At 41.0% G+C, this 134313-nt stretch overlaps 1 protein-coding gene across 2 annotated transcripts; it reads left to right on the top strand.

The window, feature by feature from the left end:
- Window positions 1–24618: 24618 nt before the first annotated feature.
- On the top strand, window positions 24619–100140 carry LOC131227544 (uncharacterized). 2 transcript variants are annotated; one of them, XM_058223344.1, is made up of 7 exons: window positions 24620–25242; window positions 61437–61706; window positions 86483–86999; window positions 88472–88671; window positions 89875–89987; window positions 98992–99132; window positions 99600–100140. In XM_058223344.1, the coding sequence occupies exons 1-7, from the start codon at window positions 24709–24711 to the stop codon at window positions 99679–99681; spliced, it is 1857 nt and encodes a 618-aa protein (XP_058079327.1). In that variant the 5' UTR covers window positions 24620–24708; the 3' UTR covers window positions 99682–100140. The 2 variants fall into 2 exon arrangements, with proteins under 2 accessions (XP_058079328.1, XP_058079327.1); XM_058223345.1 differs by lacking the exon at window positions 61437–61706 and having other exon boundaries at window positions 24619–25242.
- Window positions 100141–134313: the final 34173 nt, after the last annotated feature.

The following is a 134313-nucleotide window of genomic DNA, read 5'->3' as shown; positions in this document are numbered from 1 at the left end:
ATCAAGTCCAGCTGAGGATACATTTGGCTGCAACCGAATTTCTCTAAAATATATCTTAAGTCTTCGTTTCCCTGAGGTCGCACTGAACTTCCCTTCGGTGGCACTGAACATGGCTTCGATCGGACCTAAGTGTCGAGCCAAATTAACTCTAAAAATCACTTTTTATTGTTGGACTACTCTGTGCACATTTGGTCGGATCGAACCAACCTTAGGTGGGACCAAACAATTTGTTATTTTTGTTGATGTACTTTGTGATTTTTACAGCCTTTTCTCTCTCTCTCTCTCTCTCTCTCTCTCTCTCTCTCTCTTTTGCACTTAGTTTTCTAAGATCTTTGACACTTGAAATCTTTATTAGTCACCTCTAAATCTCCAAACCTTTACCTGATCATTCTTTAAATATTAAATATTCTCTTTAATCATTCTTTTCATCTTAGCTCTCCAAATCACATCGCATGACAAAGCATACATAGTTATATCAATTAAACATATCTACGCTTATAAAACTAATCTGCAATAAGGAGAAAATATACAATATTTCATACTCAACACACTCCCAACCAACATTTTGCTAGTCCCAAGTAAAACATGTGATAAACTAATCTTCAAAACCCAAATTTCTAACACCTTTCTGAAAAATAACATTCTATTGCAATCTCATGCATATATATGTAGAATTCCAAGATACAATGATGAAATATTGTCATTTTAGAGCCTAATATGACTAGCAAACCATTAAACTAGGTTCCCCTTCATCAATCAATTAATAGAATGCATTTAAACATCAAGTTCCTAGTGTGCTTAGTAAATTCTAACTTATAATCTATAAAAGTTAGCCTTCTCTCTACAATGTTAATTATGATAATTACCTTAAAGTGGTAAGATCAACATAAGATACTGATTACAAACTCATCTTCTTTTTCACTTCTTTTTCCATCTTTTAATTTTGTTTTCATCAATGATTTTTACACTATCGTCTCCTTTTTTTTTCTTTATTATTTTTTCATTTAGGTACATGCAATAGATAGTCATTTTCAATTATAATTGGTTTTTCGCCGGTCTTTTTTCTGCTTTTCATACCAAGGTAGTTAAGGATCTCCAGGCTTGGTCCCAACATTCTTGAGTAATCATCACACTAAACACTAGGAGTTTAAGTTAACTTTAAAGAATATGAGTTAATTGTTAATTGTGAACTATACTCAATTGATGTTTAAATCTTCCTATCAATTAATTTATTAAAAAAGAACTTGTTAAAAAATTTACTAATCAACTAGACTCTAGACTTTAAAAAATTACTTTATATCTCATCATCATATACTCAAATATATTCAAATACACAAAATGTTAATATTCAAAAATAGTTTTGAAATCTAATTTTTAAAAATAAAAAATTTTATTCAAAAACTAAGAAAATACTGATTAATTCCATCTAATCTCACCCCGACCTAAAATCTACATTGTCCTTAATGTAACAAGATATGCAATACATTATAACATGAGACAACGAAAATAAAAGAAGAATGAGTGAGAGAGAGTATCTAAATAAGATCAACGTGATGACATTAAGTCTCCATCATCTAAAGAGGTTTCCACTAGACAAAAACAAACTAAAACAAGCCTAAGCTATCATAACCTAATTCTAAGAAAGTATTAAATGGATAAAAATACCTCCATCCAACTAGAAGGTTATTCCTAATAGAAATGATCTTTCAGAGGGGTAGACATATCCTAAGAATCGAATTTTTCAGCAAATGGTTTAAGTCGATGATCATTTACTTAGAAAATGTTACCATTTGCCTAGTTTTCTATCTCGACAGCCCCATGAGGATAAACTATTTTAATTTTAAAGGGGCTGGTCTATCGAGATCTTATTTTACCAAGAAAAAGATGAATTTTCAAGTTATAAAAAAAGATTTTTTGATTTGGTTTGAAGTTTCTCCAAAGAATATTCTTGTTGTGGATCACCTTCATCATGTCCTTCTATATCCGAGAGTTCTTGTATGCCTCATTTTGAATTTCTTCAAGTTCATTAAGTTGTAACTTGCGCAATAAGCCAGCTTTTTCGAGATTGAAGTTGAATTTTTTTGTAAAAGATACCTCGTTTCAACACTGAGGTCTTAGTATCAATCCCTAGTTGGGGGGGGGGGGGGGGGGCGCTAATGGTGAAGTGTGAACTGACAGTAGGGTGTAAAAACGAGCTAACAAAAATAAAGTTAAAATTTTTTATAGCTCAATACACCTTATGTTCCCACATGCAAGTGGTAAGCCTTCCCATAGGCAAGTCTATAGGGTGATATACCAATAGGAGATTTGTACGTTGTATAGTAAAGCCATAGCGAATTAGTTAGTTGAAGTGACTAATCCTTGCGATCTAGGTTAACTATTTTCTCAAGAATATGTTTAATCTCCCTATTTGATATTTCAACTTTACTGCTCGTTTGAGGATGATAAGAGGTGCTCACTTTGTGCGAAATATTGTATTTCTTCATTAATATTTCAAATGGTCTATTGGAAAAATGAGATCCTTCATCACTTATGATAGCTCGAGCTGTTCTGAACCTGGTTAAAATATTTTCTTACAAGAACTTAATAATCGTGTGATAGTCATTATTCTGGCACGGAATTGCCTCTACCCACTTTGAGACATAATCTATGGTAAGAAGAATATAGAGATTTCTGAAAGATGATGGGAATGGTCCCATGAAATCGATGCCTCAACAATTGAATGCTTCAATGATTAGAATGGGGTTTAACGACATCATATTTCGACGGGATAATCCACTCAATTTCTAACATCTCTCATACGCTTTATAGAGTTTGCTTGTATTTTTTAATAAAGTGAGCCAATAAATGCCAAACTGTAGAATTTTTGTTGTGGTCTTCTTAGTCGAAAAGTGGCCATCACACGCATATGAATGACAAAAGGAGATGATATTATTTTGTTTGTGATCAGGCACACATCTCCTTATGATTTAATTTGGGGAATATTTGAAAAGATAAGGATCATCCCAAAAGATTTTACGTACCTCGGCAAAGAAAATTTTCTTATCTTACTCATTCTAATGTGTTATGGGTAAAATTGGACTGACTAAGCAACAAGAATCGGATAGGAGACACAAGGCAAGTAGCTCGGAAACAAAGGTTGGGTAAAGAGCTCGATCTAGATAGCTTAGCATGACCTCCACGATCAGTTCGAGCACTAACCACAAGCAGTGACCTCAGCTCTGGCTTACATCTCATTATCAAGACCAACGAACGACTATGAGTACCAACTCAGCCTCGAGGATAGGCCCCGACCATAACTAATAGTTCGGCCCGGTTTGTAGGACTTCAGCCAAACCAACTTAGAGGTCGGCATTGACAGTCGACCATGCCATCGTTGGAAGCCGACCACTAGGAGATCCACTTTCTACACAAGGAAGGTTAACTCCCTGAGATCTTCGCTGAGAATCATGCCTAGGATAATGCCTTGGATCGCGAGGATAATTTCGTGTATGATACACGACTGTATAGCAGATTCATTACCACATACGTAACTAGAAACAAAGGATTATAAATACAAACCCTACACATAGTAGAAGGTATGCAGAAAAACCCTAGTTCTATTAGACTCAAAGTGCTTGTTTTAATTTTGGCATCGGAGGGTCCTCTATAGTAGCTAGGGTCCTCGTTGTGGTTTGACTTTGTAGGTACATGACAGTCTAAAGGGATGACCAGAAAATTACATTAATTATTTGCACCATTTGTGGGAACAACATTAAAGCCATTTTCAACTCACCAATCATCTCTAAAGTCACTTTACAATGGCGAAAGGAAGAAAGAGGGCTTTAGCTACTATCGCTGCAACTGCTCCCGCACCAGCCCAGCTTGAACAGTTTGCAGACCCTCAAAATCCACCCTCACCACACCAAGTTGGTTCTGCCCCTATGGCACCTGTGTTGAGATCCCGCCTCCTAAGGAGGCCAGCTTATTTCCTTAGAGAACTAGGTTAAAGCCTTACCCGACAACATGAACCGTATAATGTAAATACTGGAAAGGCGGATTTCACCTCTTGGCCAGGGAGGGGAAGCATTTGCGACAACCAAACTCTCTCGACCTCCTTAAGCAACTATTGACTTGCACGGAGCCAATCAATAGCCTGAGCAACATAGCCACGCACCCACCCACACTGTAGGAACTACCATGCTAGCCGAGTTTGACTTACACCACATGTTAGAGAAGAGAAGGCATAGGAAGGCTTACAAGGTAATGGTAGAGAATGAGGTACCCTAGGAGGCCGAGCTCAGGGAGATACGAGGGAAGATCGGAGACATCTGACAAGCATAGCGCACTCGGGTCCCGACCTCAGTTGAGGCCATATTGGAAGAATTAGAGCCACCTTTTACCGACGACATCATGGGATCTCCACTTCCGCCTTTATTCTGAATGTCGAGCATTTTGAATCTTATAAAGCATGGATGGAATTACATGGTGCGACTAGTGCGGTGATATACTGAGCATTCTCCCCAACCTTATCAAGGGCAGCATGAAAGTGGTACAAGCAGGTGAAGCCGAGGTCCATCGGCTCCTTCATGCAGCTCAGCAAGACCTTTATCATGCAGTTTATCGGAGGAAATGACAGAAGGAAGCCAACGACCCATCTCCTCACTATTACTCAGAGGGAGGATGGGCTACTGAAAGACTACATCATTCGCTTCAACGAAGAAGCGGTGCAGGTAAAGGGTTATTCAGACCATATGACCTTAGCCGCCATGATATTTAGTCTTAGGTAGCGAAATTCTTCTTCTCAGTTGGAAAGAACACTCTGATCATGTTGGCTGATCTCCTTAACCGAGCACAAAAGGACTCCAATGTGGAGGAGCTCTTCATCTCACAAAAAGCTACTCGAAGTGCCAGGAGCTAGGCTAAGGACAGGAAGCGTAAGGAGGAGCAGCCACCAACTGTCAGCAGCAAGAAGAGAAGAGACAATGACTTGAGAAAAAGTCAACGTCCGAACCGATGACTGGAGAGCAGATTTCACTCATACACTTCGTAAACGAGACTCCCGAGCAAGTCCTTATGGAAGTTCGTGACAAAAGGATCCTGAAATGGCCTAGCAGGATGAAAACGCAGACAAAAGGGATAAAAGGAAGTATTATCACGTCCACCGTGACCATGACCACACTATAGCCGACTGTTTCGATCTCAAGGAAGAGATCATGTCCCTCATTCATGGCGGACATCCATGGGAGTTTGTCCATAGGAGGAGAGATGAGCGACCAGACAAGAGGAACGAGCCACAAAGCGACAAGAACAACAATGAAGCAACATGTGAAATTCGTACAATATTTGAAGGCCCCACAAGGGATGGGGATTCGAACAGAGCTCACAGGGCTCATGCTTAAAGCATCAGTGTCAACAACACCGAGTACCACATCAACCTCACAAGTAAGACTGTGAAGGAGAAAAAGTTGATTCCCGAGAACTTGACTTTTACTAAGAAGGATGCCTAAGGAATCCACCAACCTCACGACGATGCCCTAGTGGTGACCATGATAGTAGTCAACCATAAGGTACACCACATATTGGTAGATACGGGCAGCTCGACTGACATCCTCTTCGCCGCTACTTTTGACAAGATGGGATCGTCGAACTACTGAAGTGACATGCCGACACCTTTGCATGGTCCCACCAGGACATGCCCAACATCAAACTCGAGGTAATGGTTCACAGGTTGAACGTCAACCCCGACCACCAACCAGTGAGGTAGAAGCAATGGGCATTCAAGTCAAAGCGATACGCCATCATCGGAGAAGAGATCGACAAGCACCTAGAGGCTAGATTCATTGAAGAAATCTACTACCCCGACTGGATAACAAATGTTGTGTTGTGTTGTGCTAGTGAAGAAGTTAAATGGGAAATTGTGCGTATGTGTCGACTACACAAATCTGAATAAGGCGTGCCTTAAAGATAGTTTACCTCTACCAAGCATCGACCAACTGGTCGACAATAGCGAAGGACAAAATGAAAAGGATGAGCTCTCAGTCCTAGGGAGGGGAGGGGGGGGGGGGTGGTGTGAATAGGACTATGCCAAATAAAAATTAAAAGCGGAATATAAATGTAGATAAAAGAAATAAACAGTAACCTCAAATGCACTAGTCTTGAGAGGTTGATATAAACTTTGTTCAAAGGACAACCTTTCATCAAAAACCAAGGTTTATGGAGGACAACCTGATGTCTTGAACTTAGTAAGGATAAAAAACTCAAACTAATACCAAAGGTAAATAAAATAAATTAAGCTATTACAACATTCACCACATGTACATGAAAATAAATTACAACATTCACCACATCACATACATCACCATCACCACCATCATCATCATCTAAACTCCGAGAATTATAGGGTTCGGTGTATACACTAACTGTTCTCAAACAACCACACCTACTCCACTCCTAATATCCACACCCACGGGATATTGGCTTTCACTATGAAAGAATGTTTTCTAAGGTTCACTTAAAACCTTTACAATTGTGTTTTCAATAGGCTACAACAATTAAAAACCCCATACATTGAGATTTTCTGGCTATCTCAGTCAAAACCAAAAAGAAAGATTTTCTGGCAATCTTGCAAACCACAATATATATAAACGAAATATAATTATCTGAAGATTCTTCTTCTTCATTGTAGCCTGGTAGAACCACTTCTTTGTAGACATAGATGTTCAATGTTTAATGTTCAATGTTCAATCTTACAAATGAAAGGGTTCTAGGTCTAAATGAATTTTAATTTAAAATCAACCTTAGGCTAGCTTAATTCAATTTCTTGGATCTCAAAAGGGTAAAACAAAATTCCCTTTCTAATAAGTAGAATTGAATAACAAGAGATCAAAAAATTCAAAATCGAAAAGCTATAAAAGAATCTTAAATTACTGGGCAATAGCTTCACAATAGCGGGGACTTAATTCTTAGAGAGGAGGCTTGATTTAGCTTGAAATTGATATCAAATGCTGAGAAAAGTCCTCTATTTATAGGGTGAAATTCGTTTCCCTCGACTGGTCTAAGGTCTGCCTCGACTGGTCCTGGCAGTAACCAATTTTTAAAATTTTTGATGCGATTAGATAAACTCATCACTCGACTGGTCGAGCATAGCACTCGACTGGTTGAGTGGGTAAAAATCACCTTGCTGGAGTTCGAGTCAAGCCCTACTCAACTGGTCGAGCCAGTCTCCATGACCGGTCGAGTAGGGTGCTTGACTGGTTGAAGAACCACCAGAGTTATCCAAAAATTCGAGTTAATTTCTGGATAGGTTGAGAAAAACCCTGTACTGGTCGAGCCAGTGCCTAGACTAGTCGAACCATGATTAGGACTAGTAGAAGAAAGGTCCAAATAGAGTACCATGACCCAAATTCTATATGTAATATGCATGACCTATCCCTAAGGTCTTTCTATGGTCATGTATACCTTAAATGTGAGCATTAAGCTTGTCAATATGGTCACTTCGGTAGATAGTATATTTGAGGTACTTTAAAGATTTATCTTGTACACTTTGAAGCTTGAAACTTGTTTACTTGATCTTGAGCTTGTAAACTTGAACTTGAGCTTGTGTACTTGATCATATAATGCACTTGGACTTGAACTAGTATTTGAAGTCGCACTTGCACTTGGTCTTATGTATGAACTTGATTTGTATTTGCAATTGAACATGCACTTTGATTTGAAGTAGTAGTAGCACTTTGATGTTGATGTAGATGACTTGAAACTCATCTTCGAATGAAGTTGAACTTTTCATCTATTGAACTTGAAGGTGAACTTTTCATCTATTAAACAAGTCAATCACTCTCAAGTGGTTTATCACTACAAAATTTGACAACATAGGGTGCTAGATCTAAAACATAACACTTACACACAAGCTTCTTAGTTTCATGGACACCTATTCAGGTTATAATTAGATCACCATGTACACACATAACAAGTAAAAGATGACCTTCGTCACGGACAAGGGGCTCTATTGCTATAAGGTCATGCCTTTTGGTTTGAAGAATGCCAGAGAGATATACCAATGACTCATCAATAAGAAGTTTGCGAAGTAGATCGAACACTCTATAAAGGTTTATGTCAATGACATGCTAGTCAAGAGCATCAAGGCGGTGGACCATGTGGCTAACCTTGAAGAGATGCTCACCATCCTGAGGAAGTATCAAATGAAGTTGAACTCGAGCAAATGTGCCTTCAGGGTAAGCTCGAGGAAGTTCCTTGGTTTCTTAGTCAAGTAAAGGGGGATTGAAGCAAATCCCAACAAGATCCAGGCATTGCTGAACATAAGCTAGCCCAAAACTACAAAGGAGATTCAATGTCTTACAGGCAGAGTCGTGGCCTTTAATAGGTTCATCTTTAAAGCTACCGACAAGTGTCTCCTGTTCTTTTAATAGTTGAAGGGCAAGGAAAAGCCGACATGGACCGACGACTGTGAGTAAGCTTTTCAGCAACTCAAGCAGTATCTGGGGTCGCCCCCATTACTTTCCATGCCCGAGCAGGGAGAGCCGTTACTGTTCTACTTAGCAGTCTCAGTTGTAACGATTAGCTCGACCTTGATACGAGAGGTCGAGGCAAGCAACTACCTGTCTACTATGTCAACAAGGCACTAGTCCAAGCTGAGACCAAATGCCCTGATATCGAGAAGCTAGAGCCAACCTTAATCGTGTCATCGTGATGCCTCCACCCTTACTTCTAGGCTCAGACCATTGTGGTCCCGACCAATCAACCACTCCGTTAAGTGCTCCAAAAACCTGAAGTATTAGGGAGGCTGACAAAGTGGGTGATTGAGTTCGGTGAATTTGACATTAAGTACCGACCCCAAATTGCTATCAAGGGCTAGGCAGTGGCCAACTTCATTGCTGAGTTCACTAACATCGAGCTCCTTAATGAAGCCAAAATTGAAGAGGAAACAGACCTACAAGAGTGGACCCTTCACGTTGATGGGTTTTCCAATTAAAAAGGCAGTAGAGTAGGGATAATTCTTGTCACACCAGACTAGACCTATATATAGTATGCCTTAAGGTTTGGGTTCCCGACTTCTAACAATGAGGCAGAGTATGAAGCACTCCTCACCGGGCTCAGGTTGGCGAAGACTATGGGAGCCCAAGCCCTGAAGATCCACAGGGACTCTTAGCTTATTATCAATTAGGTCGCTGAAGAATACCAAGTGAATGGAGAAAAAATGATCGCCTATCTCCAAAAAACGAAAGAGCTCATTGACAAATCCAGTAAGTGCGAGGTCACCTTAGTCCATTGAGCATAAAATTCCTGAGCAAATGCTCTAGCAAAAATAATTGTAGCAGCCGACGATGACATCGTAAAATCAAATCCAATTGAGTTCTTACTCGAGCTCGGCATCCGTTGATTCGAACTGGAGGGAGTACTCCTTGTCATCTTGACGCGCGAGCTGGATGGACCTGATCATAGGCTACCTCTAGTAGAACATGCTATCCGATGATAAGCTTGAGGCATGGAGAATTTGCAACAGAGTAGTTCAGTAAACCATGATAAGAGATGTCCTCTATAAAAGAGAATTCTCCACGCCATACTTGAGGTGCCTCCAACCCGATGAAACCGAGTACGTTTTGAGGGAGATCTATGAAGGGGTCTGCGGCAATCACTTAGGCGGGAGAGCACTTGCCCACAAGGTGATCCGACAAAGGTACTGCTGGTCGACCATCCATAAGGATGCTATGAAGTACGCGAGGAAATGTGGAAAATGCCAACGATTCACCGCGATACCCCGACAGCCATTCGAGCAGCTGACCCCCATGATCGCCCTTGGCCATTCTCTAGTGGGGAATTGATATCATTGGACCCCTACTAATGGGCAAAGGTCAAACCAAGTTCCCTGTCGTAGCTGTCGATTACTTCACCAAGTGGGCCGAGGTAGAACTGCTAGCCAAAATCACTGAATAAAAGATTACCGACTTTGTCTATAAGAACATTATCTGCAAATATGGGATCCCACACACTATTGTCTCAGATAACGACAAACAGTTCAACAACGCACGAGTCTGAGGTCTATGTGAGAGACTTGGCATTTGCAATGCCTACTCATCACCTCTGTCACGCCTCAAACCCGGAAATCGGGCTCATAAAATTTTTAAATGCCGAATCTAGTGCCGATAGCCTCCGTAATACCCTATTCTCGGCTCTCAGCGCTCATATGCTAGATTTTTTATCCTGGGATCCTACAAGGAGGATTTTTCAACGTACATTTGTCTCATAAGAAGCATAACCACAAGTATACCCAAATCACAAAGGCAACATCATCATCACATATCCACTAATATAAATATTTGAATACAATGCCGAAAGGAAAATACATATGTCAAAACCAAAGCTCAAGAAGTCCGTTGCGTGCTCCAAGCTCCACGCTACTGCAACCTAATGCCACATGCATGCATCTATCATGCATAAGCTTATAAAAAGCTTAGAGGGTGGTGTAAGTGTGTGAGTAAGGTAGGTGCCAAGTATACAATACAAGTCCATAAATCATACGATGTTGGAAATACTAGCACGATCATGAATCATATGATAACAAAGTAAGCAGAAATGCTAGCAATCTATAAATCCATGAATGCTATTATCCGTACCAAGGCTATGCGATGCAAAAACGTAATAAGCCAAAATCCTATACTGAAAATGCAAAGCAAAATGCAACTCCTACTAAGTTCGTCTAGGCCATATAAGTACTGAAACATAACAACCCAAAATGCCATATGCCGCAGATGTAATGCAATATGTGATGCGAATGAAATGACCAAGCTGGAGTGTGAAGTCGGGATGATAGTACGTAGTATCGCAGGCTATGGGGTCCATCACAAGGGAATTCTATCTAAACCAGTCCCATACCTAAATTTGGATAGTTAGACACAATGTGGTAAACTCGTGATCTCAGGTTAGTCACGCGCCTAACCGAAATCCTTGCCGTTGCGAAGGTACACATATCAAATTAGTTGCGCATCACCAGCTTGAGTGGATAATGAATGAATGAATGAGTATGCAACTCCTGCTTAATAAGTCTACATATCAGTACGGTTCCTCTCTAAAAAATCACCAAGGTCGATTACACTCCAAACTAAATTGCCGCCTCATCGCGCGCAATAAGGTGAGTGGAAGAGACCTCACTATTCACCTGTCAATATTGGGCCCTGCTCATCGATAACGGACCTATTCCTTGAGCTGGTCGAACTCAGCCTAACTTTGTCCACTCCTCTCGGGTAGGTAAGACCGCACCCCCTTCTAACTGACCAGGATGCAGTGGGAGACACGGCCTAACGGTATATGACCCTCATGCGCTCATGCATTCAATCGGTTTAGACATTGGAACAACCTCTGGAACCAAGAGGGTTTAGAAAATTTCACCCAGGCATATCTATAGCACCCCATATAGAATAAATTTTCAGTGTCTCATCTGGCCATCTACGACATGCCTGTGGAGGCTACGGCCCTGATGTCATTAGGGAGTATGGTGGTCATGTCATACAAATGTGAAATGCATGAGTCACACAGTCCAATCATGCATCAATCCTGCGCATACCATGCGCTCATGTGGGGCAACTCCGCCTATTAGGGAGCCCCTTGAACAACCTACCCTATGACATTTGTAATGCTTAACCACATCTCATAACAAACATACAGATGATGCATATGGGCATGTATCATGATGCTATGCTGTCACATACTCATAATTCATACCGATAACCGGCGCCGATAATTGGCATCGATAATCGGCCTATACAATCAGCCTCTATAATCAGAATCGACCTCGATAATCTAAATCGGCCTCGACAATAGGAATTGGCCTAACAAAGGTGCCTAAGGGAAGGTCACAATGTGGACATTCAGCCATCATTGCTCATCAATGTAGACATTTAACCAACATTGCTCTCAAGGAGTGGCCCACATAGAGCTAAACGTATCATGGGCCCATAGCCTCACAACCCATGGGGTTAATACACATCATAATGGGCTTCATTAATTGGGCTACAGAAACATCACAATGGGCCACACCATATGGGTCGGGAATACATCTCATTGGGCCTTACCAAATGGGCCGGGGATACATATAACGCCCTGAAAATCTGGGGTCGAGCAGGAGCCCAACTCCCGAGTTCCAACGCATCACTTATGCAACATGGAAGGGAATGATTTAATGTTGTCCATGTTAGTGCATTAGACATGAGTGAGATTATACCAAAATACCACATTATACTCCAGAGACACTTAAATTTCGCAAGCGGAAGATTGCGATAGATATATATATGAAGCATATAAGTGGTAGTGCATCTCTGGAGTATAATCATGTTCTAGGTTAAACAATTACATGTATCATTTCAAATTATAAAATATTAAAAGGTGTAGGTCCGTCTACATCATGAAATCCCTTTAGCCCCGACGATCAGAATGCAGCCTACATGAACCCACCTGAATATTGCATGTAGGAGAACTCCTCATCAACATCAAAATCAGACTCCACCTTATAAGCCGCGCCGTCATCTGCAACTAAGATAGAGTCTGGTTGGTATTTTAAAACACCGTTCCAGAACGTGGGAGTGAGTGATCAACTTAGTGGAACTATAAGGCAAAAGTTAACATGTTATCGATTTAGTTAAGCAGTAATGATAACGCAGTACAGCAATCATGTCCTATATTACTCTTGTTAATGCAAGTATGGTATATGATAATGATGCATGCCCTCGCCTACACTCCCTCAGCGACTTCATCTCATGTTCGCACATGGCATCCTCCCGAAATGTGCGCTTTCTCACCAAAGCACATGTAATGCGGTGCATGATCGTGTTAGCTAATACTTAATTAAACATATTCATACAGCAGGATTGAAAAGCTAAGGCACCTCCCTTTATATCATTTACCTAAATAATGATCCATCTAGGGTCGTCAATTCTAGTTAAATCACATACGACAGCAGTTCTAGATCGCTACGGAGAGGCTCGTCACCATCAGCGCAGGCCTAGTTTATACTCAAGGTTACTACGGAAAGGCTCGTCGACTTAACGTAGTCCTAGTGTATACTCGAGGTCACTACGGGCTCGTCACTTGATTGTAGACCGACAGCTCAAATACAGTGTCCCATACCACCGTATTCAGCTCACGAGTTTAGGTTGCTCACTGGTCACTATGGGGAGGCTCATCGCCTCAGCGTAGGCCGACAGCTCGACCACAGTATCCCATACCACCATGCCCGGTTCATGAGTCTTAGCGGATCGAGGTACCAAGGTTAAATGGGCTTTTCCACTGGTAAGTTGGTACCTCAGATTCAAGCAGTAGCATCCATACATAGTAAACATACATTGGACAAATTGGGTTACTTGACAAGCTCGACTAGTACGAGCGTACGTTGAATTAGTTGACATATAGCGCATACGCACCCCTCGTGGCCTAATCACTGTTGGTAATCACCGTACGACTTGGATTCATCGGACGTATCCGTCGTGGCTAAAACAACTTGGCCACCGACAGTGAACCATTACCAATTGCCAGGACTACATCGTAGCCCCAATCACACTTCAAACAATGGCATTCACATGTGATCGTCAAAGACAGCGCGTGACAACCAATTCAGATATAAATCTCATATAAGCATTTTAACTAATATATAAAGTACATGCTATCATACCTAGGCATTCCATACATAAATCGCGTAATAGCAAGATAGATTACATAAAGGAAACTGTAACTATAAATGAGGGAGTTGAGAATCCTATCTCCACACTCTCATTAAATACATCACATAAAGCATTTTCTTATTCAGGCATTTTATCAAACACTTAGACTACACATATTACATACATGTAATAAGTTAGTTAAAACACATATTATAACAAATCCTTCCACATAGGAGTTGCCACACGTACAACCATCATGTGTTCCCAAACATCCATCACAACAAGCACAAATCATAATTCTATATCCATTCAGACATTTCACCAAACACATAGAATGCATTTAAAATAAACATAGTTTACATATATGTGAAATATACGGAAAACATTGTATCTAGGCATATGTGATAACAATCAAGTCAGACATAAATCATTATTGACATTGAAAGCCTTCAAAACCATAACCTAAACATTTATAGTCTACACCTTACGTCGGTAGACCCGTAACGAACTCAGTTCGAACACTAACTCGTCGTCTACAGCACAACGACAACCTATAATATGAGATAGGTTAGCTGTTTCACCTTTTTCTCTACTTAAATCCCTAAAATAGATTAGGGTTAGGATTTTTTACCTAAGAATGGAATCAGAATCGCCAGAATAGTGATACAGTAATGGTGGTTAAGCATGTGGAGTGGCAGGGAAGAATCCCAGGAACGATCTCCCACTTTCTCACACACTTTCTCTCTCTTTCCTTCTCTCTTTGCTCCTTCTCTCTCCTAAGGTTTACAAATTCGTTTGGAGTGAGAGAGGGGTGGGTTTAGGTGCTTATATAGGCCCAGAACTGATGAGATTGGCCCCATGGCCATGGTATACTTAGGTTATAGCCAAAAGTCGATTATTTCGGTCCAACGGAGCACATTTGGAGGCCCCTTTTCTGCGTACGGTCTGGGAAATGTTCCCTGACGATGGATCTATGACAGGTTAAGTTTTTGGTCCGATCGGATTTATAGATCGACCGCGGAGGATCAGTTTCAATTCAACGGTCATCGACACTTGATAAGGGCCAAAAGTACATTGACCTGTGTTGAAAATTTTTTCTGATCCAAGGGTATAGTTGGGTCAGAATCTGACGATTTGAAACCTTAGATTTGGCCTACAAGCAATGACTCAATTAACTTAAGTTTCAGTTCGCTTTCTAAAGGTATTCGTGTTTCTCACACACTTCGCTCCGGGCTTAAGTTGTGCATTTTGGGATACTATTAAGATTTAATTTTCGAGATGGTCATCAAGCCCAATAAGGTGGTCATAACCATATATTTTTACGGTAATCGAACTTTTGACGCGTGGTCCAGGTCCGATATGGAGTTTCAAGATGCTCCCTAGAGCAACTGGGTTTTGAGGTTGCTCCTAGGTTTTTAATTAATATTGGGTTAGCGATTGTAATAGTTTTAGATCTTCTAGTTTGTATACAAGGTGGTTCAAGCCAAATCCATCGAGCATTTAGTTTAGTACTTAACCAAATTCTGCCATAATTACGACAGAATAAAGTCTCAGGGCAGTTCTATACCCCTTTTTGGCACTTTTAGTTAGTATATTATTTTAATTATTTTTTAATAGTTTTTCATCAAGTTCACTTTGTCTCCACCAAATTTCATTAGCTTTCGTCTTGTAGAAAAATTCTAAAAATTCTAGAAGCAGCAGTTGTCCAAACTAATGATTTTCAGATAGTTGTCACAATGACCTATATTTAACTATATTAAAATTTTTATTATATTTTTACTTATTTTTATATAAAACTAGACTTATTAAGCTTCAATCTGACTTTTGAATCACCTAAATCGAAATTATAACGAGAGAGATATGATTTTTCGAAGTTGGACGAAAAATTTATAGAAAATGGGGCAGAAAACGGGCCGCCCGGCTCGTTGGACGGCGAGGCCTCGCCGTTTCAGCGATGCTATCACCGACCGCTGGACATTGGGGCGATGGCTCGCCCCAGGGGTGATGCTATCCCCCCCAGGGTGCCGGATATGCACGGGACCCACCTCGAGTCCCCCCGTTTGTGTTGTTTGGGCCCCCCGAGTCCATTTGATGTGGTTTCGCCACCCGATATTTGAAACAAGTGTATTTTGCAAACTGGAATGAGTTATGTGACGTGCAATATATGATTTTAGGTAGTAGAAGCTGCTTTATCTAAATAACCTATTTATTTCATAATATTCCAAAAGGTTAATGGTCAAAAATCTATTTTATTTATTTATTTACTATTTATAGTAAATTTTAGTTTAAGTATTGTTCTTCATCACCTAAACTTTAGGATTTGTGTCTAATATGAAAGTACTTAGAAAAATTTGAAGAATAAAGTGGTGAAAGGTGAGATTTTGAAGGAAATGAGTTAAAAGGCGATTTTAGACTTTAGGATTAAGTTCTGAGAAGTTAATAAGGTGTTATGATCGACCCATTGCATAAGGAAGCCTAATTCCAAGTTGGCAAGAATCCGGGTGTTACAATACATAACAATGGGCCTTACCCATGGGCCTCGAATACATCACAATGGGCCTTGCCCATGGGCCTCAGATTTAAGCTGGTGGGCCCAATCACATGGGCCTCAAATACAAGGCAGGTGGACCATATAACATGGGCCTCAAATACAAGGCAAATGGGCCCTATCACATGGGCCTCAAATATACATCATGATGGGCCTCATGGATGGACCACACCAATGTGCCTCAAGTGCGCTTGGATTACACCAAAAATGATTTCAATTGTTGTAGGTGTATCATGTGTATCACTGTACACTATCATTCCATGGGGTACATAGCCCACTAATGATGATCTGCACTGTCCAAACATTGTCCAGGTAAATCAGCACCATCCAAACATTTCCAATGTAAATCAGCACCATCCAAACATTATCCAAGTAAATCAGCACCATCCAAACATTGTCCAGCACTGTTCAACACTATCTGGATGGTGTGAATGAAATAAATACATCATGGTGATGTCCCACCATCCCACGTCCAGATGGACGGTAAGGGATCAAAACATACATCATAGTGGGCCTTTCAATAAATGGACAACATGGATTACAAAAAATATATCACGGTGGGGTCCTCATAGAAGAGTGGATGGTGTGGATTTAAATCCATACGTAGTGGGTCCCACGGGACTTAGGACGTCAAGACAGCAGCTATGTAGGTGGGTCCCACGTGAGAGTGGCTCACCCAAATACTCTTAATATAATATAATATATTATATAATATTATATATATAACCAATGTAATATATATATATATATATATATAATATTATATATATATAGGGAAAAGGTATTATGCGCTCGACCTCACGAGTCCGTCCCATGAGGTCGAGCTGTGTGGACCCCACCATGATGTGTTTCGAACATCTACCCCCATCAGTCAGATGCACCATTCCATCATGGGCCTAGGTCTTAAAAATCAAGTCAATCCGTGACTTGTGTGGGCCACACCACATACAAAAGTGGGGAGGGGCCGTGCACCATTAAAACATTCATAATCATTTTTTGGGCCCACCGAGATGTGGTTTGCAAATCCAGCCCATCCATTATGTGTGTCCCACTTGGATGAGGGTTCAGACCAAGTTTCAGCAGCATTCAAAACTCAGGTGGGCCCCACCAAGTGCTTTTATATGTTTTAATGGTGTCTTCACATGATTTTAGATGGTATGGCCCACCTGAGTTCCGTATACGGCCAATTTTTAGGATATCCCATAATTTAGAGGAGACCCATCAAATGCACGGTGTTGATGGTCGACACGCATCACTGTGGGACCCACATAGCTCGACCTCATGGGAGCTTATCGTGAGGTCGAGCGCATAGTACCTTTTCCCATATATATATAATATACATTATATATATAAAAAAGCTGGCTGATCAGATCCACCGTCTAGGCCCTAGACGTCTGGACGGTGTGGATTCCAACCATCCATCGTGGTAGGCCCCACACCCCACACGTGCAAGCATGTAGGGTGGGTCCCACCGAGTGGACGGATCATGTACATCAAGGTGGTCTCCCACATGTTGGGCTACAACACGTCAGCAAGAGGGTCCCATCGTCCTAGCCTACTGGACAGTGGGGATAAAACCCATATACATTTAGGGTAGGTCCCACCGTCCTCGCCTCTAGACGGTGGAGACAACACTTGCATCAGGAGGGGCTCTACACAAATGGACGGTGTGCATGCTACACATCAATACAAGGTGGGCCCCACATGCTGCCATGGTGGGGTCCACATCCAACGGATGGATAGTACGATGAAACACAGATCACAGTGGACCACACATGCACGATGTGGATCCAAAACATACATCACGTTGGGTACCACAGCAGCATCGTCCAAATGACGGTGTGGATACAAATCATATAGCGAGGTGGGACCCGCTCGTCTAGAACGGACGGACAGCTGGAATAGAAAACATATATCAAGGTGGGTCCTATCCCACACGTACAACATGTGTGGGGTGGGCCCATCATGAGCTAGAATAGGATGGACGGTGGAATACAAAGCATACATTACAGTGTGGTCCACGAAACTTGTTGACGTTATCAGCAGTTGATGTAGCTAGGGCCCACCATCCCTTTAGACGGTCTGGATATAACATTACCTCATGGTGGGCCCCACAGAGCTTACTAACGTCACAGTAGTGGGACCCACAGAGCTTGGTGGCGTCAATTACACTAGCTATATAACTGGTGTGAGGTACCTAGCCAATCCGTTCAGCCAGGTGGGTCCCACATGGGGCTGGATGGCATGGATTTCTCACATACACAAAGGTGGGCTCCACCATGATGGATGGCATGGATACACCACATGCATCAGGTGGGCCACACGACATCAAGAGAAAGAGGGAAAGAGAGAGAGGGAAAGAGAGAGAGAGAGAGAGAGAGAGAGAGAGAGAGAGAGAGAGAGAGAGATCGGAGAAACGGAGGGACCCCACCACTATGGGCCCCTCTTAGATTACAACACATACATTAAGATGGGTCCCACCATATGTGGGCCCTCAAATCATAAAATAAAATCACCCACCTCAGGATCTCTTCTTCATTCCTCCACCAACGGGTTCTAGAGCTCCAAGGAAACAAGATTCAACGATTGAGATTGATTTTAGAGGGTGGGATTGGATAGTAGGGAGTGGGTCATAACAAGCTTCTCTCCCATGGATGTCCACCTCTCTCCTGGTTGCTTGGGAGATGGAGTTTGAAATGAGAGAGAGATGAGAGAGAGAGGTGATGTAAGAGGGTGATGGGTGAAAAGGTGAGTGATGGGTGTGTCCTTGACAAGTAAGGGATGTGTAAGAGAGAGAGTTGACTTTGGGGTTGCTTGGGGATAGGGTATGAGGTGATGTGTACTTGACATGAGATGTGATTGATGGGATTGATTTGAAAGCTCTCTCTTGGGTATTGCAACTATGCGGCATTTTTCTCGAACTGAAATTGGGCCCACATCTCCTGGCCTGGGTATCGCCTCAGTGCGCGAGAGGGGGCATCGGAACCGCGGCGATGCCGCGGTCGCTAGGGTACAAGTCTCGGGTCGAGCCGACTCTGGAATGTGGGATACGACTCAGGATCGCGTGCAAACACCAGTTACAGATCGTGGGTCGTCGAAATTCGACCGGGAGGACCGCGGAAGCCTAAGAAACGGTACGGTCTAGGATACGGGTCTTACAACCTCCACATCCCCAAGCCAATGGATAGGAAGAAGTAGTCAACAAGATCATAAAAAATACCTCCAGGCTAAGCTTGAGAAGTTCAAAGGGGCTTGGGCCAAGGAACTACCACTTGTCCTCTGGGCATATCGAACGACTACTAGGACATCAACTAGGAAAACTCCTTTCTCCTTAGCCTTTGGTGTAGAAGCCATGGTACTAGTCACCACAGGACTCCTAACTATGCATATCAAATCATTTGACGAAACTCAAAATGCGGAGCAGATGGCCCTTAGTCTAGACCTACTCGAGGAAGAAAGGGGACAAATGCAGTTGAAGATCGCTGCCTACTAATAGCAGGTCACCCAATATTACAATTCTCGAGTCAAGGTGTGATGATTTTGAGTAGGAGACATGTTCCTTCGCGAAACCTTCCAAAACTCCTAGGATCCCGCTTGGGGACATTGGGGTTGAGTTGGGAAGGACCCTACAAGATCACAGGCACGACGTGACCGGGTGCATATCAACTCGAGGACATGAACTATCAGGCCCTGCCTCATCCATGGAACACCAAGTACTTGAAGATCTACAATTCCTGAAGACTCAAGGAGTCCTCCGACTAATAGCATGTCAACTGACTGATCTACTTGACAAGAGTTGAACTAACCAAGAGCGACCTCCCTTCTTAAAGGAAAAAAAAGGTGCTCAGGGATATTACTACTGTTCTGTCTATTTTTTTTTTTTTTTTTGTGAATTCTACAATAAAAGAACTTCTCTAGGTTAAGGGAAAGTTTTTTTTTTATTTTTTATGTTATTCTCGACCATACAAATTACGTGATCAACTATGGGGACTTCCCTTAGTTTAAGGGAAGAAAGTCCTACCAACTGCTCCATCCACTGTTAAGTGGTCAGCATATTAATTCTACCATGCATGACTTACCACTATACAAAATCGACTTATTGATTCGACACTGCTCGATACCCGCTCTACTTCTTCTAACTTACTAAAACTACTTAAGAACATCATGCATAACAATCATGGTAAAAAGTTGTCTTTTCATTGATAAAAGAGAGTCATTACAGCAAGAAACCAAAAATATTTCTACAAGCGTGATAGGGGGTGGCGAGGTGTAGTCCACTCGGGAGGGTGGCTGCTTGGCTTCTGCTTCAGCGGGGGCCAGGTCTTTAGGAGATTCATTGCCCAAGCCACCCAGGTCAAGCTCCGGATACCTTTGCATGACGTCCTTCAGGCAACACTCATAGCCAAAGCTGAAGTACACCTCTTCCTCTTTGACCCACTTTGGCCTTGACCTCTACCAACTTGGTCACGACCTCTGCTAACCTGGCCGTCACTTAGGCCAGCTCGACCTCCAACCTCGTGGCCTTGGCCTGCTCCTCCTCAGAGGTTGAGAGGCGCGCCTTCAGTCCCACCGACTCAGCCCACAATACAACTTCATTCCACTGGGCTTCGTCAATCTAGGTCCCCAAAGCCTCTACCTTGGCCACAACTGTATCTTGAGTAGCTGCAACGACTTTAGCCTGAAGGTCCGCCTCCATCTTCACGAAGCCTTCCCCCACTTGTCGGTATGATTAACGGGGAGCTAGAAGAGCGGGAACGACTTGAAAGAAGAAACAAAAAGAAAGGATAATCAGTAAAAACACCGAAGAAAGAGAATGACATGGAAAAGACAAAAAAGAGGGGGAGATCTACCTTGTAAAAGGTGGCCACTAGGTCACCCAGAAGATTCTTGGGATGGACATCCAGTAGGGTGGTAATGTCCTCCTCTAGTGCATGCTGGCTTGCCCATTGGGAGAGGAGACCCATATGGTAGCCCGATGGTAAGGGGGCTAACCTGCCAACCTCTGAAGCTTGATGTCCCGAGGCACCACCCTCGTCGATCTGCTGGACTTAGGCAGTGGAGGGCCCTTTGATGGGATGAGCCTCCTCCCGAGCCGGGGATGGCTCTAGATCTACAACCTCCCAAGCCACTGGCCGAGGAGGGATCTCGCATGGGTTAGCCTCCCGAGCAACCCCACTTACTGTGGCTAGAGTCGACTGCTCAGCGATTGGCCCTTCGACGATGGGCTCTGACCTACCTTCTATTGTCTCCTCGACGCATTCCAGGAGGGACAATGACCCTCTTGACCATCCTCTTTAGTTGGCCTAGGTTGGTCCGAGAAGGAAGCTTGATCCTCTTCGAAGGACGAGGAAGATCAACCATATCTGCACAACAACATATCTAGGTTAGACATGAAGCGATAAGGTCCGAGTATAGAAGCTTAAAAGAAATTTTTTTTCGACTACTACTTACCTCGCACCTCAATTAAAGTCAAGTCAGACTGATAGAGAGATTGAGGAGTGATAAGCTTCCTCCAAGTTCTCTCAGCAGCGTCCTTCAACTTCAAGTGATTAACTTGGCGAAGTTGTAAGCCGGAGAGTTGAGGATGTCTCCGAGGAAGAGCTGCAAGGAATACAACTGTGGTCAGCAAGCAAAGCAACAAGATAAAAAAATAGAATAATATATTACAAGTCTACAACTCGGCTACTTCTCTGACTTGGGTTAGTAAATTTGGAGGGGAGTCGAGAACGCAGCCTAGCCACCTTAGCCACCAGGGCTTCCCATTCTCCTGGCACAAAGAACCATTTGTCCTTTCATCCTTTGTTGAAGGACGAGTTGTTAGTGATGAAGGCCTAACCCTTGTTCGCCCATGCGGAAAAATAATACCAACCCTGATGGCTAGGGCTGGCCTTCGCTCTATAAATACAAAAACTCTTTCTCAAACAGCTCGGTATGTCCAAACTAATGCCATAAAATATAGGTCCTGAGCAAGGGCCTCCAAGCATTTGGGATGATCTGGCTTGGAGCCAACCTCAGGCAGTAAGTAATCTCTTGCACAAATGGAGTGAACGGGAAGCTAGATACCGCACTGAAGGGCGACTAGATATATAGCCACCTCAGTCGCGCGAGGGTGGCCTAGGACTTCACCGAGTTCGGGAGCTCGAAGCACCACAGACTCTGGAATCTGGTACTCCACCTTGATTCGAACCAGGTCGGCATCTTACAGTCTCGACCCAAAGGGGCAGATATCTAGAGGCCACTCTGCTGTAGGTTGAACTTCTTGCCTCATCGGAGTGCACACAGCTTCCTCCTTATGGCCACTTATCACCAGGAACGGAGGATCGGAGGGGGCGCTCAACTGGGAGTCCAAGCTCTCTGGGATAGACTCCCCGTGGAATGCCCCGGACACCGACACTCTGTCAGAAATATCTGACATCTCGACCAGAAAAAGAAAGGCAGAAGGGAAAAGTGAATAGCAGGGAAGGCCAGAGAAGAGAAGAAGAGGTCGGAGTAGCAGGAATTCTACTTATCGGATATCGCATGCTCCGGTAGGTAAAGAGAGCAATGAAATGAAGAAGAACAAATGAAATGGGTTAGGTCACCCATCCTCTATTTATAAACTCCTCGACTGAGACATTAAATGCCCACATTTAATGCCGCAATCCGAGGAGGCATTATAACTTACGCCTCCCTCCACGTGGCTATTACCGGTTTGCTGATCGGCCTAACTACCGAGGAAGGACCACGTGTTCTCGACTTATATGCCGAAAGATGAAGAGGCGCCGCTTCAGTGCACATCTCCTTGTATGACTTGTCACGATCATTAATGGATCCGCTTCGATTCCTGCACTTGTCGCCTTTCCTTCTGCCACCATAATGACAAGCGCTCATGGCCTACCAACCTCTCATGCGTGAGTCCTTGTCCTCGCACTCAGGTATTTGTCCAAATCCATTTACTTCCCGAGCTTTTGAAAAGTGCTCGGAAATAGGGGACTACTATTATGGGTAAAATTAGACTGATCAGGCAACAAGAATGGGATAGGAGACACAAGGCAAGTAGCTCGAAAATAGAGGTCAGGTAAAGAGCTCGGTCTAGAGTGCTGAGCACAACTTACACGATCACTTCGAGCACCAATCACAAGTAGTGACCTCGGCTCTAGCTTACATCTCATGATCACGACCAACGAACGACTATGAGTACCGACTCGGCCTCGAGGATAAACCCCAACTATAACCAACAGTTCGTCTCGGTCTGTAGGACCTCGACCAAACCAACTTAGAAGGTCGGTGCTGACAATCGACCATGCAGTCCTCACAAACCGACCACCAAGAGATCCATTTTCTACACAAGGAAGGTTAACTCCTTGAGATCTTCATCGAGAATCATGTCGAGGATAATGCCTTGAATCCTGAGGACAATTCCATATATGATACGTGACTGTATAGCAGATTCATTGCCATATACATAACTAGCAACAAAGGACTATAAATATGAATCCTACAGACAATAAAAGGTATGCATAAAAATCCTAGTTTTACTAGACCTAGAGTATCTGTTCTAACTTTAGCATCGGAGGGTCCTGTAACAACCATGGTCTTCGTTGTGGTTTGGTTTTGCAGGTACACAACAGTCAAGAAGGGACGACCAGAAAACTGTATCAACACAATGCATATGAATTATACATATGCCAAGATAATCGACAATATCAACGTACCAAGGTAATTAGAAGACTTTCGGATAATATGTCATTGATAGGCGTTGTCTCCATGGAATCGGGTAGGACAAGCCAAGAGAGATGGTCAGCCATTACATTTTCTCAGGCACAAAGTTAGTCCTATCCATTAATCGGGTGAATCAAACCTTTAAAAACAATGAATGGTCAACAAATTTGATTTAATTTACATGTGTGGCCCACCTGATGAGTGGATGGGCTGAGTTTAGTGCCAAAAAATACTGGAAGTGGGTCCTACTTATAAAGTGTTGGTTCATTAAAATTTCTTTCTTACTTTGACTAAAATATACTTAAAATTATTTCCAAATTACAATTCGACACTTACATTAATTTTCAGAGCTTATTTTTCAGTTTAACAAACGGCACTTTAACGAGCCTTCAAGTCTTCGGTCTATTGAGATGGAACTTAGGTGGCCCACGGTTTAGACGTGTTGACCATCATATGAGGCACAACGCATGCAGAGAATTGAGAGCTAAAATAACTCCCACAACCTGATCTTGGTACTACTCCATGGCCGATCTAACTTCTGCGGCAAGCCATCTAAATGGTGATGGACATATCCCATGTTCCATACGTGTGCCACCTTGTCAGGTGAGTGGGTTTTAGACCGAAAATTTCGAAAAGCACGTAAAACAAAACAGCGCATAGAGATATTTTTGGGCGAGGAATGAGGCCCACCCGTTGTGTGTTATCGTTGATGGATGAATCTTATCTAGCCAATCACCTTTACTTGGTCCTCATTCTTTCTTTCTATTACGCCAGCGAAGCCAGCAACGTCAACCACCTTAACGGTTCCCAATGGCCACCACTTGCTCATCATCATCATCGTTCAATCTACACCGTTGTTTCCATGACACATGCTTCTTCCAATCATCTTCCCGGTCCAAACATCTTCATCTCACATTTCTTCGACCCACAACAACTCCCACAAAGGTATGTGCTACAGCTAAGGCCCGATTAGGAGTAGTGGAAGAAGAAATAGTGGGTCAGATCAAGAGGCTTCAGAATGGGCCGGATATTCGCGGGGTCGCACTGGAAGGAGAGAAGGGACGGACGGTGGATTTCACACCGCAGGCAGTGGAGGCCATTGCAGAGAGCTTTGGCGAGTGGGTGATTAATGGTTTGGATGGGGTGGGAGGAAAGAAGGAGGCGGGCCAAGTTCGCGTGTCAGTAGGCAGGGACCCACGTATCTCAGGCCCATCATTGAGTGTGGCGCTCTTCAAAGGTCTGGCCCATGCAGGCTGTTTGGCATTTGACATGGGACTGGCAACCACTCCAGCTTGCTATATGAGCACTTTACTGTCTCCATTTGCTTACGACGCTTCCATAATGGTACGTATGATGTTCTAACCTTGGAGGAGTTATTATACAATGCTTGGGCCCTAGACATGGTAAACAACGGTTGGGATTTCAGTTTGTACAAGTGGGCTTATGAAAATTGATCCAGGACATTGATAATAAGGTGGGACCACAGATGGCCCATGCACAAAAAAAAGAAGAAGAGGCAGGCTGGAGATCCTTAACATGGAATATTCGGCCATCTATCGGCTGAATGGAGCCTTTTTCTTTTTTGGCTGCATGAAAATCGTTGCTTTGTGGGCCACCTATTGGGAGATTTTTTGACTTGTTTCCATGTGATACAGAGGGGCCTGAACTTTGAATGGTTTGCGCTACCGAAAAGTTGGACCTACGTGTACAAACTGAGATCTGGATGCCCTCTCCCTCCGCGCGAGCAATGTATGTTAATTCCAACTCTCGGTAGTACCGGGTGTCGGTGGTGGCATGTGATGGACAGGGGGCTTTTGGAAACGGATTGGCTACTGCCCCTCCCACTAGCCAATGGCCAGTAGTCGGTGCTCCATGGACCCCAACATAATGCATGTGTCTCACCCATGCTGTCTATCCATTTTTCCAAATAATTTTATAGTATGAACTAAAAAATGAGGTAGATTAAAATCTCAAGTGAGCCACACAGTGTTGGTTGAACTTTCACTATTAAAAATTTATCTGAGGCTACAAAAGTTTTCGATCCTGCTGATATTTATTTTTTGCTTTCATTCAGATCTGTATGGTCTAATCCACAAGGTTGGATGTCAAATAAACATTAGAGTAGGCCTTGGGAGGTTTTTAACTGTAGACGTTCAATCACTACCTACCTGAGATTTTGATTTGCCTCATGTAGGGGATAAATTATTTGGATTGACGGTGTGGATAAAACACAGAGATCATGGTGGGGCCCACAGTGTCACTAGCCAAACCGCGTCGGGGCTTTTGAGGTATGTCTGTTAATGCAGTGAGCATGCGCATGGCCTGGACAACTCATTTTTGGCCCATTCAATCGGTCTACTAGTATTAGAAAAGTGATGATTCAAGTTTAGTGGACGCATAGGACCTGAGTTGTAAAATACATGACGATGAATGGTCCGGATCTTTCACAATCGTTCAATACTGTCACCTGTCCCTTGATAACTATACGTCATATCCATCTAAAGCGACCTGTCGACTCAGCATTCCTCGTGAAAAGTTTCTTTGATGTCAATTATCATGGAAATGACTTGTTGAGTCTCAACTCTAGTGGTCCTTGTCCCACGTGTACCGTGGTCAAGATTACCAACGAAATGAAGAAACGATTAATAATAAAAAAAAAACCACAGTAAACACGGTGGACAGTTGTTCAATAACAACTCGCTGAATTCCGTACGTGAGTTGCCACCAACTCTGCTCATTCTTTTCTTTTCTCTCCGTCTGTGGTTGCTTGGAATTCCATTAGATTGGAAGAGCCTCGTTTTCATTGGGTGGTGGGATTCTGCCATTCTTCCCGCGGTAAACTCGTGGGAGTGTTTGAAAATGAAATGCATCGTGCATTTTTCATCAGTCAGCGTTATTAGCACCGCTACTTCCTACGGGTGGTCCACTGTAGCCTTGGATTTACCCTTAGTTTAGTCCAATTCTCTGTACTGAATGGACCTAATGGACCTTAGGTACGAATAGTGTAGATCAAAGTTATACATCATGGTAGGCCACCTGTGGTCTCATTCCGTATCACATGCTGTATCGAGGGATGAGCAAAATCTGAAGGAAGGATTTCATGATTCCCTTAGGCGGCCAATGCAGTTTACGAGGTGATTCGTACTGGAATAATATACAACCATCCAAATGGACTGTTGGATGGAAATAGGGATCAAATCCACTTAATACCATCCAGTTCCATCCAGTACGTCAGGCATGTTTGGTCCATGGATTAAAATGGTACTGGATTGTATCAGATGGGATTCACATATTTATTTCACAATCATTAGATGTCTGGAAATACCATGGTGTTTTATCAATTCAATCCCATATTTGGGATAAAATTCTTGCTACGAAAAAACACTGGATTAAGCACAATCCTGTTTGGTGAATCATGGAATTGTAATCAACAAATTAAATTCACGACGGATGTCGTTCACTTATATACATATATAACCATAATGTCATGTGTAAATGGTGTATGTGATGGACGACATGGATAAACACATACATAATGTGTGTCCCACATATGTGGTGGATTTCAAAATCCACGGAAATGCTACTTGGGACCAAATGCAATTCCATGGGACCAAATGCAATTACATCCCACCTAATCCCAACCTTTCTCATCCTCCCCAGATGATGAATGGAATTTGCACGAGACCAATTGTAATTCTATCCCCACCTAATCCCATTTAATACCTTGCGCCAAACGGCCCAAGCCACCACAGCTCTTTTACAATCATCATGGTTTGAAGACTCACTATCCTGAGTGAAGCCAGGCTTTATATTTTCTATTTAAAAACTTGAAAGCTACAAACCCCGTTAGCCTGCTGGGTTGGATTGGGTTGATTATAAGACTCGAGTTTTGTTATATGTAAAAATGAATGGACCAAACAATTGGAATTGTATGAAAGCAACACAAGGCCCATAACTCCGAAAGGAGGTCGTGAACAAGATCGGCCTCAGACGTCGAGCACGATCCCCACGACCCATCCGAACACCAACCACAAGAAGCAATCTTGACTCTAGCTAACATCTCGCTATCGCGACCAACGAACGACTATAAGTTCTAGCCTGACCTTAAAGATAGGCACTGGCCACAATCAATAGTTTAGCTCGGTTTGCAGAACCTCAGTCAACCAGACTTAAAGGTTGGTGTCGGCTGTCAACCATGACCTCGTCGGAACTTGACCACCGGGATATCTCCTTCATATACAAGGAGGATTAATTCCCTAAGATCTTCATTAAGAATTGTGTTAAGGATAATGCCTCATATCTCGGGGACGATCCCTTGCTTGATATGTGACTATATGGCAAATTCATTGCATATACGTAACAAACATCAAAGGAATATAAATAAGAACCCCACCTATGGTAGAAGGTATTCACAAAAACCATAATTCGACTAGATATAGAGTGCCTGTTCTAACTTTGACATTGGATAGTCCCTGCTAAAGCTAGGGCCCCAATTATTATTTAGTTTTGCAGGTATACATCGGTCTAGCAAGGACGACCATATCTCAGCATCAACAGTTTCGCGTTGTATGTGGTAACTCGACAATCAAGCCATTCCAAATTAACCTATCGCACCTCCATCTACTTTACAATGGTGAAAGGGAGGAAGACAGCCTTGGCCACCATTGCCGCACAAACCCCCTCACTAGCAGAGAACCCCTCAGATCCCTAGGATCCACCTTGGCAACATCAAATCGACTCTACTCTCGCGGTGTCCGTACAAAGATCCTGCAATTGGGGAGGTCGACTTGTCTCCTTGGAAAATCAAGTCAAGACCTTAACCGACAATATAAACCGTATAATGCAAATACTGAAAAGGCAGAATTCACTTCCCGACCATAGAGGGGAAGCAACTGCAGCAACTGAGCTCTCTTGACCTCCTTAAGCACCTGTTAACTGGCACAGAGCCAAGTAGAGACCGAAGCAACATAGTCATGCGCCACCCACATCGCGGGAACCATCGCTCTCGCCGACTCTAACTTATGCCACACGTTGGAGAAAAGAAGGCACAGGAAGGCTCCCGAGGTGATGGTGGAGAACGAGGTCCCATGGGAGGCTGAGCTCAGGGAGATATGAGGACAAATCGACGACATCTGACAAGCATACCACACTTGGGTCCCGACCTCAGTTGAGGCCATGTTGGAGGAAATAGAACTACCATTTATCGACAACATCAAGGGATCTCCACTTCCACTAAGATTCTAGATGACACAAATTACTCCATACTCTAGAATCGGAGATCCGACCGAGCATCTGGAGTCCTATAGAGCGTGGATGGAATTACATGTCACGTCTAGTTTGGTGATGTGCCAAACTTTCTCCCTGATCTTGTCAGGAGCAGCACGAAATGGTACAACAAGATGAAGCCAAGGTCCATTAGCTCCTTCACCCAGCTTAGTAAGACCTTTATTACTCAGTTTATCGGAGGGAAGGATAGAAGGAAGCCAGCAACCCACCTCCTCACTGTTACCCAAAGGGAGGATGGACTACTAAAAGACTACATCATTTACTTTAACGAGGAAGCAATGAAGGTAGATAGCTATTTGGACCAGATAGTCCTAACAAACTGATATCTGGTCTGTGGGAAAGGAAGTTCCTCTTCTCAATCAGTAAGAATCCTTCGACCACCTTGGCCGATCTCCTTAATTGAGTGCAAAAAGTACTCTAATGTGGAGGAGCTCTTTAGCTCACAGAAAGCTACTCAGAGTACAGAGAGCACGGCTAAGGACCGGAAACACAAGGAGGAGCAGCCATCTATTGTTAGCAATAAGAAGAGAAGGGACGATTACCCGAGTAGAGGTCAGTGCCTGAATCAACGACTGAAGAGCAGGTTTCGTTCTTACACTCTGCTGAGTGCGACCCCTGAGCAAGTCCTCATGGAAGTTCATGACAAGAGGATCCTGAAATGGCTGAGCAGGATAAAGGACGATGCGGATAAGCGAGATAAGCGGAAGTATTGTTACTTCCACCGTGACCATGGCCATGCCATTACTTCGATCTCAAGGAAGAGATCGAGTCCCTCATTTGGGGCGGACATCTATAGGAGTACGTCCACATGAGAAGGGATGAGTGACCAGAAAAGAGAGATGAGCAACAAGGCAACAGAAATGACAATGAAGTGACATGTGAGATACGTATAATCTTCGGAGGACCCTTGAGGGGCGGAGACTCAAATAGAGCTCGCGGGGCTCATGCTCTGAGAATTAGTGTTAGTAACAAAAATCATCACATTAATCTCACAAATAAGATTGCGAAGGAGTAAAAGTTGATTCCTGTAGCTTGACCTTTACCAAAGAGAACCCCCGAGGAGTCCACCACCTACACAACGATGCCCTGGTGGTGACCATGACGGTGGCCAACCACAAGGTGCACCATATATTAGTGGACACCAGCAGCTCGGCTGACATCCTCTTCACCGCCGCTTTCGACAAGATGGGGATTGGGAGATCCCAACAATGTCCCCATCTGAACTCCCTTACTCGGGTTTGTAAGAGAGATGGTCACCTCCGAAGGAAATATACTTCTGCCCATGACTGCAGGAGAGGGTCACAACTAGACTACCGTGATGATAGACTTCCTCGTAGTCGACTATCTCATTGTCTACAATATCATTTTGGGATGACCATCCCTCAACGTCATACGAGCAGCAGTGTCTACTTATGACTTTACGATGAAATTCTTAACCGAGCACGGAGTTGGTCAAGTCAGAGGTGATCAACATGAGGCCCGACAGTACTATTTAATGACATTAAGGGAAAAAGCATGACAACATACGATGGTTATCACCTCCCTCGACCCCCTGAGAAGAATCAGTTGAAAGAGGGTCTCTTGTGGAGGACCTAGTGGTTGTACCACTCTGCGAGACAAACCCGACCTGCACGATTCAAGTTAGTTCGTTGCTAGCCCAGGTCAACGAGAGGAGATCGTCAACCTACTAAAACGACACGCCGACGTCTTTGCATGGTCCCACTAGGACATGCCCAATATCAAACTAGAGGTAATGGTTCACAAGTTGAATATCGACCCCATCCACTGACCAGAAGGCAGAAGGCAGAAGCGACGAGCATTCAAACTGGAACGGTATGCCATCATTAGAGAGGAGGTCGTTGTCACGCCCCAAACTCGGAGAACGGGCTCACAAAATTCCCGATCGCCGAATCCGGTGCCGACAGCCTCCGTAGTGCCCCATTCTCGGATTCTGGCACTCTCATGCCAGATTCCGATCCTGGGATCCTACAAGGAGGATTTTCAGTATAATTTTTTTTTTAATAGAGCATAACCACAAGCATAACTCAGTCACAAAACAACATCACCACATATCCACTATATCGAAAACTTTTAAGTACAATGCAGAAAGGGAAATACAGGGTGATCAAAAGCTTCAAAATAAACTGATGTGCACTCCTGCCTCAGCGCTGCTGCTGTCCAACACTACCTGCACGCAACGGTCGTGCATAAGCTTACAAAAGCTTAGAGGGTACCGTAAGTGTGTGTGCAAGGCCAACGCCAAGTGTACAATATCAGAGTAATGCGGAAATATGCGATAAGTCCATGAATGCTATCAGCTGTACCAACGCTATATGATGCAAGACATGAATGCTATCGGCCATACCAAGGCCATGCGATGCGAGGCCTATGTAGCCAAATGTCATATGCGAGATGCAAAGCAAGCATGTCAGTCCTCATCAAGTACACATATCGATGCAGTTCCTCTCTGGATATCACCGGTCTAATACACCTCACACCGACTGCCTCCTCTGATGCGCCACCAAGCAAGTGGAAGAGACCACACTATCCGCCCGACCAAGTCCGCCAATACCTACCCGGCTCGTCGATAGCGGACTCATTTACGAGTGGTTAAACTCACTTAGCTTATAGCCCCCTCACTCGGGCGAATAAGGCCACACCCCCTTCCAACCGACCACGACACGGTGGGAGACGCGGCCCACGGTATTCGGCACTCGGCGCTCATGTATCCACTCGGTCAGACGTTGGAGCATCTCCTGGTACCAAAAGGGTTACGGACTTTCACCCAAGGACATCCTAAGTGCCCACAGTGCTAGAACCAAACATTTCCTATATCCGATACGCCATCCACGATGTGTCCGTGGAAGCCACGGCCCGATGTCGCTAGGGCGTGCGGTGATCAAGTCACACATATGCAAGATGCATGAGTCACACCGCATAATCATGCAGCGCAATCTCACGCGTACCACGCAATCATGTGGGGCACTCCGTCTCATAAGGAGTCCCGTAAATGTCTCAGTCCAACGGCTTATGCTATGATCAAACATTCCTCATATCAAGCATACAAATGATGCATATGGGTATGAATCATGGGGCTATACTAAGCATGTTATAAAGTGGTGAACTATCAACAAATGTGGGCCTACTAATGGGCCCTAGGGAGAGTTATAATGCGGACATTTAACCAACATTATTCTTACAACGTGGACGTCAAACCAACATTTCTCCCAAGGCATAACCTGTCATCAAACATTATTACACCCACTATGGGGGAATCCCTCATTGCAATGGACCCTAAGGACATCCTGTTGGGCCTCGACCCATGGGCCTTATATTCATCAAATGGGCCGCATCATATGGGCCTTTTATAAATCAAGTGGGCCACATCGAAGGGGCCTTGTGTACATTGCAATGGGCCATATCCCACGGGCCTTTGAATGCATCACAATGGGCCTTGTAACATGGACCTCAAATACATTGAATGGGCCCCATCACATGGGCCTTACATGTATACCAAGGTGGGCCACACCAAAATACAAGTGATGATGATGATTTCCACCATTAAAATCCCTAAGGCCCACCAACAAATATATATTATATAATATAATATATAATATATACAATATAACATATATAATATAATATATATATATATATATATATATTATGATATATATATATATATATACACACACACCACACGCACGCACACACGCACACACACGCGCGCACACACACGCGCACAGCAGGGGGTCCCACCGTCCAGGGTGGACGGTGCGGACGAACACATACAGCAAGGTAGGCCCCACCGTCTGTCTGGACGGTGGGTACAACACATGCATTTCTGTGGGTCCCATGTGGGGCCCACCATAACGTTTATCTCCCATCCAACCCGTTCACAAGGTCGCACGGCCTGGAAGAAGAGGAAAAAAATGAATTTCAGTTTGATCCGAAACTTCTATGGCCCATAAAAGGGTTTCAATGGTAGAGTTCAATCACCGCTGTTTTCTTGTGGTGTGGGCTGCCTGAGGTCTGGATCTGACTGATTTTTGGAGGGGACCCACCTCAAGGGGTGGTCCACCTCATGGACGGCGTGGATACAAAATATACATCATGGTGGGGCCCACATGAGGGGCCGTGGGTCCCTGCACGGACGCCCGCCTACACGCGCAGGCAGCGCGCTGTCAGCGGCAGCAGTGAAAGCTGCTGCCCTTATTTTTTTTTTTTTGAAAAACCTCTATTCTTAAGGTTTTGCATACGTGGGCCCCGCATCAGGGAGATCCGAGCTCGCCATCGATCCCCATAGCTCAAGACAAGAAGGATGAGCCCAATATTCAATATATTTTGGTGAATAAAAACAGCAGTTGGATTTTTAACGGTAACCACCACTGTTTCTCATGCTATGGCCCACCAGTTACTCGGATCTGCTTCATTTTTCGGCTCAACGCCTAAAATGAACTCAAGAATGGAATGGACGGCATGGATTGTTCTCATACATCAATGTGGGGTCCACACAAGTGGACCACCTCAATAGGGTGTGAACCAAGCTGATATTTGTGCTTTCATTTCAGTCCAGGGACGTCCCTGGACAGGGACGGCGTATGCATATTGCATGCACAAGGTGGGCCTTGCTCCTGTGGGCCACCAAATGGATGAACGGTAAGGATAAAACATACCTTAAGGTGGGGCCCATCCAAGTGGGTCACATGGCCACCCCATCACACACAAAGATAAATAAAGAAATAAATAAAAGAGAAGGAGAGAGAGATAGAGAGAGAAATGGGACACGCATGATGGAGGGCTCCGCCACTATGAGCCCTCCCTTACAAGCAATCATACATCGAGTGGGTCCCATTGCATGTGGGCCCACCAAATCAAGGATCAACGGTGGGGATCCCTTCTCCACCAAAATGAAAGGTCTAGATGACCCTTTACAAGCTAGAAAATAGACATCATGATGGGGTTCATAGAGAATGGCCCCATCACGGAATGATCATGAAGATCAAGGTGGGCCATCGACCACATCTTAAGGTCCCAAGTGAGATCCATACCATTGATCGGTAGGCCTCACTTGGTCCATCATCAAAACATGAAAAACCTATCCTATAAGGCACCCACCGTCCGATCTTCTTGGTCCGATGGAAAGCCGACCTCCTTGTGCTTCACTTTGATGGTGGGAGATGAAGATTCAAGGGCTAAGATGGAAGATTTTGGGATGGAAAGTGGGCCACACTACTCACTTCTCTTTTTCTCTCCTTGGAAAAATGTGGACGTGTGAGGCTTATGGGTTGCTTGGAATTGGTGTGAGAAAAGAGAAAGAGAGAGAGAGAGAGATAAGGAGAGGTGATGGGTGTGATGGGTGAGTGATGTGAGGTGAGGGATGGGTGAAGTGAGAGGTGGTTTGACTTTGGTGAGAAAAAGCATGGGTTGCTTTACTTGTGGAGAAAGGTGATGTGTACTTGACATGAGGTGATGGATGGGATTGATTGATGGGATTGATTTGACACATTGAAGAGATTCTCTTGGGATTGCAAACGCGCGGCGTTTTCTTCGAAATAAACGCCGGCTCACATCTTCCTGCCAGGGTATCGGATCGGTACAAGAGACGCGGCGTTAGAACCGCGACGACGGTGCGGTCGCAAAGGTACAAGTCTTGATTTAAGCCGACTCAAATCTACAACATATGACTTAGGGTCGATCGCAACGTCAATTATACGTCACGGGTCGTCGAAATTCGACAGGAAGGATCGCGGGACTCAATGGAACAGTATGGACTAGGATACGGGTCTTACAGTCGTCAAGCTCCTTGAGGCCTGATTCATTGAAGAAATCTACTACCCTGATTAGATAACAAATGTTGTGCTGATGAAGAAATTAAATGAAAAATGGCGAGTATGTATCAACTACACGGACTTGAACATGGCATGTCCTAAAGATAGTTTCCCTCTTCCAAGGATCGACCAGCTGGTTGACAGTACAGTGTGGCATAAGCTCCTTAGCTTCATGGATGCTTATTCAGGTTACAACCACATTATCATACATGCGAATGATAAGCAGAAGACGACCTTCTTCACTGACAAAGGGCTCTACTACCACAAGGTCATGCCTTTTTGGTTGAAGAACGCCGGAGCAACGTACCAATGACTCATCAACAAAATATTTGCTAAGCAGATCAGACACTCTATGAAGGTCTATGTCGACAACATGCTAGTCAAGAGCATTAGGGTGGTGGACCACGCGGCCAACCTCGAAGAGATGTTCACCATCTTGAGGAAGTACCAGATGAAGCTAAACTCAAGCAAATGTGCCTTCGGGGTAAGCTCAGGAAAGTTCCTCAGCTTCTTGGTTCACCAGAGGAGAATTAAAGAAAATTCAGACAAGATCTAGGCACTGCCTAACATGAGCTACCCAAAACTATAAAGGAAATTCAATGCCTCACAGGAAGAGTCGTGACCCTTAACAGGTTCGTCTCCAAAGCTACCGACAAGTGCCTCCCGTTCTTTCAACAGCTGAAGGGTAAAGTGAGCTGACATAGACCGATAACTGCGAACAAGCTTTTCAGTAGCTCAAGCAGTACCTGGGGTCACCCCCACTACTTTTCAAGCCCAAGCAGGGAAAGCCATTGCTGCTCTACTTGGCTGTCTCAGATGTTGCGGCTAGCTCATCCTTGGTACGAGAGGTTAGAGGCAAGCAACATCCTGTCTATTACATCAGCAAGGTACTAGTCTATGTTGAGACCAGATACCCCAATATTGAGAAGCTCATGCTAGCCCTAATCATGTCCTCTCATCGCCTTCGCCCTTATTTCCAGGCCCACACCATTGTGGTCTCGACCAATGAGCCCCTTTGCCAAGTACTCTAAAAACCCAAAGTATTGGGAAGACTGACAAAGTGGGCGATTGAGCTCAAAGAATTTGATATCGAGTTCCAACCCCGAATTGTTATCAAGCGCTAGGCAGTGGCTGACTTTATTGCTGAATTCACTATTGCCGAGCCCTTGGGAGAGGTTAGAAACGAAGAAGAAATCAACCCGCAAGCATGGACCCTTCATGTCGACGGGTCTTCCAATTCAAAAGCAGTAGGGCAGGGATAATACTTGTGGCACCCGATTAGACCTACTGGCAGTACACTTTAAGATTTGGGTTCCCAACAACCAACAATGAGGCAGAGTACAAGGCACTCCTCACTGGCCTTAGGCTGGTGAAAGCTATAGGAGCCTGAGCCCTGAAGAACTGGATTTGATTAATTTTTGGCCTAATGTCCTAATATGAACTCACAAAATGGATGGACAGGGTGGATTTCCCACAAACATCATAGTGGACCCGACCTTGGTTCCCAACGCATGAACTTCCTCTGAAAGGCTTTTGCAAGAAATCCGTGTCCGCCAGGGATGGGGTAGATGTGGCAGCAGAGGGATTTGTTTGGCCTGCTGGCCTTTATTAGAGACGGGCCTAGCCAAGTAGGTGCCTTCCTTGAAGCGGATTGGCTAGTGTACCACACATCAGCGATATAGATGGTGTGGGTACATGTCGTGCAAAGACAAGTGCTAATGCTCCTTGAGCTCCAAGTTGTACGAACGGTTCAAAGGAGATCAAAGTTAGATGGGCCTCAAAATGATGTATTTATTATATCCACACTGTTTGTCCATTTTTTCGAGATCATTTTAGAGCAGGAGCCAAAAAATAAATCATATCCAAAGCTCAACTGGACCATACCATAAATAGCAATGGGATAATGATTTTCACCGTTAAAACATTCGTAGGCCCACCGTAACGTTTATTTTCCATCCAATCTGTTCTTAAGGTCACAAAGACCTGGATGAAGAGGAAACACAAATATCATTTTGATCCAAAACTTCTGTGACCCCAAAAGGGTTTCAATGGTAGATGTTCAATCCCCCACAACTTTTTGCTATGTGGTTCACTTGATCTTTAGATCTGTCTTATTTTTTGGCTTAAGCCTTAAGATGAGCTCGCTGATGTTAACACACTAGCTAGATCACTGATGTGTGGTACACTAGCCAATATTGTTCCTGCCTTCCTATGCATGCTTTACCTGGCTGAAGTGGATTGGCGGGTGTACCACACACCAGCGATCTAGCAGATATGTTGATGTCACCAAGTTTTACGGGTCCCATCATGAGGTATGTGTTATATCTAAACCATCCATCCATTTGGCGAGCTCGTTGTAATGCTTGAGCAAAAAAATAGGACATCTAAAGATAAAGTGGACCACACTATAAAAAGCAGTAGGGGATTGAACGTCTACCATTGAAACCCTTTTGGAGGTCACGTAAGCTTTTTATCAATATGATATTTGTTTTTCCTCTTCATCCAGGTCAGATTGGATGGAAAATAAACATTATAATGGACCCTATGAATGTTTTAACGGTGAAAATCATTATCCCCACTACTTTTTGTGGTGTGGTTCGGTAGATGTCACACTCTGAAATTCAGATACAGAGTGTGCACCCTTAGACCTGAGTTACAACACATGACTTGTATACCATATGTACTAAAACCATTCCTTCATACCATTTTCCAGAGGCTTAGTTATAATGTACACTAAGTTTCCAAACTTAAACCTTAAGTAAAACATCTCACATTCATTTATTTCAATCACATACACATATATCCACCATCATGATCATTTATGGGCATTCAATCTACATATTGATAACATTCATAAAAGTTAATCACAGGACCACAGCACACCCATTTGGGGCTCTATTAAACCATTTACTAACAAAAGCTTTAATTATTCATAACTTTTAGTTACTCAACTTAAAAATTCTTCAAAGATATGATTAAAGGAATAACATGAGTATAACTAGATTTTCTAGTGATTTAACACATTTAACTTGTCTTCATCAAGATCAGCCCATGGCCCTTTTGAATCGTTCACAAATTCACCTTCCTGCCCTGAAACTTGAGCAGTTGTTTCATTGTCCACTAAATCTGTACAGTTTTTCTATTAGTAAAACGTCAGTTGACCAGTCCGAATGAGTGAACCCATCATGGTTCATAGACATCATAATTAAAATAGAAATTCATGAATGTCATGAGATGCATGGATGCGTGAATGCATAAAATGGGTTGATTAGTCCACTTGCTTGAGTTGGATCCCATCAACCCGTATCTTCCCCTTTTTCAGGTAGGCTTCTACCATCTTGTTAGGCTTTCATATATCGTGAGCATCCATGGATGGTCCCCTACATCACCCGGTAGTGTAACTACCTACAGGTCATCCAGGGAGTTCCCCCAGGTATTCAGCACAGTTATGCGATACATGACATCGATATGTGAGAATGATTTTGCATCATGTTAACAATTGTCACATATATAACAGTACACATCATTTTAATTTTAATCAAACAATCAACAGACTACTTTAATCACAATGGAGACTAAACATGTTGGGATAACTCACCAATATTTTGGTGATGTAGATTCTGAGGTGTTACCCTAAAATCAATCAAGTGACAACCACCTAAATACCTAATGCAATCAGATACATTTATGTTTTCAATAGTTTATATAATATGTTTCAGCTTGCTGATCACCTAATGTAGGACCCACATGAGGAATCTAACCATTGATTCGAATCCATTTAACTTCCATTCTTAACATGTGTTTATGGATGGTCATTCTTTATTGTGGGGCCCACTTGATTAACCTAAGGTGATCTGACTACACTAACATTTTAAGATGATTGAAGGTTATTATTACTTTACAGTAACATTAAAATATCACAATTTACAAATCAAACAAAATGTTCTAGCGGAATTTCGATCGATCAAATTGTACCATCGGTTGATCGAATTAACCTATTGATGAGTCGAATTCGTTTTGATTTTCAAAATTTGGCTACTGAACATAATTTACCCCCTTCAATCGATCAAACCATCTTGTTGATCAATCGACAGATGCTATAAAACTAAGTTTATAAAGATTCGATTTATAACTTTGAGTGTTCTTCTTTATTTTTCCTACTTTTAATAATTATTGGTCATATGGTCAGATTTGAACCATTCATCAGCTCTAACATGATCGATTGAGGGGACAACTAATGAATTTCTAAATCTGAACCATCTAAGATCTAGATTTCTTTTAACAACAATCATTCTTACAATTAGTGTAGCCAATTAGACGATCAAACTCATCTAGAATTCCAGATGAGGTTTTAGATATATTCCAGAATTCACATACATGGCGTAGATCGGGTTTGATAGATCCAATGATCCACTGATCATATGGGACAAATCTAAGCCATCCATTGACATCACAAAATCTTAGATTGAAAATGAGTCAATAGATTGCTAAGATCCAGACCATTTATGTTTTAAAGAAAACTGATTCAAAGTATAATAAGTACGATCCTAACCTTTCATCCTTAAGGGTTATCAAACGGTCAAATTTACGCATATTCTCTGGACGACAATTTAGATCTATTCCAAAATGAGTATACAAGTGGGGATCCGATTTGATCTATTCGATCACAATTTTAGAATATAAGGTATAAATGATTTTTATGGTTAAATCTAATATAAATTTCCCATCCACTGATCGGATTGATCTGAAATTTAAGATATTGATATCTTTTGGTGCTTAAGATCAAATGACTCATTTAGATCCATCTTAACATACTTGGATTAAATATTTTTCTAAAATATTATTACCTAGCTATGAAATTATAAATAATCTATTTGTTAAAATTTCTCTACGCACCTATATAATGATCATGTGGATGATCCATACCATCTATTGTATAAATCCGGAAGAGATGAACAAAATAACAAAAAAATAAAAGGATCTAAGGGTTGGAACTTACCTGATCAAGCCCTCATAGAATCTCCTCTCACTTTTTCTTTAAGATTTTCTTTCTCTTTTATTTTCTTTCTACAGGAAACCTCTCCTGTATCCATTTTTAAAGAAGACTTTTCTAGATCACATCCTCGCTTATTCAGAATTTGAAATATTTGTGCTATTTGACCAAAAAGATCATTCAACCTCACCTAAAATCGGGAGACGTGGTGACAAGATTCAATCCCTTGACCTCTCTCTCAACCGAGAGTGTCTTTATCAATTCAGCTATTGACTTGTTTTTGTCTCTTAATTAAAAATAAAAGTATTTAATTATTTATTTTAGTTCTAAGTGTACTAAAATTTAGGATCGTTAAATTCTACCCACTTTAAAATAAATTCTCGTCCTCGAGATTTAGAAACTAGCATCTCAAAAGTTTTTTGGTTCTAATGGATCATATCACGCTAATGTTATGGATAACTCTAGACACTTGATTGGTCCCTTAGTTTTTTTGGTAATGAATTTATAAGTATATAAATTTCGTCAAAAACTAAGTTTATAAAAGATTCAAATATTTGGACAGTGATAGTTGTCTAGAAATAAATAATTTTTTTCAGTATAAAAAGCTAAATTTAATATTGATAAATTCTGAATTTCTATTTTTTAAAAATTATTTTTAACTCAATTTATCAACCTAAGATGTGGCCTTTGAATCACCTTAATTGGACACGTACTTAATTAGTTAAGAGTTTCTGAAATCAAGTGATTTCCATTATCTAACAAAATGTGGGGAGCAATAATTCTTAAAAGTATTATGAGGTCCAGATTTGTGTATCTAATAAATCCATATCATATTTCAACAAAATTACAAACGAAAACTAGTAAATTTTTTTTATACCAACTATGGGCTTATGATCCCACAAGAAAGAAAATTTGAAATTTAGTAGAGATTATGATTTATACACACACACACACACACACACACACACACACACACACACACACACACACTTTACACTTAATGTTTTTTTCTTTAAATAAATTAATTTAAATAAAAATGTTAAATTAACCTAACGTAATTATCAAAATGAAAAATTCTATTAGTTAAACCGAGAGGGTATCGGTTTGGATAGATTGATTATTGGTTTGATGACTGTTGTTTCTATCACATTTTCTTGTACTTTTAAATTTCAGATTAGGTTCAACATTTTTCTGGAGATCCTATTATACGTGTTCTATATCTCTACAAAATTTAGCTTAATATTCCAACCATAAAAACTTTTAAAATTCCTGAAGTTAGATCTGTCTAGAATTTAATGAATTCTGACTAACCTGTACTAACTCTCTGAAACAACACAGTGACTCTCTGATTTGATTTTTTTTTTTTTTAAATTTAGACTTTTCTATCTTTGATCAGGATTTTGAATCGCCTTGATCAGAGTAGTACTTTAATAGTAATGAATTTTACAAGTTGGGTGATTTCTGCTGCCTATTACTGGCCAGCAGGATTTTGTGGATTAAATATTCTTAAAATTTATTTTGGTTCACAGTAAACAATCTTAATCTAAATTGTATTCAAATTAGAGTGTAGGAAATCTAAATTTTTATTTCTATGTTCTATAAAAATTAATAGAAAACTTAGTTTTGTGTCTCTATGTTCATCATTCCATATATCAATCAAGAGAAAAATCCTGATGAAATGTTTCTAATTTCAAGGGTCTACAAATTATGAAATTTAGTGGGGTACATAACCTATAGGTCACTATAGGTTTTAGAAAAAGGTCTCTCTCTGATACAATTTTGTCATGTCTCAAATTTCGGATACAGAGTGTGTACCCTCAGACTTGAGTTATGACACATGACTTGTACACCGTGTGTACTAAAACCATTCCTTCATACCATTTTCCAAAGGCTTAGTTAAAATTTACACTAAACTTTTAAACTCAAATCTTAAGTAAAACATCCCACATTCATTTATTTCAATCACATACATATATATCCACTATCATGATCATTTATGGGCATTCAATCCACATATTAATAACATTCACAAAACTTAATCATAGTATCACAACACACCCATTTTGGGCTCTATTAAACCATTTACTAACAAATGCTTTAACTATTCATAACTTTTAGTTACTCAATTTAAAAATTATTCAAAGATATGATTAAATGATTGACATGAATTCAACTACATATGTTAGTGATTTAACATATTCAACTTATCTTCATCAAGATCGGGCCATAACCCTCGTGAATCGCTCACTTGTTCACCTTCCTACCCAGAAACTTGAGCAGTTGTTTTATTGTCCTCTAAATCTGTATGATTTTTCTATCAATAAAACGTTAGCTGGCTAGGCCCAGTGAGTGAACCCATCATAGTTCATGAACATCATAATTAAAATAGAAATGCACGAAAATCATGAGATGCATGGATGTGTGAATGCATTAAATGGGTTGATCAACCCACTCGCTTGAGTTGGATCCCATTAATTTGCATCTCTCACTTTTTGGGGTAGGCTTCCACCATCTTGGTAGGCTTTCACATATTATGAGCATCCATGGATGATCCCCTACATCAACCGGTACTGTAAGCACCTACAGGTCATCCCCTGGGTATTCAGCGCAGTTATGCGATGCATGAGAATGATTTTGCATCATGTTAACAATTGTCACATATATAATAGTACATGTCATTTTAATTTTAATTAAACAAGCATTCAACATAAGAAATCACAATCAGCGAAAACAATCAGATGATTAATTTAATCACAATGGAGACGAAACATGTTGCAATCACTCTCCAATATTTTGGTGATGTAGATTCCGAGACGTTCTCCCAAAATCAATCAAGTGACAACCACCTAAATACATAGCACAATCAAATATATTTAAATTTTCTGTAGTTTATATAATTTGTCTAAGCTTGTTGATCACCTAATTTAGGACTCACATGAGGAATCTAACCATTGATTTGAATCCCTTTAACTTCTATTCTTAACATGTGATTATGGATGATCATTCTTCAAAGTGGGGCCCCCTTAATTAACCTAATGTGATCTGACTACACCAATGTTTTAAGATGATTGATGATTTTTATTACTTTACATTACACATTAAAATATCAGAATTTACAAATCAAATAAAATGTTCTAGTGGATTGTCGATCGATCAAACCGTACCATCGACTGATTGAATTGGCCTGTTGATCAGCTGAATTTGTTTCAATTTTCAAAATTTGGTCACTGAACATAATTTACCTCCTTTAATCGATCTAAACCGTCTTGTTGATCGATTGACAGATGCTATAAAAACTAAGTTTACGAAGATCTGATTTATAACTTTGAGTGTTCTTCTTTATTTTTCTTATTTTTAATATTTATTGGTCATAAGGTCTGATCTGAACCATTCATCAGGTCTCACGTGATCGATTGAGGAAACAACTAATGAATTTTCAAATCTAAACCATCTAATATCCAGATTTCTTTTAACAACAATCATTCTTACACTTAGTGTGGCTCATCAGACAATCAAACACATCTAGAATTCTAGATGAGGTTTTAAATATATTCCTGAATTCACATAAATGGCATAGATTGGGTTTGATACATCCGATGATCCATTAATCATATGGGACAAATCTACGCCATCCGTTGACATCACAAAATCTTAGATTGAGAATGGGTCAATACATTGCTTAGATCTAGTCCATTTATGTTTTTTTTTTTTTTATAAAATGATTCAAAGTATAATAAGTATGATACTAACCTTTCATCCTTATGACCCATTAAATGATTAGATTTACCCATATTCTCTGGACAATGATTTATATCTATTCTAGAATAAGCATACGAGTGGGGATTCAATCTGATCTGTCCAATCACAATTTTAGAATTTAAGGTATAAATGATTCTTATGGTTAAATCTAAGAAAAATGTCCCATCCACTAATTGGATTGATCTGAAATTTAAAGCATTGATATCTTTTGGCTCTTAGGATCAAATGACCCGTTCAGATCTATCTTAACACAATCGTATTAAATCTTTTCCTAAAATACTATTACCCAGATATGAAATTATAAATAATCTCTTTGTTAAAATTTCTCTACGCACTTATACAATGATCGTGTGGATGATCTAAACCATCAATTGCATAGATCAGTAAGATATGAACAAAATAACAAAAAATAAAAAGATCTAAGCGTTGAAACTTACCTAATCAACCCCTTCTAGAATCTCCTCTCAATTTTTCTTTAGGATTTTCTCTTTCTTTTCTATAAGAAACCTCTCCCCTATCCAATTTTAAAGAAGACTTTTCTAGATATGATAGGATGAACACACCCTCACTTATCCAAAATTTAAAATATTTATGTTATTTGACAAAAATAATCCCCTGACCTCACCCAAAATCAGGAGTTGTGGTGGTAGAAGTCAATCCCTCAACCTCTCTCTCAACCAATAGTGTCTCTACTAACTCAATTATTGAGTTGTTTTTGTCCCTTAATTAAAAATAAAAATATTTAACTATTTATTTTAGTTTCAAGTGCAATAAAATTTAGGGTCGTTACAGTTGAGCTTTGGATATGTGAGCTCTAAAATGATCTTGACAAATGGATGAACGGAGAGGATATAATAAATACATCATTTTGGGCCCATATGGATGGAACATTTGTTATATATATATATATATATATATATATATATATATATAAACTATGATGTGTTAACTGATTAAAAACTAACATTTAAAGTTAAATTGATATATTGCCAGAATTTTACATCAAAATAGCTACCTACGTCTCTCAATCTTCCTCTCTCGTCCTATTTGAAATTCACCAACCTTAGAAATGTTAGTCTACTGAGTTGTGACGAGTCTTAGTCTATCTTTCGATTGTACTCTACTACGTACACTTTCAAGGGGAGTCTAAGCTTAGAATTTTTGAACTATGGTAAAAAAACAAAGTGATGGTGAGATGGTTGTTGGGGGAAAAATTGACAAGTCGATAAGTCGACTTATGGAATGGACCAACTCTACTTAACCAGCACGGGCCCAGTAAAACCTGAGCTTGATCAGGTGTCTACATCTAGAAATAGGTCGACCATCAAGGAGGTCGATGCAATTGTAAGGACACACAAAGAACACGACTATGAGCTCATTCAAATAAACAGTGTTCTGATCTAATAGGTCAATTACAGATCGATCATAGGTCAGTCATGGGTTAGATATAGGTCAACCATAGATCGACCCCAGATCGGTTACTATCTAACCATAGCTCAGTCATAGCTCGGCCCTTGGATGGCCATAAATATCGGCCAATGTTCAATTACAAGTCGACGACGTTCCATGACAAGGTCCAAGTCCATTAGTGCCCAGTTGAAGGGAGCACAGACCCTCCGACCCAACCATTGGTCGAAGATGGTGAATGCTAATCTGTTAAGAAGATCAGAGTTGCTTATTCTTGAGTCATCACTAGTCTATGGGAGCCGACCTAAATCCGAGCTACAGATTCTAGGAATCTCTTAACATCCCAAAGATCTCTCCCTCGATCTTTGGGGGATAAGATTAGATCCCGATGACTTCAAAAATTGGTAATCTTGCAAAGATCCTAGATCCGGATGGATCTCTAAGATATTAGGATGAGTCCTCATACAATTGGACTCCTTTCCCTATATATAGAGGTATCCCCTACCATCAAAGGTACACACATTCTTACCCTAGCATTTGACTAATGTCTCTTTTCTGGAGACCCTACCCTACAAAAAAGACCCCGTTCCTCACTTAGGCAATAGAGTGTCCCCTGCACTAGTCAAGGTCTCCTTTGTTTCTCTTTTACACATGTACAGGTTTAAGACGGTCAATCGCGGAGGGTCTACCAAAAAATTGCATCAATAGTTTGGCGCCGTCTTTGGGAATGACATTTTAAGCCATTCTCAGCTCTACCAGCAACATCTACGATAGCTAGGGGAAAGAAGAAAGCTCAATCCCCTCTAGTGGCGATTCTGATCGCAACCCTACCTATGATTAGTCGCGTCTCAGAATTGCTAGTGCAACCGAGGTAGCCCAAGCCATAGGAGAGCCATCAGGATTCCTCCTCTAGCTTTGGCAGACACGGCCAATGGACTCGTGCCAAGAACAATCGGTTGAACAATCTCGAAAGAGAATTCAGAGATTTGAGGGTAGATATGGGCTACGTAAAACGGATGCTGGAACAGATGCATCCCCAACATGCACCGAGAGCCGATGGAGAGGATAAGCAACCAAGCCATGGTCCTTCTCGACCTTCCTGTATGCATACTGTTCCCTAGCTGAGCTAACAATGTAGTTCAGTTCGACCAATCCCATCTCACGTTTCCGGAATAGTCCCTTTGCCCGCCTCCGATTTGCGACATGAGTTAGATCGAAAGAGGCACGACAAAGCCCTGGTTGAAGCTACTGCTGAGAGAGGGAAGGCATGGAAAGTTAAGCTAAAAAGTTTACGGGACCAAATCGGCAACACGCAGCAAACATATCAAGCTAATGTAGCAATGACTACGATGGAGGAAACTGAGTCCCCATTCACTACTGAGATTTTGCAAGCACGACTGCCAGACAGGTTTCAACTGCTTTAGATCACACCCTTCATAGGGAATACCGACCCATCAGAGCACATAAATCCTTCCGGATGTACATGGAACTCCATGATGCCTTTGATGCGGTTATGTGTCGAGCTTTCTCCTTAACTCTGGCTGACGTTGCTTGACTATGGTTTAAACATCTAAAGCCGAGGTCCATCAGTTCATTCTCAGATCTTATCAAAGCCTTTGTCACGGACTTTATCGGAGGGAAGAAGAGACTCAAGGCACTTGCTCATCTTCTTCACATAATCCAGAAAGAAGGTGAACTCTTGAAAGACTACATCAAGCGCTTCAACTTAGAAGCACTACAAGTTCGAAAACATTCGGATGAGACTGCCCTGAACGCTATCATGAGCTGGCTAAGGGATAAGCCTTTCCTCTTCTCTCTAGATAAGAATCCTCCTGCCACTCTGACCGAGTTTCTGAACGATCACAGAAGTATGCTAATGCCAAGGAGTCCCGAATCTTACGGGACGCTGCCCAAAGAAAAAATCCTCCAGCTAAGGAGTAGATGAAGGTCGAGCCCAGTTCGGCGAATAAGAAGAGAAAGGATGATTGATCTTGAGATGACCGAAAATCAAACAAACAGCCCGACAGTAAGTTCAAAACTTACACTCCTTTCAACAAGACACCGGAACAAGTCCTGATGGAGATTAAGGATAAACATCCTCTCCGTTGGTTAAATAAGTTGAAGTCTAACCCTGAGAAAAGACACAAGAACAAATACTGCTTCTTCCACCGGGGTCATGGACATAATACAAGTGACTGCTTCGACCTCAAGCAAGAAATCGAGGCACTCATTTGCGATGGTTATCTCGGGGATTATGTCGACAACAGAGGAGAATAGATCAAGGTCGATGAGGAACAACTGATCAATAATAAACCAATTGGAGAAATTCGGCTACAGAGGGTGAGGTGACTTAAATAATGCTCGAAAAGTACATGCTAGAAGTATTAGTCATCCTGAGGAAGAAGTTCCGTTCCTCGGTTGACCATCTAAAAAATAAAAGTTGGAGAAATATAGCATAGCCTTCACTGAAGAGGATGCCCGAGGTATCCACCTCCCCCATGACGATGCACTGGTAATTGCTTTGACCATTGCCAACCAAAAAGTATTTCGGATCCTTGTTGACATAGGATCGTCAGCCAATGTGCTCTTTGTTCAAGCCTTCGACAAAATGGGAGTTGGTCGGTCTCTACTTTGACCTGTCAAAACTCCATTACTCAGATTTTCAGGAGGACAAGTCGTGCCTGAGGGAGCTGTCCAGCTCCCCCTCTCGGCTAGAGATGGACATAATCAAACCACCATGATGGTCGACTTCCTTGTGGTTCACTAACCTTCTGTCTACAACGCCATCCTTGGACGACCATCTCTGAACCTCTTGCGAGCAGTAGTATCAACTTACCACTTGGCTATAAAATTCCCAACCGAGCAAGGTGTCGAAACTATTAAAGGTGATCAACATGATGCTTGATAGTGCTATGCGATGGCACTGAAAGCCCCATGTGAAGTAATGACCATTGAATCTCTGGATCCGCATGAAGAATCTCAAGAGAGAGGCTGACCCATGGAAGACCTCATTCTAATCTCGCTAGATGAGTCCGATCCATCTAAGACTGTCCAAATTGGGTCATCTTTGACATCACCATTGTGTGATAAGATGATAGCCCTCCTCTAACGCTACGCTAACATTTTCACGTGGTCCCATGAAAACATGCCTGGAATTGATCTCGCCGTCATCACGCATTGACTAAATATTGATCTGTCCTCCTGACCAATTCGACAGAAGCGACGAGCTCTCAGCCCTGAGAGGTATGCCATGATTGAAGAAGAGGTCGGCAAACTCCTTAAAGCTAGTTTCATTGAAGAAGTCTACTACCCAGACTGGGTGGCCAATACCATACTGGTTAAGAAAGCTAACGGGAAGTGGCGGGTCTATGTAGACTACACAGACCTGAACAATTCCTGCCCTAAAGATAGTTTCCCCCTTCCTAGAATCGATTAGTTGGTTGACAGTACAACAGGACATGAATTACTTAGTTTTATGGATGCATATTCATAATACAATCAGATTGTAATACACTCTAATGATGAATCTAAGACTACCTTTGTCATTGACAAAGGTCTTTATTGTTACCATGTGATGCCCTTCAGTTTAAAAAATACTGGAGCAACCTATTAGCGGTTGGTCAACAAGATGTTCGACCCCCAAACAGGGTGAACTATAGAGGTATATATCGACGACATGCTTATTAAGAGTATCGTAGCTATGGACCATGTAGCTTAATAAAATTAAATCTTAGCAAGTGCACTTTAGGTGTTAGCTCAGGGAAATTCTTTAGTTTTTTTGGTCAGTCAACGAGGGATCGAGGCAAATCCAAAAAAAAATTAAGGCCCTCCTCGACATGCAGTCACCTAAGACGATCAAAGATATACAAAGACTCACTGAAAGAGTAATGACTCTCAACCGCTTCGTGTCCCGAGCTATGGACAAATGTCTCTCCTTTTTCAAACAGTTGAAGGGGAGACAGATAATAGATTGGACCAAAGAATGCGAGGCAGCCTTCCAGCAACTCAAGAAATACCCTGGATCATGACCCTTGCTCTCTAAACCTGAGCTAAGGGAATCTCTGTTGTTATACTTGGCCAAATCCGACGCAATAGTTAGCTCGACATTGATTAGAGAGCATGAGGGAAAACAGTTCCCAGTCTATTATGTTAGCAAAGATCTGGTCCCTATAGAGATGAGATACCCCATGTTGGAAAAGCTGGCTCTTGCTTTAGTTATCTCTTCTCGACGCCTGCAGCCATATTTCCAAGCTCACAAAATCATCGTTCTAACTGACCAACCACTACGTCAAGTCCTCCACAAACCCAAAGCTTCAAGTCAGCTAACTAAGTGGGCAATTGAATTAAGTGAGTTCAACATCAAATACCAGCCACGGGCCACAATCAAGGGTTATGTAGTGGCTGACTTCATTTTTGAGCTAACTTGTTCTCTCGAGCAAGATCTGATCACGGACCGAGCTACAACTGACCTACCTAGGCCAGAACTGACCCCAGACATCATTGAACCGTCCGAATCTCAGGTAGTACCTGACCCACCCAAGTGGCTGCTCTATGTTGATGACTCATCCAATTTTAAGGCAAGCAAGGTCGGGATAGTCCTAGAAACTCCTGACTATACGTGCATATAGTATGCCTTGAGATTTAGATTTCAAGACTCCAACAATATCACGGAATACGAGGCCCTGCTCATCGAACTCAAATTAGCAGCAAACATAGGGGCTTAACATCTCGAAGTCTTTAGCAACTCACAGTTGGTTGTCAACTAAATAGCCGATGCCTATCAAGCCAAGAAAAAGTGCATAAAAGCCTATCTTCGAAGAGCCCAAGAATTGATCAACAATTTTCGAAAATTAGTGTCGCCTTGATTCCACGGGCCAAGAATTCAAAAGCTGATATGTTGGGAAAGCTCACTACAATAGATGAGGATGAAATCCAGAGGTCCATCCCGATCAAATTCCTAGCCAGACTAAGCATGAATGAAGCCAGGCTCACTGTTGTGCTTCTAGTCAGCTCGGAATCAACTTGGATGGACCCGATCATCAAAATACCTCGAGAGCGGTGAGCTACCTGAGGATCAAACGGAAGCACGACGATTGAAGATCCACGTTACACGATATTCCATACTCGATGGTATACTTTATAAGAAATGATTCTACCTTCCTTACTTGAGGTGCGTCCGACCAGAAGAAGAAGAATACACCCTAAGGAAAATCCATGAAGGAATCCGCGGGAACCACTTTGGGGGATGAGCGTTAGCACACAAAGTCATTCGACACGGTTACTATTGGTCGACCATCCAACATGATGTATGAAAGCTTGTCCAGAGATGCGATAAGTGTCAGAGATTCACAATAAACCTCGGCAACCGCCGGAAGAGTTCACCCTTATGGCCGAGCCGTGGCCATTTGCTTAGTGGGGGATCGATATTATCGGTCTGCTCCCTATGGGAAAAGGTTAGACCAAGTTCGCTGTCGTGGCTGTCGACTATTTCACCAAGTGGGTAGAAGCGGAACTGTTAGCAAAGATAACCATGCAAAAGATCACGGACTTCATTTGGAAGAATATCATTATGCAGGTTCGAGATTCCTTAGACTATCGTTTCTGATGACGGGAAACAATTCAATAACAAACAGTACCACGAGATATGCTAGAACCTCGGAATTCGCAACGTCTACTCGTCACCATGACATCCATAAGTGAATGGATAGGTTGAGGCAGTCGACAAGATCATCAAGTATCATCTCCATACCAAGCTCGAGAATGTTAAAGGAGCGTGGGCCAAAGAACTCCCTAAAGTTCTCTGGGCCTATCAAACTATTGCCCGAATAGCTACCAGGGAAACCCCTTTCTCCTTCGCATATAGAGCAAAGGCAATCACTCCCGTAGAGATCAAACTACATACAGATCAGACAGATTCATTCGACGAACAAGTCAATACCGAGCTTATGGTCCTCAATCTCGACCTTCTCGAAGAGCAAAGGGAACAAGCTCAGACTCAGACCATCGTTCGCCAACAGCAGGTATCATGCTTTTATAATGCACAGGTCAAGGTCAGAAGATTTCGAGTTAGAGATTTAGTTCTTTGGAAGACGTTCCAAAATACCAAGGAGATAAGGTCAGGAACCTTAGGTCTGAACTGGGAAGGACCCTATGTGATATCAAGCATAAGCCGACCTGGTTCGTATTGACTAGAGGACCTAGCTGGACAACTACTCCCTCACCCATGGAACATTGAACATTTGAAGATCTATTACCCTTAAGTTAAGTTAGTATGACTTTCATTATGTATTATTCAATTCTATGTTATATTAATAAAGCGTCAGCACATTATCCAATCAATTCCCAACTAAGATTTGACTATTGGGTGATCTTGATCCGATTAACGGCTGACCAAGGTCTAACTAACAAGCAATCTTGATCTGATCAACGAGTGATCTTGATCCGATCAATGATTGAACTATGTCCGAACTAACTGTTTTAGACAAGTTTCAACAATTCTCTGGACAATCTCCGACTGATGCCCAAGTTACAACTAGGCTTAGTCTGACTTACTCATATGAAGTAAAAAATGATCTACTCAGCTCAGAAATTCAGAATTCAAGAAAAAGAAGTATTTTCATTTATAAGGCCCAAAGGGCATGATTACATTAGTAATATCCCAGAAAAATACATGTACACCAATCTACAAATGTATTGGAAGCCAAAAAAGGCACAGGTGAGTAGTGCTTGAAGCTAAAAAAAGGAAAAGGTAGAGCAGGATGAAGGAAATACTGCTCTGCAAAAGCCGAGCATCAAGCGTCAGAAAGTTGCTCGGGAGTCACCTTAGAAGTCGCTTCATCGCTCGACCATCGGAACTCGACTCTGGCTCATTAAAAGTAGAGAGATCGAGCTCTGAGATGGTCTCCTTCATCGCCCCCATGCAGTTGGCGTAACCTTAGCGGAAGATATTATCCCTCTCATCAAGGAATGCCTGAGACAATTCAAACTCTTGGACAGCTTCCTTTTGAACTAGGGTGATCACAACCTTGGTCTCCTTCCTCAGCTTCTCTAGCTTCGCCTCGGTCTTGACGAGCCGAGCATGGCACTCATCATGCTAGCCCTTGGCTTCCTCCAGCCACGCAACTACCTCTGCCTTCTCAGCGAAAGACAACTTAAGAACCGTCTTCGCAGCCTTCAGCTCGGCTTCAAACTGAGTTACCTTTAATTCGGCCCCCTTCGCCTAATCACCCATCTGAGCAAACTCGGCACGCACCTTCAATATGCATGAAATAAACTGTAGAGAAAAGAAAAAAGGGTGAAGATAGCAACAAAAAAAATGAAATTCAAATCAGCTTCGGATGATGTGCTTGCTCTGAGAAGGCTCGTCGACATGTGCCCGAGAATCATGTCCATGGGAGAGTCGAACAAGCTGGCATACTCCTCTTCGACCGTATGACAGTCTACCCATGGGAGAATTTCCTCCACGGTCCGGTGAAGAGTCCCTCACCTCTCTTCCACCTCCACCATTCCCGAAGGTCGAGCCTCAATAGGAAGCTTAAAAGCCCCCTAGATCCTAGAGGGAGTGATGCTTTCTAGAACAACTGCTCCCATCATTCCAGAAGTGGTCTCCACCTCTTTGCCCTCTCCCTCGACCTCGAAGATGACTAGGTAAGAAGGGTTGACCTTCCCCTTGGCCTTAGAGGAGGTCTTTTGTTTCTTCTTTTTTGGCGTCGCCGATTCATCTCGAGGGGGCGCATGAACCTTGGAGGGAGGACGGAGGAAGGGCCGAGCTTTAGGTATCTCTGTGTCAACGCACAAGAATAATACGTCAGAAAAATTCTTGAAAAAGTTCCAAGTTATGGAGCTCAGTTAAAGATCTTACCCAAGTTCTTACCAGTGAGTGTTGAGTTCAAGCCCGACTTAAGGAGTAGCTCGGGTTGGAGAAATACTCTCTAAGACCTCTTCCCCTCTTCGATCTCCCACAAATCTCTGATCCAAGCTAGTGATCCGCTACTGAGCAAAGGAGGATGCTTGGGTATGGCTACAACAAAAAAACACATGTAACAAAGGTCAAATGTCAGTAAAAATTAATCGACTAAAGGACAACAACTACAACAGAAATACTAACCTGGGTTGGAGAAAGCTCGGGGGACAAGGGAAGTTGATTCTGGCTCGGTCGTTTCCCAGCACCTAGAGGCCCAAAACCATTTGTCCCTCCAATTTTTGTTGGAGGACGGAGGGTCAGTTATAAGGGCCCTGCTAGTATTCCGCCAAGCAGAGAAGTAGTACCAGCTGGGCTGAATATTGTTCGGCTTTAATCAGTACAGGTAGAGGGACTCGTTTATAAATAGCTCGGGTTGGTCTAGCTTGGCCCATAGGACCGCACAGTCGAACAAGGCCCTCCACTTATTCTGGATCATCTGTCTCGGTGCTAAGCCAAGGCGAGCTAGCAGACTCCTTGTCATGCCCCAAATTCGATTTTTGATGCTCATTTGCCGTAAACTAAATCTGGTGCTAATAGCCTCCGTGGCACCTCAATTTCAATTCCTAGCTTATGCCAAGTTCCGAAATTGGAATCCCACAAGGAGGATTTTCAGGGTAATTTTTTTTGCCAGGAGAAGCATAATCATGAATGTACCATAAGCCAAACATCATCACATATATCCATTATAAAAGGAATTGATTACAATACTGGAAAGGGAAATACAATCCATATATAAAAACTCCAAAAGGTTTGGCAGAGCTCCTGCCTCACTACTGCTGTTGTCTAGCATAACCTGCCTGCAAACAATGTGTGTAAGCTTACTACGAAGCTTAGAGAGTGTGTGTGTGCGTGCACAATAGGTATGACAAGTATAACGATATCAGAGTATGCGGAAATAATGGAGAGTTGTACTGCTAAGTCATGAATGTTAACAGTCATACCAAGGTTATACAAAGTAAAAGGCCATCGAGTCAAATGTCATATACATGTATATAATATGAAAATGCATGATGAAGGAACAAGTTGTAGCACATAGTATCGTATGCCAGTAGGGGCCTCACACCCAAGGTTACAATACATGTTAGTCTTATAGCAAATATGTAATGTAATTCCAGAATGGTAGACTCCTGTTTCGAATAGTCTCATACCTATTAGGAATCGGGCCCACGATTGTATAACATTGAATTATATTTACGCATCTACAATCTCGAGTGCTACATGAATGTATGGTTACCAAATATGTCACCTGCTAATCTTGATGTCTAGTACACATCTCATAACAGTTAGCAATTGGATCATCATTGGGGTCTAGTACACTTCCAACACTAGTTGCCACCCATCGTGCGTGAGACCAAGAGAGTGCAAGAGACCTCACTATCCACCTCGTCAGTGGTATACGAAAACACACCCAGCTCACTGATAGCAGACCCATTTCAAGAGCTGGTCAAACTCAACTTAGCATATATAGCCCTCTTCACCCAGGCGGTTAAGGTCAAATGCCCTTCCAATCGACCACGACACAGTGGGAGACGCGGCCTACCGGTATCCAGCCCTGATACGCTCATGAATCCACTCGGTCTGGACATTGGAGCATCCTACTGGTACCATAGGGTTTAAGGACTTTCACCCAAGGATTCCTGTGATGCCCTGTAACCTCAATAGTTTCTGGTGTCCATACTCATATATGCCAGCCATATCCATACTGTGGAACTATCTCCCTGGTGTCGCTAGGGAGTATATGCAGCGTGCTGCACATAATGCGTTATGCATGAATCACACTTTCAAGTCATGCATCAAGTCATATGATGATCATGCGGGTGATCATGTCTCATACAGGTCCCCTAAGTATATCAATTTGAAAGGCGTATGTTATGATCAATCAGAATCCATAACAGGCATACAGATGATGTGTGTAGCATATGAATGAACATGGTATGCCTTATACCAAGCATAATATTAATGTCAACCTTATCAGGGCTAGGTATAATAGAATGTTACCAAATTTTGGTATACATATATTCATGTAATAAGCAACATTAAATAGCTTAAGATAAAGAGCGTGGACTTGAATGACGGTCTTAGTAGAAATTTAAATATTCATTTGGCATGACTCACTTAAGACTTGCATTGGCATCGTACTTAGGTCAATGCACATAAAATGAGCTAGTAAAATAGATTTACTGTTTAGATAAAACATATACATCACCGTGGATCAAGTTCTGTCCAAGACCGATGGACATAGTGGGCTTACCATGGACATCTCTTTGGACTCTGGAATGTTTGCAACAGGGGTTGCCACAGTCACCACTGTTTAAAATGGTGAGATCCACTTTTAACCCTTAGATCTATCTTATTCATGGGCTCATGCCTAACATGAGTTTGCAGCAGGGATGGATGGTGAGGATAAGCTCATGCAGCACAGTAGACTTAGTTACTAGACGGAAGGTGCGGATCAAATATTACAACACAGTGGAAGTGTGGAGATGGTACACATGTCACATGTGGGCCCAACTACTAATTCCACCGAGCTAGTATTTATATATCCTTTCATCTAAGTCTGAGAGACCTCGTCAGCAGGCTAGATGCTAACCAACATCACCGTGAGCCCTTAGAAATGAATTTCAACGGTGGTTGTTCCACTACCGTTGCCTCACATGGTGAGGTCCATTAGAGCCATGATCTGCTCCTTATGTATGGGTCAGGCCACAGTTCAGGTCGCATCACCTCCTCAACAGGTTGATGGAAAATAAGCATTAAAGTGGCCCTAGATAGGTTTCAACTGTATGCATCATTGACACCACTGTTTCCTATGGCATGACCCATCTCAACTATGGGTCAGCCTAATTTGTGGGTTCATGGACTAAAATGATCAGACCAAGTAGATGAATGGTGTGGATTAAATAGACACATGATGGTGGGTCCCACTACCGAATGGGCGGCATGAATAAATTACAACATGATGGTCAGCCAGTGAAGTTTCTAACTGTAGTTAACCCCACTCCTCCGTACTTGTGGTAGGACCCACTGTACTTTAGATCAAACTGATATTGTGTGGTCCATTAACTCAGGTTGGTGTGACCCTATTAACAGGTTGGTGGTAAATAAGCATCATGTTGGGACCCCACATGCTGCAACTACGGTGGCCCAAACTGATTCCAATGGTAGCCGTTCAATCTCTGTTGTTTTGTGGTGGTGGTTCACCTGAGATTGTGATCTGTCTCGTCTGGTGATTGGGACCATGTCTAGAAATGACCTGGCAAAATGGATAAATGGATGGATGAGACACATGTAGCAAAGTGGGCCTTGGAAAGATTTCAATAGTGAACGTCACTATCCCCACCGTTTTCTGTGTTGGGGTCCACTTGTGATCTGAATTTTCTTCATTTTTAAGCCGTATCCCAAAAATTATTTGGAGAAATGGAGGGATGGTGTGGATCTGATACATTGGTCATGGTGGGGTCCACCACTACTCCTGGCAGTGGAGCTCCTGAGGTGAACCATGTAGCCCATCTAAAAATTACAAATGTAAGTGTTCCATCACCACCATTGTCGCCTTTGGTGCAGCCCATCCAAGCTTAGATCTGGCCCGTCTCTTGGCGTGGAAAGATACTTAGAGTTCACACACATGGGATGGGTCCCACTAATCACCTCAAACAAGATGGAAAAACAGATGGATAGAGTGGGTAAAACACGTGTAGGTATTAACAGTGGCTCATGCAACTCTACTATTTTCAAAGGTGGAGGCCCACCAAGCTTGAAAATTAAGCTAATATCGGTGGTTTACCTTCAACCAGGTCAGCGTGACCTTAGGCACAGATTGGATAGAAAATAAACATCATGAGTGGGCCCGGGGAGTATTTAATGGTGGAGTCTTGTCCTAACTGCACCCCACGTTGTGTCCTATCTAAGGCTTAGATTTGTCCCAATGTTGGGTCCAAGGCCTAAAAGGGTATAAAAAAATGGATGGACGGTTTGAATCATACACATGCAACAGGGTGAGTCCTACAAGTGGACCACCTCATGTTTGATATGTCACTGTCAAGCTTGTATCTTCTTCTGGAAAAGTCGTATGGAAATAAATGTCATAGTAAGTGGTTTTTAATGGTAGACATTCTTATCTCATTTATTTCCTATAGTGTGGCCCACCCCATATATGGGTCAAGCCAATTTTTGGAACCAATGGCTAAAATGGTTTAGCAAAATGAATGGATGGATTGGATGCCACGCGTATAACATGTGAGTCCTATGAGTGGGGCCGCCTCTTTTGTTATATTTTTACCACGTATATGTCGGTAAATCTCCACGAATCTTTTAATGCTAAGCATTACTGTCACCACTATTCCCTACAGTGTGGCCCATCTATAATCAAACTTTGGCTAAAATTTGGGCCCTAGCCATAAAATGATATGGCATAATAGATAGACGGTGTGGTTTTAACACAAACGTCAAGGTGGGTCTACGAGTAAAAACTTCACTTGGTCTGTTGACGTAAACAACCTCCCTGCATGCATAGTGAATACTTATATTGGTTTTATTTTTGGTAAATACATAAGTAGGGTCCAGGTAAGTGATCAACTCCGTCTATAAGGTTGGCTAGCTCATGATCGACCTATTGAGGTTTGCATATCCATTAAAACCCAAGAACAAGTAAATGGAGAGGGAAAAGAAAACATGAAATTCCGGCCATCGAATGAACTTCCACCACTTGGAACCCATATATACGAATAATATGCACATCTAGGTGCACCATATGTTGGCCACGCTGGGTAGCATGGACAGGTGGGTCTCACCTTATGTCAAAATGGAAAAATGACTTGAATATCAACAGATATTACAAGATGGAGTCCATTTGATGGGCCCAACATCAAGACAATGGGTAAACAACCCGTGCACTCACCTCAATGGTTGATTTGGACACTGGATGCATATGAACGTTCGAGATTGCCTTTCCTTCTTCCTAATCTCCTCTAATCTCTCGTTTAACTATATATTTTCTTTCTCTGTATCGTTTCTTTTTTCCTTTCTATTTCTTTCACGCAGTCGTTGAGATGGATAGGAGATGATTTTATACACGAGGACGCTATGGTCATCGTTGAATATAGAGGCGATGAGACGTGTGATAGGCATGGCGTGGTAAGGGTGAGGCGTAAATGCAATAGATATATATATATATATATATATATATATATATATATATATATATTTGAAAGTGATTTTTTTACTATTTCAGATATTTTATACTAAATGGGCCTCACGTTATGTGTGCATACATGTACGGTGCATGCTATGTACTAATTTTAATGGAACATACATCTTTCAATCTAGCTATCGAAATGGAATGTGCCGCACGGCGTTGGAATCACAGTGTCAGTGTGATCGCTAATGTATAAATCTCGGGTCATTACGACACTAAAACATGGCAACCGATCAAAACTAGTCAATCTGGTCCATTCAAACGTAGGACAACACTGAAAATCAAGCTCACAAAAGGTTAATCAGGACACAGGTCTCACATGCCTGACTATTCCTTGCAGAGGAAGCCGCAGGCCACATTGAACGTGACCTGGAAGATTGCGAGACCCCCTTTGAAGGTCGGTCCGGTAGCTCATCCGAAGAAGGAAGCCGGAGAACCACAGACTCAGGGACATGGTATCCGAGCCTGATCCGGGCTAGATCCTCCTTAGGCAAGGTCGAGGGCACTGGCCCCCTCGGACCCTCCTCATCATCGGGCTCTTTCGAATCCACTTCTCTGGAAGGGTCATGCCCCACAGCCACTGGTTCCTTAGCTGGAGATATGCTTGGTGCCCTAAGCACGGGCGCTGGCCTCCACAATGGGGACAGATTCAACGCCCTAGCCATGAGCGCCTGCCTCTGTGCAGGAGACCGCTCCAATACCTACGACGACGACGACAGGAAGTTGGTGTTCGCCATCATCATTAGCGATGATGGTGGGTTCGACATTACTCTAAGGCGAGAACTCGCCCCATTGTCACCGCCAGAGACCCCCTCCCGCAAGCTTAATGAGCTTAACATGATGATTTTTGCAAGTAAAGCTACTCGGAAATGGAAAAATGACAGGAGGAGGGAGAGATGGAGCTCATCAGAGAGAGAATGGGCAAGTCGCCGGCCTGATTACAGAAGAAAATGGATGTCAAAAATCATCCAGAGAGGAGAAAGGAGATGAAGGGGGGAGGAAATGGAAACACAGACGGAAAGACCCTAAGAGTTAGGGCTTCCCTTATATGGTGATGTCACGTGGCGATCATTAAAGATGCCCATCACTACGGCTCTGTACAACGTCCCTCGACTACCCCAACTCGACACGTGACGCGACCCCATGCGCTGCTCGACCCCAATATCAAGTACGACACCACGCGTCACAACCTCGTTAGTCCACCTTCGAAAAGACGGCTTGGTGCTCCACATGGCCTCGAGTCACGAAACGACATGTCATGATTACGGACTAACATGCTTCGACTACCATGCTGGCCGCCATACCTGGCATTAATGACAACACGACTTGACCTAGTCCACACATAACCTGACCTAACTACGGTCAGGTTACTTTCCAAACTTCCATAGATCGACTTGAAAAGTAAGGGGTCTCATTGTTGGGGGAAAAATTGACAAGTCGATAAGTCGGCTTATGGAATGGACCAACTCTACTTAACCAGCACGGGCCCAGTAAAACTCGAGCCCGATCAGGCGTCTACATCCAGAAATAGGCCAACCTTTAAGGAGGTGGATGCAATTGTAAGGACACACAAAGAACACGACTACGAGCGCATTTGAATAAACCATGTTCTGACCTAATAGGTTAATTACAGATCGATCATAGGTCGGTCTTGGGTCGGATATAGGTCGACCATAGATTGACCGTAGATTAGTTACTATCCAGCTATGACTCAGTCATAGCTTGGCTTGGATGGCCATAGATTGGCCAACATTCGATTATAGGTCGGCGACGTTCCATGACAAGGTCCAAGTCCATTAGCGCCCAGCTGAAGGGAACATGGACCCTCCGACCCAACTATTAGTCGAAGATGGTGAATGCTAATCTATTAAGAAGATCAGAGTTGCTTATTCTTGAGTCGTCACCCGTCTATGGGAGCCGACCTAAATCCGAGCTAGAGATTCGAGGAATCTCCTAACATCCCGAAGATCTCTCCCTAGATCTTCAGGGGATAAGATCATGTCCCGATAACTTTAGAAGCCGGTCATCTTGCAAAGATCTTGGATCCGGACGGATCTCTAAGATATTAGGACGAGTCCTCGTACAATTGGACTCCTTTCCCTATATATATAGAGGTATCCCCTACCATCAAAGGTACGCACATTCTTACCCTAGTATTCGACTGGTGTCTCTTTTCTGGAGACCCTACCCTACAAAAAAGACCCCGTTTCTGACTTAGGCATCAGAGAGTCCCCTGCACTAGCCAGGGTCTCCTTTGTTTCTGTTTTACACTTGTGCAGGTTTAAAAGGATCAACCGTAGAGGGTCTATCGGAAAACTGCATCAACAATGGTAATGATACATAACTCTTTTTTGTCTTGTGCTTGAATCTAACATTCTAATTTGATTTTTTCTTTTTCAATTTTAATTAGAAGGAACAACTAAAATAAGGACATTGGGCATCTTACTAACTCTTCTCCATATACAACCAAAGTTGAGTCGAGCCGGCCTGGTTTCAAGTCGAGTGACTCAATTCACTGAGTTTTAGAACCGTATGGTTCTGACTGGCAGTGTTGCACCGGCTCAGGCGCAACTGACTCGGAATCGACTTAGACAAATCATAAACCCTTGGTTGAGAGTATCTTGGCCCTCGCTTGTTGCTTGGTCATCCAAAATGCGAATGGATCATTGCCCATCGTTAATGAAATGTGAATGGAACATTATCTGTCATTGAAGCATGGCAATATAAATTTGTTTTAACCATCCATTTTTCTGGATGTTGAAGTGTGACTCTTGATTTTTTTCTTCTTAACCGTCTATTTGTGGTCCGTTTATGGCCCCAGAGGTATTTCCCAAACCCCCACCTCCTGTAAGTTGTAGACGTCTCTACCATATATAAAAAAGGGTAGCAGTTCTCTTGTAAGTTAAGTTGTAGACGTCTCTACCATATATAAAAAAGGGTAGCAGTTGACCAATTTCACCCCTGTGGTTAGGTTTCTACAAGTACGGGTACAATCTTGATTTTAATAATAGAATGGTTGGTTGGTAGGTAGTGGCTATTGCATTTTGAGAACGTTGAAATGATTGAATATATATGACAAGGGAGAATGGGATGTTGCAAATGCAGATGACAGCATCACACCTTCCATACACAAGGAATGGGTTAAAATTCTTCACGCCTAAAGGAGGGTTGAGTTCGAGTGAGGTGGAGGAGATATGCGACCGAGCTGCCCGCAAGTATGCCAATTGGCTCATTAAGGGGCTCCGCAATGTCAGACCAACCTCTGCTCCGACCAGAGTAGATTTCATGTCAACCTACGCTCACCATCTCCGTACCATCATCAAGGAAACAGTTCGCCATCCCTTGCACTATGATACTCCCCTCAAGGGATTCAAGGTACACACACACACACACTCTCTCTCTCTCTCTCTCTCTCTCTCTCTCTCTCTCTCTCTATAAATATGTGTGTTTTTTCCTTTCCTTTTTCTCTCCTGCTGGGTGCGAAGTGACAGTTGTTCTAACGGCCCATTCAGAAGAATGAGGATCCAGGCACCAGTTTAATGAAGAAATCTCTTTGCCTGGTGCCCAATGCATTGCTCGGCATCTTGGTTCCATCTGATAAACCAAATTTCATTGTAGTTGAATTTATAAATTCACAGTTGGCCTAGCTAGTCACACTGTACTTCTAATAGTAGTTAAAAGATGCCATTGGGTCTGCTCAAGGGAGGTTTTGGACCCAACCATCCTTCTGGGATTTTGGCTCCAAATCCAGCCTATTAATAATAGCTGGTCGGGATTTGATCGCATCATTAACTGGTAGTCCAATTTGTATTGGGTCTACGAAGCACAACGGAATTTTCACAAAAACTGATGCTCTCTCGCTCCCTCTATGTTGTATAGATCTCAGCCTAAATAAAATGAGCTCCAAAACTCACTAAAAAATTTACAAGCAAATCCAAATATAGATTTATCTTTGATAAATATTGTTGGGGAAAAATCTACAAGTCCATAGACCGGATTATGGAATGGATCAACTCTACTAAACCAGTTCGGGCCCACTAAACGCCGAGCTCAATGAGGCCTTTACGTCCAGAGACAAAGTTACCTCTGAGGAGGATGATGCAACTTTAAGGACACACGAAGAGCCCTCCAACGAGCTCTCTCAAGTGACTATATGTCACCAACCTAACTCATAGGTCGGACTTAAGTCGATTACGGATCGACTGTAGATCGGTCATAAGCCGATTACGGATCAACCATAGATCAGCCATAGTTTGATCATAGATCAAGTATAGATCAGTTACTGAACGATTCTCATAAGGCCAAAGCAGGATCATAAGTTGATAATGCTTCCAACTGGCTCACAGAGATAATAAAGACTGATTCGTCGATCAGGTCTAGATCTGCCTTGGGTTCCGACCTAAGACCGACCTAAAGATTCAAATAATTCCTTAACATCTTAAAAGATCTCTCTTAAGATCTTCAAAGGATAATATCGGATCCCGACGATCTCGGAAGCAGATCATCTTGTGCAAATCCCAAATTACAGCCAAGATATCAGGAGAGAATCCTCCTGAAATGGTATTCTGGCTCTCTTATTAATACAGAGGCATTTCCCACTGTCTAAGGTACGTTCACTGAAAAACCCTAATACTCCACTGGTATCTTTTTTCTAGAGATCCTACCGTACTCTATAAGACCTTGATCCTGACTTAGGCATCAGAGAGTCCCTTGTATTAGCCAGGGCCTCCTTTGTCCCTCTTTTACACTTGTGCAGGTCTAGGAAAGGTTTATACAAAGGGTCTGCCAGAAAACTGCATCAATAGTTTGGTGCCGTCTGTGGGAACGACATCTTTAAGCCATCCCAACTCTACCAGTGAACCTCTTAAATTCAACAATGACCAAGAGAAAGAAGAAAGCCCAATCCCCTCCAGTGGCAATTCTAATCACGACTCTGCCCATGCCGGAGCACGCCTCGCGATCTATGAAACGACCTAAACAACAAGAGAGCTGCCAAGGCTCCCTGCAGCATCAGGCCACTTCAAGCTCAAGTAGACGTGGTCAACAGAATCGTGGAAGGAATGGCTGATGGAACGCCCTTGAAAGGGAGGTTGGAGACATCAGGGCCGACCTAGGTTACATGAAACAGATACTGGAGCAGATGCAGCCTTAGTAAGTGCAGAGGTCCAATCAAAGGGAAGGACATTCGAGCGATATTCGACCATATACCAACCCTCCTCGGCCTTCTGCCGGGCAGGCCGCCTTGCAACCGAGCTAACAGCATGTTTCCGCTGAACCTGTCCCATCCCATGTCTCTGAGACTATCCTGTTGCATGCTTTCGACCAATGTCATGAAATAGATCGGAGGAGGTGTAGCCGACCCCTGGGCGAAGCAACCGTTGATAGCGAGGAACCATGGAGGGTTGAACTCCAGAGTTTGTAAAAGCAAATCGCCGATATGAAGCAAACCTATCAAACCAATACAACCATGGCGGAAGAAACTGAATCCCCTTCTATAGTCGATATAATATGGGTACGACTGCTAGATAGGTTTCGACTACCCCAGATCACACCTTACACAGGAAATGCTGATTCGACGGAGCACATGGATTTCTTCCAGACTTTCATGGAACTCCACGATGCCTCTGATGCAATCATGTGCTGAGCTTTCTCGCTAACTTTAGTTGATGCTACTCAGCTCTGGTTTAAACAATTAAAGTCAAGGTCCATTAGCTCATTCTTTGAACTCAGCGAGGCTTTCATCCGAACTTCATCGTAGGAAAGAAGAGGCTTAAAGCACCTGCCCATCTCATGAATATAGTTCAAAAAGAGGGCGAACTCCTAAAAGATTACATCAAATGCTTCAACCTGGGAGCATTGCAAGTTCGAAAACACTCGGACGAAACCGCGTTAAACGCCATCATGACCGGGTTGAGAGACAAGTCATTCCTCTTTTCTTTGGACAAGAATCTTGCGGGATGCTGCCCATAGAAAAAATCCTCCGGCCAAAGAGCAGACGAAGAAAGAGCCCGATTCGACTAACATGAGCAAAAAGCAAAAAAAAATCAATCTTAGGATGACTGTAGGTCGAACAAGCGACCTAATAGTGAGTTCATTGCTTACCTCTCAACAAATCCCATGAGCAGGTCCTGATGGAGATAAAAGATGAACTCTTCGTCCACTGGCCGAACAAGTTATGAAGTAATCTCTATCAAAGAAGCAAGAATAAATATTGCTATTTTCATCAAGATCACGGGCATAACACAAGTGACTGCTATAACCTTAAGTAGGAAATTGAAAGGCTCATCCGAGAGGGCCATCTCGGAGAACATGTAAACCAGAGAGGAAATCGAATTACGGCTGCTGAGGAATAACTGATTGATAACTAGTCAACTGGGAAAATCTACATGCTTGTTGGGGTCACAAAGGCGGGGGCGATTCTAATAATGCTCGAAAGATGCACGCATGAGCATTAGTTGCCCTGAGGGAGAGATTATGTTCCTCGGCCGTCCCTCAAAAGAAAGAAAAATGGAAAAGTATAGCGTAACCTCTACCGAGGAAGACGCCTGAGGTATCCACCATCCTCACGACGACGCCTTGGTAATTTTTGTGACCATAGCCAATTAGAAGGTATTCCGGGTCCCCGTCGACACAGGGTCATCTGCAGATGTGCTTTTCGCTCAAGCCTTTGACAAAATGGGTATTGGTCGATCCTTGCTCTGGCCGGTGAAAACTCCCTTGATCGGATTCGTAGGCAGATAGATCATGCCTGAAGAAGAGGTTTAGCTCTCTCTTTCAGCAAGAGATGGGCAAAATCAAACCACCATGATGGTTAAGTTCCTTGTAGTCGACCAATCATCCTTCTACAATGCCATTCTCGGACCACCGTCGTTATATCTCCTCCGAGCAGTAGTGTCAGCCTATTACCTCTCCATGGAATTCCCAACTAAGCAAGGCATGGGAATTGTCAAGGGCAACCAACATGATGCTCGATGATGCTACGTGATGACCCTGAAAGCTCTACCCAAGGTAATGACGATCAAGTCCCTAAATCCACATGAGGAATCTCATGAACGAGTTCAACCCATGCAAGACCTCGTTCCGATCTCATTGAACAAGTCCAACCCATCTAGCACCGTACAGGTTGGGTCATCTTTGACTCTGCCATTGAGAGATAAGCTGGTGGCCTTGCTATGACGATATGACGATGTTTTTGCATGGTCTCACAAGTACATGCCGGGCATTGACCCCGCTATTATCACGCATCGACTGAACATCGACCCAACCTATAGGCCAATCCGGCAGAAGCGACGCGCTCTTGGCCCAGAAAGATATGTTGTGATCAAAGAAAAGGTTAGCAAGCTCCTTAGAGCCAAGTTCATCGAAGAAGTTTATTACTTGGATTGGGTGGCCAATATTGTATTGGTTAAGAAAGGTAATGGGAAGTGGCGAGTTTGTGTAAAGACTGCCCTAAAGACAACTTCCCTCTTCCCATGATCAATCAGTTGGTCGACAGTAATGCAGGACATGAACTGCTTAGTTTTATGGATGCATATTCGTGGTATAATCAGATTGTAATGAACCCAAGAGATAAATTTAAAACTACCTTTGTCACCAACAAGGGTCTTTATTGTTATCGTGTGATACCTTTTAGTTTGAAGAATGTAGAAGCGACCTATCAAAGGTTAGTTAATAAGATGTTTGCCCGCTAAATAGGGCGAAAAATGGAGGTCTTAATAACATGCACGTCAAGAGTACTAAAGCTATAAATCATGTGGCCGACCTCGAGGAAATGTTCCTCATCCTTTGTAAATACCAAATGAAACTGAATCTGAGCAAGTGCGCTTTCGGCGTGAGCTCGGAAAAGTTCCTCAAATTTTCTAGTTGGCCAGGGAGGGATCGAGGCAAATCCTAAGGAAATTAAGGCTCTACTCGAATGCAGTCTCCAAAGATGATCAAAGATATACAGAGGCTAACTGGAAGAATAGCTGCACTCAACCGCTTCGTGTCCCGAGCTACAGATAAATGTCTTCCCTTTTTCAAACAATTGAAAGAGAGACAAATAGTAAAATGGACCGAAGAATGTGAGACAGCCTTTCAACAGCTCAAAACATACATAGGATCACCGCCCTTGCTCTCCAAGCCTGAGCCAGGAGAGTCATTACTACTGTACCTAGTTATGTCTGATGCAGCATCAACTCAGCGCTAATTCGGGAGCATGAGGAAAAATAATTCCTGGTTTACTATGTCAATAAAGCCCTTGTCCCTGTAGAAATAAGATATCCGATCTTGGAAAAAGTGGCCCTAGCTTTCGTCATTTCTTCCTGACGCCTTTGGTAATATTTTCAAGCCCATTCAATCATTGTTTTGACTGATTAGCCGTTACGACAAGTCTTACAAAAACCCGAGGCATTGGGTCACCTAACTAAATGGGTGATCGAATTAAGTGAGTTCGACATCAGATATCAGTCAGGAGCTGTAATTAAAGGTCAGGCGCTGGCCGACCTCATCATCGAGGTCACACAGTCATCCGAGAAAGATCCAACCGATGTTCGACCTAATCCCGACTTACCCAGATTGGAGCTCGTTCCAGAGAGTTTGGTAGACTAGTAAGTCCTTGAATCATCCGAGTCCCAAGTTTCTCCCGACCCTCCCAGGTGGACACTATACGTTGATGGCTCTTTCAACTCTAAGGCAAGTGGGGCAAGGGTAGTCCTAGAGACTCCTGACCATATATGCATGCAATTTGCCTTGAGATTCAAATTCCAAGCCTCCAACAATATAGCAGAATATGAGGCTTTACTCGTCGGACTAAAACTGGCAGCGAACATAGGGGCTCGACATCTTGACGTCTTCAATGACTCACAATTGGTCGTCAATCAAATAGCCAACATTTACTAAGCCAAAAAAGAACGTTTGAAGGCCTACCTTCGGAAAGCTAAAGAATTGATTGGCAGTTTCCAATATTGCAGCAACGCCCTGATCCCATGAGCTGAGAATTCCAAAGTCAATATGTTAGCAAAGCTCGCTACAACAGATGAGAATGAAATCCCAAGATCTATCCCCATCGAATTCTTGGCCAAACTAAGTGTCGATGAAGTGCATATCCCAACCGTTTTTTCGATTAGCTTGGAAACAACGTGGATGAACCCATCATCTGTTACCATGAAACTGTCGAATTACTTGGGGACCAAATAGAAGCACAATGAATGAAGATTAAAGCCTCTCGGTATACCATGCTCAACGACATACTCTACAAGAAAAGGTTTTATCTTCCTTACATAAGGTGTATCTGACCAAAAGAAACCGAATATGTCCTGAAAGAGATCCACGAAGGAATCTGTGGGAACCACTTTGGAGGGCAATCGTTAGCTCATAAGGTTGTCTAACAGGGTTACTATTGGCCGACCATTCAACACGATGCACGGAAGCTCGTCCAGAGATGTGACAAATGATAAAGGTTTGCGAATATCCCTTGGCAGCCATCGGAAGAACTCACCCCTATGGCTGGCCCCTGGCCGTTCACTCAATGGGGGATCGACATTATCAGACTATTTCTTATGGGAAAATGTTAGATTAAGTTCGCCATTGTAGCTGTAGATTACTTCACCATGTGGGCAGAGGCAGAACCATTGGCAAAGATAACTAAACAAAAGGTCACATATTTTATTTGGAAGAATATCATCTGTCGATTCGGGATACCTTAGACTATCATCTCTGACAACAGGAAGCAGTTCGACAACAAGTAATACCAGGAGATGTGCAAGAACCTCAGAACTCGCAGCGTTTACTCATCACCACGACATCCACAAGTAAACGGGCAAGTCGAGGAAGTCAACAAGATCATCAAACATCACCTTCGAACTAAGCTCGAAAATGCCAAAGGAGCTTGGGCCGAGGAACTTCCCAAAGTCCTATGGGCTTATCGAACTACTGCCCGAACAACTACTGGAGAAACCCCATTCTCCCTGGCGTATAGAGCAAAGGCGGTCACTCCCATAGGGATTAGACTACCTACGGCCTAAACAAGCTCGTTTGATGAACAGGTCAATAACGAGCTTATGTCCCTTGGTCTCGACCTTTTGGAGGAGCGAAGGGAGCAACCTCAACTTCGAACCATTGTTCGTTAGCAACAAGTGTCACGGTTTTATAATGCTCGGGTCAAGGTCAGAAAGTTTCAAGTTGGGGATTTGGTTCTCTGAAAGTTATTCCAAAACACCAAAGAAGCAGGAACGGGGACCTTAAGCCCGAAATGGGAAGGGCCCTATGTGATTTTGAGCACCATTCGACCTGGTACGTATCGACTAGAAGATCTAACCAGCCAACTACTCCATCATCTATGGAATGCCGAGCATCTAAAGATCTACTTCCCTTGAATTGGTCGGTATGGCCTTTGTTATGTCGCAATTTGTTTCGAAGTAAAAAGTTTATTTACATGATCAATGTCTGACTTAGAGCAAATCTACAGACGATCTCTATCTGAGCTATGTCTGAGCTATGTCCGGGCTATGTCCAAGTTATATCACTTGTACAGACTTTAATGAGAAATTTTGGTCGACATCTGATAGTGTAGCTCGTCCTATAGTGGAAAAAGAAGATGGAAACATATCTTCAAAGGAAGACATTTTCATTGATAAGACCTAAAATGGTATGACTTCATCAGTTTTACATCAACTATAATTCCAAAAATAAGTTTGTACATCGGGCTATAAGTGGAGTTTTTTTTTTAAAAAAAAAATATGCAAAGGGATATGGCGCTTGGTGTGCTTGAAGCGCTTGAAGCCGGAGTGCTTGATGTGCTTGAAGTGCCCGAATCTGAAAAAGGGAGTAGAATGAAGGAAATACTTCTTTGCAAAATTAACTTCAAGGCTCAGGCACTGCTTCAGGAGCCGCTTCATCGCTCGACCCGTCAAAGCCTGATTCTGGCTTGTCAAAAGCTGAGAGATTGAGCTCAGGAAAGGTCTCCCTCATTGCTTTTGCACACTCGGCCTAGCCTTGACGATAGAGATAATCCCTCTCGTCTTAGAATTCCTGGGATGACTGAAATTCCTTAACATTGTCCCTCTGAGCGATAGAAAGTGCGGCTTTGGTCTCTGTCTTCAGCCTCTCCAGCTTAGCGTCCATATCGACGAGTTGAGCATGACATTCGTCATGCAACACTTTGGCCTCCTGCAACCCCGCAACAATCTCAGTCCTCTCGGTAGAAGATGTTTCAAGAGCTGCCTTTGACGTCCTTAGCTTAGCTTCAACAGTTGAAGTCTGAGCCTTAGGTTCCTCTGCTCGGTTATATGCCTGAGCAAGCTCGGTGCGCGCCTTCAATGTGCACGGGGCGAACTAGAAAAGAAAAAGGGGATTAGGACGAACAATCAGAAAAATGAGGCAACTTAATATTTGACAGAATTCTTAACCCAAGAAGGGTTGTCATCACATGTACAAGGGTCAGATCCATGGGAGAATCGAACAAGCCGACGAATTCCTCCTCGACGTTGTGGCGATCTGCCCATGGGAGGAACCCCTCCATAGCCCGACAGAGGCTCCCTTACCCCTCCTTAGCTTCCTCACTTCCCGAGGATTGAACCCTAGTGGGAAGCTCCGAAGCCTCTTGAGACTCGGCAGGAGCTACCCCCATGCCCTCGTCCACGACCTGTACGACAGTCGAGCAAGAAGTGTTGACTTTCCCCTTGCCCTTAGAGGAGGTTTTCTATTTCTTCCTCCTCAGCATTGGCGAATCATCCTGAGGAGGCGCACGAACTTTGGAGGGGGGCCAGATAAGGGGCTGAGCTTCAGCCATCTCTGTATCGATATATGGAACAGTGTGTCAATACATCAGAAGAATTTCCCAGCAAAATTAGAAGTTTGAAGGTTTAGCTGCAGGTCTCACCTAAGGTCGTACCTGTCAGAGCTGTGTTTAAGCCTAACAAAAGGAGTTGCTTTGGTTGGAGAAGCACTCTCCAAGATCTTCTCTCCCAACTTAGGGCCCGCAAGTCCCTGATCCGAGCTATCGATTTGCTGTCGAGCAACGGCAAGTGTTTGGGAATAGATGTGGAAGAAGACATGTAAACAAGATTAGATGACGGTAAAAGCTAACCAACATAAGTTGAAATGACTACTAGACTGACCTGGCTCGGAGAAGGCTCAGGGAACAAGAGGCTGAGTCGATCCTGGTTCGGCCATCTCCCAGCATCCAGAGGCCTAAAACCACTTATCCCTCCAGTGCTTATTGGAGGATGGTGGATCGATTATTAAAACCTTGCCAGTATTCCACCATGCAGAAAAATAATACCAGCCAGGTTGAAGGGTGTTCGCTTTTACTTAATATAAGTGGAGGAACTCGTCCACTGATAGCTCGGGCTGGTCTAGTTCGGCCCATAAGATCGTACAACCAAACAAGTCCCTCCTCTCATTTGGAGTCATCTATTCCATGGCTAAGCCAAGGCAAGCCAGCAGACACCTAGCTATCCCATGAAGTGGGAGTCATAGGCCACATTGAAGCGTGACCTGGAAGATTGCCACTGCCCCTTTTGGAGGTCGGTTTAGAAGTTCATCCAATGAAGGGAATCGAGGAATAACAAACTCGGGAACATGATATCCGAGCTTGATCCATGCTAACTCATCCTCAGACATAGTCGAAGGCACTGGGCCCCTAGGGTCCTCTTCACCCTCAGGCTCTCCTGCTTCACCCTCATTGGGTAGGTCGCATGCCTCAGCGACCTGTTTAGTTGCCTGAGACGCATTCATTGCCCGAGCTCCAGGCACTATACCATGTTCGAGAGACAGATGCAACGCCCTAGTAGCGGGTGCCGACCTCTATGCTGGAGACCATTCCAATGCTCTCCTTAATGACGAAAACCAGAAAGCGGCATCTGCCATCATCATAAACGGTGAAGGTGTGTTCGACATTACCCTAAGGCGATTGTTTGCCCCACTTTCACCACCAGAAACCCCCTCTCGTGAGCTCAAGGAGCCAGAAATGGTGATTGTTAACAAAAAAAGGAAATGAGGAGGGGGAAAGGAGGCTCACCAGAGCAAGGATTGATAGGATTCCGGCTGGATTACAGCGGGACACAATCGTCGAAAATCACACGGAGAAATCGAAAGACGGAAGGAAGAAGTCGAAGCGAAATGGGAAAGACTAAAGGTTAGGGCTTCCGTTATATAGTTGTGCCACGTGTCATTTATTTGAAGCACCCATCAATGCTGTGTCGTACGACGCCTTTTCGGCAGCCCTGATTCGAAATGTGGCACGATCCCATGCACCACTCGATCTCGATATTGGGTACGACACCACATGTAGCCTCCTCATTGATCCACCATTGAAACGACGGCTTGATAGCCCATGTGACCTCGAGTAGCGAGCTGACATGTCGTGATCTCTAGCTGTATGCTTTGGCTTTCGCACTGGCTGCCGTACCTAGCATTTATGATAGCTTGTCTCAACCCAGTCCACATATCCCGATCTAGTCATGACCAACTTGCTTCCCGAACCTCCACAAATCGCTTTGAAAAGCAAGGGGGCTCACTATTGGGGAAAAATCTACAAGTCCATTGGCCGGATGATAGAATGGACCAACTCTAATAAACCAGCTCGGGCCCACTGAGCGCCAAGCCTAATGAGGCCTCTACGTCCAGATACAGACTTACCTCTTAGGAGGATGATGCAATTTTAAGGACACACAAAGAGCCCTCCTACGAGATCTCTTAAGTGACTATATGTCATCGACCTAACTCATAGGTTGGACTTAAGTCGATTACAGATCGACCATAAATCAGCCATAAGTTGATTACAAATCAACCATAGATCGGCCATAAGTCGATTACAGATCGACCATAGATTAACCATAGTTTGATCATAGATCAAGTATAGATCAGTCACTGAATGATTCTCGTAAGGCCAAAGCATGATCACAATTTAATAATGCTTCCAACTAGCTTACAGAGATAATAAAGACTGATTCGTCGATCAGGTCTAGATTCGCCTTGGGTTCTGACCTAAGATTGATCTAAAGATTCAGAAAATCCTCTAACGTCTTAAAAGATCTCTTTTTAGATCTTCAAGGGATAATATCGGATCCCAATGATCTCAGAAACTGATCATCTCATGGAAATCCCAGATTATAGTCAAGATATTAGGAGAGAATCCTCCTGAAATGGTATTCTGGTTCTCTTATTAATACAAAGGCATTTCCCACCGTCCAAGGTACGTTCATTGAAAAACCCTAATACTCAATTGGTGTCACTTTTCTGAAGATCCTACCATACTCTATAAGACCTCGATCTTGACTTAAGCATCGGAGAGTCCCCTGTATTAGCCAGGGCCTCCTTCGTCCATCTTTTACACTTGTACAGGTCCAGGAAAGGTCTATACAAAAGGTCTACCGGAAAACTGTATTAACAAATATATATATATATATATATATATATATATATATATATATATATATATAAAAGAAAAATCATTAATGGAAGACATGAGTCAGGTAAAGATTAAATAATGTGTGAATCAATCGAGTCATACATCCACTAAGCCCCCTCTTACCCTTAAATGTAAAATACAATGAAGTAAACATATTTAAAAATTTAAACACTTAACTACAAGCAAGTAAACATATTTAAAAATTTAAGAGTTAAATGATTGTCGGATTGATGATGAGCCTAGCCTGGGTTGCGCCTATCTTAGGTTGGTCCAAATCAACTCATGTAAAAAAATAAAAAAACAAAAAAAAAGGACATAAGGGGTTGATTGATATTAGGCACCAATCCCACTTAGTAATTGAAGCAAACTTTTAGACCCAGACCACTGCAATGGGTCCAAATTCTTATCAAACTCATTTATTTTTGAGTTAGATCTAGTGGCCCTTTTGATAAACATTTTTAGATCAATCCAAACCATTTTAATCCCAGTTGTGTAGAATTTTATTTCAATTAATATGTTATATCTTAATATGTTTAATTTAAATGATTAATATTAATATAAATATTTTGAAATTACTCATTAGTGATGTGGCCCTTGGGATATTAAGAAACACTATATCCTCTTATATGTAGTAGTCATTCCATGAGAGAGGATATTTTAGAATTTTTTTACAAGCTTTATATTTGCGAGTTGAGTAATTCCTCTTTTGATGGGTGAGTGATTCCCCAGCTTCTCAAGTGAGTGAGTTCCCCAAGCTATCCCTTATTGGGTGAGTGATTCTCCAACCTCTCGAGTGAATTGGTCCCCAAGCTATACCTTATTGGGTGAGTGATTCTCTAACCCCTTGAGTGAGTCCACAAGCTATCCCTTATTGGACTAATGATTCCTCAACCCCTTGAGTGAGTGAGTTCCTAAGTTATCCCTCATAGGGTGAGTGATTTCCCAACCCATTAGGTAAGTGAGTCCCCAAGCTATTCGAGTGATTCTCCAATCCCTAAGGTAAGTGAGTCCCCAAGCTATATTCTTTTCTTATTCGGCTTATGTACTCTTGGTCCAAATTATAGAAACAAAGTTCTTCTTTTCTTGTCAAAGAAAATTCGGTATTTGGATTGGGCTTGATTTCTTATGGAAAGATGAAGAGTAAATCGGGCTAGACGAACGACTTTAATTCAAAATGTCCACCTCCATGAAGAAATAAAAGAATTGAGACTTACCAACAACAATCTACGACACATGATGGAAAAAGTTTTGTGAAGACTTTTGGCACAAGCCTCTATAAGTATTCTGATCTATGATGAAGATTCCACCCATGAATGTGTTTGATGAAATGTCCAAACTAAATTAAGGTAAAATGAAAGATGACCACATGGATTGTAATGATGATGAGTTGACTTATGATAAAGATCCCATAAATGCCTGATGAAATTAACCGATGGAATGAAGGTGAAAGTTTTATTATTTGCAAAAGTTTTGGTTGCTTCTTAAGCACTATAGATCATTAGATACGTATTTTGCATGAAGAGAAGCTATATACTAACCTTATAAAATACTTATTTATATTTTACAATGAGTCTTTTGGGCTATGTTGTCTCATCATAAGATATCAAACTATATGAAGAGAAACTCAAAGCAAGTGTGCAATAACCAATCAAAACATGATGCTTCCATGGCCTAGTAACATTCTACTGATGGTCCATGAATATAGGGCAAGATACCTGTACTAAATATCTCATCTAGTGGAAGAATAAGCTCTGAAACGAAGATACTTGAATTAATGATGGGAAGTTACGGGATCTCAACAGAAGAATGTGGAAAAGAATTGCCAAGCCGAAATTAATGACGAGTTTTTTTTTAATTTAATTTAATTTAATTTAATTTTTTTAAATGAGGACGAGATTGATGCAGCCTTGATACACCAAGAATCACTATATCCTCTTATATATGTAGTAATCATTACATTAGAGATGGCATTCTTGAATTGTTTTCTAAAAGCTTTATATTTTGTAGTTGAGTAATTTCTCTCCTGTTGGGTGAGTGATTCACCAACCCCTTGAGTGGGTGAGCCCCTAAGCTATCTCTTGTTGTGTCACACCCCAAACTCGGAAACCGGGTTCACAAAATTCCCGATCGCCGAATCCAGCGTCGACAGCTCCATAGTACCCCATTCTCAGCTCCTAGCGTCCATACGCAAGATTCCGATCCTGGGATCTTACAAGGAGAATTTTTCAATGTACATTTAACTCATAATAAGCATAACTACAAGTTTACCTAAATCACAAAGGCAACATCATCATCACATATCTACTAATATAAACAGTTAAATACAGTGCTGAAAGGAAAATACATATATTCAAAAATCAAAGCTCTAAAAGACAGCTACACGCTCCAAGCTCAACGCTGCTGCAACCTAGTGCCACCTGTACGTATCTATCGTGCATAAGCTTATAGAAAGCTTAGAGGGTGGTGAAAGTGTGTGCATAAGATAAGTGTCAAGTATTCAATATAATGCCATAATCATACAATGTCAAAAATATTGGCAAGATCATGAATCATACAATATTAGAGTACGCAATATATATCAGCTATGCAAATGAGGAGTCATAAAGAGCCAAATATTAGATGCTGATGGTACAATGTAATATGTAAATCCTACTAAGTCCGTCTAAGCCATATAAGTACAGAAAACATAACAACCCAAAATGTCATATGCCTGCAGATGTAATATGCGATGCGAATGAAATGACCAAGCGGGAAGTGTGAGGTCAGGATGATAGTACGTAGTATCACATGCTACGGGGTCCATCACAAGGGACTTCTATCCAAACCAGTCTCATACCTAAATTTGGATAGTCAGACTCAATGTGGTAAACTCCTGATCTCAGGTTAGTCGTGCGCCCAATCGAAATCTTGGCCACGCGAAGGTACACATAACAAATAATTACGCACCACCAGCCTAAGTGGATAGTAAATAAATGAATGAATGAGTATGCAATTTTTACTTAATAAGTCCACATATCAGTACGGTTCCTCTCTGGGGAATCACTGGGGTCATTACACTCCAAACCAGATTACCCCCCCATCGAGCATAAAAAGGTGGGTGAAAGAGGCCTTACTATTTACCTGCTAATATCGAGCCCAGCTCGTTGATAGCGGACCCATTCCTCAAGCTTGTCAGACTCAACCTAGTATTGCCACCTCCTCTCAGGCAGGTAAGGCCGCACCCCCTTCCAACCGACCACGACACACTGGGAGATGCGGCCTAACGGTATACGACCCTCATGCGCTCATACATCTACTCGGTCTAGACGTTGGAGCAACCTCTGGAACCAAGAGGGTTGTGGGATTTTCACCCAGGGATATCTATAACACCCTATGTAGAACAGATTTTCAGTGTCCCATCTGCCCATCCACGATATGCCTGTGGAGGCTACGACCCTGATGTTGATAGGGCGTACGGTAGTCATATCATAAAATGTGAGATGCATAAGTCATACCATCTAGTCATGCATCAAACCTGCGCGTACTGCATGCTCATATAGGGCAACTCCGCCTATCAGAGAGTCCCATAAACAACCGGCATTATGGCATATGCAATGGTCAATCATATCTCATAACAAACATGCAGATGGTATATGGGCATGTATCATGATGCTATGTTGTCATATACTCATAATCGGTATCAATAATTGGCATAGACAATCGACCTCGACAATGTAGACATTTAATTAACATTGCCCCCAAGGAATGGCCCACATAGAGCCTAACATATAGTGGACCCATGGCCCACACAAGGGCCAAATATACAACACCATAGGCCTCACTCAAGAGCTTAATACACATCACGATGGGCCTTTCACATGACCTAACATACATCACAATGGCTCATCGCCTGGCCCTCAAATGCATCACAATGAGCCTTATCACATAAGCCTCATATACATCACATTGAGCCTTAAACATGGGCTGAATACACATTATAGTGGGCCTTAAATATAGGCCGCATATACATCACATTGGGCCTCAAACATGGGCCGAATGCACATCATAATGGGCCACAAATATGGGCTGTATATACATCACATTGGGCCTCGACAATCGGCCTCGACAATCAGAATTGGCCTCAATAATCGGCCTTAACAATCAGCCTCGACAATCGAAATCGGAATCAGCCTTGATAATTGGAATAGGCCTCGATAATTGGAATTAGAATAGGCCTTGACAATCAGAATCAATAATCGAAATCATCCTCGATAATTGACTTTAACAATCGGAATTAAAATCAGCCTCAACAATAGGAATCGGCCTTGACATCGGAATCGACCTTGATAATCGGAATCGGAATCAACCTCGACAATTGGAATCGAAATCGGCCTCAACAATCGGCCTTGACAATTAGCATATAAATGAGGCGGGGTCCATAGATGGACGACCGATTAACCACGTCATGCCCCAAACTTGGAGATCAGATTCACAGGAATCCCGATTGTCGAATCTGGTGTCGACAGCCTCTGTAATACCCCATTCTTGGCTCCCATCGCCCATACGCCAGATTCCGATCATGGGATCCTACAAGAAGAATTTTCCAACGTACATTTATCTCATAAGAAGCATAACCACAGGTTTACCCAAATCACAAAGGCAACATCATCATCACATATCTACTAATATAATCATTTGAATACAATGCTGAAAGGGAAATACATATATCGAAAATCAAAGCTCCAGATGTCCGCTGCATGCTCCAAGCTTAACGCTACTGCAACCTAATGACACCTGCACGTATCTATCGTGCATAAGCTTATAGAAAACTTAGTGGGAGGTGAAAGTGTGTACACAAGGTAAGTGCCAAGTAAGCAATATCAGAGTAATCAGAGTAAGCGAAAATACTTACAAGCCCATAAATCATACAATATCAGAAATATTGTCAAGTTCATAAATCATACGATATCAGAGTAATGTGAAAACATGCTGATAGGCTCATAAATACCATAAGCCTAATTTGGCTATACGATGCGAAAATATAAAAAAATAATATCATATACTAATGAAGCAATGTAGATGAGCTATACAATGTAGAGACAATAAACCAAATATCAGATGCTGATGATGCAATGCAATATGCAAATCCTGATGAGTCCACGAATACCATCAGTCGTATCTATGCCGTATAAATACAGAAACATAGTTACCCAAAATGCCATATGCTGTGGATGTAATGCGATATGAAGTGCGAATGGAACGACCATGCTGGAGTGTGAAGTCGGGATGATAGTACGTAGTATCGCAGGCTATGGGGTCCATCATAAGGGACTTCCATCCAAACCAGTCCTATACCTAAATTTGAATAGACAGACTCAATGTAGTAGATTCCTGATCCTAGGTTAGTCGTGCGCCCCAACCAAAATTCTTACTATTGCGAAGGTACACGTAATAAATAGTTACGCACCACCAGTCCGAGTGGATATTGAATGAATGAATGAGTATGTAACTTTTGCTCAATAAGTCCAAATATCAGTACGGTTCCTCTCTGAGATCATCATCAGGGTCTAATACACTCAATGCCACCTGTCGCCCCATCAAGCGCACAACTGGTTAAGTGAAAGAGACCTCACTATCCGCCTGGCTAGTAGTCTGCCAATACCTAAACCGGCTCATCTATAGCGGACCCATTCCTCAAGTTAGTCAAACTTAGCTTAGCTATGCCTACTCCCTCAGGCGGGTAAGGCCACACCCCCTCCTAACCGACCACGACATAGTGGGAGACGCGACTTCATGATATTCGGCACTTGGTCGCTCATGTATATCCACTTGGTCTCGACATTGGGGCGTCCTCTGGTACCAAGAGGATTTAAAAATTTTCACCCAAGGCTATCTATAGCAACCCGATGCAAATAACAAATTTTTGGTGTCCCATCTGGCCATTCACGATATTCTTGTAATGTTATGGCCCTGACGTCGCTAGGGCAAATAGTAATCACAATATACAATGCAAGATGTATGAGTCATACAATTCAGTCATGCATCAATACTGCACATACCGTGCGCTCATGTGAGACAATCTCCGCCTATCAGGGAGTCTTATAACAATCTGCCCAATGACATATGCAATGCAATGGTCTATCACATCTCATAATAAAATGCAGATGATGCATATGGGCATGTATCATGATGCTATGCTGTCACATACTCATAATCGGTATCAATAACTAGCACCGATAATCATCATCGACAATCAGCCTCAACGATGTGGACATTTAACCAACATTGCCCCCAAGGAGTGACCCACATAGAGTCTAACATATAATGGACCCATAGCCTTACACAAGGGCCTAATATATAACACCATGGGCCTCACTCAAGAACTTAATACACATCATATTGGACCTCTCACATGGGCCTAATATATATTACAATGTGCTCCATCGCCTGGCCCTCAAATGCATCACAATGGGCCTTATCACATAGACCTCATGTTCATCACATTAGGCCTTAAACACGGGCTGAATACACATCACAATGGACCTCAACTACGGGCCACATATACATCATATTGGGCTTCAAACATGGGCTATATATACATCACATTGGGCCTCAAACAGAGGCCAAATACACATCACAATGGGCCTCAACTACGGGCCGTATATACATTATATGGGTCTCGATAATTGGCCTAAGCAATCGAAATTGGTTCGACAATCGGAATCGGCCTCAACAATCGGCCTCGACAATCAAAATTGGAATTAACCTCGACAATTTGACTCGGCCTTGACAATCGGGATCGGCCTCGACAATCGGAATCGGCCTAACAAAGTACCTAAGGGAAGGTCACAATGAGGACATCTAACTATCATTGCCCATCATTATGGACATCTAACCAACATTGCTCCCATGGAGTGGCCTACATAAGGGATTTATACACAACTTAATGGCCACACATACATCACATTGGGCCTTATTTATGGGCCTCTCATATATCACGTTGGGCTTCATACAAGGGCCTCGAACGTATCACAATGAGCCACGCCCATGGGCCTTAGATATATCTTAATGGGCCGCGTCCATGGGCCTCAGATATATCACAATGGGCCACGTCCCATGGGCCTTAGATACATCTCAATGGGCCACGCCTATGGGCCTCGGATATATCACAATGGGCCACGTCCCATGGGCCTCCAAGCTATTGCAATGGGCCTCATCAAATGGGCTGTAAATGCATCACCATGGGCCTCATACGTGGGCCTTATATACAACAAGTGGGCCGCATTGCTTGGGCCTTATATGCATTAAATGGGCCATGTATCTTGGCCTCGAATACATCATATGGGCCACACTACATAGACCTAACAATACAAACATGTGGGCCCCACACATGGACTAAAATACATCATGATGGGCCTCATGGATGGGCTGTACCATTGGCCTCAAGTGGGCTTGGACCATGCCAAAAATCATTTCAATACTTGTAGGTGTAACATGTGTACCATTATACACTATTATTCCATGGGGCACATGGCCCACTTCTGATGATCATCACTGTCCAAACATTGCCTATGTAAATCCGCACCATCCAAACATTTTCCATGCAAATCAGCACCATCCAAACATTGGACAGTTCGTCCAAACATTGTCCAACACCATCTAAACATTGTCCAACACTGTCCAGCATAATCTGGACGGTGTGGATGAAATAACACATCATGGTGGTGTCCACATGGTGGCCCACCAGAGATTTGAACCTGCCTCAGTTAGGCTCAAACCTTAAAACGAGCTTGTCAATGGATGAATGGTTTGGATGGAACACATCCACCCGTGGGATCCACAGAACTTGCTGACAACAGTGCAGCAGCTGCTGCTGGTGGGCCACGTCCATAGATGAATAGTTAGACATAACACGTACATCATGCAGGACCCACTGAATTGCTGACATCTTCACAGCCCAATAGATGGATGGTGAGATATAACACCTACATCAGATGAGGGCCCCATTATACGTCTAGGGTCTGGATGGTGTGGCAAATCACATGTATCAGGTGGTGCCACGTGCTGCACCGAGCACGTCACCAAGGTGGGCCCCACGTCCCATGCATGGATGGGGTGGATTTCAACATAAACATCACGGTGAAGTCCCACCGTTGGACGGTCTGGATGAAACACTTTCATCCAGGCGGGGTCCCACGTCTGGGGATGGACCATGTGGCTAAAACATTTACATCTAGGTGAGTCCCACCCCCGCACGTGCCACATGTGTGGGGTGGGCCCCCCATCTCTAAACGATTGGACAGTATGCATAAAATACATACATCAAGGGGACCCCGCCCATCACCGTCTAGGTGGATGGCAGATAAAACATAAAAATCAAGATGGGTCCCATCCCACACATGTAACACGTGTAGGCTGGGTCCCACGTGCTGCAATGGATGGAGATAACACATACATCGAGGTGGTCCTATAGCACCTGCTACGTCAATACAACAACTACGTCAATACAACAGTTATTGCTGCTAGGCAGCAACGGATGGACGGTGCAGATTGGGTGGGTCCACATGCGTGGACACCACATATCATCAAGGCGGGCCCCACGGCTAATGACCAGCGTGGGTAAAACACATACATCACACGACCTCAAGGCCTGGACGGTGTGGATTTCACACGTACATCATGTGGGGTCCACAATTTAAGCTGATGTTTGTGATTCCCTTCATCTAGGGCCTGCCGAAATCCATCAACAAGGTGGGCCTCATGATTGAACGGTCTGGTTCAGGTGGGGCACACTTCATCACAGAGAGAGAGAGAGAGAGAGAGAGAGAGAGAGAGAGAGAGAGAGAGATCAGTGGTGATGGAGGGGCCCCACCACTATGGGCCCCTCTTTGATACAAAGAATACATCAAGGTGGGTCCCACTGCATGTGAGCCCTTAAATGACAAAATAAAATAAAATGACAAAGATGTAGATCCAAGATCACCCACCGTCTTCTTCTTGCTCTCTTGGCTTTCTTGGCTTCTCCGCTTCTTCTTTAATGGAAGAAGATGAAGTTTTAATAGTTGAGATGAGAGATGAGAGGGTAGGAAGTGGGCCACACTAGAGCTTCTCCATGAGAGCTTGGGAGGTTCATAGGTAGGAGCTTGGGGTTGCTTGGAAGAGAAGGGAGAAATAAGAGAGAGAGGAGATGGGATGAAGTGATGGAGTGATGGGGAGTGAGTGATGGGTGATGGGTATGTACTTGACATGTATGGGTGTGTAAGAGAGAGAGTTGACTTTGGGGTTGCTCTTGTAATTGACATGAGGTAATTGATGTATACTTGATTGATGGGACATGTTGTAGAGATTCTCTTGGGATTGTAAATGCGCGTCGTTTTCTTTGAACTGAACGTGGGCCCACATCTCTTGGCCTAGGTATCATCTCGGCATGCGAGACGCGGCATTGGAACCGCGGCGGCGGCGCGGTCGTTAGAGTACAAGTCTCGAGTTGAGTTGACTCAGGTTGATAACGTGTGACTCAGGGTCGCACGCAAATCCCAGTTATAGGTCATGGATTTTCGGAGTTCGATCGGGAGGACCGCGGAAGCCTACAGAATGATACAGGCTAGGATACGGGCTTTACATGTTAGGTAAGTGATTCCATAACCTTTTGGGTGAGTGAGTCCTCAAGCCATCTCTTATTAGGTGAGTGATTCCCAAACCCTTTAAGTGAGTAAGTCCCTAAGCTATCTCATTTTCTTATTCTCATTCAACTTATGTACTTATGAATCAAATTATAGCAACATAGTTCTTTTTTTCCTTTTCTTTATTGCATTTCTTTGGGTTCTACATCAATTAGATGTCAAGTTGAGCCAAGAAAAGAGTAGATCGAGTTTTTCAGCAGACTTAATTTGAGTTTCTAACCATGGTTAGAAAAGGATTTGTCCACCATTCCATACTCTACTTAGATTAGTCTCACAAGGATTTATGTAACACTTAAAAGTGGCGAACAAAAGGAATTAGTCTATGTAAGGACACACCCTATTGAAGGCCCTCTTGTAACCGGTATTCTACAAAATAATCCTCTCTAATGTAAAACACGTTTTGTTAGAAAAACTTATGCCTAATATCTAATATTTTACTAACTAAATAGTTTTTTTTTTTTTTTTTTTTTTAATTAATTTATTTTAAAATTATTATTATTATTTTTTAATATTTCAATAGGATATTTGGTTGGCAACTCTTTTTAATAATTCTATAAGCATATATCTATTGGTATAGTTATTTGCAAAACTGCTCTTGCAAATTTGCAATTTAATATAGTCAAACGTTATAAAAAAATTGAAGGAAAACCTAGCTTTGTATACATACGTAGGCCTCATATAAAAATATGTAAATACATAGTTCTTATATTGGATAACATATTTTATATATTAAAAAGACTCTTCCACTTCTCGAGTGTTAATAGCTATTCTCCACCTAGACATTGGTAAATTAGTGAAAATCCTAACATTAAATTGGAGAAGAATGTATCTAACAACCATGACGTATTTTCTAAATTATGGTAGTTAGATAGAACAACATGGTCATGACTTAAAATGACTTAGGAGCTCTTTTACCCGAATTTAATGCATACTTGACATAAATATTATATAGGCAATGTGAAATCTTTGTACAAGAAACCACTAATAGATTTCTTTTTATTTATAAATGGAATAGAGAAAACTTATATCTATTACTCTATAATAACTTCCAAAATATATATCCCCACCACGTATTTTGGGCTATCTTTAGATACATGTATTTCAAGAGAAATGGCAAGAAAAGATATTCATTAGGTATTGCTTATCTCCATTGGCATTATTGAAGCATAGATTTCATTTTATGAAACTTGTTTGGATAGCAAGTGCTATCTCACGTTTGTGAGACAAAGGTCACCTAACTTCTTATGCTAGAGAATCTAAACTATGACAAAGTATGATAATTGCTTTATAGAATTTTATCTTTTCCCTACTGTCCAAACAAATGGTTAATAAATAAATAAATAAATAAACCTTTTCCATTTTCATGTTGGAAAATTTCAGGAATATAAAAAGTAGGAATGAATTCCATATGTGAATCATTATATTTTCCAAATTCAATTTTCCCTGTACAGTATTATCTTACAAAAATGAGATTTCTACCATATCTATAAATGAGACCTTAACACTAGAATCCATGAAAATCCATGTGAATTCATGTTTGAGTTGTTTATTGAAATCATCCATGGGTTATTATTGCATTTTCATTCCTTTTCTCTTACAACTGTCCAAAAAGACCCTCAGTTATCTGAGGGCCAATTGAATATAGCCAAAAGAATACTACCCCGGCAGAATTTTCAAATAACCTCTCCTTTTGCAAGATTCCTAGTAAACCCATACCTATGTAGCCATAAACCAAATAAATCCTTGCTGCCATAAAACTATGATGAAAATCAGTAAGCAAACTGACGAAGTTTATAATGATTTATTATTATTATTAATTATTTTGCCCCTGCATAGTATAAAAACCACGTTCAAGACAAATTTGCCCTTGTATAAAAATCTTTTTGCTATTTTTATTTAAGTCATGTAGCTCCTCACAGTAATGGATGCTTAACTTATGGTGCGGCTAACTGTAGAAAAGTCAGTTTTACTCTTCCTTGACCACATATATTACTGTTTCACCCTCCCCATGATGGCCCACATGGAAACATTTGTGGACGACAAGGGCTGTGTGAGAAATCCACCCTTTGCATCAGATTTTCAATCTCATTTTAGGGCATGGCCATAAATGAGGTAGATACTAAGTTCAAGTGAGGCCACAAGGTGTTTGTGACAAATCCACCCCGACTGTTGGTTTTGGCAGCTCCTTTATGGCAGAGGTCCAAAAAGTGAGGCTAGTACCAAGCTCCAGTTGGCCAAACGACATGAAATAATGGGGATTGAATGCCCCCATCATGGGTTCTACTTTGAGCTTTGAAATTGCCTCATTTTTCGGCCTACACACAAAAATGAGCTGATAAAATAGATGGATAGAGTGGATTCCTCACAAACATCAAGGTGGGCCTCACATACAATGGTTATAGGGTGGCACACCAATTAAAGATTGATTAGTGCGGTAAAAGGAGGGTAGTTTTGTCAATACAAAAATATAAAAACTCATTCGTATAGGTAGGTGACAGTAGGCAGTTTAATTTCTAACCGTGAAAACTATACGTTGATTTTCAAAATCAGATTAAATGAGGACGTTTATGGCAATGACCCAAAAGGCAGGCAGCTATATGGAAAAATCCCTTTTTATTTTGCGAGGACAGAAACATCATTTTACATTGCTGAACTGTCAAAGTTACCGTGTTTACTGAATCCCGTCACAATTTTGTGACACCAATGGTATAGTTGGCTAATGGGGAAAATGGAGTAATTTACCTATGGATACCAAAAAGGAGGTGTTTATTTGGAATTTCGCTAATAGGCAGGAGGAAATATATAAAAACCCAAGGAAATATTGTAATAAACTCCAAATTTGGGATGCTATGAATCTCTCATTCATTCAGTGGCATTTTGAGATCCATAAGAATAGATAGAAAAATGGGATTGGATCACATAGAATTGTTAAATTGATCATTTGAAGCATTGGCTGGATGCAACTCAAAATGGTTTTAGCAATAAATATCTTAACCTTTCTTAGTTGGTCTATATTATAAGAAAGGCTCTCCATGAACCAAATGTCATCGGGCTGATTTCTTTTACTAAGTTGCCGGTCCACACATCCGCAGCTATGCTCACCTGAGTGGGGAAAAAGAGGAAGAGGAGAAAAGTTTTCCCTTTTACTCTCAATAATGCCGCATTTGATATTACCAACATTGTTTGAAAATGTTAGTAGGAGTTTGATGCATGGAAGGATGTGCGTTTGAGCACCATCTTCCTCAAAGGATAACTGTTCGAATTCATGAAACTCCTCTAGACTCCTCGCAGAGAAACCTCAAATGCACGATGAAAGATATAAACTAGAAGTAATTCTAGAAATTAAAATTTCATTAATGGATAATTGTCTAATGTGTATACATCTATTACACCTATATATATATATATATATATATATATATATATATATATATATATATATATATATATATATATATATATATATATATAAAACTAAAATTCGTAATTATTAAAAATAGCAAAATTCTAATACTAATAAAAATCTTAATTTTAATAAAACTCTTCTAAATCCTAATTTCTGAAAATAAAAATTTCAAATAAACTTTTACTAGATGACTCTTAGCACAATTAAAGGTTATTTCTTTGAAGAGAATCTAAAACTCTAAAAAATAGAAAAATATTAAAAATTTGGAATTACTAAAAATAGGAATTTTTTTTTCCTTAAAATTTTGTTTTTGAGCCGAAAGCATGCATTTTCTAAATGAAATAGACAGGTGCTGGGTTGGTTCACTTAGGATGGCCCGTTTCAGTAAAGATTAATAGGTTGTGCGTCCCGTAATGATGCCCGGATCAAAAGTTACGGTCCACCTTCTTTTGGCCCAACCACGTGAGAAAACGTATCTGGAACACATTATGCATCGGATATGGTGCATTTTTTAGATGACTAGTGGCAAATTGGATGACTTAAAAAAGAAGACGAAAGCTTCGAGCTATCTTTTCTTTTCTTTTGTTTTATATAGTTGTAATTGTTTGTAACTGAATATAGATTCCCTCTGGTGTCAAAATCTCATTGATGGAAAAAATCTATTGTTCCCCTACCATGCTGTACAAAGCAGATAGTGGTGAATGCTGGGAATGGTTCGGGCGGGTTTTTCACATGGGACGTTTTGGAGAAGCTTGGGGCTGATACAACAGGCAGCCTTAACCTTGAGCCCGATGGAATGTTCCCCAATCACATCCCCAACCCTGAGGACAAGATTGCAATGTCCCTCACTAAGGCTGCCGTTTTGGAAGGTAAGGCCCACCTCGGGATTGTCTTTGATACCGACGTTGATCGGAGTGGTGTGGTTGATGAGGCCGGCAATACTATCAATGGAGACAGGCTCATTGCTCTCATGGCTGCCATCGTCCTAAGGGAGTACCCTGGGACAACCATAGTAACTGATGCTCGGACCAGCGTCGCCCTCACACGCTTCATCACCAGCAGAGGGGGACATCATTGCTTATATCGTGTGGGATATCGGAACGTCATCGACAAAGGGGTTCAGCTAAACAAGGATGGAATTGAGACGCATCTCATGATGGAGACATCGGGCCACGGTGCACTCAGAGAGAATAATTTTCTCGATGACGGTACTTACTACACTTCTTCCTCTGATGACCGACTTGTCTTGTCATCTCTAATCTGTGAAGATGGACTTGCCTGGGCTAAATAAAGGTGGTTTGATTGCTGATTTTTATAATTTTTTACTTCATATTTTTTTTTTTTAAAATTATATATATATATATTTTAAAAAACTGTGTTTTTTGCACTTTTTAATCAGTTTTTACATTTATCAGGAATTCTCAAGTTTTTTTAAAAGAAGAAAAAAATAATGAAACTTGTTCCACAGTTTCACTGCGGAAAGAACAACTTGTGAATAAAAACAAAAATTTAATCATTTCCAAAAATGTGCCAGAAATCTTGATGTATCAATTAAAAACAATTTTGTCATTATATATATATATATTCAGTCAACAAGGAACTCATTATAGTTTACAGTAATATGCATTACACGCATTACACGTGACATGAGCTCATCAACACAATATTAGAGTTTACCCAAAGAGAGAAGAACTCGTTTTTAAGTATCTATCTACTAGATAGATTCTAGACTCTTGTTTAGGTACCAATTAAAAATAAATTATTAGGCAGTACAAAAACTTAAAGTGAAAACGAATTTTTAAAAATTTCTTTAAATTTTTTTATATTAAAATTCTTTACAATGCGAAGATTATATATCGTAGACAGGGAATTAATTTGCCTCATCAAATCCATAACGAAAAAAATGTATGGTAGGAATAATATAAATTTTCCTAATTAACAAGGATTGCCTAATATAAGTGTTGTCTCGTTTTACTTAATTGTAATTATAAATTAGAGATCATATTCCAATTTAACAATTGAAATAATCTTGATAACCAACAATCATAATATGAAATACATAGTTATAATTAATTAAAATGAGGTGAGCTCATTTTTAAGTAGCACCCAAAGGGTCTAAAGTCAATTCCAACATTCACAGAAATATAAAAACTAGGAATGAATTCCCCAGTAACCAAAAAGGCAAGTTAGGCTTAAACAACTTTTTGTTTTTTTTGCTTTTCATGGTTAAGAGTAATAGGTCCAATTATTCATATCCAATATAACATCTGTGAGTGCTCTGTGACATAGGGCATGTTCATAGTGAGTCTCCTACTGATAAATGTCTAGGATTTAACACACGTGTGTCATGAAAAAAATAATCCCTCATGTCTCATGTGAACTGCTCTCGGTCACACTACTCATAATGACTCCAGCATTGTTCACTACCACTAGATGTGATGAACATCGGGTGAAGATTGGGTGATGATGGCATGAAGTGGGCCACACTTGCTTTACCTCTGGAAGATTTAGTGCGGTAAAGAGGGCCCCGCATCTCATCCCAATCTCGATCTCGATCCTATGGTGATAAGCCTCTGGCTCTTGCCATCACTTATTATATATATAAAGGCTAACCTCCATCTGTGACTCTTTCTTCTTCTTGGGTTTGTTTTGGAGGCTAACATGCCTTGCATTTCTCAAGGGGCTTACATGGTGGTGAAGATCATCATCGAGATGGTCCGTATGAAGCTGGACGGATCAGATGAAGGGATCGGTAGCCTGATCCGGGACCTTGAAGATCCGGTGGAGTCTGTTGAGCTGAGGATGAATGTGCTTTCACAGCCAAACGAGGCTAAAAAGAAAGGTGCTGAGGCTGTCGAAACCTTGAGAAAGTACATAGAGGTGCTCCTCATTTTCACTTTGTACCGCTTCATTGGCTGCCCTTCTTAAGTTGTTTGGCCCTAGTGTACAGGAATCTCAACCGTCTAAATCTTTAGTCCCATTGAGGATGAAAGCCAAATGTTTTACTTAGACCATCCATTCCATGCCTCCAATCGGACGGTTAAGATTGTCTTGTCCCAGTGATAGTTGGGATATGATGAATCCACGGTGGGTGGGCCCTATGATTTGGTTGGTCAAAATGGGTGAACATATATATGCCATACGTGTGCAGTGGAACTTGAGAAGAGTACTGGTCATGAACTATGATCCTAGTCAATCTGACCCATATTTTATGGCTCTTGGGGAGTTGATACTGGGGATCCTCCCAAGTGGGCAACCCTGACCGTTCATCCATGACGTCCCACTGTATATGGGCCACATGGCAAAGTTTTGGATCTCTGATGTAGAGTGCACTGTGGACACTTTCATGTGCAAAATGGACCGGAGAAGGCCCGATCGGAGGCGGAAGTGATCAGGACCGTCAGAATCCTAAAATAAACATATCTCGCAAACCGGAATGAATTATTCGATGTACCATATATGATTTTGGGGTAGGAGAGGCTACGTTGGGTTGCCCATGCTGGATTTGCGAGATTCCATAAGATCGACGGTTGAGAACCCTTTATAATTTTGTTTTTATTATTTATAGTAAGTTTTAATTCGATCATAACTCTTGATCCTTTCAGCATTAGGAGTTGTGCCTAAGATAAAAAGGGCTTAGGAAAATTAAGACAATAACGTGGTTAGGCCAAATTGGACACTTGCTAGTAGAAATTATGACTGTATACAAATAGTAAGTTTACTATTTATAGTAAGTCACGTTTTTAGGGAGTTTGAGGTGGAGTTTGATTTTGAAACTTATTCCCAGGTTTGAGATACTATTTAAAGGGATGTAATTTTGTTTTTATCATCAATCAATTTATTTTCAAATTTATTAGAATTTATTTTTATTTTCTAATTCTTCCCGTGGATTCAAAAAATCTCTATGAGGAGGCCAGAGAAGCTCCATAGATTCGGAGAAGTTATCCCCGAGGAAGACAGTGATCAACCTCATCATGTCCATCCCTTCATCATTCATATTACTTATTAGTGGCAAAGGAAACCTCATCACATATATGACTGAATTATTATGTGTTAATATAGTATTAAAAGCTGTGGGTGCAGGAAGGCAGGTTAAGTGGATGGGAGTTAGACTTATGTGGAGACTGTTGGGTGAGTGATGGCTGCCTTGCCGATTCAAATGATGAACCTGCAGCTATTGATGCCCACATGTACCGGTATGTATGTGCTCCTTTGCTACATTCTCTATTTTAATTTATCCCTTTTCTCCACCGTCCATCACTGGGACACTAGTTCATAAACTCGGACTTGATTTGAAGGTAAACCGAATCAAGCATATACGTATTTATAATTTGACTCGACTATTTGAATACCGAAATAATTTTGGAACTGGTTGAAATGTGTTGAGATAACATAGTGAAAGGTTTGTTCTCCAATAAAGTCACCATTTTTTGTCATGAGATAAAATGTGTTGAGTTTGTTAAGGATTGGAGAGAAAATTTTGATGTTTCCGTTCCATGAGTTTGACCATGAGACAATTTGCCAGCGAGGTGTGAGAAAGTCAAGATTTTATGAGACCGGACTTCTTAGTCATCCGATTACATTGGGAATTATTGCTTTAATTGGAAAATTATTGAATGTTTAGACTCTACTTACAAACTATATGAATGCTTATATGGCATGCAACCAAAGAAAGTCATATTGAGTGGCTTTTATTTATATGTTGGAGTTGTTATTTTCTAAGTTGTATTGCGGCATATATCCTCGAATATATCCCTAGGAAAAAACCCTTGATTATAATGTAAAAAATCAAAGTAGGTGCTCTAATTTGTGACACGAAATGTGTTTTGGTCCTTGATTCTTCGTCTGTAAAGTGTCTAGAAAAAATAGGCATGCAATGACCATGGCGCATAAGAAATTGTCATTGACAATGCTGTGAGCATTCACATGTCAAAGATGGATGGAAAATAGTACTTTAATTCGCACAATCTGAGTGATGAGACCATCTGCGTTGGCAACCCAGGTACAACTATATGAGAGGTTTATTATGAGTTGTCTGTGCCCATAGTCCTTTTGGTGGCTAAATGAGAAGTCTACACTTGGCGTGGATACTGTTAATAAGTTTGCACCTACGCATAGAGTTCGATCCAATAATGCTTGGTACATGGAGCCAGAGCTTGTATTTAGGAGGCTTTAGTGCATGACGCAAGGCCCTTCCCTTCATTGAGGCCCTAGCACCTGGCATAGGGTCTTCTTGATGAGGGAACAAAATGTTTAAGAAGTGAGGCTCATCTTAGGAGTGTTTATGCCTACCGTTCCAAAAGTTCAAGTTCTCGTTCATTGTTGTACTTGTTTCAATGTATCAATGTGTTCCTTTGTATATGTGTGTCCTTCTTGAAATGAGTGAGGGGGGTATTTATAAGCTGGTGGGCCCGATTTTTTGGCCCCTAGAGGTGAGGGCCTCTAGCTTGCCTTGGTAATTTTGTGCAGCAAAAGTCTTTCCTCGTGGCGTAGAGCTTCCTGTTGGTTTTCTCCTTTCTCATCATGATGTGATGACATTATTTTTCGATGTAGAGTTGTTGGAGCTAAGTTGAAATGGTGCAAAGATGCCATTGGATGCATGGAGGCCCATTTTAGCTAAGTACTAAAATACAATAGTCAACATGAAGGCATATTACAATTACTCCCCAATCGAGAAGATTTGCTGGGAAATTATTTATGTAGCTCAAAAGCTTTGCCATTACTTCTTGACCCACAAAACATCCCAATATTTGGAGCTAAATCGATCAAGTTCTGGATGTCCCGACACATGCTCTCTAGCCTCCTTATCATGTGGCCATTATTAATTTTTAAGTTTAAAATCACTTATATATATGGCACAAATGGTAGTTAAATGGAAAACCCTAGCAAACTTCCTAGTAGATCATTTAGTCTCTTAAAATTGTACGCGGTGTAGGATACCACGACTACACGCAGAAGCTTAGCGGAGCTATAGAATGGTGGCTACGGCCTAGAGGGGAAGGGAGGGTGATTAGGACCAAAATAAATTTATGCCTATTAAAAGCACAATTATTTACCCAAACTAATGTATAAATTTACACTAAGTAAGAAAGTTAATTCTAAGGCTTCCAAGTTAATAGAAGGTGTAATCACATAGACTATAATAGATACAACATGCTAAGCAACTATTCTAAATAAGATAGTGTACATGTGTGTGTGTGGGATGTGCTAACTATTAAATTCTAGCATTCATCTAATCATGCATACATACAATTCATCTAAACAATCAAATAAGCATAATTAGAAAAGTGCCCAAATAACAATCCCAAACACAAGCATGCATAATGGTTTAGTTTCCCTACTCCACTCCTGGAGAATGTACGCAACCTATGAGTGTACCAAATTTCACCATCGGAGGTATTAAATCAAGTTCACTTCTAACGTTTACAAGCATACACTCTTATCAGATCCCTACACAAGGACTTATCCACGTACTCACTTGTGTTGGTGGGTGGCTTATGCAAGGACTTACCATATATACACCCGTGTTGGTGACCTACTCAAGGACTTACCCATCTATATACCCGTGTTGGTGGCCTGCACAAGGACTTACATACGTACTCACCCGTGTCGGTGCTGATACTGTCCTACACAAGAACTTACACAAGTTCGGGTTATAAAACTCTACACTAAATCCTAATAAGGAAGGAATGGATGGACTCTTACAATATGACAATTTACTTATTGGATTGAGCCCATTTTATAACACATTCTCAGGTTGCTTGATCGATGCTCTCCTGTGCTTCAATCAGCTCCCATTTTACTCTCCCAATAATTGATGCTGATGCATTGCAAATACTTTAGCTCTAAGACAAAACACCTTGCATGCAATGCTCCATTAAGGTGACCAAGGTGATGAGAGTTTGGTAGAATCTCTTACAATTAATTGAAAGTTGAACTCGTAGGGGATTCCTTAATTGACACTCTAGAGGTTGATATACATTAAGATTTGCTAATAAAATTGGTAGCCAAACTTTAAAGAAGGCTTGGGATCATGATATTCTTGTAGAGGAGTATGGAATTGTTATTAGATTAAATAATCACTAAGAAGAAAACATAAAGCTCATTGGGATAGATCCTATGAGGTTTATTAGAGCTTGTAATTTATTAGGGTCTCTAAAATGACAAAATCCATAATTTTGAAATGTGCCTGTGGCATAATGGGATTACCACGACTGCGATTGCGGAAGCTTGGAGCTAAGAAATAAAGGCTATTTCTTAGATGAGGGGTGATTAGGACCTATTAAAATTTATGCCTTTTAAAATTCAATTTATCTAGCTTAAACTAATTAACAATTAAACGAATTAAGGCAATGTAACTCTAAGGCTTCCAAACCAAAAGAGGGTCCAATCACTTAAACTACAAATGATATGCAAATAAGCAACTAGTCTATATTGAGATAGTGTATATAAGTGTGTGGGATGTGCTACCTATCAATACTTAGGCATTCATCTAATCATGCATATATAATGTAAATATTTAAACTCACATGCATAATTAAACAATTGTGCAAATGAAAATCCTAAACACAATCATATATAGTGATTTAGCTACTTGCCAACTCCACTCTCGGCAGATGCACTCAACCCATGAGTGTACCGGATTTTACTATTGGAGCTTTTAAATCAGGTTCACTTCTAATCTTTATAATCATACACAAGGACTCTAAGATTTAGGCTCTACTCTCGAGCCAAGGTCCTATATAAGAACCTGAAAATTTAAACTCTACTCCCAAGCCAAGATCCTACATAAGAACCTGAAATTTAGAATCTACTCCCGAGTCAAGGTCTTACATAAGAACCCAAATGTTTAGGCCATACACAAGAGCTAATGTCCTACACAAGAATCTTAAGATTTAGGATCTACTCCTGAGCCAAAGTCTTACACAAGAAACTAGGGATTTAAGCCCTATACAAAGGCCAAGGTCCTACGAAAGAAGCTAGTTCGAGTTTGGGTTTACAAACTCTTACCCTCAATCCTACACAAGGAAAGAGAGTAAAATGAGCTTCTACACTTGACAACTTACTTATTAGATTGAGCTTTTTTTGTAATGCTTTCTTAGTTAGGTTGATCGTCGCTCTCCCGTGCTTCAATTAGCTCCCCGATGCTCCCCTGATTATGATGCCAATGTTTTTCCAAGACTTCAGCTCTAAGATTAACCACCATGTATATGATGTTCCTCCGAAGTGACTAAGGTGATGAGAGGTTGGTTGAATCTCCTACAACTAGTGGAAAGTAGTATTTCGTAAGGGATTTAACTAGATGGGTCTTTTAGACAATTTGGACAATGATATGCCAAGATTTCTTAAGTCCAATATCTAGAAAATGGAAGGGTTCAAGCACATCTTCAATGTAGAGGATGAAATCCTCGTATGAGTATGAATCTCAAGAAAGAGTGTTTAGAATACCATGGAATATATGCTAGGGATAATGGATATGAATTTGGAATCACCCTACCTTCTGTTGCTCTAAAAACCCATTATAATGCCCAAGAACCAAATTCCCTTTATAAAAAGTTCGAGCTTTAACGGTAAAAAAATGGACAGAAAATGACTTTGTCGATGTCATCGGAGGTCCTTCGATGTCATCGAAGATTTCCTCATTGCCATTGAACATTCTAGATAAAATATGATGTTTCCTGCTGGACATTTCTGGGCCATTTTTGATGTCATCGAAATCCCCTTTGATGTCATTGAACTTTAACTTTCAGTGTCACCGAGAAAGTCAGAAATAAATCCATTTTCTTGTTGGACAATTCAGACTGATGTCACAAACACCATTCGATGTCATCGAAACTTAAATTTCGATGCCATCGAGAAATTCTAAAAAAAAAATCCAATTTCTTGCTAGACAATTTTGACTCTCAATTGATGTCATCAAATAGCCTTTGATGTCATTGAGAAAGTCAGGGAAAAATTCAATCATTTGCTGGACAGTTCGACTCTTTATCGATGCTATAGAGCAGGCCTTCAATGACATTGAAGGTACTTCGATGGCAGCTCAATGCCATCAACAAAATTAGATAATATGATTTGTTCTTGCTGGACTTATCTAAGTTCCTTTCGATGCCATCAATTGGTCTTCGATGCCATCGAGGAGAGCCTTCGATGCCATCGAAGGAGACCTTGATATGATCTAGAAAATCAGATAAAATGATTAATTCTTACTAGATATATTTGACTTTCTACTCGATGCTATCGAATGGATCTTCGATGCCGTCGGTGATCCCTTGAGGTCTACTCAATGAGATCAAGCACCACTTGAAATCTGCTATTTTGGGTGTATATTTTTATAGTAGCTTCGCATCTCTTCTAGCTTACTTATCATGTTCTAATTAAGTTTCTAAGACTAATGGATAATCAATGAGGTTTACTTCTTAAGCCAATATCATATAGAGGTTTAGGGGTTGTTTTGGGTCAAGGGTTAGGGTCACCAAGACAACTCATTTACCTATTATTTGCTCCTTAATGCTCTTGTTCTTTTATGTCTTTGGTCTTCAACTTCCAAAGGCTGAACTGACTATATGACACAAAGACTTAAGTGATTGACAAACAAGATGCACAAATCAGTGCATTAACATTTTTAACTCCTCAACAATAAAGAACATCATGCAGAGATGCTTGCTCATTCGTGCTGGTTAATTGGCAGAGGCGAGTGCCATGTTTGGAATGAAGATTAGTTGGGATTGGGCCCCCTTAAGGAATGGATACTGCGGCCCCCTCCCCTACATCAGCTCTAGGTACGGGACTGGCTGGGATCGAGCGGGTGGCTGGACCCTTCATCTGCCCGGTCCTTTCTCCCTTAGGTAGTACTGGACCACATCATGGAAGAGGGCCTTTGCACATCCTCAACGGTTGACAGGAAGATCTGGGTCCCTTCTAGCAATGGCGAATTCAGCATTAGATCAGCCTGGAATTCCTCTCATCCGGTCATATCGAGCGCATCTTGGTCCAAATGGGTTTGGCATCCTCATCTTCCTCCTAAAATCTCGTTGTTCTCCTGGAAAATCATCAAGAAGGCGATCCCAGTGGATGTTCTATTGCAAGCTAAAAGTATTCCTATGGTTTCCAAGTGCTCCTGCTGCCCCCGCCCAGCCTTCGAGCTTCGAATTGATCGATCACATATTTGCCTCGAATGATCTCGCTACCAAAGTTTGGAATTTTTTCGGCTCATGCTTCGGCCTCCCCTCTTCCCTCTAGGGCTCAGCCGTGGGGAGAGCCACCCCTTGGTGGGCTACGGCAACCGGGTTTGACCGATTCCTCTCCCTTAGGGGCATGGCCCCATCCCTTATTTTCTGGGAAATTTGGCTGGCCAAGAATGCTGCCCTTTTGGATGGGACTGAGGTCTCCACTCAACGGGTTATCTCCAGGGTGTCCAGATGGTTCCAGAGGCTTGTGCCCTTCCTCCCCCTTTCGCTTATGCTTTGCCGTTTCTTCTACTCTGGCATTGGATAGCTTGGGCCTCGTCAAGGTGCCTGCAATCCCAAAATAGGCTTGTATGGTCAAATGGACCCGTCCTCCCTCTGGGTGGATCAAAGTCAATGTGGACGGCTTTGCCTTGGGCAATCCAGGCAGCTCGAGTGGGGACGGGGTAGGTAGAGATTGTGAAGGGTCCTTCAGTTTTGCCTTCTCCTTGGGCTATGGTTTTGGCTCCAACGGTTGGGTGGAAGCAAAGACTATTTGGGAAGGGCTTTCATGTTGTAAGAACTTGGGCTTCAGTAAGGTGGAGATAGCAACTTTAGAGTGATGGTAGATGCCATGAACAAGCAGATTGCCCCCTCTTGGACCTTGTGGTACTGGTGGTGAGAATTCAAGCCCTCTCATCCAATATGGATGTATCCATCTCATACTCCCCTAGAGAGGCCAACACAGTTATGGATGGGCTCGCTTGAAGGGGTAGCAGCAATCAAACCCACCACACCTATCGATCCACATTGGAGCTTTACTCCCTCATCAGAGGCCTTCTCTTCCTAGATAGAGTAGGTCTAGGCTATTTACTTGAGTTGTAAAGGGCATTTGTCGCCTCTTCTTTATTTGTGGGCTTGCCTCTCCTTTTTTGCATGCAGGCCCACCCATACGGTGTACAACCCCATTTTTGCAGATATATATATATATGATATGATGGTTCTCTTTAAAAAAAAAAGGCATAGATGCTTGCCAACATGAGCCTCTCTTGCCTGAACATTTTTCCCCACTAGGAAGCATCTATACCATGCGCTGGGGCTCCTAGAGGGATGACATGGAACTAGTGTAAGGCCTCATAAACAAGGCTCTACTCTATGGCACAAACTCACCTCACAAGATCCTAAAGATAGAGCTCGAACTATTATGCAGACTTATTGCAACATTCTAGTCAAGGTGTGGAGCTCTCATTTAATTCTCCTGAGAACCAATGCCATAATCTTCATGAGATTTCAACAACTCTCTTGTCTAGATCCCTAGCACTTGGTGCAAGCCTACTATGACATTGCTGCCTATCACAAAGGATCCTGTCATAATGTGATGACCTGCCGATACTTGACCTCATTTCTCATCTCTAGAATATGAGACCCAAGACTTTATCGAACTAACTAGAGCTTGTGTATGCTAAGACCTTTATAAGCTTCCCGATCAACGATCTGACCACTTAAGGCAAAGGATTAGAAATTAGGGTTAATACCACCTTGAGCCTTACAATAGGATAATCTAATTGGGTTTTACATTTTAATCAAGTGTTATTTATTTATTTATTTATTTTTATAAAAAGTTTCCATATATAATACATTTACTTATTAAAAATAAAATATTTTACATTTGAAATTTTTCTTAGAAAAGACAACAATCCTCCACAATTTTAAAAATAAAATCAACAGAAAGAATGAATGGCATATCAATATAAATAAATATATACTTAAATGTATCTTGTAGATTTAAACATTTATTTTAATGCTTATGTGTCCAAGTTTGGTTAGGTAGTTTGTGACCCATATCCATCTTGAATTATATATATATATATATATGCACAATACATCCAACATTTGTGTGCCCTTGTTCTTTAAAATAGAATATAAAACATTATTACCATTTGTTGGGGGAGATTTAGCTAGGAGCGTGATTTACATAAATTGGGAAACAACCCAAGATCAACCCAATGATTTTCAGTCTGTGAAGAAAAATGTGAAAGAAGCATACCACCTGTTTTTGCATGGATGAAAATAAATAGAAAAAGAAACATTAGACATAAGACTTCGTATGGTTTTTGACTACATGACTTATCCACATGGCAATATGGGCAAGTCAATCAGGAAGCAAAATCAAAGGATATACAAGATTGAAATAAAACATGCTATATATTGTACAGGAAAAAGCAATACTTCTCCTCTTACAACCTATAAAACCTTATAGATCACCATCCAACATATCCCTCTACCTGACCAACATAAGAATATCCATGAAAGAAAATCCTCAAAGAGAGAGATCACATCTAAGTTTTTAGGTGTTCCAAAGAGTAACCCTTAAAGACTTTTTTATTTATCTTATGTAACTTGGAGACTAGGAAAATAGGGTCAAAAGATCATTTTCCCTGGAGAAAATGCTGCTCCCCTTACATCAAGTGGGCACGTCTGGTGAGATGGTCTTTACAAGGGGGAAAAAAAAGGCTTTGTAAGCTAGCAATTGTGGTTGAATCCTTTTGTTAGAAGAATTTTTAGATTGGGCAATTCAAGATATCAACCAAACAAGAGATTAATTAATTTTAGAGTGACCAACCCAGGTTTAAAAACCACTTAATACAGGAAATTAAGTCCCACAAAAGCCTAACATTACACCAACCGAACAACTGGGATTATGAAATCCCTCCTCAAGTGTTCTAGATCAAAGTCTGTCTATGTGGAGTCCCCCAACATCTATGACACCCATTTTTATTTCCCTTGACATGTGAGAGGTGTACAATTAATAGGGGTGTTTCCTCCATCTCGAAGAGGCTTTCCTCAGGCTCTCAAGATTTTCTTATTATCATTGTATTGTGAGCATAAATCATGTGGCCATGGCTACACATGACACTGGTGTATGGAATCCATCTCCCAGCATATCAAGTGTGGCCACTTCACACATGGTATTTAATTTCCGTTATTATTATCATTATTTCAAACATAAACCTAGTTTTTGAATGGACTAATGCAGGATCAAAGTCATGGATGAGGAGCACGGACAACATGGTTGGATACACATTAGACAAAGTGTTCACAATCCCAACATTGCACTAAATTTGCAGTCTTCAGTCCCTGGTGGTTGTCAATCCATGTCCCAGATTCTCCGAGATAGGTAAATCGTTCTGCATTTGGAGCCATTCTACTAGAGTACCAGCCTTTGCATGCATACCTCCATTTGGAACGATATAAGCCTTTATTTGCTAGATGCCACAACCCGAAAATTGCATCTCGTTATTCACATATATGGCTACAACTACTTGAGTTAGTATCTATTCTTCATCATACACAGTGGCCCAACTACTATAAGATGTCTGGGATGATCTTGAATCATGGCTTCTACATGTTGACATGTGTGAAGACATGTATGTGTAGTATCCATAAACCAGGAGTGACCACAAGAGGTTGTAGATTAACCTATAAACATTTGAAAATCATTTTCCTTGAACGTTTTAGATGGAGCATACAACCAACCTTCTGTATTTTTAATCATGATCAAACTCCCCATAATTTATTTAGCTCTTTTTAATTTTTTTTTTTAATAAAAAATTATTCTTTGATGTTTGTGGATATTTTTCACAGGTTTCTCATGGCGAGCGGTTTAGACAAAATACTCGACATTGCGCAAGTTAACAGCTACGCAAGAAAGGGGAATCTAAGTTGAAATGCACCCTCCACCCACAGTGTACATTTCAAACCATTAAAAAAAAAAAAAAAACGTTCCCACCAACATCCATGCCCTTGCATGTACCTACTAATTAGCACTTGAACTATATATTTTGAAAACTAGTTCACATACCTAGCATGCATATCAAATATCAACATGGTTCCGTAGTACATGTGACCTCAATCCCACCGTTGGGTGGCATATTCATGTCATAGATCTAAACCTATCATCATGTAGTATACACTGTAGACATGCCCTAGACAGTATCTGTCAAGTTCAACAATCAGTATTCAACGTGCATGTACATGGCAATCACAGTGAACTCTAACATGCATCCATCGAATGGTGGGAATGAATGCAGACGTGGCTTATCTATCAAAATCAATATAAAAAATGGTATGTAAAACAACAGTAGGTTGTTCTATTTTATATTGATTGTTGGTAGCAATTTCTTGACAGGGACCTTTAAATTCTTTTCTGTCCTTTCCTCCTTTTTTTTTTCTACTACATAAATATCATAAAAGTTCCCAAGGACCTAAGCAAAACGGACTTCACATCAACCCGATGTCCTTGTTGGACTCGTGAATGCAACTTATATTATATCTCCTGTTTATTTTTGTTACGCATGCTTTGAGGTCCATGGACTTTCATTAATTAGAGAAATTGTTTGTAATACTTACACGTATGATCTGATGATTAACACTTCTTCTTGATAAATTATTATTGCTGGTATTACAAAAGGTAAAATTTCTTACAGTCTCACAGCTACAAGTATCTTTCTTTGTAAATTCCTAAAGGACTTCCAGATAAAAAAAATACCCACTTTCTCACCAACCTGTTTTTTTTTTTTTTTGGAAAAATGGGGCATGGCCCTTCTCGACGGGCCTCCCCGCTCCATTGCACCACAGAGAGGGCTACATTCGGGCTGGGCCGCACACAACAAAAGGCAGCCCGCCTATCATAAACTATACAAGAGAGGGAGAACCCAGCAAAAACTAAAAGCAACAGGGAAACGAAACAAAGACAAAAAAACCCTCAAGGGTCTGCCTGAACCAGCTGAACAGACCCTAGACCAGCTTTGTCGAGACACACTAGGCCCCTGATCCAGGCAGGAAGATCACTTAAGCGGCGATAGACAGAGGAAGATTGAGCCTCGCATGCCTTTTGGGCCAAGCCGTCAGCTGGTCCGTTGCCTTCTCTACAAATGAGGTGGATGGACATATTCCCTCTATTCATGAGGATCTTGATTCTTCTAACCTAGTAAGCATTCTTCCACCCCGGCGCCGCTTTCCCTGAGATAATGTCCACCGTGATTTTGGAGTCGGATTCAATTTCAATATTCAAGAATCCAGAGTTGAGGGACAAAGCGAGGCCATCATGCACTGCTCTCAACTCAGCCTTGTTGTTGGATCCCGTACCATAAGATGCCCAAAAACCAACGAGGAAATTGCCGTTAGCGCTTCTTACTAAGCCCCCGCCCCCTGACGGCCCTGGGTTGCCTTTAGCGGACCCATCTAGGTTAAGCTCCACCCAGTTCCCCTTAGGCCTGATCCATTTGACTACAACCACCCTACAACTCGGAGATCCTCCCTGGTTCGAAGCCTGGAACAAAGCACCCTGAATTGGCGGACCTACAGAAGTTGGCCTATTCAATAGCTAAGCGCCCCACCAATTCACCCTGGTGATTATGGCGGTTGCACTCACCGATATATGATCAAATCTGGCACGGTTTCTTGCCAGCCAGATTTCCTAAAGAATGCAGCAAGCTGAGAAAATGCGGAGCTGAACTGAGCTACTACCAGCAGGCGCAACCGCCCTCCATTAGTTCAGTTTGGATAGAACGGACAGGCAGGGGAGGGAGGGAATGTTATACAGACGGCTGAAGTGCGCCCAAACTGCAGCCGCCATCTCGCTGAGGAGGAAAAGGTGGACGATCGACTTGACGCATGGGCTGGACCTGGATGTCTTTGCGCAGCACTGGCACCTGACACTAGTTGAACACCCTTCTGCCGGACGCGAGAGTCAACTGGAACTGTTCCCTGAAGAAGTTTCCAAATGAAATTTACAATTTTTGGGGGCCATTTCTGCTGCCCAGGCTGGAAAAGCCAGGGTCTGTCCACCAATCGTTGCCTATTAAATTCCCACGCTGCTTTGATGGACAACTTGTCGGAAGGGGGCAAAGGCCAGATACACCGGTCAGGACCTTCAGAAGAAGCGAAACCCCCTTGGAAAATCTGATTGATATCATGTTGCGAGAGGAAGGAAAAGACTGACAAGTGAGGCTGAGGACCATTGGGGCCAAGGAAATCCTGAATATTAAGGTCAAGGAGAGAATCTGGCACCGGCCTGATCGTTCACGGCTGCAAAGGACCAAGATCGGACCAATTTACCGTCTAGAGATTTTTGGCCCAGCCAAAGACTTTGCTCCTCCACCTGGGGGAAAAACGAGCTGATTTTCTTCCACAACGGGGAGGCGAACGCAGACGTGGAGACCCCACTCCTAGGCTGGAAGTCTACTCTGTATTTAGATTTCATTAGGCTCACCCACGGCCCCATCTCTTCCTCGCACTTCACTTCCTAAGCCATCTTCATTCTCATTACTTTGACCACCTCCTTAAGTTTCCTAATACCCTTGCCTCCCTCTTCGATAGGGACAAATATTTTGCTCACCAACTTGCTAACTTGCTAAAATGTCTGCAACTTCGATTGCTTCCCTAACGATGTGCTAAGCTTTCAAGTTCTTCATTCTACCGAGTGCAACTCTCGCAATTTCCAACATGACCTTACACACCTTCCAAAAAGGATTTCACCTGACAGTTTAGGGCTTTATTTATTAAATATGAGTCTCCCTCAATCTCAATTAATTAATATGTAATTTCTTCACAAGCTTGAGACCCAAAAGCAGGCATGAGGCTTTCACCTAGTTGATTGGGCATTTACTAACGGTTCCGCAATATGCCATGTCAACTATCCTTTATAGTCTCTAAGAATGCGTCCCATCTCGTAAATTGATTTTTCCTTGTTTCGTCAAAGTTTTAGTTTGTACCTGTTTATACCTGATCTAACCATACCAATTAGTAAGCCAACACATGGCGGCACCACCTTATGGAAGATCAAGACCACATCCTTATAGCCGATGCAATCTGCACAAGGAGATCATGAAGTATGAGAAAAGTTGTCACCATAAGACACTTGTCATTGTGCTTGAGTAAAAAATTGTTGCATTACACATGGTGATATTATGAAAGAGGCTGTATGCTCCGTGATGGCCTAAAAAGGACATCCATGGCCACTATTTTAGTGGGTAGTGATTCTTCTCGTGATACATGGCGGAAGCCAAGTAGTTGCACATATATGAAGCCATAAGTAAAAAACTTTGATGTACACAATTGGCTAAGGTAGTGGCTAATAGAAACAAATGGCATAACCGATTGACCAAGCACATAAAAAAAGTTGATTATGCGAAGATCTTGAAGACGTCTCTCGATATAGAAATATAATAAGCTACTCTTGCTAAATAATTGGTCAATAAGAGAAATTACATAAACTTCTCTTGCGCTAGAAGCATAATTGACTATATTTGCTAATTGGCTAATCAATCAAGAGAAGATCTCAGAGGCATATTTTAGTACCAGTTTCCAATAAACTGTCTTATATGTCTATAAATTCAACTTAGAATAAAGAACTTGTGGCCTATGCTACTCCAATACAACACAACACTAATCTTTTTAGTGTAACGCTACCTTTCATTTGTCTGTCATGGATGATAATAATAATAATAATAACAACAACAACAATAATAATTATACTAATAATAATAATAATAATAATAATAATAATAATAATAATAATAGTAATAATAATAATAATAATAGTAATTATTATTATTATTATTAAATCTAACTCCACTATCAACCAGTGCAAAGATGCAAACTAGCCCAAATGGATTAGATTATAATATAAAAGTTAGGATCCTATGTCTACAATCATGTTGTTTGACCTATGAAGATCTCTGGGTCTCAAACAAATGGTCAACAGTGCCATTTGGCCATGTGCCTAAAGATTTTGCTCAACCATCTCACCACGAAATTTGATCGAAGTAACAAACAGGTTGTTGTTTAACTATGGTTGCCATGCCATGAAGCCTAGTTGAGCAATAAGTGATTGTTCCATGACAACCTTGCCCATGGAGTTAGGTTCCAAGCAAACGAATAGACAATCATTCCCATGAAAATCTCACCACGAAGTAAGGACCTGAAGTGATGAACAAGTTGTCACCCCCATTGACCTTCTTACCATGAAGTATGTGGTGAGTGATGAATGGTCGATCATCTAAACAATGATCGACTCGCCAACCAAGCTCAGCCATGTGGGGTAACAAATGAATGGATAATCCCAACAAATGTCTTGTCATGAAGGCATGTCATCTAAAGAATATACTATCAAAGATCTGCCTACCATCGACCATCTCACCACGAAACGTAGTCTTATACGATAAACAAGTAGTCACTACAATGATTCTTCAACTACAAAGCCAGTCGTGTGACAAACAAATGTCTACCTTTTCCTATAAACCATAATTATCTAACATAACAAAGCTTGGCATGCGACAATGGACCATCGTCCTTATCGATCGTCCAGTTACAAAGCCAACTCAGTAGGCAATCCAACTTTTAGCTAGATAACCTTCTTACTATGAATAAAGAGTCATTCTTGATGACCATCTCGCTATGAACAGATTGTTGTTAGTTATCTTTTTTCTTTTCCTTTTCCTTTTATCATTTACTTTTCTAGTTGACTATAGTTATAACACATTTATTTAATTGATCACCTCCAATCTAGTTATATTCTTTTAAGTTTTATTCACTTAATATTGAATAGTATAAGCTATCATGCACTTAATTAAAAGTCATTTCTCTAAAGGTAAAAAGAACACATTAGAAGGACAAAGTCTCCCATTCACAAATCACTTAATTCTACACAATTGATGGCTAGATAGTCAACCGATCTTCATATATTTGGTCTTAATCTATCTATTTTGATATGTGGGGTCACAAGGAGTTTCCTTTTTTGATACCACATATTTCTCAGTAGCCAGCAGTGCGACCATGCACTTGTCCCACCTACCTACTCATAAGAGACCCTCATGCCCATTATAGAACACTAGAACCCCACATTTCATTCCACATGCGAGAACACATCGTCTAGCACCTCTGGTAGGACTCGAACAGTCTATGCATAGTGCACACCCATGTGACTAGACCCAGTAAATGTTGAAACCCATGTCATGTCAGCTGCGCTGTGGTTGTTTCGGTGCCACCATGCATCAATGCAATACATCATTGACACACTATGGTGCAAAGAACCTAGGACCCATGTGCGCATGTTACTTGTGAGATAAGTAACCTTAGTGTGATTGGGCTCGTACCTATGTGTGCAAAGATTCTATGGAGCTAGAATCCAAATACAAGGGTTCATTCACAAAAATCTAGAATAGAATCTTTACACTCATGTGAAGATAAAATTTACCATGCTTCTTACACCCCATCATAACCATGCCACATCACCCCTACCACCTCACCTTTAACCAATATATGTCACACTTTTGTGCACCTCACCATCCACCTCATCATCTCTCCACCAACGAAATTCTATCATCTTGCCAACTAGAAATTCCACTATTATACCTTCTTCCAAACTAATTATGAGGTTCTAAGCATGCCTAGCCACCCCATGATCCATGTGGGCTAATGCATGCCCATTCTACTTGTACATCATCCCATTCTAGCTAATGCATGACACCTTGCATCCACATCACCTTTTACCTAAGCAACACCTCGTTTGCACCCAATTCATGCCTCACATTTTGCCTTGTTAGCTTTTCACTGCCTACTATTCTATACTAAAGCCATTTCATTAGAGAACTCTCTCATTTTCTTTGCTAGAGAAAAATTAAAGGGGAGAGTAGAGAGAGAGAGAGAGAGAGAGAGAGAGAGAGAGAGAGAGAGAGAGGTGAACTACTTGGAGCAAGATCCAAGCCATCGGGCCTTCCCTCTCTTCCTGGATCTTCTTTCTATTTCTTTAATAAATTTGAAAATGGGACCTTAATCTTGGTAGGAAGTGGAGTTGGTGCCCTCTACGTGGCCCATCATCTTAGTGGAGTAGTCCAAGGGAGCCAAGCTATCCAAAGTCTCAAATGGGTCCTTCTTCTTCTTCTTCTTCTTCTTCTTTTTCTTATTCTTCTTCTCTCTCTCTCTCTCTCTCTCTCTCTCTCTCTCTCTCTTTTCTTAATGGGCATTAAAGTGGACCTTACCATGCAAATATAGTGGTGTTTAGATTGCTCAAAAATCACACCTAAATGGGCCACCCCTTTAAGGAAACAATGGGAATGGTCCCACATCCAAGGAGGTACCCATCTTAATGAAATATGTTACATATCAAATTTGTCTATCTGATTTACTAGCCATTTTTTAGATTTCTGGGGTTCACAAATATGTTATTGATCCTAAATTTTGTGTGATAATATTAGCCTTGATAGAGCATGTATGTACCGAATTTGGAGTTAATATAATATGTTTAACCCCTTCATTCAATTTATGTAATTCAGATAATGTTTGTTGTCTAGTGTAGTGATCAGTAGGGAACCCTTCTGAACGACCCAGATTTGTGGGGTTTGCAAATATGTAAATACTTTAAAATTTTATGTGATGATATTATACTTGATGAGCACATATGTACCAAATTTGGGATCAATCCAATTTATCTATCACTTCATCCAATTTATGTAATTCAAACTAGGTTTGTTGTCTAGTGCAGTGGTCAGTACTGACACCCTTCTAAACAACTAGATTTGTGGGGTTAAAAAATATGTCCCAAGTTTTATGTTATAATAATAAACTTGATAGAGCATATATGTACCAAATTTATGATTAAACCAATATGTCTAACCTCTTCATCCGATTTGTGCAAATTGGACCAGGTTTGTTGTCTAATAGAGTGGTCAACAATAAGACCCTTTAGAATAGCCCATATTTGTAGGGCCCACCTTGATGATGTGTTATATATCTAGGTTGTCCATCTGAATAGCCTATCCCATAATGATGCGGATCTAGAGGGTGGAACACACAATAGAAAATAGTGAGGAATAACGACATCCATGGTGAAACCTTCTTAGGCTCCACCGAGTGAGACCTGTTGCCCAGGGCAGACAGCTTGGTCACCACTTTGTAAGACCCACCATAGTGTGTGTGTGTGTGTTTTATCTATGCCATCCATTTTTAGGCAGACCACATTATAGGGAGTAGTGGGATTGATACTCACCATTATAAACTTTTCCAAGGCCCACTGTGATGTTTATGAAAGTTCATCATGTCCATTGTTTTTCCCAATCATGTTAGGACAAGATTCCAAAAATGTAGCTAACTCAAAGCTCTGTGGGGCTCATGATTTATGATGTTTATATGTCATATAAATCATTATAAGGTCACTACGACCTGGGTGTAGGGGAACCACAAGTATCAACTTTATTTAGGGCGTGTGGCTGCACTAAGACCAACCATAATGTGTATTGTATACCCATGTTGACCACACCTAGGGGCTCCTTGTAAGGTTTATTTGTTAACCAACTAGTTGATGAGGTCACTAGGACCTGGATGATGGGATAACACAAATATCAATTTCGTTCATGGCCCATGGGCCCACCTTCGGACCCACTTTGATGTTGGTACTTTGTCCATGTATCGGATGAGACGATAGGCCCACTATCCATGGGCCCACCTTGATATGTGTTTCATCTATGACATCCACCATGGCCTGATCATAGCGTATGTTTTGGGCTTAACAATGCAATGTGTGAATGGCCCTATAATGTGTGGTTAATTGTGATGAATGGTTTTGATGTATGTTGTGGAATGTGTGATTGTGATAATGTAAATTTACACGTATCATGTATGTTCCATTCTGCCCATTTGGCATTGTGATGTAATAAGTGTGTCGATATAGTTGTTACCTCTTGTAGTGATTATTCTATGAGCCTTGTAAGAGCCTACTTATTCTGTTTGAACCATGAGGGAGCCTACTTATTTGCACCTAGATTTTACCACTTTCGATAAACCTTGGGTACCTACCTCAGCTTTTAGGCTATATTGCTTTTAAGGCTAATAGTTGTGGCTTTGGACCTTAATATTCGAACCCAAGGGTTAACAACCCCAAGTGCAGGGTTGTGATATAGTAATAACTCGGTGAAATCGAGGTCGATCCATAGGGAATGTGAGAACATAATTAGAACTAGTCTTAAAGCTAAACAGGTTATCTAGGCTTTTCATACAGTTGATAGGTTAAGGGTAAAAATAATAAAAATAAAGCACTAAGGATCAAGGGATTCACTTCTACCAATCACAATGTCTAATTAATCGATTCATCTTCTATAACTCAACTAGAAGATTAAATAGTTAAACCAATCTTAACATTTGACAATATATGATAATAGTTGAACGATTCTCTCATGAAGCACCCGGACATCAATCACAGGCAATTCAAAGCATCTATTATGCCCGTAGTCTATAATAAATCAATGAATTTTATAAATTGATTCATTCTCTAATCAAGCATTGTAATTATACTTCTAAGCATACAATGTAACCAGAGTTGACAATGAATCAAAGATGAAATAACACAAAAGATTTAAAGTAAAATTTAAATCTACTTAAATTAATTATCATCATCAAATCCCAAAGTACGAATCAATAAACTAAAACATTACAATAAACTAGAAACTTCACACTTAGCCTTAACTGAGAGATTGGCTTAGCATGGCTAACTCAAAAACAAAAGAAAAACTAAAGATCTACTAGAATCCGTGAAGAAATTAAAGAGAAAGAATGTTGCTGGTGCTCCAACTAAGCCTTCTCTCACTCTCCAAACCCTAAAAGATGATTTGGGACATCTTAGGGATCCTAATTTATAGGTTTGAAAATTTAACTTTCGCACCTATCCAGAAAATTCTTAAATCGACTTTCATTTATGCACTTATCGCTTCTGTTGATGAGAGCTTTCGTCCGATAGGCAGGTCGTCAATTAGTGTCAATGTGATCGAAGAGGTCTTTAATTAGATTGATTTGGAAATAGAGTTTGTCCAGCAATTAAACTTGAAAATTCATAAATTTCTCAATCAGATCGAAGCCATCTTTGGGATTGAAACTGTCTTCGATTGAATTAAAACTATCATCGATTGGGTCGAAGGGTCATTTATGTAGCTTTCAGGATTTTTTCTTTCTAGCCCTAGAATTTTAATATTTGATTTTCCTAGCCCTAAATTTTCAGAACTCATTTTCCATAGTTTCTTCACTTCTTTTAAAGCGTCGTTAGACTTTCTCTTGATCTCCTTTGGCCCACATGCTTGAATATGGTTGATCTTCATCCCTTGAGCTCTTATATCTTCAAACGCTCCACTCTCGATCACCTTTGGACTTTAATTTAATGTTTAGAGCGCATTTTTTTTCTTTGGTTTCAAAATCACCTCACATGTAGAAAACATATTTTACTAGCTCAATTGAATACTTGAATGCATGAGAAAACAATGCATATGAGAGGATAAATATGCAATAATTGAGTCTTAACACACCCCTAACCAGCATTTTGCTAGTCTTAAGCAAAAAATGCTAAAGGTTTTTTTTTTTTAAATTATTATTATTTTTTAAATAAATCTAAGTATAAATTCTCAGAAGAGATGTTTTTATAAACCCAAGTAATCCTTAAAAACAATCTTAATTATAGAAATCCAAGTTACATTAATGTGGAGTATAAGTTCCACCTAAACTCTAGCACTTGGTGAATATCTTAATAAAGTTCAAAGCATTAATCATATAATTGAAAATTTTTAAACATTGAGTTCCATGGGTGTATAGTGAAATCTAGACTTAACACTACTAAAGTTTTAGCTCTCTACTTTCCTGTTAACATTGATAATCAAATGAACTGTTTGATCAACCACAACCGTAACAAGAAACTTTTCCGTATAGTTTATCACTTTACTCTTCGTCTAACTTTTTATTTTTCCATCGACAACTTTCACACTATTGTGATTACTTTTTTCTGTCTATACTCTTCTCTCTCTCTCTCTCTCTCTCTCTCTCTCTCTCTCTTTTACATACTAAAACTTAACTTGGACAAATTGATAAATAGCCCTTTTTGACGACAATTGGTTTTTTTTATATGGGTAGTCTTTTTTTTTTTTTTTTTATTTATTTTACTTGAACATGATGGACAAATTCCCCAGTATTAGTTCCTAGCATTCTCAGTAATCATCAAGTTAACACTATAATATCAAACTTAGACTTCACAAATGTAAGCTAGATGTGAAATATGAATTCATGACTCAATCAATGTTTAAATCTTTTCTAACTGAAGATTAACAAAATGAACTTAATTTTGGAATCTACTAAGCAACTAGAGTTTGGGCTTTAATAATTCTTAACACTAGGTACCTTATCATTCTAATCATTAAAATATCCTAAAAAACCACTCGAATTTACAAAAATCAATATTCTAAAAATTTTTAAAATTTTGCTCGAAGTTCAAAATTTAGTAAAAATTAAAGATTTTTCCAAAGGAAACCCCACCCCCCAAAATAAACTTTACATTGTCCATAATGTATGAAATATATGCAATAAAAGCAACATGAGAGCAATTCAATTGTAAGTTAGTAGAGAGTAAAGAGCACATGAAACGACGACTATGTATGATATCTTTTATTCTCAAAATTGGTGTAAAAATACGGAACTCCTAAATTATTGAAACAAACTAGTTCTAAGAAAGAAATTAAACTCCTAATCTACAATTACAAAGGGAAAAACTACTCATTTTGGTAGTCATTTTCTTCCTCTAGCCAGTATCTCAATAAATTTCTCAACAAGATCATCCAAATACACATTTTTCAGTAGACTTGGATATCTTGGAGCATGATCGTCTAGAGAAATTTATCAACCTCAGCAAAAAATCTTTGATCAATATTTTGAGGTATCTTAATTGTATAAAATTCACTTGTGATATAAAAATTTTCAGTGTCATAACACCATGGCGAATCAGAGACTATAATTTGTTTCAATCATAAACTTGTTTTGAGAATTTGAGTATATATGTTCTAATAATAATAAAGAAACTTAGATGAAGGAAAAATTGTCATCAATAATTTGATTAACCTGAGTTCTTATTGCATTCCTTACATTGCCATGGATTCTAAAACAAGATACAATTAGTTGTATTATATTAAATAACAATTAATAATAATAATTTTAGCAGCATTTAAGCCCCTGTGGAATATTCGTCGAAGTGATAGAAGAGTTGTGTAGGTTTCAAACCCCTAAATGCTCACTACAAAGTAGGTACAAAATTCTCTTGAGTTTAGAAATGATATTAAATCAAGCTTTACTGCAGAGTAGTTGCACGATCGCGCAAGGCTATTGAGTTGTGCAGTCGTGCAACTCATCAGGAGTTCTCTTACTTTTGTTTCTTTTGTTTCCTCCATCTCTTACACTGACTATGGTTAGTGTATAATTCCAGGGGAGGAGTTATTGTATAGTTCTTCATCGGTACCTTCCACTTACTCAGACAGGATCTCTTAAAGATGTTATGAAGTCTTTAAAAAAATGTACCTAAATGAAAGGGTAAAGGGTATTTATATGCATCTACACATGTGAAGCCCTAAATTCGCACAACCTACTAAAGTAGGGCGAGTGGACTATTCTTCTCTTGACTTATACTGCAATTGCACATTCACATAACGCATTAAAGTTCCTCGAGTGTGTAACAATTTCTTCCATACTTCATGTAGTGCTCCGATTTCATGCAGTCAGTTATACCGACTTGTACAAACCTTGAAATGCATATATACCTCATACGGAATACAATGGAAACTTAGACATCATGAGTTAGTATATCATCACTTGTATACATGATCGAAGTAATTAAATTTTGAGGAAGAAATTATTTCCAAGGGGGGTGGATTGTAACATCTCGTATGTTACCATTTTAGCCTAGGTTCATCTTGTTGTTTGATATATGTATCTCCCCTTAATTAATGAGAATTTTAGCATATTTGGTGAATAAATATTTATCTATAATGATTTAGATGTGTGTTATTTTGTAAGAATTTCTTAGAAACGTGCCTATAACCATGTAGAATCATTAGATTTTTCAAAACTCTCAGATCAGCAATAATTACAAAAATACCAGTAACTTATATCCTTGAATTTTAGATCACATGGTTATCATGATCCGTTTGATGTGATTTTTTTTCATTTCCATTTATCATAAATTAATCATACACATCAAATTTCACCCCTTAGATTATAGTATAAGTAGTCTAATTAATAAACCATCCCCTTAACCCTTGATTTTGGTGTCCATCAAGTAAAGAAAGTTCGTAGGTAGTCGTAGTAGGACATTTCCCATCATATGAAAAACTTGGATTGCCCATCATATGGAGTAAGTGTGAAATGTGAGAAAACAACTTGGTAAGCTTTTCCTTAGGCGTGAAGTTAGCCGTTTTAGGCTCATCAACTCTTTCTAAATTTGGACCTTTCAAATTAACCACTTTTCACTGTCAATCACAACTAAAATATGGACCATACTTTGGCCTCATATGACTACGAGATCATACAAAATTTAGACCCTGATCTACAATCCTACAATATTGAATTATGACCGCCTTGAAGCTAATTCTTTCTTTTTGGCGCGACTTGTGATATTTCAGATTTAGGCATTTTCCACCATTGATGAACCACCAAAATTTGTCTAATCATTTTCCTATCTTGGCTACATATTTTCTCCAAAATTGGGCCTTGATCATTGAGCGTGGACTGCTAATTAAGATCAAGTACGTTTTGACACCCATTATGAGAATTTTTAAGATAAGCCAATCTAAGTCTCGGATCATGAAGAGAATTATATAATCGGGATCTATTTGACAAATCTGACACCTTGGATGAATTCGATTGAAATAAAGGTCACAAGAAGAGACAAATTTAAGAAATCCAATTCAAGTGGAATGCGACACATCCCCTCTCATGTTAACTTCTTTAAGAAAGGGGCATGTACCCCTTCTCTACTCACAAACCAATGCAAGCCCACCTTCCCAAACATGCAAGGAAGAGAGAGAGAGAGAGAGAGAGAGAGAGAGAGAGAGAGAGAGGTCGAAGCCTAGACGCTCATCTCTTATCTTCCTTCTCTACAAGTGTGGTGTCTCCCTCTTGGTCGAACGATGTCGTGGTTCATATAGAAGCTTTCGTATATCGAGATCTACCTAGGGTTTCACAAACCCACGCAAGCCCACCTTCTCAAATGTGTAAGGAATAGAGAGAGAGAGAGAGAGAGAGAGAGAGAGAGAGAGAGAGACGTCCAAGCCTAGACGCTCATCTCTTGTCTTCCTTCTCTACAAGTGTGGTGTCTCCCTCTTGGTCGAGCGACATCGTGGTTCATATAGAAGTTTTCATATATCAAAATCTACCTAGAGTTTGTATTTAAGACTAATGTGAGGGATTCCTTTAAGCTTACCTCAATTTAAGTTGAATTTATACATACTTCTCTTATTTTCGCATTAAAGTTGTGTATAGTTTGATTTTTAATGTGATTTTATGTTAATAAGTTTTTGGATAATTATAAATTATTAATACATGTCAAAATTATATTTAATATATGATTTTAATCATATTGGACACATTTGTAGGTCAGATCACAAAACTATGCCTTAAATCATGAAATTACATGCGTTCGGGTCCCAAACGGTGCGTAGTTTCTGCATCCAATGAACTGGATAATTATTTCAGAAAATTATATCAATTTATTAACATTAATCTAAACTAAAAACTATATTTTAAACCTTATAACACCAGGACTCACTTTTGGAGTAATTTGGACTTATCGGGTGACCCATCTAACCCAAAATTGCAATGTTGTGCCTATGGATTCACTTTGAAGTGAACAGAATATTTTATAACCTATTGGAGCTCATTTTATTGTAATTTTAAATTAATTAGTCAATGAAAATACCACTGGACTTTTTATGAATTTAGGAGTGATGGATACAAGCCTTGACCATCGCCGATTTTGAGAGCGACGTGTGTTTCCACTCCATATTGAGTTGACTTTTGCTCATCTGTCCTTATTTTTATTAATTTAGCCTAATGATACTCTTCTCTTTTATTGAGTTAGCTTATTACTAATTTTCTCCTCTATTAGGTTAGCCTTGTGCTACCTCCCTTATTTTATACATTGGGCATGTGTCTTGGAATTCCAAAACTCTCATGGTTTGATTTATTTTCTTATTGATGCAAGAGATGTGTTAAAGGTCTCACAACTAGTCACTTATATGTATTTATCATGGATGTAATGCACTCTGGGTAGTGACTCTCTTGATCGATGCGCAAATTCTTGGATTTGGGTAGTAGTGCACACATCGATGCAAGTAATTTGCAATGCATCTTACATCACCTTTTTGGGATTGGATTTCGTAATTAGTCACTACATGAACAAATTGTGCTACATAGTTCATCCAATTCATGTGTTGTATCGTCTTGAGATGCTCATATAAATCCACGGTAGTGTCAGACAAGTCGACGAATCTTCTTAGTTATGGGATACAAAGAGAACCATATTTTTATTAATTATATTCCACAATGTGGTGGTCACTATATATGATGAGCCATACAAACTATGCTAAGTATGCATTCATGTAGGTTGGTTGCGCATACCGATATACTTCATAGTGGTGGAGTACAAAAAGTATCGGAACCTTTATATTGTCTTACTTTGAGAAATTACTTAAATCGTGTTAATCATGAAGGATATTCATGACTTTGAGTTGGGCATTGACCATCTCCAACCATATAGATAATGCAACTGATGTGGATGGTGAAGATATGGGAGATGCATGATCTCCCTATGAAAGACTACAAGTGATGTGGGATTATGTTGATGATGCTTTCATTTTAGTTTAACTTTATTTTCTTTTCATACTATGAATTTGGATATTTGTAATAAGCTCCCACCTAAATGAGTGTTAAATGATTAATTAAACTTTTATAATTAAATGGAATAAGATTTATAATATGGTTGGTTTTATTCTTGTAATTGGGTACCTTCGTGAATGTGAGTGAATGTAATTTAAATGAAAAAACAATGTGTAATTATGAAGTATTCATTCATTTGTTTCACTAACACCTGGAATTCTTGGACACGAGTATGTACTCGGGTCGTGAAAAGTTAGGGCGTTACAGTTGGTATCAGAGCATGAGAATGAGATTAACAGGGCTTGAGGGCATGAACCATCATAAGGATATAGGATCATGATAATTTTGAATTCTCAATGGATCTAGGAAGTTGAGGAACTAAAAACACACATTCAGGTTCCCATTGAAATTGTTAAGTTAGACGTGAAATTTAGGGACCGAATGTGGTGGTCACTATGTATGATGAGCCACACAAACTATGTTAGGTGTGCATTCATGTAGGTTGGTTGGCATACCAATACACTTCATAGCGGTGGATTACAAAAAGTATCGGAACCTTTATAATGTCTTACTTTGAGAAATTACTTAAATCGTATTAATCATGAAGGATGATCATCACTTTGAATAGGGCATTGACCATCACCATATAGATAATGCAGGTGATGTAGATGGTGAAGATATGGGAGATGCATGATCTCTCTATGAAAGACTACAAGTGACGTGAGTTTATGTTGTCGATGCTTTCATTTTAGTTTAGCTTTATTTGCATTTCATACTACGAATTTGGATATTTATAATAAGCTCCCACCTAAATGAGCGTTAAATGATTAGTTGAACTTTTATATTTAAGTGGAATAAGATTTATAAAATGGTTGGTTTTATTCTTGTAATTGGGTATCTTCGTGAATGTGAGTGAATGTGATTTAAATGAAAAAACATTGTGTAATTATGAAGTATTCATTCGTTTGTTTCACAAACACCTAAAATTCTTGGACACGAGTATGTACTCAAGTCCTGAAAAGTCAGGGCGTTACAGCTGGTATCAGAGCATGAAAATGAGATTAACAGGGCTTGAGGGCATGGACCATCATAAGGATATGATTATGATAATTTTGAATTCTTAATGGAACTAGGAAGTTGAGGAACTAGAAACACACATTCAGGTTCCCCATTGAAATTGTTAAGTTAGACGTGAAATTTAGGGACTAAATCTAGGTACCTTAGTAATAAGGTCGAAAACTCCCAAATAAATTGAATGTGGATTGAAATTTGTCCTTAAATGGAGTTCTAAGAAATAAAAATAAGTTCCCTCAAACCGGAATTGGAAATTTCCAATTTCTCCAAAAATTTTGGTTGTTTCGGTGAAAACTAATACATTAGGAAACCTCTGCTGTTTTCAGTAGGTAGACATATTGGAAAATTTTGAAACTTTTCTTGTAGCTCACTTAAGTCTCTTGAAACCTCCCTCTAAAATTTCAACTTAATTAAATTTGTAAAGAATTCTATAAAATTCAAACAGTGACACAATTTTCTTTAAAATGCTGCTGGATAGCAATCCTTTTTGCACCATATAGGGATGAAACACTGACCAAAATGTAGAATTTTACTTTGAATTTTTTTTTTTTGGAATCTCAGGAATAAGTTAAGAGCCTAATTTTTAAATATCAGATAATTTGGATATATGTTTTGGAAATTAAAATTCTGGGAGTGAAAGGCTGTCAAGGTAAAATATTTTTAAGAATTTCAACTTTTCACATAAATGATAACACTAAAGCTTAGGTTCAACAAGGGATGGACCATTTAATCATATCCTTTATGAAATATAGGGTACTTTTATGATGGAATGAAAAATTACATGATATTCCCAAGGACGTAGAACGATCAGGACCACAGACTTACGAAACTATATTCAAGTAAGGTATAAGTGGTTTTTAAATATCAAATCTCGGGTGCTTACCAATGAACTCAATGCCTTAATCAAGTAGAATTTCAAAACTCACCAGAATGGATGATGATACCAAATAACTCACCACCCTGCCAGGTAATAGTTCAATGTATCGGGATTATCCCTATTATAATCGTTTCTCCATGTTGCTCCGAACACCATTTTTTTTTTTTTAAACTCTAGAGAGTGCAGGAAGTAATGTGTGAAATATCATAAAATTTAATACATAAATAAATAAAATAAATATATGCATAAGGGCCATAGCACTTATAAGTGCTTATATATATAACACACATTAATTGTCAAATTTTGTAAGACAAAAGTGTTACAAGTCAGATCGCAAGTTTGGAATCACGACTATTCTACGTCAGCTCAAGATCGGTTTGTCAGCTCAAGAAGTAGTCACCCAAGTTCAAGACAAGTTTAAGAGAAATTGTCTCATGTATTTGCTAAAACACAAGTGATATAACCCTATAAAGACCTTAAGTTAGGTACTTTCAAATATCTATTTAATTTTGGATTTTGAATAGTGTTTTTGCTCTGGAGTTCGGCCAGCCTAACTTTTGGTTTGGCCAACCTAACTTCAAGTTCGGGTTAAAAATCAAATTTTGTTAAAAATTCGATTAGCCTAACTTTTTGTTCGGCTAGCCTAACTTGAAATTCTGCCATCCCGAGTGAAGTTTGGGTCAAATTCCAACAATGCAAACTTTTGAATTTTGCATAAATTCGGCCAGCCAAATTTCACCCCAGGCCACCCAAATTTTGGATAAATCTTATTCTGCGCAATCCGATAGCCATTAGAACAAATCCGGTGGAATCCACCTAGCCGAAGCTATTCTTAGGCTAGCCCAATTTCTAATATCTTTGGCTATAAATAGAGGCCTTCTCTTATTCTAAACTATAATAAAAAATCACTCTAAACCTTTTACAAGTGAGAGAGAAGCTCAAGTCATTAACAAGCTAATTGTGTGGTATTTATAATTTATTTTTAGCTTATTCAATTCTCATTCTCAAGATCATTTCAATCTTATTTTTGAGAGTATTATATACTCCTTTTGAGATCAAAGAGAATTGAATCAAGTAGCATTTGAGTTTTTCATTTCTAAAATCTTTAGAACCCTATACTCTTCTTTTGAGCGAATACTGTTTCTCTACATTCAAGAAAGAAGCTCTTCTGTTATAAGCTGCTACTACATCTTCGAATCGGCATTTGAAGATAAGTTCTTTACTATTTTTTTTTCATTTAGGTTTTTCTGAGATAGTCTATGAAAATCCTAGTGGGTTGATTTGTGATATTACGTGAAAATTACAAAGTGGGTTTTTATTTGTGATAGCCCGTCAAAATTACAAAAGGGGTTTTATTGTGGTGATCCCGTGAAAATTATAAGGGAATGTATAAGGTTATTAAGGTGAACATATGAAAACCTTGTTATAGTGAAAGCCAAAACTACAAGGGCAGTAATTTTGGGAGTGCAGTAGGTGTGGTTGTTTTTAGCACCGAACAACTATAACTCCTTATCCATCTGTGGTGAATGTTTATTTGTTTTTTTTTTTGTGATGGATGTTATTTATTTCATTCTTGTGATGAATGTTGTAATTATTTTATATTCTCTTGCTAGTTTAAAAGATTGATTTTAAAGACATTCGTGAAATAAGGTTGTCCTGCCTAACATTTTAGGTGAAGGTTGTCCTACGAATTATTTAGAATCAAAGTTTCAATACTTAGGCAATTGAGATTCTATAATCTTTATATATTCCACATTTATTTTGATTATCTGGTATTGTTTTATTCACCCCCCTTTAGGACATCTCTAGCTCTCCTTTTTAAGTGGTATCAGAGTGAGTTGCTCTTTTTAGTTTTTGGATTTGCCTCCTTAAGTAGATATAAAGCTATAAGATGTCAAATTTTGAAAGTTTATCCATTACCAGGCCACATCTCTTTAATGACTCTAACTATTCATATTGGAAAGCCAGGATAAAGATCTCCCTCAAATCCATTGATGAAAGTGTGTGGTAAGCCACTATGACTAAATGAATCCCTCGTATGATAGAAGTAGCAATTGAAGAGAAAACCACATCAATGAAAGAACCCGCATATACTTTTTGGACAACTCTTCACAAAAATGAAAGCAGTGCTAATCAAAGGCCTTCAATGCTATAACTTATGCTCTATTACCAGATGAATTCAAAATAATCATTTCATGTGATATAACTAAACAAGCATGGGATATTCTTGAAATGACACATGAAGGAACTAACATCGTAAAAAATTCTAAGATCCAAATCCTCACAACCAAATTTGAGAAAATTTGTATGAAAGAAAATGAGTCCTTTATGGACTTCTATACGAAACTAAATGACATAGTGTTACGCCCCAAACTCGCAAACCAGGCTCACAAAATTCTCGATCGCCGAATCCAATGCCCACAGCCTCCGTAGTACCCCATTCTCAACTCCTAATGTCCATACGCCAGATTTCGATCATGAGATCTTACAAGGAGGATTTTTAACGTACATCTGTTTCATAACAAGCATAACCACAAGTTTACCTAAATCACAAAGTCAACATCATCATCACAAATCCACTAATATAAACATTTGAATACACTGCTAAAAGGGAAATATATATGTATCGAAAATCAAAGCTCTAGAAGTCTGCTGGATGCTCCAAGCTCAATGCTGCTTCAACCTAATGCCACTCGCATGCATCTATCATGCATAAGCTTATAGAAAGCTTAGAGGGTAGTGCAAATGTGTGCACAAGATAAGTTCCAAGAATGTGATACAATGACATAAAACATATAACATCGGTAATACAGGCAAGACCATGAATCATAAGATATTAGAGTAAGAGGAAATACATTGGTAAGTCCATGAGTGTTATCAGCTGTACCAAGGCTATGCGATGCAAGAATGAATGTTAATGCCCATATCAAGGCTATGCGATGCAAAAACATAATAAGCCAATATCAGATGTTGAGGATGCAATGTAATATGTGATGCAAATGGAATGACCAAGCTGGAGTGTGAAGTCAGGATGATAGTACGTAGTATCGCAAGCTATGGGGGTACATTATAAGGGACTTCTATCTAAATTAGTCCCATACTTAAATTTAGATAGCTAGACTCAATGTAATAGACTCTTGATCTCAGTTTAGTCGCACGCCCCAACCGAAATCCTTGCCATTACGAAGGTACACAACAATTAGTTGCGCACCACCAGCTTGAGTGGATAGTGAATGAATGAATCAGTATGCAACTCCTACTCAATAAGTCTACATATCAGTACGGTTCATCTCTGAAAAATCACTGGGGTCTATTACACTCCAAACTAGATTGCCACCCCATCACTCGTAACAAGGTGAGTAGAAGAGACCTCACTATCCACCTGTCAAGAGGGACGCGGTGGCACCGCCCGGCCCTCCAGTGGACTGCGGTGGCACCAGACTACCAGCGGCGCACCACCTACCGCCCACCCACGTGGGGCCCTCTATTTCACCCCCCTTTACTCCATTTCCCTCCCATTTCATATTTTCTAACCCTTTAAACCTTCTAGACCTTCTTTTCCTTCTCTAAGCTCCCTTTCGTAGACACAAACCTTCTTCTTCTTCTCTATCTCACACCCATCCTCTACCATTTTCTCAAAACCACCTCTTACAACTCTTCATCTCCCTTATTTTCCCCTTATCTGAGCACACAAACCCATCTTTGTGTCTCATAACCCCTAAACTTTCCCATCCACTTCAATCTCCAAGCTTTTCCACTTTCATGGCGCTCTTCGAGCTAGTTATCGCCATATTCTCACTCTCAATGCTCTTTTCCCTTGTGGGAAAAAGAAGAGAGGCCCTGGATGAGGCCGGACCAAGCTGTCCAAGCTGCTCAAGGAAGAAGGCGAGAGCTGAGGCTAACACAAGCACCGAGAGAGAGAGCGAAGAATGAAACGAGACCTCGATCCTCAAATCCCACTCAAAAGATCTCTACCGCGGGCATCAGACTTGGTAAGTTTCATGACCACAAAGTTGTTTTTGAAGCGCATGTTGATGAGAAATTGTTTGGACTATATCCAGTGATTGACCTCTTGTTGGAGATAGGATGGGGCATCATGTTTAGAGGGAAGGCTCATGTAAGTGAAGGCACCGTACGAGCCTTCTATGCCCATGTATGGAACCCAATGTTGGAGCCTCTTCGGTTTACTATCCCATTGAGGAGGCAGGAAACTATAGTCAATGTAGATGTGATGGCCTGCATCATGGGGATTAAGCATTGTGTGGTACATGCTAGTGCATCTCATCTCACTAGTAGACGAGAGAGAGATCGCCGCATGTGGTTTCTTTGTGGCCGACTAGTTCATTGGATGCAAGAAAATAGCTTCCCATAGACTAAAATGACGGTAGACTTCCACCTACTCCACCACATATGCACGTATAACGTGTATCTTAAGTGGAGTAACCATACAGAATGCACTCGTTTGATGTTGAACTTCCTGTACAGAGTTGGATAGGAAAACAAGCTGTGCCTGCTTACCTTCACCCTATCTCAAATAATTAGGACTGCACGCTCTACTCGGGGTGACCCCTCATTCCCATTCGACCAAATTATCTATAAGATTGCTTGAAATTTCAAGTTCAGACTAAATATGGAAAATCTTGCACCCATCCACTTCATCAGTGAGAATGCGCTCAACAATATGGGTATCAGCCCTAGGTAGCATCAAGCTCGACTCGATGAGTATGGGGACGAAATAGAAGTAGAAAGTGAAAAGGAAGAAAGTGGGGAAGATGAGGAAGGAAATGAAATAGAAGAAGGCAATGAGGATGAAGCTAGTGAGGAAGGAAGCAGTGGAGAAGAGGGAAGTGAGGAGGAAGAGCAGGAAGAAGAAGGGGAGGCCCAAGATTCAGATGGGGGACCTCCTCCTACTGCACATGAAGACTGCCATGATTAGGCTGCCGTAGAAGCCTGCATGGCCAAGATTGAAGAGAACCAGGCCGCCCTGAGATAGGAAGTCAAGGAGAACCAGGCTTATCTGAAACAGAAATTTAAGAGAATGTCACGCACCTTGAAGACCCTCCTGTGTTGCATGTAGGATAAGGGCACGCCTCCACCTTTGCCAGAGTTAGCAGACTAGTCATATGTTGTACTCGTCTGTTGGTTTGCTTTATTTATTGCTTTTCTATGTAATAGCCCTGTCAGCTTAGTTAGATGTTAGAATAGTTAGTGTTGCAACTTTTGTTAAACTTAGTTCACATGCATTCTCTGTCATGATTCATGTAATGCTACATCATGTGTATCATGACAATTTTGGTTAAATGAAATGTGTTAAGCTTCTTTTTGATTTGAAATGTGTGGAATGTTTGGAAAAGTGAGTGATATTATTCTAAATCTTACATACATTGCACCCTATGTTGTATATAAGGGATGCCTCTTAAATACACTCGGAACATAACACGTCTTGCACTTGGCAGGTCCATTGACAGGGCAACTCCCCTGGGTGATATACGGACCCCAGTTTGGGCCCAGATATTGAGACAATGACGGATTCACAGCTGGCCACTGGCCCCACTAATGGGCCAACACCTTGTGCACCACCGGTTCCAAAACAGAACCGTGCGTCCTCATCGACACCACACATGCCTCAGGCAGCTCCTCCCCCTGATAGGTTGGAGCAGATGATGCTCCTAATGCAGCAACAACAACAGTTTTTGGCCACTATTGCGGGGGCCATTGCTCAGAACATAAATATTATCCTGCCTATGCCACCAGTGCAGGCCACTGGAACTATGAACACGAGTAACTTATTTGAGCGCTTTCAGTGCTTCCGCCCTCCTACATTTGCGGGTATATACCGACCCGAGGAGGTAGAGTATTAGTTAGATCGTATATCCAAGATGCTGAAGCCATTGCACTGTAATGAGGAGAGCAAGTGGAACTAGTTACTTACATGTTCGAGATGGAGGCTAGTCTTTGGTGGGACAGCATCCTACAAACCGTTCCTGCAGGATATGTGTGGACGTGGGGTGCATTTGAGACCCATTTCCATGGAAAGTATTTCCCCCTCACTTATTGTAATGAAAAGGAGGGTGAATTTCTTTGCCTCCAATAAGGGGAATGACGGTAGCAGAATATGAGAACCATTTCATGGAGCTGGCCAGATATGCTCCACTGATCTTAGTAGACGAGCCGATGAGAATGCAGTGATTTTCAGAGGGTCTGCGGCCTGATATCTGCACTTAGATGTGTTGCGCTAGCATTCCCAACTATGCTGAGCTAGTGAACATGTCCCTGCGAGCTGAGCAAGATGGAGATAGATTGTCCCAGACACGTATGCCCATGGGCCCAAGGCCTCGACCTGAATTGCCGAACCGACCATTCCTCGGCAAGAGGCCACGGGCAGATTCGCCTCCCAGGCTAATGGCTCCACCGACCCAGCAAAGATGATCAGATCTTTGATGTGTCTACCGTAAGAAGACGAGCCATAACGAGCCCTTTTACTTTACTAAGATGAGGGACAATGGTCTTACACTGCCTCAGAAGATCGACCGCCAGCCACCACAAGCTATATCAACCTCGCCGCTACGATCAGCATCGTTAGCACAACCATTTTACCGACCACCCGTACCTTAGAATAGGCCACCTCAACGACCTATGGTAGTGCAACCCAATCGTTCCCAACAAGAGCATGTACATGTACTTGCAGCTGAAGCATCTGACTCAGTAATTGCGGTGCCTTTAGCCTTTGATGTCACTGCCCACATTCAAGGTACACCTGTATTTCTGTTGGTGGACACTAGGTCCACTATTTCGATGGTATTAGACTCTACAGTCAAGCATTTGGAGTTGAGTACTACCCCTATGGTTGGGGTAAGGGTTATCGCAACAGCAAGAACTTTTACTGACGCCACTAAGCTATGTAAGAATTTCTTAGTAGACTTAGGAAGCAGTGTGGTGTGTATTGACCTGATTATTACCACGATATAGCATTACGACATCATCCTTGGCATGGATTGGTTCACTGAAATGAAGGCAGAAATCAATTGTGAAACCAGATTAGTGACAACACATGGGCTTGAGGGCATAACCTTCACTTTCCCGGTTCAAGTTAGTTGCCCTTTGCACGTCTGTTGTTACGCTTCCTTATTGAAAAATGTTGGGGGTTCGACACTTGGGAACACGGCAGTAGTCCAAGACTTCACGGACGTGTTCAGAAAGATCCCTAGGCTATCTCCTTAATGTGAGATCGATTTTACCATCGATCTAGTGTCTAGTACGACACCTATCTCTTTATCGACGTATCGCATACTTCCATGTGAAATGGAGGAGTTGAGGACAAAGATTGATGATCTGTTGAATTTAGGTTTCATACGACCGAGCGTATCTCTTTGGAGAGCACTTGTGTTGTTTGTAAAGAAGAAGGACGGATCACTACAATTATGTATCGATTATCACAAACTGAATCACATCACCATAAAGAACAAGTATCCTTTGCCTAGGATAGATGACCTGTTTGATCAGTTGAAGGGGGCACAATATTTCTCCAAAATTGACCTATAGTCTGGGTATAATTAGTTGCGCATCAGAAATGAAGACATGTAGAAAACAACATTCAGAACTAGTTTTGGGCACTACGAGTTTCTCATGATGCCGTTCGGACTTACAAATGTGCCGGCCCTGTTCATGAACCTCATGAACTGGGTGTTTCGGCCATATCTATACCGATTCGTCATTGTGTTTATAAATGACATCTTGATATACTTTGTGAGTCGGAAGGATCATGAAGAACACTTGCGAGCTATCTTCGATACTCTTAAGAAGAATCAATCGTTTGCACAATACCGAAAATGCGACTTCTGGAAAGAAGAAGTCAAGTTTCTAGGACACATGGTTTTCAAGGAAGGAATAGGTGTGGACCTTACCAAGGTGGCCGCGGTTCAGGACTGGGAGCAGCCAGTTCGATTACAGAAGTGAGGAGTTTCCTTGGACTTGCTGGCTACTATTGCCGATTTATTAAAGATTTTTCCAAGATAGCCGGGCCGTTGTCTCAACTCACTTGGAAGGATCTTTAGTTTGCTTGGAATGAGAAAACAGAAGTAGCCTTTCAGGAATTAAAAGACAAGATGATGTTCGCACTCGTGCTAGTATTGCCAGAGCAAGGGGTCGGTTATACTATATACACCGATGCATCTCGTGTTGGATTGGGTTGTGTTCTTATGCAAAAGGACAGAGTGATTGCTTATGCATCGTGACAGTTGAGGAAACATGAAGAAAACTACCCCACGCACGACCTAGAATTGGCGGCAGTCATCTTCGCATTAAAGCTCTGGAGACATTACCTCTATAGAGAGGAGTTTGAGCTCTTTTGCGACCATAAGAGCCTCAAATATATTTTTACGCTTACGGACCTGAACATGAGGCAATGATGATGAATGGAGACCTTAAAAGACTTTAAGTTTGAGGTCTCCTACCATCCTGGAAAGGCCAACCTTGTGGTAGACGCGTTGGGCTGTAAGAAGACAATAAAATTTACAACTCTGCTGATGATAGAAGAACGAAATATGGTAGAGTTTGTGTAAGATTTTGAACAAAAGCTCATAGTTGAGGAGCCTTTCGAGAGCGTCGCACACATCCACATACAACACTTATTGATGACTGAATCATTGTGGCTCGAAAAGAAGAATTGTTGGTGAAAATGAGAGCGAGCGAGTGACAGTGAAGAATCCAAATGGAGAGTTGGCTCGGACGGGGGTTTACAATATTGTGGCTGCCTGTGCATCCCGAATCTCCATGACTTGAGTAGGGAAATCCTAAAAGCCGCTCACAATTCAAAAATGGCGATGCGTCCAGGAAGTACGAAGATGTATCGAGACATGAAGTGTTCATACTAGTGGGACAACATGAAGGCCCACATAGTAGAATATGTATCCCGTTGTCTCACGTGCCAGCAGGTCAAGGCCGAAAATCGCCGACCTCCTGGATTACTTCAGCTCATGCCCATAGATGAATGGAAATGGGATTTCATATCTATGGATTTCATTTCTAAGTTATCGAAGGCGAGAAACGGGCATGACTCCATTTGGGTGATTATGGACGGACTGACGAAATCGGCCCATTTCCTCCCAATCAAAATTTCTAACTCCGCAGATGATTCAACCAAGCTGTACATCAAGGAGATCGTATGGCTGCATGGAGTGCCTATGGAGATTGTGTAGGATCGAGACAAGCGTTTCACGTCCATTTTCTGGACTCGAATCCAGGAAGCAATGGGAGTGAAACTGAAGTTCAGTACTGCCTTCCACCCATAGACAAATGGGTAGACGGAATGGGTAAATCAGATATTAAAAGATATGTTACCAACGTGTATGCTTGATTTTAAGGATAATTGGGATGACTGTCTTCCCTATGTTGAGTTCGCTTATAACAACAGCTTCCAAGTGAGCATTGGCATGACTCCTTATGAAGCCTTGTATGAGTGCCCATGTCGAGCACCACATTGTTGGGCAGAAGTTGGCGAGAAGAGTTTGATTGGCCCAGATTTAGTACAGGTGACCTCAAAGAAGATCGACATTATCAGGCATCGACTCCTTACAACCTAGAGTAGGCAGAAGAGTTACGCCGATATAAGACGGTAGCAGCTGAAATTTGAAGTTGGGGACCATATATTTCTTAACGTTTTCCCCATGAAGTGAGTCCTTTGATTTGGCAAGAAAGGGAAGCTTACACCGCGATTTATTGGTCTATTCCAGATTCTAAACCGAGTGGATGTGGTAGCATACTGTCTTGCCTTGCCCACACCACTCATAGGCGTGCACAACGTATTTCACGTATCGATGCTAAAGAAATATGTTCCTGATCCTACTCACATTATCAAGTGGGAACAGGTGCAGCTAAGTGAGGACGCTACCTATGTACTGCGACCAACACGAATTCTTGATAGGAAGGAATAAGTGCTACACAGCAAGGTTATCTCACTTGTCAAAGTACTATGGACACACCATACTGAGGAAGAGGTTACTTGGAAAACAGAAGCCGAGGTCCGTAAGTACTACCCTCAGATCCTCGAGGAGTACGAAAAGGTACTAATTTCAGGGTTGAAATTTTTCTTTAAGGGGGTAGATTGTAACATCTCGAAAAAATTCATACAAAGACCTGAGTACCACCTCAGCCAGAAATCCCTAAGGACCGTATTCTTTAGAAATTAGATGAAAACTAATTAAGTATTAAACTGAATTAATTGGTGGATTAGTTCGAACCATTATTTATATAAACGGCAAGACCTAAAACCATCAAAATTGTTGACTCAACATTACTTAAAAACCTAGGAGAAATCCCAAAAGCCTATTGCTCTTGGGAGCACATTGAAGCACCGTATCGGACCTGGACTGCATGTTGAAAGTCCGATGAACGCGAAACTATAGGATTATGACCGTCTTATTGGGCTTGGCAATCATTGTGGAAACCGAGCCCAACTAATGTCTAGAAACGTACAACTTGAGCCCTGAGAAAAGTGTGTGAGAAACGTGAACATCTTTAGAAAATGTAACAAAACTTAAGTAAATTGGGCCGCTCGCTTGTGTGCGAAATTGAAGATTTCAGACCTTTAGTTTTTTACTGAACTTCACCCATGGATCAGGAAAATTTTCCTACACATATCGGTATACTTGTGGCCCTGATCGAGTGACAATGACCATTAATCTGATACAGGTCCTTCACAGTCGATCAGCCTATCCAATCGCATTAAAACCATATCCTGGCATAGATCCATCGTCAGGGAACTTACCCTGCGCTGTAAATGAGTAGTGAACCTCTAGATGAACCTCATCATCAGAAACAATCACCCTTTGGATGTAAATCAGGTATACCATGGCCCTGGGGCCATTTGCACTAGTTCTGGGCCTATATAAAGCCCTTAAACCACCCCATACTACCCATACGAATTTTCTCTAACCCTAGGAGAGAGAAGAGAGAAAGGAAGAGAAAAGAGTAGGGAGTGAGGGGAAATCCTTGGAGTTTGCTGTAGTGATTCTTTCCTACTACTCCACGCACTGAATCGCCTTTACATGTAGCTAATCGATTCATTTCAACTACAACTTGGGTAAGAAATCCTAACCCTAATCTTGATTTAGAAAGCTGGATTGAGTAATCGATGAAATAGCAAACCTATTTTGTGATTTAGGTACTCGTTGTTCTGTGTTTGGGAATGTAGGATTCGAACCAAGTTCGAAATGAGTACTTCGACGAAAGGTGTGGACTATAAATGTTTAGGTTATAGTTTTCAAGGCTATTAATGTTAGCTAATGATTTATGTCTGACTTGATTGTTGCCATATGATCTTAGTTACGATGTTTTCGATATGTTATACATGTGTGAACTATGTTGAATATATGATGCATTTCATGTATTTGTTGAAATGTTTGAATGAATATGAAATTGTTATTTGTGCCCGTCATGACTACAAATCTCGGATTCATGCTTGTCGTATGTATCATGATCTCTTTGTGTAATGAATTGTTATAGTTCATGTCGTAACTAATCTAGTCTATGTATTTGACAATGTGTAGTCTAAGTGTTTGATAAAATGTCTGAATGAGAAATTGTTGATGAATTATTTTTAATTAGGGTATTGAGATAGGATTCTCAATTACCTTATCTATATGTATGGTTTCCTTCATGTAATCTTAATTTCGACTACGTAAATTTATTATGAAATGCAATGTTCGGTAACATGTTTAATATATTTGATGAAATGCTTAAATGAGATATTAATTTGAATTATTTTTCAAATGCTGATATGATTAACATGCTATATTTGAGTAAGATTGGGACTACAACGTGGTTCAGGCAATCGGTAATGATTCCCGTTTGAGTGGCCGAACTAGCTTCGCCACAGTAGATACGTTCGATGAATCCGGATCGTACGACAATTATCGATAGTGGTTAGGCCACATGGAGTGCTTATGAGCTCCATGTCGATTAATTCGGCGTGCGCCCATACCAATTGAACACGTCAAATAAACCAATTGGCCTATTGTGTGTTTACCATGTATGGATACTACTGCTTGAATTTAAAGTACCACTTACCAATGTAAAGACCCGTTTTAACCATAGTCCCACAATCCGCTAAGACTCATGAGCCAGACATGGTGGTATGAGACACCATGGTCGAGCTGTCGGCCTACGCTGGGGTGATGAGACTCCCCGTAGTGACTAGTGACCAACCCAAACTCGTGAGCCGAATACGGTGCTATAGGACACTGTATTCGAGCTGTCGACCTACGCTGAGGTGACGAGCCTCCCTGTAGTGACCTCGAGTATAAACTCTTAAATTTTCCTATCCACTACTTTTCATTAGGGGTGGTGTCCTACAACTTGCCTATCGTATGTGATTAACTAGGATTGACGACCCTAGATGGATCCTTTGGTTGGGTTATTGATATAAAGGGAGGTACCTTAGCTTCCCAAATCTACTGTATGAATAAGCCTAATTAATTACTTATCTAACACGACCATGCACCGCATTGCATGTGCTTTGGCGAGGAAGTTGCATGTTTAGTTTATCATGCGCGAACGGTTGAGAGAGTCGCTTTTGAGGGAGCTTTGCGTGAGAGCATGCATCATTATTGCACACCATCCCTGCATTAACAAGAGTAGCTAGGAAGTGATTGTTGTATTGCTTTATCATTACTGCTTGATTGAATTGACAACATGTTAACCTTTGCCTTATAGTACCACTGAGTTGATCACTCACTCCCACTCTGAGACGGTGTTTTAAAACATGAACCAGACTCTGGTTTAGATGCAGGTGATGCCAGAGTCTATGCAGCTGATCTGGACTAGATGAGGAGGATGAATTCTCCTATGTTCAGGTATCAGGCGGGTTTATGTATACCTTGTGCTGATTTGATAGGATTATAGGGATACATGGATCAGTTGGACATGTACATTTTGATATTTTGTAAAATTTGAAACAATACATGTTTATATTCAGCCCGGTATCATACTCATACTCTGGAAGTTGCGACACCCTTACATACTTATATATATGTGTGTGTGTGTGTGTGTGTGTGTGTGTGTGTGTTTCAGTCTTCCGTTTGCTAAATTCAATTGTCTCCGGAGTATGATATGCTGATTTGGTATAATCCCTCCCATGTTTAATGCACTAATATGGACAACATTTAAACATCATTATGTATTTGCATAAGTGATGTATTGGATTTCAGGAGTTTAGCTTTGCTCAACCCTCGAAATCTGGGGCGTTACATAAATCTATAAGAGAAGGTATGATAGCTACTTGGGATGAATCATCAGAGTATGAAACCAATTCAGAGACTGATGAATTAGACTAGGAAAATGCAAAAGAATTGAAAGACTTTATGACTATAGCCAGAATTGAAATTGTGGTTTGCACCACACTAGTAGAAGTATGGAACTGTTCTTATAGTCCTAGAGGGGGGTGAATAGGAATTTTTAAATGATTGTACTAAATAAAAACTTCAATTTCCTAACTTAAATGATTTACAAATAAACTTAGTAAGGCAATGTAACTCTAATGGCTTCCAAGCCGGTTAGAGGGTCCAATCACATAGGCAGCTTAAGATATACCAATGGAGCAACTAGCCTATATCATAGTGAGCTTGTGTGTGGGAAGTTCTTCCTATTAATCAAATAGCATTCATTCAATCATGTATAAGACTTTAAACATTCAAGCATATATAAGTATGATTAATTAGATGCGAAAATGACAATCCCAAATATAAGCATATATAGTGGTTCGGTTACATGCTTACTCCACTCCCGACATCCACACTCAATCCCAGAGTGCACCGAATTTCACTATTGATGGTTTTAAATCAGTTTCACCAACAACCTTTACAGTCCTACAATAAGGACACATGTTTAGGCCCATCGGCCAAGGTCTCACATTAGACACCCACCGTTTTTAAGCCCACCGGCCAAGGTCCCACACAAGACACTTAAGTTTTGGCCCACTAGTCAAGGTACCATATAAGGCACCTAAATTTAGGCCCACCGGCCAAGGTCCCACATAAGAAATCTAAACGAGTTTGTTAATAGAAAACTCTTAGCCTCAATCATACATGAGGAAATAGACTAAACTTTTGAACTCTTAAAATGACACTTATTTGTCGGATTAAGTTCTCTCTGGTAGCTCATCTTGGGATGCTTGATCTTCGTGCTTTCGTGTTTGAATCAGCTCCCCGATGCTTCCCCGATCGTGTCGCTCAGATTTACTTGTTGGCTTAACTTCACGATCTAGAAAAACCTTGCATATGATATACCTATAAAGGTGACTGAGGTTATGGGAGTTGGTTAAATCTCTAATGAAGGTTATGAGTGGGTTTCCTAAGAGATTCAACTGATGGATACACTAGAGTATGATTGAGATGAAGGATATACCTATAGGTTTGGTCTCAATACTCTAGTGAAGGCTTGAGATTATGTTTTTCATAAGTTCGAGCTTTGAATGCTCTTAAGATGATGAATCACACTGAAGAGAACATGAATCTCATATGGATAGAGTTTTAGTAGGCTAGGATAAGCTTAGGTTGCACTATGGACTCTTAACAACCTTAATTCATGCTTTTTGCAAGTTCCTATAAGCCATTTTTATAGATAAAAGCTTCCAACGGATAGAAAATGGTTATAAAATGGCTAGTCTACGGTGCTACCTAAGTGACCTTTGGTATCACCGAACTTACTTCGGTTGTATCAAATTAAATTTTCAAGTTACTGATTGAAAACAGTCTCTTTCGGTGCACCGAACTTTATTTGTCGGTGGTAGTTGGTGTCATCGAAATATTTAGCTGATGACACCAAATTATCATTGTAAGCTTACTGAAATGTTTTGAGCTCATTCGGTAACACTGAAGGTATCTTCGGTGGTACAGAAGGTGCTTTTTGATGGCACCTTCGTCTTACCGACAATGGACAAATTTTTCTATTTTTCCTGTTTTGTCCAATAGATCTTTCACTAACTTGGGACTTGTTTAAGACAAGACTATAGGATATAAAATATGGACTTGGGATTAACTTAGAATAGGTGACCTAGGTAGGTTTTCCTATTTCGGTTGAGATCATCTATTTGCAAGGTTTAAGATCGTAGAAACAATCATTTATCTTCATTGTGGCTTCGATGCTTCTGATCCAGTTGCGACGCCGATCTTCATTTGTTTAGAACTCATCCAACTTCAAGACATAACTAGTAATGTAATTGACAAACATGAGTGTAAATAAGTGCACTAACAATCTCCCCCTTTGTCAATTACATGACCAAAACAACCTAACTTACAACCATGTCATGGTTTATACCAATGACATACCAAAACAATAAAGATTATATATCAAAAATAAAATTTACAACTCTAGACTTGACATGTAATACAAAATCATGTTGCTCCCCCTTAGTGTTTACCAAGACTAACCTACAATAAGGGGAAAAAACAATTTCTGTAAGAGAAAAATATTGTTTTGGTGGGTAGGTTTCTTCTCCCCCTTTTTATCAGTTATTGACAAAGAGTTAATCAAGAAATATTTCAATAACATTTGAGAATGGATAAAACAGAGGGTAAAAGAATAAATCTTATGATGTAAGCGTAAAGATCATTATCTGGGCAAGGAATATATCATCATAAGCAGGCAAACCATATGTTAGATAGAAAAGATAGAAATATAGAGAGTATCTAACATGAGCAAAAAAGATAATACAAAAAACTTCATCAAAATTACTACCCCAAGGTTGGGTAGATTAAGCTATTATCTAAAAAAAAATAAAGAAAACAAAAAAGAGAGAGCCCTTAAGGGTATAAATATCTAGAAACAAATGTACTATGATTCTGCAATAACACAATAAAGACATCGGGATGATCCACCCTTATACGAAGGGATATAACAATGGTGAGTCAAAAGAAATTTAATGATGTGCTCCCTAGTATGTTGAAGAGCGTCAAGACATAGTTCAATCCTAGAGAGTCGATTTTCGCATTGCTGGAGACGAGCTTCTATATTGGACTGCCCTTCAAGGAGTTGACGAGCTGGATCGTTCTGGGAAAGGAGGCTCCTAGTGCTGATAGATAATGGACTTGGCACAGGTACTGGGGTGCGACAAGAGTCCCAGCTAGGGGCCATGGGAGTGTCTTAAACGTCTTTGCCGCTACTCCATTCTTGATGAATTTTGACGATTTTGAGTAAATTTTTCTTGGTAAGATATACTGGTGGATATATTGTATCATGAGTAGGGGGGCAGTGCAAGAAACGTGGAGAGTTTGCAGATGATACTGGGAAAGGGAAGACTAGTGTGCTGAATACCTTTGACAACTTGAATTAACTGTCTCACGACTAGAGTGGGTAAACATATTTCAGTTCTTCGATAGATATCACATAGGGTATTAAGAGCAACTGGTGAGAGTATGTCTCCAGAAACTTCATAGGGATATGCATTGGTACTCAATATTTCGTGAAGCACTTTTGTGGTAGAGTCCATATGCAATGAAGACAAGTAGTTTTTTTTCCTCCGGATATCATTGACTCATCACACAGTGTTCTTGTCACTTCTTTCCAGACACTTGGATCATTTAAGCAACGATCAGTTGGTGAGATATGTGTGACTTGAAGATCCAGAAGTTCTCTCGGCATCAAAGGAGTGATCTCCTTAGTTTGGTTCATGTAATTGATGCTAATTGATGAAGGATCATCTTAAGTATTATGATAAAAATTTAGAAAATGATAAACAAGGTCATATTGTATTTCTCCTCCTAAATAAGGATGTTGTCCCACCCCCCTTGATTGTAGATAGATATTTATCCCGTATGACTCTATGAGACTAGGTTTGATAAACCGGTTAAAGGTAAATTCTTTTGCTTTGGCATTAGAGTGCAGATAAGGAGTATAGGGTCTGACTTTTCTAGATGAGATTTCTCCTTTTGCATCTTCCTCTCCTTTGTTGTTGACCATGTTGTGCTGAAATCATAGGATAAATCAATAAGTACAAGTAAAATAATAGTTAATCTGAAAATGATGTCTCTGTCTTATAAGTAAATACATACATATAGATCTTATAGTGAGTTCTTTTCAAAAACATCCTCTTTTGATTTTGTGTATTTGTAGTTCATTGGGTTGTTTTGGAAAAACAATGGTATCCTTCTATAAGTTGATATGCGGTATGGAGTGGTTTAACTATTTTATCATTGCAATCAACATCACAACCCCCAGATGGTGTATAATGGGACAAGGTTAATCGGACCAAGTTTTCATTGATATTTTTACACACACACAATCTTTTATAAGAAATTTTTTTCCAGTAATGGGCCTGGAAGGATTAAGATTTATGCTTGGCTTTAGTTGATCCTTCAATGACATGTTTCTTCTTGGATCAACTTTTCTCTAGACGAGGATAACTCCATTATGTAAAGTGAAGGAAAATGGCAAATGACCCAGTAAATGATCTAGTTTAGAGATGTATAGAGAAGGCAATAGGATTTACCTTGGTTTTTGCTGATTTTGGTTGTACAGTCCTTCACATGAACTTTAGAGAAAATAAGAAATGATCTATCAGAACTAGGAATGAAGGATATAAATGACTTGACATGGCTCAATTTCAGTAGCACCAAAGGTAAGTTCGGTGTTAACAAAGTCTTCTTGGAACTCAAAACGATATTTAGGATTTGAATTTCT

This window comes from Magnolia sinica, chromosome 15 (assembly GCF_029962835.1).
Source record: "Magnolia sinica isolate HGM2019 chromosome 15, MsV1, whole genome shotgun sequence".
Taxonomy (NCBI): Eukaryota; Viridiplantae; Streptophyta; class Magnoliopsida; order Magnoliales; family Magnoliaceae; genus Magnolia; species Magnolia sinica.
Note: the sequence above shows the minus strand (reverse complement) of the source record. Positions and strands in the feature narration are given on the sequence as shown.

Bases quoted from the DNA above. Each gene is read 5' to 3' on its own strand.
- LOC131227544 (XM_058223344.1), top strand. From the start codon at position 24,709: ATGGCCACCACTTGCTCATCATCATCATCGTTCAATCTACACCGTTGT. The intron at 25,243-61,436 runs GTACGTATGATG...TTGCAAATGCAG, and splicing joins CTTACGACGCTTCCATAATG to ATGACAGCATCACACCTTCC. The intron at 99,133-99,599 runs GTAAATCGTTCT...TATTTTTCACAG, and splicing joins TCCCAGATTCTCCGAGATAG to GTTTCTCATGGCGAGCGGTT.